Raw genomic sequence first — 144,179 nt, 5'->3', positions numbered from 1 at the left:
TCTAGTTCAGTCCCTCATAGCTGTGCTAGCTCAATGCAGTGCTAATAAGTTTGAAATCAGGAAACAAAATATTTTGTCATCCAAGCTGATTTGAGTAAGGGTGTGCCAATTGTATAGTTATTTTCAGTGTTGCTCTCTTCCTAGGTGTGTGGGAATGTACACTACTTGCTGTGGAGAACCATATGTTGTGTGAGCAGTAAACAGTGAACTTCTTGACAAGCAAGAGCAAACCTTAGGCCTGTGTGACTGAGTTGGCATGTGAGATCTATCTCACTGGCATGGAACTCGTGTCTCCTTGAGCCTGAAGAGTGGGCAGCCAACCCGGCACAGAACACATCAAGACTTGCCACATTTGAAAGTTATCTGTACATGAAGTAGGGCAAGTGGGGGGGGGGATGGCTGACATATCCAAGCTCATGATGAGGCCTTTCTTCATTCTGAGGGTAGTAGTGTGTGAGAGAGAAAAGAGAGTACATGTGTGTAGGAGGCAACGGTATGAACCAGGGAGAAGAAAAAGAGACGAATGGAAAGAATGAAGAAAACTCTACTTAACCACTAGAAAGGGAAACATCTTGTGTTGCTCTGTGGCAATCTTGGTTGAGTTAGCAGAATTATTGGCCTTTAAGGAGTCTATGTCCCATGCAGATCTTTTGGCTAAAGGATAGTCTTGATGAAAAGAAGACAAAGAGAGGGAAATGTGATATAAAGTCAGAGGGTAGGATACCATGAGTACTTCAATGAGGATAAAAAGTAAAAAAGACTGGCATAACGCCCTCAGTCTCTCTTGCTCTCTCCACGCCCCCCCGCTTCGCCCCCTTAATAGCAAAAAGGTTAACCAACCATCATAGAATTGGCCAGCCACTGATAGTAATTTCCAAGTGTCTTAGAAGTTTCTTAAAGCAACTATAAATTATACTGTAGACTAAGGATTTTAAACCCAAAAAAAACAAAGAATATTAGTCTTTAGCACTGCAACTATTGAGCATTTGTCCACTAGTTTGAAATAAACCATTCCTGATTGCTTAAAAACACATGTGTTGAGATTAAATTCAGCACTCATAATTCCTGCCGTTAATGTATTACAGGAAAATGAAGACTCAGACCTGCTTATGCTTTTTTAAGCTTTATTTTTATACAGAGAATCCAGAGAAAAGTAGGAAAATCTTTCTATTGCTTGACATTCTAATAGATAACTATTTTCATGAGTAATAAATGTAGAAAGCCTGTTATACAGCTAAACATGCTCAGTATCTTTGTTATAAAAGCTCTGCCAAAAATGTAAATGTAAAACAGGAACATGTAAGCCTTCAAGTCAACAGGGATTTTAAAGCAATAAAAACATGAATCAGTGAGGCTAAAACAGTCCTGTGGGTCTATTCATGCACATTCAAAGTATAGAACATAAATGGACATGACAAGCCCGAAAGACAAAGCCCATTAGGACTAAACTCAGTAATGCGCCATAGAATATCAAAGGGGTAGTTGAGTTAGTCTGGATCTGTAAAAGCAGCAGAGTCCTGTGGCACCTTGTAGACTAACTGATGCATTGGAGCATGAGCTTTCGTGGGTGAATACCCACTTCATTGGATGCATGACACGAAAGCTCATGCTCCAATACATCTGTTAGTCTATAAGGTGCCACAGGACTCTTTGCTGCACCATAGAATGACATTTCAAGGGAAAAGATTTTTCGTTGAGATGGATGTATGTTTCATCCTCGCTCAGACAAGCATGTGCTTTTTCTTATGAAGAATCTTAAGATACCAGGGCTGCCCGGGGGGGACAAGTGGAGCAGTTTGCTCCAGGCCCTACAGGGGTCTCCATGAGAATATAGTATTCTATAATATTGCAACTTTTTTTTATGGAAGGGGCCCCTGAAATTGGTTTGCTCCAGGCCCCCTGAATCTGCTGGGCAGCCCTGAAAGATACTTGCATCTTTTAAACACATGGCTTGTAAGTTATTGGCTTGACAACCATGGAGATTGAAGTCTCCTATTTTTCTACAGAAGGGACATAGAAAGAGAGGAGGATAATTGTGGTGTTAAGGTTGTGACACTGCACCCCATATTCTTCACAGTTGTTGTTATGATATAATTATGGCATAATTATGATGCATTTTGTACAAGATGGGTCATGTGAGGTGTCATTGGAAAAGTTATGATTTGCTGAATATGATTATCCTATTTATATGCATGTATCATTTTTGTATCTGAAGTTATGAATGTTGACTAGAGATATATTTCAAATGGGTTTATTCTGGGAAAAACCTACAGCCAGCCCATCAGGTACAAAAATGAAGAAGCTAAATAGGGCTGATGGCGCATTTGCAAAGACAATGGATTGTGGAATAGCTTGACCTTTCTGTGGGTGTTTTGGCTAGCCTGTAAGCAATGGATGTTATAACACTGCAAGGGCATGTGACCAGACCACATGTCTCTGAACTCCATCTTGTGATGTCAGTATTTTTCCACAAATCCATCTGGGAACCAAGTTTTGAAACAAAAGGTTCCTGCCATACGCTAAAGCTATATAAGGCAGGGCGTGACATCATTTGTTGTTCTCCACTCCCTGCGCAGGACGACTCCTGGAAACACCTGAATTAGAGGAAGCGCTGGACTCAGGCTAAAGGGATTTCTAGCCTGTGGATGAAAGACCTGGGGATTCCAAGATGTAAAGCAAGTGCAGCTTGTCCCTTAAGAATCTGCAGCTTGCTTGCATCATGAGCCAGGGTGAGAATTTGCTAATTCATATCCTGTCTTTCTAGTATCTTAGACTTAGATTGTGTGTTTGTTTATTTACTAGTAATCTGCTTTGATCTGTTTGCCATCACTTATAATCACTTAAAATTTATCTTTGGTAGTTAATAAACTTGCTTTTGCTTACCTAAACCAGTGAGTAGGAGTGAAGTGCATGGGAAATCATAGCTCAAGGGGCAAAGACTGCAGCATATTCCTCTCCACACTGAGGGGGGGAGACACACGCTATGAGCTTATGCTGTACGGTTCCCTGTGTAGTGCAAGATGGTATAATTTTGGGTTTATGCTCCAAAAGGGGTGTGTGCCTAGGAGCTGAGAATTACCTTGGCTTTAGTCATTCTACTGTTGGTTCATGAAGTGGCTAGTCAGGGAGCCTGCATGTAACTACAGCTAGGTCTTTACCTGTGTGAATGCGAGGTGGAGATGTAGGACCAGGAGCAGATTTTCAGCTTGTCACAGCAGCACAGTGAGAGAGGGAGCCCAGGCTGGTGGGTCAGAGAACTCAGTGCTACCCCAGTTCCTGTGGGGAACCTATCACAAAGGCATTGGCCTAGACTTTGGGGTTCAGTTGCTAACTTTGCCATAGTCTTTCCATGTGACCTCAGGCAGTTCACTTATCAATAATTTTTTGTCTATTTCCCCACTTGTAAAATGGGGAAAATATAACTGCTGCTTCTCGTGCTGGTCCCTATGCATATTCCATACATGAATATGCATGTCCACCATGCACCTGAGATTGGAAATTTCTAGCAGATATTGTCTGTTGGTCCACGCCTGTGCTGTTCTCATGCTCTGAACTATAGTGGTGTAGACTGATACCTCTCCAGTTACTTCTTACTACCCCATTCCAGACCATGAATAATTTGATAAGTCATGTCACTTTTCAGGTCACTGTCAAAGCCTGCCTTTTCCTACTAGGCCATGTGGCACTGTGTACTTATGTAATACCATTTGCCAGGCTTCACCTACATTGCCTACTGACCTGCTTCCGATTCTTTTACTCAACAGACAGAAACCATATAAACACCAGGCTAACAATCCCTACCAATGTCAGTTTCTCTCACTTATTTGACAATTCACACTTAATGAGACAATTGCCACAGAGACATCCCTAATTGGATAGGGAGCCCACCCAGACAACCACACCATGGAAGGCACTTGGTTTTCTTGGGAGGCTGGAATACATTTCAACCTACTACAGCTGAGAGCAGTCCATCTAGCCTGCAACACTTGCCGCTTCCCAATTGTCAGACATAATGACAACTGTTGTTTTTTTGTTTTGTTTTGTTTTGTTTTTTACAGAAACGAGGTGGATCAAAATTCTTTCATCTCTATTTATTTAAAAGAAGTCAATTTATGGAACTGGTCCACCAGAAACCACAACATTTTCTCTGATACATACCTACCAGGTACTTAGAATTCTCTAGTGAACAGTTGCAGCAGTTACTCCTCCACAGCCCACGAGTGGAACAGACATAATTCCATCCTAAACAAGTGGTTCAGATAGTGGGGAATGATGAGATTTTGCACCCCAAACAAACAAAAAGTTCACTCTCTAATTTTCCAGGGCAGTTCTGGGCCATGGCTTCAGAGTGATGTCTTTCTGTTATCATGGACAGACTATCTCAGATGTGGCTTTCCTTCCATTCCTTTCTCACCGTAAGTTCTGCAGAAAATTTGTTACAACAATGATCAAATTAGTTTCATAAGACCCAACTGGCACAGACAATTCCGATTTCTGGACCTTCATTAGAACAAAAGAACGGCCATACTGGATCAGACCAATGGTCCATCTAGACCAGTATTCTGTCTTCTGACAATGGCCAATGCCAGGTGTTTCAGAGGGAATGAACAGAACAACATCGCTCAATCCCCACTTCTGGCAAACAGGCTAGGGACCCTGTCCTTGCACATTCTGGCTAATAGCCATTGATGGACCTATCCTCCATGAACTTTTCTAGTTCTTCTTTGAACCCTTATAGTCTTGGCCTTCACAACATCCTCTGGAAAAGAGTTACACAGGTTGACTTTGCATTGTATGAAGAAAGACTTCCTTTTGTTTCTTTTAAACCTGCTGCCTGTTAATTACATTGTGTGGCCCCTAGTTCTTGTTTTATGAGAAGGAGTAAATAACGCTTCCTTATTTACTTTCTCCACACAGTCCTTATTTTATAGATTTGTTGTTACCCTTCTTTGCACCTTTTCCTATTCCAATGTAGCTTTTTTGAGATGGAGTGGGAGGCAGATCTATACACAGTATTCAAGATATGGGAATACCATGGATTTATATAGAGGCACTATGGTATTTTCTGTCTTATTATCTATCCCTTTCCGAATGATTCCCAACTTTCTGTCAGCTTTTTTGATTGCCTCTTCATATTGAGTGGATGTTTTCAAAGAACTATCCACAATTACTCCAAGAGCTCTTTCTTGAATGGTAACAGCTAATTCAGACCCCATAATTTTATATGTATAGTTGGGATTATGTTTTCCAATGTGCATTACTTCTGTGAATGTCAAGCTGTCCTTCCATCAGCATGCAACTATTTCCAGATCTACTAACTACGGAGAAGGGCAAAGTTAAACATCCCACCACAGGCCCCTTTATCTCATGGCCTGGTATTTGGGTGGGCATCAGATCTAGCACGTTCATGTGCAGAGGCCATCCAGTCTATTCTCAATCAAAGTAGGAAAAAGTCCTCCAAAAATATTATCTGGTTAAATGGAGGCATTTCTCTTGCTGGGTGCAACATAATCAGTTATCCAGAATCTGCCGGTATCCCTGCTATCTGAGAATTTCCAGTCCTGAAAACTGCAGGGGTTGCCATTAGTTTGCTGCTAGAAGGACTATCAGCAATGAGAACCTTTCATCCTCTGGCCTAGGGCTACTCCATTTTTACTTACCCAAGAACAATTAGATTTCTGTAAGATCGAGTTAGGACCATTCCACTGGTAGTGAAAACTGCACCACAATGGGACCTCAACCTTGTACTATTGGTACTTACCAGACTACCTTTTGAACCACTGGACGCATGTTCTATTACCCACCTTTCCATCAAGGTAGCCTTTCTGGTTGCCATCGCATGAGCCAGAAGGGTGAGTGAGCTGGGAGTACTTGTGGCTGACCTGTCTTATAAAAAATAGTGTAAGAAGGAGGTTTCCCTTTTTCTTCACCTACTGTCCCAAAAGTAATCTCTGAGTTTCACATAAATCAACCTATCCATTTACTGGCATTCTTCTCAAAACCTCATGTATCCAATGAGTAGAGGAGACTTCACTCTCTGAAGTCAGATGAACTCTGATGTCCTACCTGCAAAAGACAAAACTGCTTAGAAAATCACAAAGGTTATTTGTTGATACAGCTATTCTTGCGAACATTCTGTGCCAAAAAAGTTAAAACTCTGCAAATTTTATTTGTAAAAATAGCACTATGTAATCACACCAGTATAAATTTGTTTGGTAATTTATTTCAAAATACCTGTGAGCAGGTATGTCTGTAATAATACAGACACACCACATTTCCCCCAGTAGTAGAGAGTTAAAGAAACAGCTATGACAGCCCAGTTCCTATTTCTCTGCTCCCCACTCCCAGAGTCCAGTCAGGAGACCAGACACCCACAAACCCTCCCCCCCCACAGAGCCCAGCTATGGGGCCCCTCCAGACAATACTCCCAAACCCCCACCACTCCAAAGCCCAGCCATGGGACAGCTCCAGCCCAAACACCAGCTCCCCTTCCCTGCAGAGCCCAGGGATTCAGAGGGAGAAACAGCCTGATGCTCAGTGCCAGGCTTGCATGGAGTTTTCTGCACACCACCGTAGGGTGATCAGACAGCAAGTGTGAAAAATCAGGATGGGGATGGGGGGTAATAGGAGCCTTTATGAGAAAGAGACCCACAAATCGGAACTATCCCTATGAAATCGGGACATCTGATCACCCTACATTACCGTCTCCTTCCCTCTGGGCATGCTGGAAACTGCAGCTGCCAGGAACCCTCTAGCTCCCTGTCCCTCCCCTCAACAGCGTCTTCTATGTGCAGCTTGGGTTCTACTGGATCCAGTGGACCCTAGTGGCAGCTAGCATCACTGCAGCCCATTTCTGTGGGGGAAAGGAAATTCTGTGTGCACAACCATAATTTTATGCAAAATTCTGCATTGTGCAGTGGAGCAGAATTCCCACAGGAGTATATAGCAGAATGGTCCTGAGGAAAGGCATTATTTGCGCAGACTCTCTAAGCAGATCTGTGACTGCATTGTTCTGTGTTGCCAATAGGCACGTATTCCTCTCTTGGATGGTGTGAGAGCCCTTTCCACTAGAGAACAAGCAACTTCATCAGCATCTCTTCAAGAGGTGCCTATACTGGACGTGTGTGGAGCAGCTACCTAGAGTTCCATCCATGCATTCATGAAGTATTAAATGTTAGTTCAAGCCTTCTCTTCAGATGCAGCTGTCAGGACTGAAGTATTACAAGCATCTGTACCAAGTGCATCTTCTCATCCTCTCCTGTTTAAATACTGCGTATCAGTCACCCAGGTGTGGAATGCACATAAGATCCAGCACTCGAAGAAAAACTGGAGATTACTGACCTTTAAGGGGAAGTTGTGTGGTCCCTATCTCTCTTCCATTATCTGCTCTACTTCCCCTATCTGATTTCGATTCTTCTGATTTGCGCAGGAGAGGAACTGCACAGACATCAGGCTGCACCGCCCTTTATGCCCTTAGTTCAGATCACAAGGATAACAACTGTGCAGGTGCAAACCAATGGACCCTACTTGCTAGAAATCTGTGATCTCAGCTGCATGGTATGCACGTGTGGAATTCAGTTAGGGACCACACATCTCGAAGGACCTCCTGTTTCAGGCCAGTAATCTCAATTTCTCTGCCTTGCGGAAGTGTCTGTAAGGATGAATCAATGTTAAATAATATTAATGCCAAATACTGTGGTGATGGGAACCATAAAAAGTATCTAGATAGAGCAATCTGCCAACATTCCTGGACATAAAGCATCTAACACTGTTCATGAGAGTGGTGGTATTTCAGTCTCCTATGCCTCATTCTGCCTTTGGCCCTTCTTTTTGGGGATGGTGTACTAGAAGGCACTTAATGCAGGGAGGGTATGTGTGTAAATGATATATTAATATTTGTCCCCTTATCATGATTATATGGAATCACAGTGCATTCTATATAGGAGGTGTCACGGAGTGTGGGGGAGACAAGGCACTGCATCCTTGGCTTCCTGTGATTCATCATGACTCTCAGCCAGCCAGTAAAACAGAAGGTTTATTTAGATGACTGAAACACAGTCCAAGACAGGTCTTGCAGGCACAAACAACTGGACCCCCCTCAGTTAAGTTCATCAGGGTGGGGGGTGCAGGGAGGCCAGAGCCCTGTTGGGAGGCCAGAGGCTCATCTGGGTTCCCCTTCATTTTCCCAGCCAGCTCCAAACTGAAACTCCCTCCCGCCGTCTCACTCAGCCTCCCCCCGGCTCCAGCCCCCTGGCCTTTGTCCAGTTTCCAGGGCAAAGGTGCCACCTGGCTTCCAACCCCCCTCCTGGGTTCTCATGTTACGTGCTCAGGTATCCTCCCTCAAGGAAAGTCTCCCATCTCCAATGCAGCCAGTCCCAGTAAAACTCCCCTGCAGCCTTCCCAGGTCAATACTCCCCACTCAGTATTCAAAGAAAACATTAAGAACATTCCCACTTCGTCACAGGAGGTGCATATAAAAAATAACAAACAGGGTTGTATACAGTTAGAATTCTATCTGTCCGGTTTAGAAGAGACCATGTTCTGTCTTGAATTCCGTATAGTGCGCACAAATACCTAATGTCTGAATAGCATGTCATAAGTAAACGCATCATTAAAACAGAGAAGTGGATAGACACCACCAAATTATTTTTATGTAAACCTTCTATCAACCAGAAGATGGTAATAGTTTTCAGTCATTACTGACTTGTGATTGATTTCATTCAGTAAGAGAAGGACTTCAGCCATTACCAGTCCTCTCAATCATCCAATACATGAAATAGCCAATATATTTTAAGAGCCCTGTGCTTTCCTCTGTTGTTGGCACCATGCATAGTAAAGCAGTCATCAAGGGGTTAACTGGGTTACTCAGAGTTGGATGGTTTGGAATCATGCTCCCACCCTCTCTTATTTTGTTTGTTAGTGTTTTCTCCATCTCTGTTTATTATGTAGTTGAGTATTTATTATGCAGTTGAGTAAATCAACACATTCCCAGATTGCAGTACTATAAGTAAAGGGTGTATTGCTTGATGTTTTTGAACAATAATTTTATGGATCTCTTGTATGGAAAATAATACGCCTGAGCCAATATCAACTTCTAACTGGTTTTCTGTCATGGTAGCTTTCTGCAATCTCTATGCTAAAGCTCTTTTGCTTCTAGCTTTTTAAAAATTAGTTTCCTGTTCATGCAAATCAAACGTATCTGAAGGTGAAGTCATTTTCTGTATTTGGCATTCATTCTCATGACTTATTCCTTGCTGCCAGTTTTGCAGGTCTATTAGTGTGATTATGGTCAGAGGAGTAATTGAATGTCAAATAATGTTATCCTTCTTGATATTTCATACTTTTTCTGGTTTTGATTCAGCTGACACCAGGAGGACAAGATAATTTTACAAACGAAAGATATCACATAGACAGCGTTAGTAACTGAAATCTTCAGCTTTCTGATTCACAGTATACTGCACTGTAGTATGGACAGTAGCAAAGAAAACTTCCTCACAGTTTCATTCAAGGTACTTCAGTCTTGTATCGAAGGGAGGAGAGGATAATTCCTGTGGTGTATTGCTTTGAGATCGACTGATAAAAGGCACTGTATCAGAGATACATATTATTTACCATGCAGTGCCAGCAATAGAGAGAAATTAATATCTAAGTACAATTAAGGTAACTTAAATATTTTAACCTGAAGTTAAATAAACCTGTAATATGTTTGTTTCCGTAATCAATTTAATTTACAACATACTGCCTTTTTGAATTCATGGTTTCCCTTTCAGTGGTTTTTGGGAGATCTTCCTATCTCCTGTACCGTTTGAGATCTCTTGTTAAGGAAATCCTATTTTCTCCCCATAGTTTGATCCTTTTTTCTTTTGCAACTGACACTAACAAGTCCTTAATATTTTATTATAGCAATTTGGTCTTCATGTATGAATGTGTTCCTTTGTCTGGTATGCTTACTTGCTTACTTTGAGTCTTTTTTGTTTAAGTGGGAGGACTAGGTATTTCACACATAACCGTAATAGTATGTTAGTTATTCAAAAAATAAGTTTATTTCCAAGATTTCTTTCAGGACCCTGCCAAAATCTTATGCTGCCATCTGTCAGTTTTAAACATCAAAAAGTTGTGATGCCTTCTTTCCAACTTTCCTGTACTGTGTTGTGTCGTATTGCAGAATTACAATTGTTATGGCATTTTCTGCAGAAAAGTGTTCAGTAGGGCTTAGATCAAGGGATCTGGATATTGACGTGGGGATGGTGGTGGTAAAAAAAAAAAAAAAAAAAAAAAAGAGTCTGTACTCTAAATAACCAATTCTAGTAAGATCTTGTAGGCATCCCTACATTTTTCACAAATTAGTTAACAATACTTGTGTATATATGTGTGTGTATTATAAAGTATGTTATTGTCTGGAAGTCTGCTAATGTTTGGATGATTACTCCTTGGTGATTCAAGCCAGCCAGCAAATGGAAGCCAATTTTTTTTCCCTGTACCAAGGCAATTTACTTATTCTTAAAAAAATAAATAAATTAAAAAAAATCAAGTCCTGAAATCACACAACCTTATTTTTCTTTCCAGATTTTAAATGTTTTATAGTGCAGTGAATACTTTTTAAGGGAGTATTTTCTGGTTGCTTTTGGCAAAGTTGTACCAAAGTTTCCACTTTAACTTTTTTGTTTAATGATTCCAATACTTAATTCTTCTGGTTTTTATTTATTTTTATTTTATTTTTGCTATTACAATTATGTCCAGCTGAGCCCCATTATCCTTTCATTCGCACCCCACTGCCCTCAACTTTACATAGTATGTATTCTCCTTCACACTATTTTCTGGAAATTGCTGACCTTTCAGTAAGTGAAATCAACCAAGTTAGGATTTGCACTACTGAACTGTAAGGAATGTCAACACCTGTCTAAACAGTATATTGAGATAGAACACAGCAGAAACTTGTAGAAACCAGTTAATGTTGATTCTTTGTTCCTTGTTTAGGAGTCTCAACTTTCTCCCACGTGTACCTTCTTGGCTTTGCAAATTTAATACATCTCAACATTCTCGTGGTTATGTCTTTTTGCAAATGAGGCCTCACATTCTCTTGTGCTGCCTTCTAATGCATAGAAGATTGTGCGTACTGCAACCTCATTCTTCTCCTTCCAATCCCCCCTCAATCTTTACTACTTTCAGTTAATTTTCCAATACTAAGCTCCATCCACCATTCATGTCTGTGGGAACAAATTCAATCTTCTAATGTAACTACAAAAATAGAAACATAACCTCATGTAAACCTCATCCTTACCATATTGTTCAACCCTTATCATTGTGTTTAACATCCTTTCTTGTCCTAATTTACATTCCAATCCAGCAAAGCCTATGGCATTCTAGAAATAATACATTACTACAAAGTGTGTTTCATTACTTTGGCTGAATGTAATTTGAAAGTTTTATTTTTGTTTAGCATGGTCCACTGAAGAGCCAAAATCTGCCCTTTGGTATATGTCTTACTTTTCTGGAAGGAGTGTGTATTTTTGAAGGTTGAATTTAGGCCTTTAATGTGTATGAAACACACAAATGGATTTTCCACATTCTGAACAAAGGCATACTGTTGTATATAAGGTACAACCCCCTAAGGAGAGGGGTGGGCTTCAGATCACAAAGCCCAGCCTGAGCTGCAGCATCAGAGCAATGTTTACACAGCTATTTTTAGAGCAATAGCTTGAGCCCCCCATGCCTAAGTCTGTCAACCCAGGATGCTTGCTGCTGCGGGCTGTGTAGATATATCATAAGGTGCATGGGCATGCTCCCATGGAAGTCAGTGAGTAAGTCCATGCAAGGGAAGACTCGCTTTCTAATTTAAGAATAAACTTGTATAGTTGGAATCTATCTTAACTCAGCTGTGATTGTGTCACACATTCTGTGGATACAGGTAATTCCACAGATCAGATCAATACTGCCCCAGCCTACAAATTACTGGGCTCCTGACATCCTGCCTAATGGAGGAATGGCACTGCTGGGATCAGTTGTTTGGGCTTGACTGAGATATAGTGCCCATTTAAACATTGACTTCTGGACCTAAAAGCAAGGTGCAGTCAACTTCCTAGTGGATAGCTGCAATAATGGAGATTCAGTACCACCAGGGCCATCCTGGTGGGAGGATTACCTAAATTAGCTGCTATCTCCTAAACTGAGGAAGCAGTCAATATTGTGAATGTCTTGGAAAAATGAAGGTTCCTATAAATCTTGTTAGCTGTGCCCAGAGCCATGTGATACCTGTGAGACACTGGACCTGCAGCATGTATGAAAGAGATTCTACCCTGGATGTTGATGATGTGGGGAAGGCAAATCAGACTTCTAGTTCCAACATACAACCTGATTTTTGCCAGGCATTTTAGGCATTCCTAGCAAAGAAAGGAAAGGCTTTAAATGATGTAATAACTTGTGTAGTCCTGTGGCACCTTGACCCTCTCCTGTTGCTACCCTGATTCAAGCCTTAACATTGTTCAAGGAGAATGCTGCAAAGTCACATCTGGAGGATAGTCCCATTTTAAAAAAAAATTATCACTTGTTCTCTGAGGTGAAGCCACCTTGGCTACATGAGGACATCTTTGATCTCTAGATAGAACAAGCCGCTCAAATATTGCAAGAGCAGAAGCACTGTAATACAAAAGCAGAAATGCCTGTGTGAGAATTCTCACAACAGTACTATGGGTGTCATTCATGTACTCAGAGATAGCATACCTGATGCTACTGCTGGAAAATATCTCCTGAAACACTAAAAGTAGAGGAGAGATTTTCTACAGACTGAGAACTGCTAATCTCCAGAGAAAAGAGATGCTATCCCACTAGTTAATTCTGGAGTTAAAGAAAAGAGTGTCTATTGGTGGACCAAACCAAGTGAGACTGGGACAGGTCTGAAGAGGAGACTTTTATTCTGACCTTTTGCTGAAATATCTTCACTTACAAGAGCAATGTGAAATAGTTTCTAGTATTGTCCACCTTCTTAGAGAACTCCAGGAATAGGAAAATTGTGAGCCCTCCAAGAACCCCTTTTCATGAGTTTGCAGCCAAGGCCTTTGTCTTTAGTTCCGCCCCGGGCTCATTTCTGAGACTGGAGTCATTGCACACTTGTAGGACATGTAGCCGCACTTTTGGCAGCTCCTACATCATCATTCATTAATGGCCAAGGCCTTTCATACTAAGAAGGCAATGGAATAACTCTAAATTTACACTGTTGTAACTGAGAACATCTTACCCATAATTTTAGTATTTTTACAGTCTAAATTTTTTGTAGTATTTACTTATATATTATTTCATAGCCAAGTATACAATTCCAATATAAATTAGCCAAAATGTCAATGTGAACTGGAATATGCATTCTGAGACTGAAAATTATAAAGTCCATCTGAATGTGAATTGTATACATGTTAATCAAATTGGAACAAACCCTCGAATTCAACCCTGAGTCAACAGTAAACATCTTAAATGAAATGTTAAGAATAACTTTGATCTTTTATAGCAAAACATAGATTTAAATCTTGACAGAGAACACTTTTCTAGCCTAAACACATAATTTTGTATTTAAGCTGGGACATGTTAACCTAAAGGGTCGGAATTATTACTGTGTGTGATAAGCCACTACTGGGAGTTCATTTGAAAATAAATACATTGCTAATTCTGGGAAAGATTCCATCTTGCATGCTCACACTGAGTGGTACCTTCTACCTTGAGTAGTCCATTGAAGAAATTTTTTGAAGCCACTCAAGTGCTAGGATGATTGGTGCAGTATAAGAACCTAAATAGAACAGAATATTGCATCCTTTTTTTCCCAAATCAAGTTACAGATCTGTTATCACTCATCTGATGCTGCATTCCTTGTACTCCCAAAGCTCCCATGGACTTTAGTAGAATGTGCAAGGATTACAGGATGAGGTCTTAAATTTGCAATATTCCTCTACACCACCTCCATCCCCATTCCACGCCTCTTTAAATTTGAATGGGATAAAGGAAAGCACTTTTATGACCAAGCCCATACAGAGCTCAGTGGAGATCTTGGCTGTATCTTTGTACCTGAATGAAGTCAGTTGTAGCATTAGGGGCCTGAGTTCATAAATAAACCATGACCCACAGAGATCATTTTGGTGCATTTTGTTTGGTTTTCGCTGTTCTTCATTTCAGGTCACTGAGAGCTTCAAGAAAAAATACCCTTGCATCCAAAACCCTAAACTTGTATATTTTTGCAGCATTTTATGCATTTAAATTCTAGCATATGTACAGTATATGGTGAGATGCTTAACCAATATGCATACTAATACTTTTATTTTGACCCTTTATATAAAACAGGCTTATTTTCAGAAAACATAACAGTTCAGCAAATTGATGTCAGAGTCCTGATCAAATTACTACCAATACTGCCCCATTGACATGTCTCAACATAGGCGCCAACTTTCCCTGGCGCCAGTGGGTGCTTGTGCCCCTCAGCCCCACCCCAACTCCACCCTTTCCCCGCCCCTGCCCTGCTCCCATTCCAGCCCCTTCCCCAAATCCCCGCCCCAACCTCGCTTCTTCCCTGAGCGGGCCACATTCCCTCGCCTCCCTCCCAGCCGCATGAAACAGCTATTTCACAGCGCAAATGCTGGGAGCTAGGGGGAAAAAACCCGGTACGTGGTATGCTCAGGGGAGGAGGCGGAAGCAGTGCTGGGCAGGGGGATAGGGAGTTGCTGGTGGGTGCTGAGCACCCACCAATTTCTCCGCGGTGGTGCTGCAGCCCCGGTGCATCCATGGAGTTGTCACCTATGTGTCTCAACCCGGTTCCATGTTGTGAGAGCAAGTACCAGATACTTCAAGAGAAGACTCAAGAATTCTAGTAACCTACCCCAAGGGAAATTTTTTCATAACCCTAGTGGTATTCTTATGCCCTGAAACATAAAAGATTTAATAACCCTTATATATATATTTCTCTTGTAAAATATAACTGTAGGTCATTATTCACATGACCTTCTAATCTTATTTTTAATCCTTTTAGAGTCATAGAGTTTAAGGCCAGAAAAAACCACCCGATCATCTAGTCTGACCTCCTGTATCACAGGCCTGGTAGCATCGGGCACCCTCACACTACACCCAACAACCAAAATTAGACCAAAGTTTACAATGCACAGGAGACTAGACTACTATGTGCTACAGGCAGACGATAGGAGGGACCAAGGTGCAGCAGTGCCTGAGGCCCCCATAATGACAGGGAAATAATTAAGTGAGATGTATCCAGATAATCCTGGCAAGTGACCCACACGCTGCAGAGAGAGAGAGAGAGAAATCCTGAAGTTCACTGCCAGTCTTGATCTCTTATGACAGTGATATCCACAAGTTAATTATACAGTATATAAATTATCAGATTTAAATGTGTTGCCTTTTTAATGTCATTGAATGACCCCTCCTTTGATTGAGAAACTGTAAACAAGAGTGCATGACTTATATTTTTCTCCGTAATTCAGTATTTTATATGGCTCTACTTTATATGCCCCTCATATGTCAGCTCTGTAGATGGTCCTCATGTCATCTCAGAAGGCTTCCTAATTGCCCATCTTTTGACTTCTATTTAGATGGAATGCTTTGTGGTTTAGGGGCAGTGACATTGTTCCCTGGTCTACCCTACAAACTTAAATCAGTATAAGTGGGCCTCACAGGGGTATGGAAAATCACCCCTGGAAAAGCAATGCAGTTATACTGGCCTAACTCCAGGTGTAGATGGCACTATGTTGACAGGAGGTTGACATAGCTACTGCCTCTTGAGGAGGTGGAGTACCTACACTGTTGGGAGAAGCTCTCCTGTTGGTGTAGGTAACGTCCTCACTAAGTGCTACAGTGGCACAGGTTCCACCACTGTAAAGTGTAGACCAGCCCTGCAGGTGTCTGCGTGGCACCTGGAACATTAGAGAAGTATTGTAAGTGTTCTATAACTCTGTTAACAATTCATTCAGTTAATTGGTACCAAAGTAGGGTTAATTGATTTGAAATTCCCAGGATCATTCCAGCATTTTAACCCTTTTTTGTGACACTTCAGTTCTCTAGCAGGGTAGCTGACTTAAATGAGACCTAGTATATTTTTTGTAAGCATCTCAGCCATTTAAACATTAAGTTCTGTCAGAGCTCTTGGATGAATCCCATCCAGTCCTGGCTCTTAGCTCATTGCTCTTTATTAGTTTGTTCCAGTGCTTTCTGTTTTGACCTCTCAGCATTAATGCTGCTTAATTTTTATTATATGAAAAGAACAGTGTCCATGTTCGTTTATTGACATCTGTTGAGGCTAGTAAGGGAATTAACTGTGATGGTGGCATCTCTGAGATATTTAATGGATATTTAACTGCTTTCTTTCATGTTGCTGTCTCCAAACGATCTGGATCAAGAAGAGTCTTTTGAAAGATGACGTTCTAATTGACAGTAGAGCAAACCAAGAGATGATTAAATCCCTTTTCTGCTTGCTGTGGAATAAAAGATACCAGTAAAGGTGATGGTACCTATATCCTGTCTTATGATCTAATTAAAATATTTTATTTGGTTTATACTGGATATGGATAAGCAATTTGTCCATAATACAGGTCCTTGGAGTCCTGTAAGACTGTGTAATATTCATTCTTGGATTAGATAAATGTTTGATCAGGCTGGGAATGACATTCCCTCTTTCTTCATACATTCCACTCGTGTAGCTGTTACTAGAGACCAAAAGAAAAGTTATGAAAGCAGTTCCTTGGTCTGGGTCAAAGACATTTCCATTGCCCTGTTCTTTGGCTTTAACAAAGTACTTTTGATGTCCGATTCCACATTAGAACAAAAAGCTTTTACCACTGACATGTGATAGAAAATGGACTAGCCACGTTGGAATTATGTTTTCAAGAAAAATTAATCCCTTTTCCTCCTCTCCTCTTCATAAGCATCTGATATAAGTGCTACTTTCCCATTTCTTTCCCATCTCTTTAAATAAAAAAACATTCCCACATAGTTACATCAAGAATGTGAAGCCCAAAAAAGAACAGTCGAGGCATTTACAATTTTCAGTTGCAGAAGAGGAAGAATTACTTGAAAAATTACTGTGGACTTTGACTTTCGTCCAGTTCCTCCAAACTTTTTGTCTGTTATCACGAGTTAGACACACTTTCGACCTAGGCTTGTGGTGCTGTGTAGTTTTTTTTTTTTTTTTTTTTTGGCGGACGCAGGGGTGGGGGAGGACTCCACTGTACTCCACTGCTGTGTGACAGAGTATATCAGGCATTTGCTGCCCTCATCAAAGGTTCTGCTGCCTGGTGCCCTGATGGAAGGGAAGAGCAGAGAGTTCTAACAAGTTAACTACTTGTTCTTCATTGAGTATGTCCAGATTGCATTTTAAAACCCATGGCAGCAAGTCTCAGAACCTGGGGCTCACACAATGGTGCTAAAACCAGCTGTGTAGACATCTGGGCTCAGGCATCAAAGCCTGAGGAGGGAGAAGGGTTTCAGACCCTGAGCTGTAGCCTGAGACATAAGGTCTGGCTGTTTTTTAGTGCTTTGGCACGAGTCCAATGCTGTAGACTTGGGCTCTGAGACTTGCTGATGCAGGTTTTACAACACAGTCTAGACATACCCATTGGCCAATACTGCATGACTATGACCTATGATTCTTAAGTAGTTATTGTGGAGACTATCAGTGTATAAGGATATAGTTCCAATTGTTTCATCTAATATGTATTATGTATCAGTTGTCAATATTTAATCGTTTCATTTAACATGCCAAATACGAGAGTAAGGTTCAAATGCCTGTAGTCCCCACAACAAACCCTAGCAAGACTTAAAAAAGGTAGGCGCAACACTGGCTACCCTCTAATCCTCAAATAGTGCCTCATTTTTATTACATGCAAATGAAAGTTCTGAGGAAGTGATTATCCGTGCAGAAGTGAAGACTAAATACAAAGACATTTCTGTCCTTGTTTACTCCTTTTATTCTCTGGCAATCAAGCCGATCAAATGACTCTGTCACAGGTTTCCTTCCACTATACTTAAGTCGTTGCTTATTTGTCTGTGGGTTCTTGGCTGTTATCTCTTCATATTCCCTCATATGCCTCCTGACTTCCAGATTACATTCCACCACCCACTGCTTGTGTATTTCTTGACATCCTTTATGTTGAATTTCCTCTTTGTGAAGGAATTTATTTTGACTTGAATAAAGTTTGATTTTTTGCCATTTTTCAAGACTGTTGCACCCCCCTGACCCCCTTTCCTTCTTTATTTATTTGTGGTTGTTTGTTGGTATGCAGGAGATACAGAAGAGGTCAGCCTCAATGGGCCCACTCACATGCTTGAAGTTAGACATGTACTAAAGTGAGCACTTTCCTGAACAGAAGCCAAAAGGGTTAGTGGGATAATGTCAAGGAACTGACAGGCTTGAAAGTTAATTATGTAATACAAAATAGCAGAAGGAAAATAACCTGGTGATACTGGCATGATACCAGAACTTCATTACTGCAGATAATCTAGATGGGCACAAGAAGAAAATATAAAACAAAAAATTTTGTTGGTTACAAATTAGACAGAAAAAAAATAGAAGAAAAACTTCAGAATTACAGCTCTTCTATTGATCCAGGGCAAGTGAAAAATGCTTAGCATTTCCAAGCAATGAATCAGTTTCCTCTGCTAATAGTATTAAGCTATTATGATGGCAAGCCGGATTACACATCTCTTGTTCAGGACTCTTGCTGAAATGTTTACCTAAAATATCTAACAAAACTTCATAATTTGAGTTATAAGTTGGCATTGCTTTCATCTCATAGAAGCGAATGAGCATGCCCATGCGGGTGGTGAAAGACCTACTGTGCGTTCAAAAATGGTGATTCAGTGTTCACTAGCTGAACTGTTTAGTAATTCATGATAAATTTGCCACTTTTAAATGACTAATCGTGCTCAGTGGAATTTTCCGGGTGCATCATATAGGTTTCTTAGTTATGGTGATTACCTGTAGAATCTGGAGTTCTTTTCATTGAGCTTTGACTGCACAGAAAGACATTGAGAGAAACTGAGTGAAGTGGAGGTTGGTGGTGGAGGGGTTGGAGAAAGGGACAAGAAGGAAAGTGATCAACAAGTTATGGAAAGTCTTAGAATGAGTCAGTATCATTTGTTTCTTTAGCTGGAAGTCTTGAAAAAGAAGAAATATCTTTCTCATTAGTCTATAATGTAGGTTGAGAAGGATTTATGAAATGCATTTATTGAACATCTTGGAGCCAAAAAAAACTCTCAGGTCATAACAAAGTGATGACTTATTTGAGAGAAGTCGGCAAAAGAAAAATAGTGAGATTTCATTATTGACACACAGCCCTGAAAGATACTATAGTTAACTGCTTTTATTTTTTACCTGGCAGTGTCGTATTTGAGAACATCAATTGGCTCTGCTATTCCTTCTCAATCTCTGCCTGAAACTGCTGTGCTCTGTTAAGTAGCTGACATCTTTCAGCCTGAAATGTAGTTGCACTTCAGAGCTGGGTGCAAGGGAGTCTGGTATACTGCATTCACAATGCACCTTAGGATGATTCTATAAATGTACCTCTAGCACTGTTCTGGCTGCACATTAACCCTTAATAACATTTGTGAAAACTGAAAAATGAACTTAAGGGTTATGACAAGTCTTGAAAAGGAGAATAATTACTTGACAAAAATCTGTAGCCTTTGTAACTCTTCCATTGGATCATCTAAGGACAGGAGCAGCGCCAGGGTTTTTGGCACCCTAGGCTGGGGTCCTTCCGCACTCTCGGCAATTCTGCAGCGGGGGGGTCCTTCTGTGCTCCCGGTCTTCGGGGCACTTCGGCGGCGGGTCCCAGAGCGAGTGAAGGACCCGCTGCAGAATTGCCACTGCCGACCCAGAGCGCGGAAGGCACCTCTTCCGCCAAATTGCTGCCGAGGGCAGCAAAATGCCGCCCTCCCAAATCCTGGTGCCTTAGGCGACCACCTAGGTCGCCTAAATGGAAGCGCCGGCTCTGTCTAAGGAATCACTTTTGGTGCAGAACAGTCAAGTAGATGCCCCATAAAAAAAAATCACGTGTAAGCCAGAGCCACAAGAAATGACTGTGAAAACTCATACATCTATCTAGATCTTTATACAACACTGTCAATTTGAATACCTCATGCACTTTAATACATTTATACTTACAATAACAATGTAGGAAAGTATTTTTGTTGTATGGATGGAGAACTGAGGAAACTCAGTTCCCCATCTGCCGGAAAAGAGAGATTACAAAACTTCCCTCAACTCATGCATGCCTTAACTACAGCAACTTTGAGTCTCAGATCAGTGCCTTAGCCACAAGATCAGTCTTCTGATATCTAGTTAAATGTGGGAATTTCTGTTTCAATGGCATGGCATTATGACTGATGCTAGCCTCGTACCCACTGGCTGCTCACATGATTCCAAGGGGATCAAGACACAAACTAAAACTAACCTAGCAGCACATACTAAAAGCTGGCTGGCTGATAGGTCTCAAAATGTAATGGTAAACAGGGAATCATCACTGAATGGGTTGGTTTCTAGTGGGGTCTTGCAGGGATTGTTTCTTGACCCTTTGCTGTTTAACATTGTTATTAATGACCTGAAAATAACCTTTATTAAGAAAACATAAAACAATCACTGATAAAGTTTGCAGAGGAGACAAATTGGGGGAGTGGTAAATAACGAAGAGGACAGGTTACTGATGCAGAACTATCTGGATCCCATTGGTAAACTGGGCACAAGCAAACTGTATGTTTTGGTAAAGCTAAATGTATACATCTAGGAGCAAAGAACGTATGCCATACTTACAAGATGGGGAAGAGGGAACTTTTTCTGGGAAGGAGTGAGTGAAAAAAATTTGGGGGTCATGCTGGATAATTAGCTTAATGTGAACTCCCAGTGTGATGCTGTGACCAAAACGGGTATTGATACATCTTGAGTAGAAATACAGAGTTTACGTTACCTTTGCATTTGTCACTGGTGTGACCACTGTTGAAATACTGTGCCCAATTCTGGTGTGCACAATTCCAGAAGGATGTTGATAACCCTCTCCAATTTAAGAGAAGAGCCACAAGAATGATTAAAGGATTAGATGCCTTATAGTGAGACACTTAGGAGCTCAATCTTTTTAGCTTAACAAAGGGAAGGTTAAGGGGTGATGATTACAGTCTATAACTACCTGCAATGGGAACAAATATTTGATAATGGGCTCTTCAGTCTGCCAGAGAAAGGTACAACATGATCCAATGGCTTGAAGCTGAAGCTACATACATTCAGATGGGCTGTAAGATGTAATTTTTTTTTAAATTAACAGTGAGGATAATTAACCATTGGAACAATTGACCAAGAGTCGTGGTGGATTCTCCATCACTAGCAATTTTCAAATCAAGATTGAATGTTTTTTTTTTCTAAAAGATCTGCTCTAGGAATTATTTGGGGGAAGTTCTATTGCCTGTTTTAACAGGACATTGAACTAGATGATTACAGTGGTCCCTGGTGGCCTTGGAATCTATTAATTTATTAAACTAATACCTGGGCACCTTCCATATAAAATCAATAGCAACAGTGAAGTTCCTAGTTGACTTCACAGAGTGTCTGTAGCATCTCTCCCTTCTTGGGGAAGGGGAAACTTTGCTTTTGGGGGAGCAGGGGTGGATGTAGGAGTTTAGAGGTAGAATGGGGTATCAATTTTGTAAAAAGGCTTGACTTTCTTAAATAATAAGAGTTGAAGAATGGAGTCCTTATCAGTTTATGCCCTTAAGAAAGCCCTGCAAATGAGACCAGTGGTATTGCTATTTAACAATAAAGAGCTGATGTGTGCCTCAGGATTTAATCTTTCTTAGTGAAAGAGATACCAGTTTGGAAATCTTGAGAAGGATAAAAGGACCCCAATCCCCTGAAATAAATATCAATAATATTCTGATTAGTTGTGTGACTAAACATCTGATAGAATGCCCAGAGTCTAGGATAGGTCCATTTTATTATTGTACACCTTTAAATACAAAAATAAAACATTATTCCACAAAGACAGAAGTTCATACATGCCTCTGTGTCAAAAACAAATTGATGTTCAAGAAGAAAAAGAGCTCAATTGCATACTTCCTATGTGGCCTAACCATGTAACAGGCCCAACAACAACTATAAAACTTACAAAGCTGTCAATGTAACTGCCAAAAGAATCATTATAAGGCTAGATTTTGTTACTGAGAAATATCTTCCAGAGTGTGGCATTTGAACTTCTGACTTTTGATAAAAGTCCAAGTGGAAGGGGAGAAGAGATTAGTGAAATGCTACCATCCTTTTCTGTTGTCCCTCTCGATACTTAAATGACTCACTAGACCCCATTTTTTGTTCTGTGTGCTGGGTAATAGTGTGAGAAGACTCATTTATTGCAAAACTACACTGGCTGTTTATTAAGAGAACAATGTATATAGATGCTGCAGCTGGCATTCAAGCCATATGCAAAAAGAATGGCTTCCTGGTGCCTTTTCCAAAATTTTCCCTCCTGCAAGTTGTGTTTGTCCCTCCACGTTCCATGCAGGAGGCTACAGACTTGTTTGTCATAAACCTTGACAAAGGTCAGTCTTAGCTTCAACACTGGACTTTTTAGTGGACTGTCATCAAAGTAAATTTGAATTAAGGCACACTCCTGTGTTTTGAAGACTGAAATGACCTAATCATTTGGAGAAAAAAATAATTCCATAGTACCCATGGAGGGATTTGAACTCAGGATAATTATTTTGCAATAAAAGCTGTTGGTCTAGATTCTGCTATCCTTACTCATTTTAAGTATCTACTTACTCTGATGAGTACTATCCAATGCGAGTAAAGGTGGCAGAATCTAGACCACAGTGTTCCTACCTAACAGGTATGTTGAGATGTTGCTTGCTTGATTTAGTATAGCTCTTTAAGATCATCAGTTGAGAGATACTATTGTTACTCTGGAGTCTATATTATTTGTGGTGATGTTCCTGAAGACAGTTAGTTTTACCTGTAGTAACTATTACTTAATGAATAGTACTGCATGCTGGATCTAATTCTGAAGCTCTTAGCATTTTTATCAATTGATTTCATTTTTGTATTAGTATTTCGCACACTTTTAGGGAACAGATGTTTTCAGATCTCTAGATACAATTTTTATCAGAGTTGTACTAAGGCAGCGTCACCACAGTGAAGTCAATAAAATTATCTGTGTGAACTTAACAAAATAGGCAGATCCCTCAGGACCTTGTTCAGGTTTTATTCAATATTTACTCAGGCAAACTCACATCAAATAGGGGTTTTCCTGAGTCTGGAATAGTAAGCATGGTCCAGTATAAGTCCAATGGGGTAACCCAGTCTCTGAATTTGGTTTACAGTATTTGTAAGAGTTTAAAAAAAATAAACTAGTTTTTAAGTTGATAAAGCCAGACGTTGCCAATAGAGAGAAACAGAGACTCCTTGAGGAGCTTTATGCAGCTATCTACGATTGTGTGGGAGAAAAAAATGGGCAAATAAACTGAGCTATCAGACTCCTCTTTGCAGCCACTGCAGGAATATTTCTTGACTAACAGAACAGACGGAGAGGTGCAATAGAGCCCAGTGTCTTGGCTTTCTGATCTATATGCAGAAATGGCAGGAACTCTAAGCAGATTCGTATATTCAGGAAAACTCTGAAATGTATATAGTTCTAGGTAGCACCTGGAGTCGGAACTTGGGTTGAATAACAAATTATTCCCAAAATATACACAGTCAACAAGCTAGTTTTTGAAACCAAGAGAGACGGAAAGAGAACCAAGATATGGCCTTGATATTATTGGGAAATGCCAGTACTTGATATCAAGCTTTAAATAAACTGACTGCTTTAACTCATCAAAACCACAATATTGCTGTCCAGTTATTCAGTTCATTAGCAGATAATTCATTAAAACTAGCTATAAAAATGACTCTTCTCTCTTGCACAGAATCATAAATACAACTGGGCAAGTTGTTTTTAATAACTCATGGTTTTCCCCCCAAATTATTTATCTCACCAGCCACATGATGGCGGCAAAGTACTGAAGAAGCTTAGTTGCCTCCATTATTATCTCCTGTGATGATAACACATTTCAGAATATCAGACTGGTCATATTCTGTGTTCACAGACAGACCACATCAAACGAAGGTACAAATAATGATACATAGGAAGAGTAGTTTACTTAGGTACTAAAAATGTAATCCTTGTGTATATCCCTCTGTGGAAAATTATTGGCTACCTATTTTTCTGAGCACCATATACTCAGTGTGTTGAATACCAAAGTTGATGATTACATGCTAAGTCTGTATGGTTTAGAAATTCCAGTTCAGCTTAAATAGAATTCAACTTCACTTATAAGGTTCTGATCTCAGTTTACATCAGTGTAAATCTGGAGTGACTCTATTGACTTAACACAATTAACTGCATTACTCCAAATATACACCAGAGTAACTGACCTCAGGATATAGCCCATGAACTGTAAAGGCAGGGCATGATTCTCAAACATTATTCAGAAAGATTTTGCAACATCTGCTGCAATTGTATTTCTAAACCCAGGAAACCTAAAACACTTCTGCATTGTGTAGTTGTGAAATAGTAGAAATTTATTGAAATAAAATTTGCTTGCAGACCATAACACAAATGAAAACAAAACTGACTGAGGCCTTTGTTTTGAATTCCGGTTACATACTATAGCACACTCCCTTACAAACTGGCCCTGCTATAAAAAAGCAGTGTGCATATAGCTTGAGCGCAGAAATGCTCTGGCACAACAAGGAAATTGGTGTAGAGCTGCTGGAGGTTAAAGCCTATAGCTCAGAATCCATACACCTGCAAGGCATGTTATGTAGTACTTCAATAGAGAATTGTATTCTAAATGGACATGACACACTTCTTGTCAAAAAGGGCAATTCCATGCATCATTTTACTTGATTTTTTTGTGGGTTTGTCTGGAAGCCTCATGTTTCATAAAATTAGGATTATTTCCCTCTGTAGGAAAATAAGTATTGTTGAATTGAAATTGATCCATTTTGTCTAGTCCTATTACTGACAGTCACCAGTGACAGATGAGATTAACCCCATAGTGCACCTGAGCAGTGCAATAGTATACCTTTGGCAGGTGATCAGTTTGACCTAAAGCAGGAAGATTGAGAGCTTTTGTAATTGTAAATTCCTTTTAAACAGTACTGCGACAAATTTTCACCTTAGACTTGCTGCAACTTTTTCTGGAGTGTTACTCAATTTTGCACCACGTGGATACACTCTACATCATTCTGCAGGGGGAGCATATGAGACTATATTACGTGTTTTATTGGAATAGTAAAAGAAATAGGAACATTTTAAAATTTTTAATGTTACATAAAAAAACCCCTTTGCCATTGTTTATTCCACTTTCATGAAACTAAAGAGCATTTTATCTTTATTTTAAGGAGAATAACTCTTGCTGGGCATCACCTATAAATAGACCTGGGTGAATGCCATAACATTATTTCTTTAAATATTAGTTCTGATTTTTTATTAATTTTTTTTCAACTATGTTCAAGGTCCCTTTATTTGACTTTGGTGAATGTGCTAGCAAATGGGTCTCCTGGCAGGAATGTTCGCTCTAATAGCTTATTATTTTCAAAGCAGGCTTATATATTTTTCATAGCAAACAAATTTTCTCTGAAATATTTACTGTGGGAAACTTATTCTGAGAGTTATGGCCATCCCATCAAGCAAGAGTAATATGTAATGTGATCTAAGGATCAGAGAAAAACAGCTAAAATTTCAGATTTCAAATATGCACAAAACAGACTGCAGACTAAGAATTACTCATAGAAATTATCCAGCAAAAAAAATTCAGAGTGAATAAATCACAATCTGCCATTAATGCGTGCATATAAAAAGCAAAGTTTGGTGAATAAATTATTTTGTTAACGTTATTTGCCCAGCTGTACCTAGCACATTAATCCACCATGGTGGTCTATTGTTTCTGAGCAAAATTGAAATGAGTTAATGAATTTGAATTTTTATGATCAATTAATTGAGTCTTGGAAAAATTCTATTTTTTTTTCATGTCCTTAAACTTTTTCATACTATCTAGAAGTGTAGAACTATTGAGATAAATGTTGTTCAATTCTTGTTTCTAATTGTCCTGGACTCTTATAGAAAGCTTAATTTCAATGGGACTTAATACAGTGACAATGTTTTGCCTGTGGGCAGCAGAGACACTTCAAGCAGGAGTGCCCCTACCGGGATGGGGAACAAAGCCCACCTGGAGAACAAGAAATAGGAAGAACCTAAGAGAGCCCCGCCTTCTCTGCTCTGCCCGCACTCCCTCCCCCCGGTGAAGAGAACAGGGAAATACCAGACTTGTTGAGCCTGTGCAGAACCGGGATACTTGAAGGTGGAACACCCAGAGGAGACTCTCAGGGCTCAGGCTACCTCAGTGAGAAGGGCTAAGCCAGAGACAGACCATGGGAGGGCCATGGCCAAGGGAAAGCACAAGGGGTGCTTCCAGGGCCACAAAGAGGGCCATGTAAAAGCAGCAAAGAATCCTGTGGCACCTTATAGACTAACAGATGTTTGGGAGCATGAGCTTTCATGGGTGAATACCCACTTCGTCAGATGCATCTGCTCCATGCTCATGCTCCAAAACGTCTGTTAAACTATAAGGTGCCACAGGATTCTTTGCTGCTTTTACAGATCCAGACTAACACGGCTACCCCTCTGATAAAGAGGGCCATATAAGACAGCATTGTCCCAACAGAAGAAGGGGGAGGTTAGAGAGCCTGGCTCGGTCTGAGGCTGTTCAGGGCAAGGAGGCAGTGAAGACCAAGGCCCTGGAAGGGAGATTGTTTGAGGCAGAGAGGCCCCAGATAAAAAGAGGAACCTACACTGGAGCGGGACGAGCTGTGGTGGGGACCCAGACGGACAGGGGAACCCACGCAAGAGTGGGACAGGCTACGGTGGGGACCCAGACTTTAGAAGAGGGAAGCAGGTTGCTCCTCTTAATAGAAAACCTGTGGCAGGAAAGGGACCTCTTCAGGGCCCAACTTAGAGGGAAGCTGGGGAGATAGAACCCCGTGCCTCCCCGGTGTGTGGTTTTAAGGGGGAGGGTGGTGGGGTGGCTGTCTCACACAGGAAAAGAAGGGGTTAAAAGCAGCACCAGTGAGGCTGCTCTGAACCCACTAATCAGGAAAGGGCTTATTGAGCCCACCAACAGGGGAAAGGCTTGCTAGAGCAGCCAATAAGGGTCGGTGAGGGCCATATATAAAGGGCTGCTCAGGACAGCAGAAGGCAGTCTCTTCCTGGAAGGAAAGGGAGGAGGACTGGCTGCCTGAAGAAATGCCATAGATAGGGCAGTGCTGGGCAGGGGCAGCAGAGTGTGAGGGTGAGCTGCTGGTGACCATTGCCAGGCTGGGGCCTTGCTACAAGGGCTGAGAGAGTGTTAAGGGTATGGGGGATGTGGCTCAGGGAAAATAGGCAACAGGTTGGAGGAGGGCAGTAGGTAGCTGCTGGCTATAGGGTCCCTGGGTCAGGACCCAGAGTATCAGGTGGGCCTGGGTCCTGCCCTCTTTGCACCCACTTGCCGCTGAGATGAGCGGCTAAAATTGGGACTGCAGTTTGCCAGAGGCAAGTGATTGGACTAAGGACTGTTGGTCCCCTGGAAGGTAGGAAAGGACCAACTGGGATACCGCCAGAGGGATGTGTCCAGAAGAGTATGACATGGTCTGGGGAGAAATACAGGTCCTGGAGGTGGAGACAGATGAGACAATGGGCAACCCCTGAACTAATTCCCAGGATGGCAAGCAGGAGACGCTGCAGTGGTGAGTCCTGCTTTGTTGCATGGACGAAATAGCTTACCTGCATAACCCAATTACATGTGATTTCTTCTCCAAAACTATATGCTTCCTTAGGCATACTACTGGCAAGTAGATATGTAAATAGGCACCCTTCAACCTCACATAGGCTAAGGTGAAACATTAATATTGAGTTTGCTACAGACCTTTGTACATATACCAGTCTACTTATTGTTCTTTAAAACGTGCAATCATTAATGTAATATTAAATACCAGACATCTGCACTAATAGTCCTCTTGATTTTTTGTATTCTATCACATTTTGGATGGAAAATGATGAAATTTTTTTTTTAAATGTATAAGTGGAATTGTCAATCCTCTCCCTTGATTCAGGAAGAGTTTGTTAGTCATCCTGATGAGAAAGGTTATATCATATGTATGTTAGTATGTAGCTAAATTCAACACACATATTTACTATAACTAATAAATTCTGTCTGATCCATAAACATGCTTTCATTGCATTCTCTTTTAGTTTACCTTGGAGAAAGTGAATAATACACTTTGAGGCATATGAAAAAACAGGTTTTTGCAATGAATAATCTTCTGTTTTCCATTTGTAAGTCAATTCAGTCCCTAGACTCAGTTCTGGAAGGGTCTGCATTTCGAAAAAGAAATAGATACTTTGGTCCTTCACTGATTTTTCAATTATGAGAAGAATCAGAGTTGTTAATTGATTCTTGATAAGAGTATAGAATAGGGGCTTGTGATCTCTCTTTATTGTAGCAGCACATTTAGAAGACTCCTGTGGAGTTTCAATAATATCATTACTTGCAACATTTCACTATTCTCCATTTCCTTTTTGCTATATAGCAAATCATGTAGTATGATATATTTTAAAGGGCTCATGTAGAATCATGTAATCGCTCTGTAATTACCAAGTATAAACTATCTCTTATGTTCACAGCATACAGACACGTTAGATAAAAACATAAAATACTCTTGCTGGAAGGTTGCAACATAACACAATTTCTTAAAAGTCAGAACAATAACTCGCTAACCAAAAAAAAAAAAAAAGCAGACAAAGCAGGCTGTTCCTTAAGATACAGAGAAACAGCTCACTGCACCTTGCTGGAGGCTTTTCAGACTGACTTCTGCTAGGCCCAGCTCTCACATACTTATCTACAGAGCCCCCTAAGCTGCAGGCAGGGCCAGTGAATACTCTGAAATTGAAAGTGGTCGCTTACACTTTAACACAATTTTCAGTACATAACCTATTGAGTATCAATTGACTCTCAAGAGTTCGAGTTAAAAACCACATAAAGTTAGAAACCCAGGAAATTAGGAGCCCCTGCCTTTACTCCCATGAGCCCCTACACCAACCACTTCCCAGGAGCTTCGACTCTTGAGAGAGCCCTCACTGTCCTCTCTCAGTAGCCCATGCTTCCTTCCCTCCACTTCTTACCTCTCCCTGCTGGCTCAAGGCTTCTTTGGAGGAAGGGGTTTTGGGGTTTTCTCCTTTCTGCCCCGTAGCCAGCCCTACTCTGCCCGGAATACCTGGGAGGACATTGCCATTGTTGGAAGGAGTGCATGAACTAGGGTGTCCTGCCCCATCAGGAGCAGTTGCACATGCTTCTCCTCCCATTGTGCCACATCTCCCTGCTGGGCTAAGCTGCTAGCTGCTCATTTCAGCACCACTAGCCCTTTGGAAGCTGCTCTCAGCAGCAGGAACCAGCCTCTCTTCAGCTGGCTTAGTGCACCCCCAGGACACAATCATGAACAGCTTCCCTCTCCATCTTTCCTAAATGGCACCTTTGGCTCCTGCCTCCATCCCCTTATACTCCCTACTCGCTTGAGGTTCCCTGTGCACTGAGATGAGCTGCCACAGGTTCCAGCAGGAGGGCCCACAAGCAAAGCAGGACCTGGGTGCCAGCCGTGCTCCCTCTGCCTTTTCTCCAAGATTGCTGTGTGGCCGCACCTGCCCGTAGCTTAAAGGGAATGTTCTTTGGACAATACTTCATTTCAGAAGAAACAAACAGAAAATTATCCCAAGGTCACAACATTGCTTCACATTTTAAGTATTTACAAGTAGTGCTAGATGGAGTTAAAAAACATTTCGTGGCTTACTTGATTTGCCTATATGTGCCTCGTATAACATATTTGGCTATAAATCTGAAGCTTTCCCTGATATAATTGATAAAGGATTAGTAGTAATGTGCATTTCTATAACAGCTTTCCGTTTCTATAAGGCTTTTCTATAAGGGAGTGTCTCTCATTTTTCTGACTTCTAAAGCTTTCCTGTCCACTTCCTTCTCTGTTCCATTGCCTGCTTGAGAGGATGCATTCCTTCAAGATCGAACTTCCATCACAATATAGGGATGATGTAAGCTACTGAGAAAAGTAACATAAGGACCAGTCTGAAACCAATGGGAATGCTTTCATGCACTTTTTGGGGAGTTGGATTGATCCCATAATTGATCAATTCAACAGAAGTAATTCATATCCTTGAACTCTGGCAGTTCAGATAAAATGGAAATTTAGATTCAAATTGTTTCTCATTTTAGATTTCAAATCTAAAACCTGATCACAAGATTTAGTGAAACCAAATTCAGGGTTACCCTTGTTTGTAAGTATTCTGTCTATTCTATGGTAAAATTGAACTAAACCAAAACCTTGTACTTGTAAGGAAAAGTATATTTTATAATATTATCATATTTGAGAAATAGAATTTGATTATAACAAGGAGTTCCATATTTATGTATTGAATAATGTGTGTTGTGTTTAATATGTGTATATTGTGTGTTGTACAATGTACAATATTATTTTTGTGGTAATACTAAAATATCCTTATGATATCCTTAATGAAGGAGCTGCTACTACATGATGCTGAGTGCTTTTGTTGAATGGAAACTACAATGCTGGAACCTTGCAAAATTGAGCCCCAATATAAGATTTTATGATTTACAAGTTCAATTTATAGTATTTCCTAGCCAGCTAGTGCACTCCTAGTTTATTGATATCTTTAAAGTTTGGAGCAGTGTTCATCTGAAGTGAATGTGGTTGATAGTAATGGCAATAACTTGATGTTCATTAGCAACGCTGTGAGGAATACTGTTTATCTGTGGGAGCTATTCAGAATTACATCAGATGTCAGACCAGTGAACATGAGCATGTCTGCATTTGCAAACAATCAACGATGGGTGTAGCAAGTTGCCACACTGTTTTGTGGTGGATCAGGACATTTTTACTATATTTCTTAGATTTAAAATGTGCAAAATCTTCTTTTCCAGTTCAGAGGGATTATAAAGACACTTCCCATCTCATAGAGTATTACGTAAGTGTCTAGAAAATCATGCTTTGTGTTAATCCTTTTAAGGTCAGAGTGCTGCCCAAATTTCCAAGAAAACATGCCAGGAGAAAGTTTAGACTTTGGGGGATTTAACCCCTGAAACTAGAGGATTTCCAATACTCTCGGGTCACGAAAAATCATGGGTTAAATTTAAGGACAATAGTATTTTGGATTATCCACCAGTACGTCCTGAGGCCTTTGTAAGAGCATAGAATAACAGTTTATTTGTTCACATCCATTCATTTAACTGAAATGTATTCCTTATGTCAGAGGGAAAATATTCCCTCACACCTAATGTAATATGTTGTTGCAAGTACTGTACTTAACACATTTCTGCAGATTAAACTTGTGATTTTTGTTACTCTATTTTTGCTGACCTTGCACTATTTGTCATCATTCAATGATTATGATTAGGAATATTTACTTTGTTGTTAGTCTTCCAGAGTTAGTCGTACAATCTTAAGGCAAATAAGACAAGTAAGGCACATTTGACCTACGTCTCTATGTACAGAATACATCACAGAAAAAAATCTCTCTGCTGGAGAGAAAGAAGTGGGTATGCCTTTCTCCTCACTTAAAATAATAACCCAGGTTATTGAAGGCAGGTTAGAGCTTTATCATTAATTACCCAGTAGAGACATCAAAGGGTCAGCACTACCAGGAGTAGTGAGATTGACATCATTCAGCAAGTAATTAACCATGTGAATAACATTAAGTATAACTACTTGTATGCTTCAATTACACATATTCTCATATACTCATATGCTTAAAGTTAAGTACCATGCTCTTGGGGCCTAACTACTGAAGTGTATTCAAGAACAAATGTGGAAGTAAAGGGACTATTCAGGGGAAAGTAGATGATGGGTGTTGAAATATGGTCAGAGTTAAGGTTGTTTGGAGGTGAATAACTATGGTTTAGATTACTGTGCCATGGAGGTGATTCAGAGCTGAAGTGCCCCAGAGAAAGCAAGCATGGCAAGGCAATGACAGTGTGGAAAAGAGTGCACAATCTCCTCAGTGCAATGTTCCCACCCTTTCTGTTGATTTACACCAAGGCCAAATTTGCTCCTATAGATACAAATATTGAGCCCAATTCTGTGGTTGTTAATCAAGCTACATTTCCACCAAATTCAGTGGTATGTTTGCTTTATGTAAGAACTATAGAATTTGCCCAATTGTTTCTAAACAGCACTGAACATAACTAATTGTGCTGTATTACCAGTGCTGACACTTTTAACCTGGGATCCTACCCTAAGTTCCCTCTAAGCTGCGTGGCTGCGCAGCAGTCTATTAAACACTGCACAGACACTCAGGGCTGCAGTGAGGAGAGATCCTCTCTCCCATCCCTGGCCCCAACCCAACCCGAGCCTGGACTTGCCGTGGCTGTAGGAGAGGTGCCCCTCCTCCAGCCTCAACCTAGTCCCAGCCCAGACCTGCCACAGCTGTGGGAGAGGCATCTCTCCCATGGCCCCAGGCCTGGAGCTGCCACAGCTGGGGAGAGGTACCCCTACCCCAGCCCCAACTCAGCCCCAGCCTGGACCTGCCATGGCCATGGGAGAGGTGCCTCTTCTACAGCCCAGCCCTGGAGCTGCCATGGCAGGGAGAGGCACCCTTCCCTCCCAGCCCAGGTGCTGTTGGGGGGAGTCCTTTCTCCACACATCAACTCCATATTGGTGAACGTAACAAAATTCTTTCCACATATGAGTGGGAAAAATTAAAGGGAACACTGAATTCCTGCCCTCCCTCAGTTAGCCTTGGCCATGAAAACAGCAGCAGTTTCCTTTACTTTGTTTTTTGTAAATGAAATGCGAGTGAGGAATGGGTGTGGAAGAGGAAGGTGTGGTTCTTGCTGTTGCTTCTCCTTAATTATTGGGTAGCACTGTGGATGACAGCTCTATCTGATTAACCTGACAAACCTCCTCCAATTTAGATGTTATCTCAGCCAGGCAACACTCTCATAGAGCAAATGTAAAACAAAGCTGGAAAAATAAATACGCCATGAAGGGACTTTGGATGGTATATGACTTTATACTCTGAGAGTTAGAATAATGTAATAAATCACTTTGCCTTTACCAAGGCAAGCCCCCTCTAAATATGCCTCTAACTTAATTTAGTTTTGTCCACTTTATGTAAGGGACTGGAATGTGGCTTTAGAACCCAATGAAGTGTTGCAGTTGGAGATATATTGAGACACTGCACCAATGGCAATCGATGGAAGGGTTCTTCTTACAGAGCACACAGGCATAAGGTACATTTGAGTGCCTGCAATACCTGTGCAATAGTGGCAATGGTTTAACCTCTTAAAAGTACAGCACACCTTGCCCATCAGCATTGGCCTGTCATCATTCTTTCTAGCACTCTGATTCCTCACTCAAATGTTATAAGGGAATACAGGGAATCTGGCTAAGCATTCTCTGCAGAGGAATTGGTAACAGCATCTTGTGTGTTTCATTAGCAATAAGGCAGGAAACAGGCAGATTTGTAGGAAAGAGATCTTGACTGAGCATGCATAGAGGCCAGCGTTATATTCTGAGAGGCCTCTGTTTGTCTGGTAGTAGCCTGTACCAACTTGCACCCATAAGCCCCTGATATCAAGTCAAACCAAGTCTCTCTGGAAACCTAGCTCTCTTTTTCCAGTTCGATTCATCACGATACACTGTGTACATGCCCAATTACTGTAGAATAAGGATGTATAAACTAAGAAAGGCCTTTGATTATGTTTACCCTGAGTAATTGGGGTTTCTTGCATTTTCCCCTCAAGCACATTGAGGAAAATTCAGTTCAATCTGATTGTGATGTTCTACTATAATTTCGAATCTACCATTTTTGATCTACTAAAATAACGTCAGTGTTCTCGTCTATATGACTTTATGTGGGTGTTTAACTCTCTCAGGCAGCTTTGACAAGCCTAACCTTGGTGCATACTGTTGAGTGTTTAAAATATGAGATGTTGGTATGGATAACCAGCCAAAAATAACTTGTTCCCCTTTTTAAAGTAGATCTTTTTTAGTTAGGGCTGGGGGGGTGGGGTGGGGGAAGGATTTTGTGTATGTTTGTTTTTCTGGGGTTGTTCAGAGCAGAATTTTGGTATTGCATCCATTTCTTAGAAGTCAGTGCACTCCTGGATAAATAAAACTTCAGTTTTAATTTACAAAAGATGAGTTAACATTAATCTACCAAATCAACATTTTACAAGTGAAACTTTAGCAAAGTCCAGATAAAAGCAATTTTAGCAACTCTAAAAAGATGATTATCTAATGATTGAAACTCTAGCAGATGTTTAGCATATCAGCCAGACTCCATCACTCCCTTCCCCCTTTGTGGATCCAACAAAGGACTCTCTCAAAATGCCAGCTAAAAGAAAAATATTGAGAGAGTATTTCCAGAAAAAAAAATACAACAAAGCAAAAGCAATATAATCCTATTTATAATAGAAGATAATCATTGTTAGCAATATCATATAGATTGTGTCAGACAGAGATCACAGAGTTTTGTATTCATTACATAAGTTTCATGACATGAGAAGAATTTTCCTATGTATGCAAAGGAGTAAACAATGGGTCTAGAACCTTTAGCTGACTTGCCAAACGTCCCACATTCAGCCAATGACAGAGTTGGAATAGATCCCAAGAGGACTGTCCCATTCAGATCATAACTATAGGTTCTTCTTCGAGTGATTGCTCATATGCATTCCAGTTAGGTGTGCTCGCGCCGCGTGCACTTTCATCGGAAGACTTTTCTACCCTAGCAACACTCGGCAGGTCGGCTGGGCGCCCCCTGGAGTGGCGCCGCTATGGCACCATATATATACCCCAGCCAACCCGGCCACCCTTCAGTTCCTTCTTACCACCCGTGTTGGTCGTTGGAACAGTGGAGTGCGGCTTAGCTGACCTCCACCATCCCTAGCTACTCGTAGTTCTCGTTGTTATCGTGTACATAGTTATTGTTCTTGTGTGTGTGTGTATATATATATATATAGATAGATAGATAGATAGATCTAGTTGTAAGTTCTTACATTATAGTTAGTTTAGTACTACTTAGTGGGGTTCGAGGAGTAGCCCCTTCCCCACACCCGGCGCCGGAGCTCATGCCCGGCTCACTGGATTTCAAACCGTGCTCAGCCTGTCACAGGCCGATGCCAACAGGAGACCCACACGACTCCTGTTTAAAGTGCCTCGGGGAATCGCACTTAACAGCTAAGTGCCCTATTTGCAAAGCTTTGAAGCCGCAAACTAAAAAGGAGCGGGACATGAGACTAAAACAGCTCCTCATGGAGGCGGCCTTGACACCGCCACCTGCGGCACCGAGCGCTGGTCAGTTGGTGAACAGAGGCACCCCTAAGGCACCAGATCGCACCGGCACGCCTAAGGACTCTCGGCACCGGCCGACACCGGCACCAAAGTCAACTCCGCATCGCTCCCTCTCCCCGAGGTCGAAGAAGGCCAAGACTTCTGCTGCCTTGGCTCCAACTACGCCACAGCCAGAAAGCGCGCCCAGTTCAGACCGCCCGGCGCTGATTCCAGCCGCGGCACCAACTAAATTGGCACCATTGATTCCGGTCTCACAAGGGCCGTCGAGTCCAGCGCCTCATAGCTCCCTGGCGCATGCCGCGGTAGAGCTCACCAAGCCATCTACACCAGAGGCGTATTCGGCGGCAAGAGACTTAATCACCTTGATGGACTCGGCACTGCCTCTATCCCCGGCACCACTGGTGCGGGTAAACCAATCTTGGGGCAAGCTGACCCTGCTGAAACCACCGTCCGTCGGCACTGCGGACTGGCACCGCTCAAGATCACAGTCCCGTAGATGCTCCAGGTCGAGACGACGCTCCCGCTCTCGACGCCGCTCGCAGTCCCCGCACCGTTCCCCTACATGGCGCCGGTCAGACTCGTGGCACAGGTCGGACTCCCGCTCTCCACCTCACTATCCGCGGCACTGCTCCAGTTCTCGGCGCCGATCCAGACACCGTACCTCTCAGAACCATTCATACCGCAGAGACTCGAGATCTCAGTTGACCTCCCGGCACCAGTCTGGTCGCAGGTCCCGATCTCGATCCCGGTACCGCTATGAATACCGGCACTGGTCCCCGTTGAAGAAGGGAGTGAGGTCTGTTGGAACCTCAGCCCAAGGTTTCTCTGCTCCTCCATAGCCATCCAGACAGTCATCGGTGTCCTCTCATGCGGACAGTTATTACGACCAAGAGCGAGATACAGAGATGCCTTCTGGGGTCTTCCAGGAGGTCCTGACTCAGGACCCGAGTCCTCACCAGTGGTCCTTTTGGACACCCTGGGCATACCATCAGGCCCAGGGTGCCCCATTGCTCCAGACCCGCTCCGCTTCTTCAGAGCATTGAGCTCCAGAGGCCACCATTAGCCGTCCCCTTCCTGCTGGGACAGAGGAGCTGATAACCCATCCACCAGGTTCCCCGGTACTGCTGGAGCAGGAGCCGACCCAGGAGCAAGAGGCCATCCAGGACCCCCTCATTCCCGGTGTATCGTCCTCTTCCTCCCCAGACGAGGCGGTGGCAGGGACCTTGTCATCAGGGCCCTTGCCGATAGACCTCAGAGCCTATCAAGCCCTCCTTAGGAGGGTGGCGCTCAACATCAATCTTCCCGTAGAGGAAGTCCCGGAGGTTGAGGACCCAGTTGTCAGCATCCTGTCAGCAGATACCCCCACTAGGGTGACTTTGCCTTTCATCAAAACCATTCAGGCCGCTGCTGACACCTTATGGCAGACCCCAGCCTCCATTCCCCCTACAGCAAAGAGAGTTGAGAGAAAATACATGGTGCCCTCTCGGGGGTACGAATACTTATATGTTCATCCTCCTCCCTCCTCATTAGTTGTCCAGTCGGTCAACGAGAGGGAACGCCACGGCCAACAGGCGCCAGCCCCCAAATCAAAGGAGGCTAGGCGGATGGACCTACTGGGCCTCAAGGTATATTTGGCAGGTGCCCTGCAGCTCTGGATGGCCAACCAGCAGGCTCTCCTGAGCCACTACAATTACAAAACCTAGGCGGAGGTGGGTAGATTCACAGATCTTCTACCCCCGGACTCTCCCAGGAATTTGCTGCATTCCTTGAAGAAGGAAAGAAGGTGGCTAGAACCTCCCTCCAGGCTTCTCTCGATGCGGCCGAATCGGCAGCCAGAACTCTGGCCTCAGGTATCACCATGACACGTATCTCCTGGCTACAGGTCTCCATCCTGCCACCCGAGCTCCAATACACCATCCAGGACTTACCCTTTGATGGCAAGGGTCTGTTCTTTGAAAAGACTGACCCCAGGTTGCAGAGTTTAAAGGACAAGAGGGTCATCATGCGCTCGTTGGGCATGCATACGCCTGTGACCCAACATAGACCCTTCCAGCCCCAACCTCATTGCCCTTACTTTGTGCCCTGGCACAGACAGGACTTCAGCAGAAGGCGCAGGAGAGGTGGCCGTAGACGCCAGTCCGGATCCCAAAGGGGTCAAAACAATGGCCCCCCCAAAACAGCTCTGGGGCCCAAGTCTACCTTTTGAAGGTACTCATGAGGACAACGTAACAGTTTCAGGACAGGATCCTTCTCTTCCCTTCTCCAACCGCCTCTCCTACTTCCTCCCGGCGTGGTCCCAAGTGACCTCAGACATCTGGGGCCTACGGACGGTGAAACAAGGATACCACCTCCAATTTGTTTCATCCCCGCCTTCCCACCCCCCAACCCTGTCCCTCTTCAGGGACCCCTCTCACAAGCAAGTCCTCTGGCAAGAGGTGCAGTCTCTCCTCGCCGCAGGAGCAATAGAGGAGGTACCACCAGAAGAGAAGGGAAAAGGGTTTTACTCCCGCTACTTTCTGATCCCCAAGTCCAAGGGAGGCCTCAGGCCCATCCTAGACCTGTGAGGCCTCAACAAGTTTATGGTCAAGTTGAAGTTCCGCATGGTCTCCCTAGGGACTATTATCCCATCCTTGGATCCTGAAGACTGGTATGCTGCCCTCGATATGAAGGACACGTACTTCCATATCACCATCTTCCCTCCACACAGGAGGTATCTTCGCTTTGTAGCCAGTCGCTGGCACTTCCAATTCACGGTCCTCCCCTTTGGGCTCTCTACAGCCCCAAGGGTGTTTACGAAGTGTATGGCCGTCGTCGCCGCCCACCTCTGCCGGTGGCAGATACATGTATTCCCGTACCTGGATGATTGGCTCATCAAGGGAACCTCCCAGACTCAGGTCAGACAGCACGTGAACATAATCACGGACCTATTCTCCCGGTTGGGGCTGCTCCTCAATGCCAAAAAGTCCACACTGGTTCCCACACAAAGACTGGACTTCATAGGGGCAACCCTGGACTCTACTCAAGCCAGGGCCTACCTACCTCAGCCACGTTTCCAGACACTCACGGCAATCATTCGAGGTCTGCAGAACTCCCCAGTCACCTCGGCTCGCACGTGTCTCGACCTACTAGGCCACATGGCCGCCTGCACTTATGTGACAAAATATGCCAGGCTCTGCCTCCAGCCCCTTCAAACGTGGCTCAACTCAGTCTACCATCTGGGCGGGGACCCAATAGACACTCTGGTGACCGTTCCCCCAAGCACCTTGTGCTCCCTCGAGTGGTGGCTGACTCCCTCCCTGGTGTGTGCAGGGCTACCGTTCCATCCACCACAGCCCTCGCTGTCCCTAACGACAGATGCGTCATCTCTCGGGTGGGGGGCTCACCTAGGTCACCTTCATACCCAGAGCCTTTGGACATCACAGGAGCTGTCGCTCCACATAAATGTCCGGGAGCTGAGAGCAGTCCGCCTTGCGTGCCAGGTGTTTCAACAACGTCTTCATGGCCGTTGTATCTCGGTGTTTACGGACAACACAACGGCCATGTATTATATCAACAAACAGGGAGGAACTCGCTCTTCTCCCCTGTGTCAAGAGGCCATTCGACTCTGGGACTTCTGCATAGCCCACTCGATAGACCTAGTAGCGTCCTTTCTCGGAACACTCTCATGGATCAGCTGAGCAGATCCTTCCTCTGTCACGAATGGTCGATAAGACCAGACATTATTCATTCCATCTTCCAGAGGTGGGGCTTTCCCCTCACAGACCTGTTCGCCTCTCACACGAACAGGAAATGCCAAGCATTCTGCTCCTTCCAGGGTCTTTCACTGGAACCGATCATGGATGCATTCCTCCTGTCGTGGGAACACCACCTGCTCTACGCCTTTCCACCGTTCCTTCTGGTTCACAAGGTCCTAATAAAACTCACAGGGACAGAGCGCATCTAATCCTGATCGCACCAGCGTGGGCCCGACAGCACTGGTACACCACACTGCTCGACCTGTCCCTGGACAACCCGATTACCCTACCTCTCCTTCCAGACCTCATAACGCAGGACCACGGCAGTCTTTGCCACCCGGACCTGCAGGCCCTTCACCTCATGGCATGGCTCCTGCATGGCTGAACAGATCAGAGTTATGCTGTTCCGCTTCGGTGCAGCGTGTCCTGCTGAGCAGCAGAAAGCCTTCCACTCGGTCTACGTACCTGGCCAAGTGGAAACATTTCTCCTGCTGGTGTGCAATGCAGGATGTTACTCCTTCTGAGGTCTTGATCCCCACTGTTTTAGACTACCTTTGGTCTCTTAAACAACAGGGCCTGGCGATATCTTCTCTGAGGGTGCACTTAGCGGCTACCTCCACATTCCACCCCGGTGAAAGTGGACACTCTGTGTTTTCCCACCCCTTAGTTACTAGATTTCTTAAGGGCCTGGAATGCCTCTACCCCCCAGTACGCTGCCCTGCCCCCACCTGGGACCTCAACTTAGTCCTAAGCAGACTTATGCATCCGCCCTTTGAGCCACTGGCGACTTGCTCACTCCTGTACCTGTTGTGGAAGACAGTCTTTCTGGTGGCCATTACATCGGCCGGAAGGGTCTCCGAACTTTGAGCGCTTACGGTGGATCCACCGTATACTGTCTTCCACAAGGATAAGGTACAGTTGCGACCTCATCTGGCTTTCCTCCCTAAGTTAGTGTTGGTTTTCCATACCAACCAGGACATCTTCCTCCCGGTCTTCTTTCTGAAGCCTCACTCTTCTCGACGGGAGCAACAGCTGCACTCCTTAGATGTCCGTAGGGCGCTCGCTTTTTATATCGAGCGGACAAAGTCCTTCCGGAAATCTCCCCAGCTGTTCGTGGCAGTAGCTGAATGGATGAAAGGTCTACCCATCTCCTCCCAGAGGATCTCCTCCTGGGTAACGGCGTGCATACGCACATGCTATGACCTGGCTCATGTCCCCTTGGGCCATCTCACGGCGCATTCTACCAGAGCTCAGGCTTCATCAGCTGCCTTCCTGGCCCATGTGCCTATCCAAAAGATATGTCGCACAGCGACCTGGTCATCGGTCCACACCTTTGCTTCACACTATGCTCTGGTCCAACAGTCTAGAGATGATGCAGTCTTTGGCTTAGCAGTTCTGCACGCTGCCACATCTCACTCCAACCCCTCCGCCTAGGTAAGGCTTGGGAGTCACCTAACTGGAATGCATATGAGCAATCACTCGAAGAAGAAAAGACAGTTACTCACCTTTGTAACTGTTATTCTTCGAGATGTGTTGCTCATATCCATTCCAAACCCACCCTCCTTCCCCACTGTCGGAGTAGCCGGCCAGAAGGAACTGAAGGGTGGCCGGGTTGGCTGGGGTATATATACGGTGCCATAGCGGCGCCACTCCAGGGAGCACCGAGCCGACCCGCCGAGTGTTGCTAGGGTAGAAAAGTCTTCTGACGAACGTGCACGCAGCGCGCGCGCACCTAACTGGAATGGATATGAGCAACACATCACGAAGTACAACAGTTACAAAGGTGAGTAACCATCTTTTCTGTAGTGTTGCCCTGAATGAAAGCCATCCAAAGACCCCACTTAAACTCTGACAACTAAACTGGCAAGAAACAATGCAGATGAAGAAGCTGCAGGAATATAGAATCACCGAAGATTAGGGTTGGAAGAGACCTCAGGAGATCATCTAGTCCAACTTCCTGCTCAAAGCAGGACCAGCCCCAACTAAATCATCCCAGCCAGGGCTCTGTCAAGCCAAACCTTAAAAACTTCTAAGGATGAAGATTCTACCACCTCCTTAGGTAACCCATTCCAGTCCTTCACCACCCTCCTAGTGAAATAATTTTTCCTAATATCCAGCCTAGACCTCCCCCACTGCAACTTGAGACCATTAATTCTTGTTTTGTTATCAGCCACCACTGAGAACAGCCTAGCTCCCTTCTCTTTGGAACCCCCCTTCAGGTAGTTGAAGGCTGCTATCAAATCCCCCCTCACTCTTCTGTTCTACAGACTAAATAAGCCCAGTTCCCTCAGCCTCTCCTCAGAAGTCATGTGTCCTAGCCCCCTAATCATTGTTGTTGCCCTCTGCTGGACTCTCTCCAATTTGTCCACATCATTTCTGTAGTGAGGATGGGGGCGCAAAACTGGATGCAGTACTCCAGATGTGGCCTCACCGGTGCCGAATAGAGGGGAATACACCTCTACCCCGATATAACGCTGTCTTCGGGAGCCAAACAATCTTACCATGTTATAGATGAAACCACATTATATTGAACTTGCTTTGATCCGCCAGAGTGCACAGCCTCTCCTCTCCCTCCGCCCCGGAGTGCTGCTTTACTGTGTTATATCCGAATTCATGTTATATCAGGTCGGGTTATATCGGGGTAGAAGTGTAATCACTTTCCTCGATCTGCTGGCAATGCTCCAACTAATGCAGCCCAATATGCCATTAGCCTTCTTGGCAACAAGTGCACGCTGACTCATATCCAGCTTCTTGTCCACTGTAATCCCTAGGTCCTTTTCTGCAGAACTGCTGCTTAGTCAGTAAGACCCCAGCCTGTAGCAGTGCATGGGATTCTTCTGTCCTCAGTGCAGGACTCTGCACTTGTCCCTGTTGAATCTCATCAAATTTCTTTTGGCCCAATCCTCCAATTTGTCTAGGTCACCCTGGACCCTATCCCTATTTTTCTATGTATCTACCTCTTCCCCCCAGCTTAGTGTCATCCGGGAACTTGCTGATATATGAGATAATAATCAGAACAATTATAACATGGTCATCTTTTTGCAAGAGATTTTTGTTTTGCTTTCTTGTGTGTGATTTGCAAGCATAGGGCCAGAAGGATCATGTTTGTCAGGAAGTAACAGAGGAAAGAAAGGAGAGTGTAGATCAAACCTGATATTAGCATTTTGGTCTATTTTAGACATGAGCCCAAAAGCAAGTACAGTATCCCAACATCCCTAAATTTGGGGATGTTCAAAATCTAGATCTGAAGTCAGCTCAGACTTGTTTAAATTTTTCTTCACTGCTATTTTACATTGCCTGAGATAAAGAAGAAAGATGAATAAAGTCCCAGCTCAGGAGCATACTAAATAACCTTTTTTTAAAAGAAGAAATAGTCTTGATAGGTCCCTGGGAAGAAAAACAATATTCAGCTGTGTATCTTCCTGCCAATTTCCTCCCAACTTACTTTGAAGCAATTATGCTTAGAGATGTCACATACACAGTGATGCTACGGTTATAAAAATCACCCCAAGTTACTGCAGAGAGATTGATTCACTAGTTAACTTACTTGTTAGATTTACAACTTTAGGGCTTCATCTTGTACCCACAGAAGTCAATGGAAAGTTGTAACTGATTTCAATGAGAGAAGGATTAATTGCTTAGCTGGAACTAGAGTACTTCTTTGTATTGACTCTGAATGTGCAAATCAGGAAAAAATGATCTTTTGGTTGGAGTTAAAATATATCCACCTTCCAATTCTTTGTGTGATCTAGTGTTTTAGCATGGGAGACTTGGCATCAGGATTTCTGGGTTCTATCTGAACTTCAGCAAGTTGCTTAATCTCAATTTGCTTATCTGTAAAAAAAAAAAAAAAAAAAAAAAAAAAAAAAAAAAAAAAAAGATTCAGGATCTGATGAGGAAATTGTTGATGTTCATATCTGACTGTAGATACATGCACAGAGAAATTAGAGATAAAACATTATCCCCTCTTTCTAGACGGTTGCAACTCTTAAAATTCAGAAACCCAACACACAAGAACCCCAAAACAGAAAGACACAGCAGGCTGCTCCCTCAAACACACACACACTGGGTGGACCCTGAACTGCAGATTGTGGCATGGTCCTCATTTTAATATAGCTCTTTCAGTTTCTTCTTGAAGGAACGCTATGTAACATGAAAAGAGAAAGTCAAACATAACTGTGAAGTAATTGTAAGGCATTATTGTATACTACATGGTAAACATCTTGTAATTTAAAATACTAAAGGGTCAAATTAAGATACTTAGCACACAATTCCTTGGAAGCTGAATGAGTTTTCTGCTTACACCAGATCTGCAATTGGTTCAATGTTTACTTCCCAGCTTCAGTCAAGATGAGTTCTAAATAAACAGGATGGTTAGCTAATGTGCCTTTTTCATGTGTTGATTAAAGCTCTTTGTGACTTCTTGCTACTTTGTATTGTGTCAGGGAGAAAAATAATTCAGGGTGAATTTTGAAACCCCTTTATATGTAAATTTATATGCAACACCATTAATTGTTTTTCCTGACCTACCACAGAAAAGGCTCTTAAAAACAGAAACAAAACCAACACCCTCCAACCCTCTTCCCCCGAAAAACAAAAAAACACTTCTAGTTGGAATAAAACTAGGTCTAAAATCAGTTTCTAAGTGAGTAACCACGGCACCTACAAATCCCATATATGTTCTGGATAATTTTTTTTGCATAAAATGTATTCCCCAAAGTAAAATAAACAAGACAAAAGAAAATAAACAGGTCGAATAAGACATAATGATGCCGGCAGCTGTTCTTTATGTAGAATGCTTTTGTATAGAGTTCAGTATTTCAAAGATGTAGAGTGGTTTCAACCAAACAGGTACACACATTTAGAGCAAAGTAGTTCTTTTGATGTATTTATTTTATGTTTGACAAATAGTACAATTGCCAAAAAAATGCATTTTTCAGTGAACCAAAACATTACTGCACACTACTGTGGCGGCATGTAGGGTACATGCCACACTGAGAAGTAGGATGCATTCGCACTGCAGTGTTTAGCTACATGGGACAGTCAAAAGCTCTGACAGGAGGGAGGCAATAGGAGAAGGGTCCTGAAGCAGCCTTTCCCCCGATTCTCCTTGCCAGAGCCTTTTCCTGCTGCCATAGTCTTTTCCTGTAGCAGGTAAAGTCTCCAACTCCACTGCATAGAGCTGCTAGAACCTTTCCCTGCTGCTGGAATTTTCCCTAGGGCAGAGAGAGGCTCTGGTGGTAGTGAGGGAATGGGACACTACACAGTGCTAAAAATAGCAGTGTAGACAGGGGAAGCAGTGCTTGGACATATAGAGATCTTTGCAGGGTACATACCCTAAGAGTTGATGAATGTCTTGACTTGCCTAAACAGTGCCTCACTGTGTACACTGCTATTTATACCCGTGCAGTATATCTCCTCGACACACTGCCATAAGGAGTGTGCAGCGTAGATACACCCTATATGTGAATTGGACATGAATTCACCATATAGTTTTAGCCACATTTGAGGCAAGGGGGGGAAGGGGCTGAGGCACCACTTGTAAAATGGTGGGAGGGTTGTGTGCCTTCTTTATAACTTTTCTCCCTGTGGTTAAGGTACTGGAATATACGAGACCTGGGTTCAGTGCCCTTCTCTGCATGATGTGGTGAAATAATTTGAACTTGGGTCTCTGCCATTACAGTAGAAGGGCCTCGCCACTGGGCTATGGCATATTATGATTTGGGGATTTCTCAGTCTCTCCTGTTGAAGATGTTGCCTGTTGGGTGGGTAACTAAATACTCACTGGACCAGGGATATGATCTTGCATCTCCCAGCTTGCAGGAGAGTACCTTAAGCTCTGGGATATAGGATTCTCTGAGGTGGGACTCTCTCTTTTTGTTTACATAATTAACCGTTGGGCGAGAGAGAAAATGACTCTGTAGCCTGGAGAGAAAGACTTACCTCACCATAGCCTATATCTCAGTGGCTGGGACACTCCCCTGCAATGTGGGAGATCCTTTCTGCACATCAGGCAGAGGAGGGAATTGAACCTGTATTTCCCATCTTCCAGGTGAGTGCCCTAACTACAGGGCTAAAACTATTAAGGGGGAGGAAGGGCTATCTCCACCACCTCTTCTTTGTCTGGCCATTTTGTGACATGAACCTTTTAAAAACACCCTGAAACAAAATGTTTCAGGTGGAATGAAACATTTTGTTTGATCCCAGATGGACTGTTTAGAGTTGCCAGAGCTTTTCAGAATTTTCATATTGGGTTTGACCTGGACCAAATTTTGTTTGGGTTTTTTGGAATTGCCAGTTATTCCCCTGATTCTACACACATGCATGCAGAGTGAACCGGATGAACTTCACTCTCTCTTCTCTCGTAACTCACCTAAGTATTGGTCGTATCCAGTAAATTGTACCCCAAGATTCTTCAACACTTCATTAGATTCAGAACCAAACATCAGAACTGATCCTTTTTCTCTTTAGTGCCTAAATGCCACATTTGAACACCACTGCACTTTGGGGAAGTTTGAATCTAAATTGAGATATCACCTTAGCAGCATGGGACTATCTCTAGGTATTAATTTGTATGTCAGGTTTAGGGGACTTGGGGTTCTTGTACCAACATGCTGACTTCCATGTTGTGGCATTTACTGTTAAGAGCTCTTTTAGGACTTACTTACTTCTGTGATTTTAAATAATCATTTATGGGAAATGTCTGAATTGGATGGAACAACCAGTTGAATAAAGTCCTATTTACAGGAGGCATGGTTTGGATAATACACAGGTCACTTTGAACTTGAAATACTTTCCTGTGGGATGGAGTAGTAGTAACTTTTTATAAATTATAGCAGGTTGCAGTTATTGGCATTTATGGTTTACAAAGATTGAACTGATGCTTATTCTCACTAATTTTGATTAGCTTACCTATTATGTGCATTATCCATTGAGCCAAAATTTGGTTTCTGCATATTTTCTTGGAAATTGATCTTTCCTTTGTGATTATTCTTGGGAAATGTTTCTTAAACTAAATATAAACTTCACTTTGACACTTGGAGATTGAAGTGCTTCTTGCTTTTTTACTCAGGTATACTACAGAAGCAAGATTGTCAGAAAGTGTTTTGGATAAACATTTGATCAGTGGCATGGCTCCTTTGACAAGGAGAGAATTCCACTTTTCCTGATGTGGAAATGGTTATACTTTCTCAACAGGCTGTTTCTTTATTTGGACTTTATTATAGCAGGATGTGCTTGCACCATCAGGAAGGCAGGGTTTTTTTAAGATGGGGTTTATTCACGGGATATGGCGTGATGGCCAAGATGTAGTAGTGAGGCTATTTTTGTGTAGATTAATACTTTTTGTAAGACAGGTCATCCATCAGCAAACTGGCAGTGAGGAAAACTTTTATTTGCATCTTCCTTTCTTCTTAATGTTTTTTGGCTTTGAATTTTTTAAAGTGATTCAAAGGAAGTAGCTGATGTAGACTTGGAGCTATGGTCACTAAGTTTGCAATATCATCTCTTTTAAAGGTTACACAAACATACACATGGGTGCAAATACTAGGCTCCCACTAGCTTAAAAGAAGAATTAACCTTTAATCTTCAAATACAGTCTGTTTATCTGAATGATAAAGCATCATAAGTGCCTCCCACTCCAGGAAATGTGGATCGTGTGAACATGGGATTTCACTTACCAATCACTTGTTATGAGCTGTTCTATGAAGATTTAAGTTATGTGCTTTTAAAAACCATTTAGAAGAACATTGACCTCCAGAGTGACACATCTTGCATAGGAAAAACAAAAGTTGTATCCAGTTATCGCATAAAAAGACATCTTGATCAAAGCAAGGCAGAAGTTGCATTTAAACAGATTACCTTAGATGTGGATGTCATCACAGATATGTATCACCAAGGGCAGGGGGAAGTACCATGGACAACAGTTCCTTCCCTTCCCACTCCCCAAAATCCTATGGAGTTCCATCCAAAGCTCCCTGAAGATTCCTCATGGTAATAGAGTAGAGGACGATGCCTAGGATGATCAGACGTTCTGTTTTTAAAGGGACAATCCTGTATTTAAGCTCTCCTGCAGGTGTGTCAACTTTTTCTTTAAAATGGGCAAATTATCTTGTATTTTCTGTCTCCTCTCCATCAGTAGCGGCGGGTCCTGCTGCAGACCAGATCCCTGCTCGCCAGCTGCACGCCAACCTGCAGTAAGTGGCGGGATCCAGTGACTGATGATGGGGGTGGATGGATCTGCAAGGCTGGTGGCAGGGCAAAGCTGCAGCAGGCAGGGCTGGCCACTCCTCCTGCTGGTCTCCACTGCATGCCGGCTCTCAGCCAGCAGGGCCCCACCCTCGTCCCATTTCCGGCCGGCACTGGCTGTGAGCTGTGGTGGCTGGTGAGTGCAGGTAGGTGCCAGGCGACGGCAAGTTATGTGTCGCCTCTGCTGCCTACTCATAGGCCCTTTATGTGCTCCCCTTCTCACAGTCCTCTCCCTGCTTTGCCCCTATACCCACCCCCAGCCCTGCTGCTCCTCCATATCAACCCCTGGGTGGTGCATCCTTCTCCCAGCACTGTGCGGAGAACCAGCCCCTGGTTGGAATAGTCAGTTTACCAACAGCCTGGCTTCCTTCCTTCCCCCACTGCCTCTGTCTGGGCTGGCACCCCAGGAAAGCCCAAGACCAGGGCTGTCCCTAAGGGGGTTCCGGGCCCGGGGCAGAAGTGAAATCACTTCCAGGACTGACCGTGCCAGGGGTGAATAGGGGAGGCGGGGGGATGCGCCTCCCCAAACTGCCAGGCATGACCCCACCCACACTGTCCTCCCCTGGGCTCTGCTTCAGTGTCAGCGCTGTGCTCCAGGTGGATGGGGCCTCGCCTCCTGCCTTCCTGGGGTTGGGGAGGCTGGAGCGCTGCTGCCGCTCACTATCCCTCCTGGGTGGAAGGGGCAGGGCTGGGGGTAGTCACCTCCAGCCAGCAGTTCTCGTGCAGCCCATGTGGCACGAGCCAATTGTGCCAGCCCATGGGGCCCCCCAAAGCATGGGGCCCAGAGCGGTCACCCCAATTCACTGTCCCCTAGGGACGGCTCTGCCCCAAACCGTCCATCCCAGGGCACTGCCCAGGAGGAGCCAAGTCCTGCATGTGCCAACTCCCCGCACAGAACTGCAGCAGGGAAGCCTCTCTGCTCTGGAGTGGGGTGGGAAGCGATTTACAGCCTGTTTGTGCCCTGACCCTGCAGGCTCCACAGCAGACCCCCAGGCAAGAGTTTAGTAGCTCTTTGCTAGCTCGGTCCCCTAGGCACCATCCCCTGCTGAGCCAACTCTCTGTCTGGGTTCGCTGAAGCCCCTACAGTCAGGTTCTCTGGGCCCTGGTGCACAATGTATCCTTAGGAATTAACCCCTTCCTGCCCGTGCTATAGTTGAGGGACTGGTGGTGGCTGGGTTATGTCGGTGGCCAGCAGCAGCCTGGAGGTGTTGTCTGCCTTTCGACACTGCACGGGCTGGAAGGGACCAGATGCTTCCATCCACTGGGGAGCAGGGAGAGTGGGTGGGGAAGAGATGAGTTCTGCAAAGACATGGACCAGATCATCCCTTTCCCCCTCCCACTCCCCAGCTGGAAGCAGCTCCCGCCCCATCCCTTCTGCACAGTGCCAAAGGCTGCTGCTGGCCACATTCTGTTGTGTACCCTGGCAGAAATCTGGGGAGGGGGGACATATGACCCTGTGTGCCCCCCCCATGTTACCTTGGGGGCACGTGGCACCAGGATAGGTAGGTCCTTCCCGGGGGCCCAGACAGGCATGGAGGATGGAGAGTGCAAGTGGGGAGGGTCAGGCCAGTCGGTCACCTCTTTCATGTGAAAGAGGTCTACAGGAGTGTGTGTGTGTCCATGTGAACCATAAAGCCTTAAAGATAAGAAGGTGAATAAAAAGAATCCAACTATGCAGTATTTCTTTTTAGCAGGGGCTCAGTCAACTTGATGTTAATTTGAACATTTGTACTGCATAGTTTTGATTGATTGTCGCTGAACTCTCTTGAATACGAGTAGTTTTACCAGGTGTCCCATATTCAGCATAGGGAAATATGGTCACCCTAATAATGCTATAGTGCTTGCATTCTTCTTTCTCCTCCAAATACGCTAATTTACTAATTGTTATCCACTAATGCAGGTATCCCATTGGCAGGAGTGGAAGGGCTGAACAAAGCCTTAGTTAACATCCGCATGAGTTGTACTGGGGATCCTGCTCCTACTAAACTCTTCTACCCCTTACCAGACACAGAAAACACCAACTGCACTCCCATGCAAAAGCAATCTTTTATTTGATTTTCTAACACACATAATGATGTTTTCTGTTCATAACAGGGCAGAAGGAAAGAATACTTGGTGTAGATAAATCCGCACCTCAAATCTATGACTATACCATTTTGTCTGTAATTTAAACTCCTGATGCTCAAATTTTGTCAAATGTGTAATCCTTTGAGACCTATTTTAAAAAGTTATGTATTACACAACAACATTTAATGCTTGCAGATGAATTTGCTTATTGTTAGGAGCAGAGTTTCTTGATGACTGGCACAGGTGAGATGGCCCTTTACGGGGAGTCAGGATCAGCCTTATCCATGGCCTAGCAGGTAGTCATGATATGGAAACTTTATTATTATAAGTGACTCTAGATGTGAAAGAGTTGGGAAGACTATCTAAAAGGGGAGGATAACGTAGTTAGAAAAGACCCGGGAGAGAGAAAGGTAGAGAGTTTCCTCTTTCTGGAAAGGGCCTGGGGAAGGCAGACTTAGAAAAGGACCAAGGATGGGACTAGTTCCTATGGTGTGCCCTGGAAATAGGGCAAGGCATAAAGAGGCAGCCCTAAGAAAGTGGGTTTCCGTAGAGAAAGAAGAAGCTGGGAGAACCTAGGGAAAAGCCAGCAGCCTGGGGATCAGGGGAATGGTTATGTTAAACACAGACTGCAGGAAAGCAGCACAAACATCTTGAGTAGAAAGTGACCCAGGGAAATGGTGACACATCTGATGGAGCATACCTAGCTGCTTCATATAGGGTCCCAGGGCTGGAGCCCAGATACATAGTGAGCCTGGATTCTGTTACCAGACTGAGGAAAGAGTGTCCAAGCCCAATGTAAGGACTTCTGAGCCCAGGGTGGGGCTGAAGACTGAGCTTAAAGGACAGGTCAAGGAATAGCTCCAGAGGAGGCAGAAGGATCTTTTGTCATTGGGATGTTTTCTGGACTTATTGGTACTTTTGTTATCCCAGAAGGGGTCCAGACAGAATCAGACCATCATAGAGCTAACAAGAAAACCAACAGGGGAAGCAAGAGGCGAAGACTTCTGCAGTGCCAGGACCTGATACTAGGGGGTGCTACAACATACTACAACAATTTACAGTGACCAAAGAAATTAATAGAAATAGGTTGGCAGGGTGTTGCACTCCTTCTTGGTCTGAAATGACTCCAATCTTGTGGACTTCAGCATACACTGCAAATGCCATCTTTTTTGCTAGATCTTTCAATAACTACTTTACTTTGTATCATATAAAGCCAAATAAAAACACATACAGGCTCATATTTAAAATAATGAACTTTCTATTAGCAGTGTGTGATCCTCAAAAGATTCATGGGATAATTATGGTCTGAGTATGATTTTTTTTTCCAGGTCTGACTTCTCTGGTGGCAATTGAGAGGTTTCAGAATCTGAGAAAAATGTTCCAATATAATTCTCCCTCCTCCCCCCAGTGCCATTGTATATGAGATAGTCAAAGATTTGTTACTTTCTGGTGAAGAATATGTTCAGAGGCAGAATGAAATATAGATTACATAGGTCAGATCATTGCTGGTGTAAATTGGTGTAATCCGTTGACTTTAGTTTCACAGTACATTTGAGGATCTGGTTCTAATCTGTTGGGTTTCCCTGCAAGTTTCTAACTGCGCTGGATTTGTGCAAGAGTCTCAGAATGCTTTGGTAGAATGGTTAAAGGCTGTAGGAAAACTTGAGCACTATCCCATGCATACCTGTCATTTGCTATCAAGGAAACTCCTCATGATCAGGTCACGATAATGGGAGACTCGGCCAATACGAGTGACTTAAGAAGGCCTAGTGCTTTTGTTATTTAGTTACTTTTTTGTTTAAAATAACTGAATCTCACACAGGCTTATCTGAAAATGAACCATAAATTTCCATTGGCTTTTAATTTCCCCAGTAACCCTGTGTTTGACAAAAATGGGCAACTTAGAGCAGTCACTTTCTGGAAAATGCTGCTTCCATTGGCTGCTTTTAGTGGGTTTTGAGCCACAAGTACTGCTGCCGGGTTCAGAGCCAATGCTAGAAATAAAGTACTGCCTTCATCTTCAGGCTTTGAACTAACCCAGAATGGTGGTAGAGAAAGATAAGCAGCAGCTATGGGGGTTATTAGGTTTTGTCAACACTGTAACCAGAACTGAAATAATTAAAATGATGGAAAAATTCACATCTTTAGTTATTACAGTGCAAATCAGTATGTGGCTATTCTTGTTTCAGAATATGAGTCCAATTTTGACATAACTTGACCATTTTTTCATTACTGACATAAGTTGTATCGAAGTAGGGCATGCTTATTCTGAAATAAGTCCCCATACAGACTTCCACTGAAATAACTAAAGATGTGAATTTTACAGTCCTTTTAGTTATTTCAGTTCGTTACCATGTAAACAAAGCCATAATGTACAACTTGGCATGCTCTTAGGCAAGGATTTCTTTGATCAATAGTAAGAGGTCAGGCTAAACGATCTGATGGTCCATTCTGACCTTAAACTCTGTGAAAAATAAGCTGTCATAAATTGGAGTCACAGCAAAGTTGGAGCAGAACAATTTGCTTTGGAGGGAATAGTTTGGTTTCCAACAAAATTATAGACAAAAAAAATCTCTGAATCCTGTCATTTTTAGAGACTTTAAATATTGCTACATACTGTTTTCTGTGAAATCTAAGATTCTGTTGAGTTTTCTTTTACTATTTAAAGATATCAAGCCAACAGAGACAAAATTAATCTAATTTAAATAAGATAATCTACTCATTGGGATAAATTATTTAAATAACACAGTTTGTATTAAAAATAGCTCAACATGGAAAAATTAGAAGATCACATTAATTACCATTATTAGCTACAAGTAATGTAGTTAATCAAGGAAGACATTACCTCTTTTGGCACAGTTGTCAGTTCATCCCGTTTAAAACCCATCAACATTTTTCTGCTTGATTGGAAGATGTCCCGATTTGTGGGTCTTTTTCTTATATATGCTCCTATTACCCCCACACCCTCTGTCCCGATTTTTCACATTTGCTGTCTGGTCACCCTAGGTTTGTACCATTTATGAGTGTGCAGCAACAATGTCCATGGGCTATAACTTTATTGAAATGGATCTTAAAGGCTATTGTCAAAACAAGGCAGTGAGTTGACCTAATTCCCTAATCTCAAGAATGCTACATCTAGAAGCATTCTTAAAAGTGTCAGAACAAGGTGAGGGAGTTTCCTGGTTGGCAGTGAAATTTTAGCTTTTCGGTCTTTTCTCTAAGTAGTACCTTTTTACCATTTTAGCCTGCCATGCTCGCTTATCGATTATGAAACCGTGATCAGTAGAAAATTCTCTTGTATCAGTGTTACTTCTGCTACGAGGCTCCTCTTCTAGGAGTTCACTTTCGCTGATATTGGCATCCAGCTCTTCCTGCAGGGGGTGAAGTGGATAAAATAAGCCCATTTTCTGCCCTATGATGTATAGGCGCAGCTCATGGGTTTTGAAATTAAACTTCCAATTCATCTGGTACTCACACATGTGAGTAGTCCCATTCACAGTTCAGGTAGGCATGTGTTTAAGTACCTTACTGAATTGGTTTTAAATGGACATATAAATGGATTTTAAATGGGTAGCCTCACCCCAGTCCATGGAAATGTCATGGAGCAGGTCCTCAAGGAATCAACTTTGAAGCACTTTGAGGAGAGGAAAGTGATCAGGAACAGTCAGCATGGATTCACCAAGGGCAAGTCATGCCTGATTAACCTAATTGCCTTCTATGATAAGATAACTGGCTCTGTGGATGAGGGGAAAGCAGTAGACATGTTATTCCTTGACTTTAGCTAAGCTTTTGGTACAAACTTCCAGAGTATTCTTGCCAGAAAGTTAATGTAGTATGGGCTGGATGAATGGACTATAAGGAGGATAGAAAGCTGGCTAGATCATCGGACTCAACGGGTAGTGATCAATGGCTCCATGTCTGGTTGACAGCCAGTATCAAGCAGAGTGCCCCAAGGGTCAGTCCTGGGGCCAGTTTTGTTCAAGATCTTTATTAATGACCTGGAGGATGGTGTGGATAGCACCCTCAACAAGTTTGCAGATGATACTAAACTGGGAGGAGTGGTAGATAGGATACAGAGGGACCTAGACAAATTAGAGGATTGGGCCAAAAGAAATCTGGTAAGGTTCAAGAAGGACAAGTGCAGAGTCCTGCACTTAAGACGGAAGAATCCCATGTATTGCTACAGACTAGGGACTGAGTGGCTAGGCAGCAGTTCTGCAGAAAAGGACCTAGGGGTTACAGTGGACGAGAACCTGGATGTGAGTCAACAGTGTGCCCTTGTTGCCAGGAAAGCTAACAGCATTTTGGGCTGTATAAGTAGAAGCATTGCCAGCCAATTGAGGGACTTGACCATTCCCCTCTATTCGGCATTGGTAAGGCCTCATCTGGAGTACTGTGTCCAGTTTTGAGTTTCACACTACAAGAAGGATGTGGAAAAACTGGAAAGAGTTCAGTGGAGGGCAACAAAAATGATTAGGGGGCTGAAGTACATGATTTATGAGGAGAGGCTGAGGGAACTAGGATTATTTAGTCTGCAGAAGAGAAGAGTGAGGGGGGATTTGATAGCTGCTACCTGAAAGAAGGTTCCATAGAGGATGGATCTAGACTGTTCTCAGTGGTACCAGATGACAGAACAAGGAGTAATGGTCTCAAATTGCAGTGTGGGAGGTTTAGGTTGGATATTAGGAAAAACTTTTCCGCTAGGAGGGTGGTGCAGCACTGGAATGCGTTACCTAGGGAGGTGGTGGAATCTCCTTTTTTAGAGGTTTTTAAGGTCAGGTTTGACAAAGCCCTGGCTGGGATGATTGAGTTGGCGATTGGTCCTGCTTTGAGCAGGAGGTTGGACTAGATGACCTCCTGAGGTCCCTCCCAACCATGATATTCTATGATTCTATGATATAGGGGGCGGGAGGAGGTACTTGTTTCTTCATATCTGTTAGAGTGTGATTGTTAAGATATATAACATATAGGAACGCTTTCAAGTGATACTTTAAAAATGATCATTCATATGGAGAGGTGCAAATGCATCCCCCGTTAATTTTAAATTATGTTGCTGTCTCTTTGACTACTCAGTGGAGACAAGGAGGTACAGACTACACAGTTCTTTGTTGGAATATTGAAAGCAAATATGCTCTGGTCTACAGCTGAAGTTTGAATAATTCAAGAGACAGATCTTTAAACTGTAGTGACCAGTGTAGGGAATTTGTTAATTCTGTTTCTCTCACTAGCTTGAAATAAGGCCTGTGACTGAAATAGTAATGTTCAGAAATCCAGGGCCAGATTTACAAAGATAAACCCAAGAAGTTAGATAAAGTTGGTGACCGTTACATACTGCCTTGGATGTTTTTGTAAATCCTGCTAGACACCTGGGATGGGGTACCAGAGTACTCCCTAGTCCAGGCCCTAAAGGGTTAATACAGCAGTCAGTTAATTTTTTGACGTCTTAGAGGGAGCAGGGGAAATATAAAGGCTGACTGAGAGGCAGCAAGGAAGAAGAGGGAGAGAGGGACAGCTGGGTGTGAGCTGGAACCTCACCCACAGGTCTGTATGGGGAGACTGTGTTTATGGCTGCTGTCTTTGTTTTGTTACTGCTGGTTTTCTTCTGGTTAGACTCTTTATAAGGTCTCATACAGGTGGGCCTGGGAAGAATGGACCACAACAGATTGAAAGCTGCCTGTTTTATTTTGTGGGCTGGGAAATCCGTACATCAGCCCACAACATGTGAGCTCCTTTTGAAAATCTGGCTGCCAATCTGTATGTATCAGCCTATATAATGCTGCAAAATTCTATGAAACGTGAAAAGCCAGACACCCAGTTCTTAGAAGTCTCAGTAGCAATCAAACTGTCTAACCCCTTACTAGTTGTGGCTATAAGGATAGTTCTCTGAAGGTCTGATCAAGGCCATCAGCAGAGAGATGTAGCCGTGCTGAGTATTAGAAAGGGAAAATGTTTGTTTTAAAATAGTTAAAGATGTTCTTTCCCCCTTATTGTAATAACAAGGATACAGAAACATACCAGCTGGAACTTGTATATGGCTCTATTAATCAGTTTCACTAATGGTCTTAAAATGCAAAATTCATTTCCAGTTCAGTTCCAGAGTTTGAATGACCCGAAGTTTGGGTTATGTTTCCTCGATCAGGGTTTTGGTTCAGGCCCAGATGTAGTCTATTAATGGATAACTGCTAATAAATTTTAAAATTGGCTGCTATTTATTTTTTTGCTTCTTGGGGCTGATAAGATTTAACAAATGGCAGCTGACTTATAAAGGGAGTGTTCTGAGTGTGCATTAGTGATTGTATAAAAATTTCAAGACAGTCTGGCACACTTGTAAAAAAGATTCCTATTTTCTTATCTCAACTTGGCCTCAGAGTTTCCTGATGGCTACCCAAAGAAACCTCCTCTCTTCCCATTTTAACTTTGAAAGAATCATGACCCCCACCACAGTCTTCCATTAGATACCTCAGCAACCAGGCCTCAGGTTCACACAAGCCTGGCTGCCTCCAACTTCTCAGGTAAAGTTCTCACGGCAATATTTTTCTACTGGTTGTAACCTCTGCTGTGAATCCGAAGTCCCTTCATACTGCTGCTTCTGCTGATGTAATTTCCCTTTTCCTACAGTAACTCACATTGATTTTGTTTTATATGATTTAGCAATCAATTCACTCATTTATCCTGCATTATTCTATGTGCATAATTGACTCGTTTATCTTGTTCATCATCCAATGCATATTTGGTGGATCTCTCCAGTTATGTTTCAATTGCATAACAAATTGTTTCCGTTTCCCTAATTGTATCTGTTTGGCACTATCTTGTGCTAAACATCCAACTCCTTTCCAGCTCTCTGTCACCACCACACCTCCCTACTTGCCTGCTCTGCCACCTTTCCACCCCTCTTGGATTCACTGTATTCACCATTTTTGCTTTCTGTTCTCTCTCCCCTCTTCTTCTTTCCTTCCATCCTCCTGTGATTCCATATCTGGATCTCATCCTAGAACTCATCCTATACTCTCACATCTTCACGTTACCTCCACCACTTCATTGATCACATCCTTGTCCACCTTATGTCTGGTAAAATCATCTTAGCCTGACCCTCCCTGCATACCATTTTTCTGTTTCTCTTCTTTTCTTTCAGTCTTGTTTCTCACTTTCTCCTATGCTGCCTACCCCAAAGCCTGTTGTCAGTGCCATTGGTTGTCTTCTTTCACTCCTGATACAAGCTGCATGGCCATCTATCTTTTTTTTCTCCCTTCTCCCATGGCTACCCATCATCTACCCAAAAGCCTTCTCTTTCTCTTTCCAGTTGGGCCACTGTATTTTAAGGATATTATTGCTCTTTCCCTTGTTCTCATTCTCTCACCTGATTGTCTCCATGACTATCCTTCCTTTTCCCCCTCCCACACATGCATACATGATCTGTTCAGGAATCTGTCTAGAATTCCCCTGGTATACATTGTCTTTGTATGCACCTTTAAAGCATTTTGTGCTCCAACAGCACTTCAAAAATCAAACATTAAATCTTGTATTATGATTTATGGAGTTTGCACTTCCACTGTCTTCCGGTGTTGCTGATAAACCCTAATGCCTTATTCTCTCTGTATTTATCTTTGCAGCAAGCATCTGCCCTCACCTTTAGGAAAGTGCCTGAATTGAGCCTACTGCCAGACAATGACAATAAGATGACCCCATGAGGGATTTAGATTTACCTACTTAAAGAGACGGGAGTTCTGAGGCTATTTCTAAGCTCAGTTTCCATAAAATGCACTATCAGATTTCCCTATACCAGTCAAGCTGCTGTCTTAGTTATAAATTCTGAGCAAAATTCTGGTCTTTAAATAATCTGATTAAAAACTATGACCAGAGTCAGAAGAAAACATTGGAGCTGCAGTAAAACTTCATACATGACATGTCAGGATTTCTTTATTGCCAACTCAGATAATGTCCTCTAGGAAAAAATTGAGTTGTCTCTGCTGTTTCTGTGGTATGTAAAATATATTAACCAACTGGCATCTGTCAAGCTCTTTAATCAAATGGAATCTGGTTTTATGCAGCATTAAATCATTGCTTGGCTTACAAGAGACATTATGTATGATACATTTTGCCTGTACTTGAAACTTGTAGGATAAAAAAAATTTTCCTTTAGAAAGGAAATGAGCCAATAGGAATTTTGAATTTGAAAGAAGAGAGCAGACTTCTTAATCTATTTACTGTTACATGGCATTTTATAGCCTTAACTATGGAGTTTCAAAAGTTTTCAGCTCATTATATAACTCCTTTTCTGGTTGCAGACTTTCTAACTGGTTTGAGTGCACTAAAAGTTTGGAATTAGGGAAGATGTAAAAACAAAAAAAGCTGTGTGTGCGTGTGTATATGTATGTATCTGTAGGGGCGGATTTAAAACATTTTGCAGTATATCACTATCTAAAAGCTACATAACTTTGCAGTATGAAAGCTAACCTTTATAATTAAAATCATTTTTGCATATTTTCATAAAATAGAATATTTTTATAGGAGATCAGTTAATTTTACAGGAACATTGTCTATTTGTTCTGGGAAATGTATTTTAGGTGATCTTGGATCAAAACTTGTTTGATATTTATGTTTGGCATTGGAAACCCTGTTTTTGTTACACTACGAAGAGACCAGTCCAGATGTTATTTACACAACTTTTTTTTTTTTACAAGGGTACTAATATTCATAGTTTGTATATTACACCCTATCTTAAAACATCAGGGTAGGATGGCTGAATGAAACATTTTTTCCATCATAGATTAAAATGCCCATCTCTGCCTTGACATTACATATTTTTTGTTCAGTTATGTTTTCCCCCCATTACAATAGACACTGCTGAGATGTCTCTTTCATCATGAACATATGCACCTAGAACCTGATCCAAAGCCTATCAAAGTCAATAAAAAGGATCTCATAATTTCAATGGGCTTTGGAGGAGACCCATAAGTCATAAAGCAAAACATTTGGTTGATTAGGTGGCACTGTGGGCAAGGTGAATAAAATATATGCTTCAAGGTCCTCAGAAAAGAAAAGAGGTTGGCTGGTGAAAACATGAGAAAGATAAGGGCCATAGCAATAGAGCTGAGCATGATTAATTTGCTAATGTAATAATATTTAGCCCTTTGTCTAGGGCTTTTCATCCATAGATGAAAGAATTTATACCCAGCTCTTACATAGTGCTTTTTTTTGTCTGTAGATCTCAGTGCTTTACAAAGGAGGTCAATATCATTATCCCCATTTTACATATCTCAAGTAATGAATGCCTGCAGCTCCCATTAATTAATTCTATAATCATGTAAGATGCTTCTGTTATAAAGAGTTCCCTCTATCACTTGCTTTGGAGCACTGCACAGCAATGAAAATTGAAAGAGCAATTGTATATAAACACTAGATACTGAAATGCAAATATTACATCATGAAATATGGGGAATATGAGAATACTGTGTTGGGAGTCAACATTCAACTGTTTAAAAAGCCTTCTTGAGCTATATGTGTTTTGGGATTTTTTTTTAATGAAGAAAGATGGACAGAATCAGATGTCTATGTGGATACCATGGCAGATGTTTGGTCATCCACAAAACTAAGATGCAATGATGAATACTCCAAAAGTCAGGCGTTTTTTTCTTTCTGGATTGTGATAAACATGCATGCTAAAATATAAGGTCATGTCCAGATATTCTAAAGAGCTTTTCCCAAACAAGGGGTAAAAGGCTAGTCCAAAAAAATTCAAATAAAACAGATTCCAGTCAGAAAACATGTCTAATCTGAATTTTTCCATGAGGAAAGATGATGTTGGTAGAATTTTCCATGAGGAAAATTTGAAATGAAATATTTTGTTTTGGGTTAACATTAATCTCTTTATTTGCCTGAGCAACATCTGTGCCTCATTGGACCTGTAGCTCTGGGTGCCTTATGTCTCTGTCTCTACTGTGGGCTCTGCTTCTGGCTGGGCTATATTTCCCATGATGCATTGCGGTCTCACCTTATGGTTGAGCTGCCTGCAATTGAGCATCATTGAGTTCTGATCAGTTCTAATTGGGAGCGTCTGAGTGCTCTTTTAAAAAAAAAAAAAATCTGGTCACTTCATTTAGGTTCCTAAATGGAATCTGAGCTCTTCTGAAAATCTAGGTTTTAATGATTCTATCTTAAGAGACATGCAAAACTATCTGAATGGTAACCAGTTGTGTGTTAGCAAATTAGGCTATGAAAAACATAAAGTAAATACGGAAATTAAGCATGAGCCAGTTTTCTGCGCATCTTAGGGACACAACATATATTAATTATAAACTATTTATAACTTGTGAAGACAAAGTGAATCTATATACTGCCAGCATCATTCTGTAGTTGTCTGTAAAGATAGCAGCAAACCAGTCTGAACAAATTTTGTGGCTGCAGCTCTTATTGAGGCAATACAATAATAATGATAATTCCCAGAATACAGCATTGTTCATAATAGCTTAACATATGTTTTCAATATAGTACAACATATGTTTTCATAATATGTTTGTTTCTGTACAGATACATCTTAAACAGTAGCTCTGACACTGTTCCTGGGAAGTTTTAATTTGATTCTTACTTGGGAGGGTTTGTAACAATGGAAACTGTCTTGTTACAGATCCTGCCATTCTTACTCATGCCAAACTCATGGACCAAATCAATCCCTGGTAGAACTCCACTAGAGTGAGTGCAGAAAATAAGGTTACACCTGGGATGAGTTTGGCCCATTGCCTTAAATAAGAGTTTTGAGTGCATAAGGGCATAAGTCAGTGGAGTTACCAGAGGTCTGAATTTGGTCCAGAGGCAGTTGTGACTAAGGAAGGACTAGAGAAGTCTGTCTCTAGTAAATGAAATAAACCATTGGTGGTCTTTCAATGTTAATGATGCTGTCCCCTGCAAAGAATTAGTTGGACATTTGTACTTGAAGAGTGAGCTTCACTGCTTTTTGCATCATCATCAGACTGGAAATTTTAAATTATGCTAAACTCAGCAGTGGTAGGAACAATTTCGAAACCAAGACACAGATTCAGACTCTCTTCTACATAATCATAAGCAGAAAAGGAGCCTAATGGAACAGAAACTGAGGGTCAATTGTTGCTCTCTGCCTTCTGGGGACAGCACTGAACTGCTTCAGCTGGGGAACGTTATAATGCCTGTTTTAACCCCATCATTTTTTCTTGGATACATGGTTATATTAATCCAATCACTGCACATACTTAGTTGAATTCACTGAAACAAGATAAATGAGGGACGAGAGCTATGAATTAAAAAAGAATTTGACAACATCCACATCATTAGATAGGGATAAAAAAATTGGCTTTTGGCCTAATTTTTTTTTTGAATTTTCACCAATAAGTCAATTCTCTGTGTGGGGTGGGGGGAGAGCAAGGAAACCAGTTTTTCATCCAGTTGTAAGAAACTAGTTCTAACAGCTAAGGGCAAGATTTTGATAACTTTATTATTCAATTCAATGGGCTACTCATGGAAAAAGCCATATGTAAAAATGCAACATGGGGAAAGATTTTGAAATATGCCCTCAAATAATTACCTCTTGTAAGTCTCTGTTTACTAGCCAAAATAATCACTAAAATCAATAGGTTAAATTACATAGGAAGTTTCTGGTCCTAGAGTTAAGAGGTGAAAAAAATTCATAGATAGTGAATCCTTACAGCTCTGAAACCCATTTGTGCAATTTGCTCCACACTTTCCAGTATAATTCTACACTGGCATGCTATCATGGCTGAGAAATGTCAGGTGAATCGGCTTGGTTTTGGAGAGGTCAGATTCAGTTTGGAAGAGCTATAAAATTAATTTTGTAATGAAATGTAACCTTATAACTAGGTTAGCATTTTCCCCTTTTACAAGTTTTTGTGTCAGGGTTGGTTGTCTCTTTCATTAACTCATCCACAAGCTTCTTACTTTACCTTACTTCTGGATATGTTTAACCAGCATGACGGAGTGGCCTGATTCTTAGTAATAGGGTTAGTAAATCAGAATAGCTAATGACAGGAGGCTTACAGGCTCCAATAATGGTTTTGAGCATGCAGAGACAAGAGGATGAATATATTCCCCATCATGTGATGATAGGATGATTGCACCAGCATAAAAAAGAAGTCATTAATTTAAAAGACATTTTATTTTATCACAGAAGATTAACTTGGACTAGAATAATTATTGTTATGTTTTCCTTATGTTCATGAAGAACAGTGGGTAATATGATTACAAACATCCCTTTGGTTACATTCTTTTCATGGCTGTACTGCAAACATTCCAGATTAGAATGAAATATAGCAGAGAGGTGGATGGAAATGTTTGGTGTGTGGGGAGTACAATTCTTGTCTTGTTTAGACTGGTGCTGCATGTTTTTCATTGTGTAATATGTTTGCTTAGCTTTTGTCTGTTAATAGGTTTGTCTCAGTTACAAAATACAGTCCTAGTAAATATGGGGGAGGGAACCAAAACCAACAGTGTTCCATTTCTCTGGGTGTGTTTAAAAATGAGCAAAAGAAGGAAAACAGAAAAGACATGATAGCAACTTTTATTATAACTTTAAAATTGTATATATTTAAATGTTGAATTTCTCTGAGGAAAATTGTGCAGACTTTTGTTTACTAATTGGTACTGCATATAATATTAAAAATATTTCAGCATTGCTATATCATGTGCTGGATGCCTCAGTCCAGTTTTAGTACTTCCCTTTTTCTATTTATTTACTATATATTCTATGAGTTCTCTCCCACCTGTAGAAGCATGGGGAGTTTATTCTGGATGTTTCTTAAAAACAGCTGTGTGAATGTATTTGATTTTACAAGATACTGCATGTGTTACAGAGACAGATCAATATCTGAAGGTAGGAGTCGGTGTGAATGTTGGAAGTAATATTATTTACAAATACCTGTTGCCAAAAAAGATAAAATAAATCCCATAAAGCTGATGGAGGCATATATGAGCCATGGACTGTCTTCAGTTTGTGGTAGAATTGGGTTCTGTCACCTGGGATGTTAAAAGTGTGGACATAAGTTTTGAAAAGATACTAGCAGGATGTTGTTTTAGCATCTTTTGGGGATTTGATTCTAGATCACTGACTGGGAGAGAAATGCAAGAATGAGTCAGTAGGGTTGCGTGTCTGTCTACAGCTGGACAGCTAAAAAGTTGGAGCTGAGACACAACTGGTGCAATTGTGTTTGTAACATGCTGATTGGATGAGAGTGCTCTACAGAAGGAGGAGTTTTGAGATACTGGTCCATGACCCTGGAAGGGAACACTGAGCAGAGTATAGTCTTGAGGGAAGCTCAGAAGAACAAGTCAGAAATCCCAAGATGTTATGAGATCTGCCTTGATAGAAAGTATAGGAACAAGCTAGAGCTGGCTGAGAAAAGGGGGGAAATTTTAACAGAAACTCTTGTGAATTTCCTTTCCCTCTATTTTTTTTTGTTCAAATTCCTGAAATTTCAGTCAGCTTTAAATGGAACTTTTGTCTAGCTGTGGAGAAATGATACTCAGTCTAATTTGTGTGGATTATACAAAATGGATTCTGCAGCAACAGATCTCAGGATCTAACACTAGAGTGCCTGTTTATACCTTTGGGTACCTTAATGAGAGCACTGTAGGGTTAGGCAAAAGGTCAGCCTCTTCAAGATTGCTTAAAGAACCTGAACCTCAAAGGAAGTCTGCCTTCCTAAATTCTCACAATGGGGGGTGGGGAAGATAAGAGGGAAATTCTGAGCAATTGTTAGGTTATATATACTGAAGCATCATGTGACAGACATAACTGTAGACTGCAACTAAATTAATAAATTAACTATTGGGTGCTAGAGATTATTTAAACTATATATCAAGAGTGTTGATTTCCAATATTTGGATTTTGTTTTCCTTTAATAATTATCTGTACATACTTTTTCCATTATTCAAGCAACTCTCCTAATCTCCAGAAAATGAGTAGACAAACTGGAAGCTTTCTGAGATGAGCAATAGAAATGTTTAGGAAGGACTAAAGAGAAAAGATTAAAAGAAATGAAATTATAAAATAGACAATGGTCTGGTCCCATGGTGTGTTTAAAAAAAAAAAAGCATATAGCAAATTGGTCAAGAAGTAGTAACACTAAGGACACACAGGAATTTTTTAGTGCGATTCCAGAAGTATAAATCCAGCTATGAAAATGAATCTGAGCAGAGGAAAACCAAGAAATTCTTTCATAGTGAATACCTGGTAAACAACAGAACAGTGTCGCAAGGGAATTAATGACTTCAGACCAGAGTTGATCATATTATTCACTGAGAATCATTTATCTGATGACTCTGACATTTTTCTTCAGACAAAACACAGGAGATGATATGGTACAGAATAATCCTGCTTTGGAAAAAAGCATGGGTAAGGTGTCTTCAAATGTGTTCTCCAACTCACATTTCTATTCAAACTACTGTACTTAATTTTAGGGAGGGTGTTGCATTATCTACAAGCCCACTGGTCTCTCCTCAAGTCCTTCCTCCTCCACAGTGTCTAAGAAGTCAGGCTAGTAATGATGGCTTGAGGGGCAGATACACTTAGCTGGCATTTATCCATTTATAATAATTTTAAACAAGTACAAATCTATGGGTGTATAAAAACAGTAGCTATTTGATTGCATTCCTCTCCCCTCTGTGTGTGTGTGTCATAGATGATACTGATTTCCTTTGCAAGGCGCTTTGAGATCTACTGATGAAAAGTGCCAAATAGCTGAGTGGTATTATTCCCTGATGCTTCAAACAGACAGGCATGTACTTAATGTTTGAGAGTAACTGTTTGCGGGATTTGAGCTTTAGCTTGGAATCTATTTGCAACTGAGGTTATGTCTCAGGATAAGTCTACGCGGCAGCTGGGAGGTGTAATTCGTAGCTCAGATAGATGTACATGTACTTGCTCTGCTTGAGCTAGCATTGAAAAATAGCTGTGGCTGTGGCGGTTGAGACGGTGGATTGGGCTAGCTGCCCAAGTATGTACCCAGGTGACAAGTCTGCACTGCTGCCTGTACCACTGTGGCCACACTGCTGTTTTTAAGCATGATCTCAACTAGTCCATATGCATTTACCTAAGCTGGTAACCACACTTCCTAGCTGTTGTGTAGACATAGCTTATCTGTGCACTTAGCACAGTGTGGGCCCCCTGATCCTGATGGCAGCTTATGGAGCTACTGTCCTCTAACATTTAATAATAGTAAACTGCCATCCTGAAACAGGTTAGCATGGATTTTCCACAGCACAGTGTTGTGGAATCTTACCACAAGGGAAGGGAGGGATTACAATCAGTTGTAATTGTTGACATGTGTCTATGTGCCTTTAGGCAACCCCAAAGGACTCACAGACATGCTTTCTAATTATCAGGAGACTTACAGTACTGTCTCCTGCTAACCCCACATCAGACACAATATTTCAGTAATTAGTAATCAATTACAATTTTACTTTTGAGACAAGCTTGCTTCCTACTCAATTATTCTTAGCTCATAAAAGCTGTGCTGACAAGTAGTTGAGTCATATCTTTTACAAGCCTGCCAAAAGCCACACAACAAGCATAGAGAAGGAAGATTTTTAAGTGAAACCATGTGCATTGGATCCAAAAGATAATTAGATAATTATCCATAACACTAGCTGCTGCTATGAATTTAGGTTATAAAGCCATAGGTTTCACAACAAAGATGCTGATGTCTGGTGAAAAGGGTCTCCTGACCTCCAAGAAATAAATTACAAGTGCTGTAATGCTACCATAGTATCATAAGGGATATCAGGTGTTTTTTACATATGATTTTCAGGTGCTCAAACCCCTTTAAATACGCTGGAATTTCTTTATAACACCCAAAGGAATGGAGGTGGAGGGCCCAAGATCATTCATGCAGTTTTGGTTCTTAAAATTGAATGTCAGAGATCTTTTCTCTAAACTCATGCCATGGACCAGTGGTCAGATCCTAAGTCCATAGAAAACAATGGGAAGATAATATTAACTTGAACTGAGTTAGTCAGACCCCTGGTATGTACTTCCTGAGTAATGCATCCAAACTGTGCCTTCACCTATTGCCACAGCTGAACCACTCCACTTCCAGTGCCAAGGGGAACCCTCTGTGGCTGTAGATTTAAATGGAAGATTTGCTACTATATAGTATTATATTTAAGCAGGTAGAGTGTATCGTGGTGCATATGCACAGTGGAGCACGGTGGATGCACATTCAACCTTAACTTTCCCAGTTCCTGACTTTTGACCATTTAATTATACAACCTTAATGTTGTAGTCAACCTTAATGCTGTAGTCAACCTTAATGCTGACTGACTTTTTTTTTAGTGTAATTAAAATATCCAGCTCTATATAGAGCTAACTTGCATTTTACCTCTCCGTATAATCTTTATAAGAATATAAACATATTGACATGAATATACTTGTTAACCAAATATATTTGAATTCTTCATCCCAAATCCTTGAAATCTGAGCCTGCTTACAAAATATGGTTGAATTTTATCACTCTGAAAGCCTATAATGGAGCTGAATCACTGATATTTTTGCCTTAGAGTTTTGTCTAACCTTATGACTTTGTACATATGGGTTTTTTGGAACATAATGTTGTCAAATACAATGTAAAATGATTGGAAATTAATTTCATTTTGTTGTTTTTTATAAGATTTGTTTGCTTTTGGTGAGGAGTCTTTCATATTTTATATAATTTTATACTTCATTTGTAAATATGAACCTTTGAATTTTACTATAGCCCATAATTATATTTTATTAATTAAAAATACAAGTGTGGGTTATAGTAAAATTCACAGGTTCATACTTACAAGTGAAGTATAAAATTATATCTATTTTTAAAAGTTCAGAGGCTATATCATTGTTACCCAGGCTAGCAAAATCATCTATTAAAATGATGCATGTCATAGTAAAGGAAAGTTTTAGTTCAGATAATCTGAGCTTTATTCATACACGTCTGTGAAAATAGTCAGAAATAATGAATCACTCTTGCTTTGTGGCTAGTACTTTTCAAGCGGCGCTTCAAACAAACCTCATTGCTAATGACCCTTTCTAATTGGGTCCTTGTGGTTGATGCTGGTGCCTAGTGAAATATATTTGCATTGGATTCACTGGTGATTCTTTCACGAATCATGAAACTGCATTTGCAGGTCTGAATCTAAAATTAAGAGATCCATGTACTAATTAAAAATACCACTCTCATCATGACTAAAAAGACATGCAATACAGAGCTCAAGTAGCCATTCTTATTATATGAGAATTTCCCTGAGGGATTGGGGGGGGGGCAGGTATAGAGGAAGCAGTTCCCACCTACCTTGGTTTGTGGAATGGTAACACAACCATTTCATGGCTCTTCCTGTAACCTAATTCTATTGCAGTGCTACCCAAACTTCTGAAAGGTCAGGCCCTCTCCGGGAAAGTAAAATCAGTCAGTTTCCCTTTGAGTTCATTTTTCTTTCCCATATTTCTCCTTGGATGGTCCATCACCACTTCAACCTTGGTGAAAACTGACAATTGTCATTTACCTTTTCAAACCTTCTCCTCTCCCTTCTTTTATCATTATCCGCAAACCCACTGTTTGGTTGTGTTCAACATCTCTCGCTTCCATTCTCCCCACACTCAGGCTATCACTTAACTTCCTTTACAATACTTCTCAAATATTTTTCTTCCAATCAATTCCACCAAAAAAAAACCTTGCTCCCTGCCTTGGTCATATTTCAGCTTGACTACTGTGTAACCACTTCTTTTATGGCCTCCCCACATCTAGTCTTGCACATGCAAACATTCACCCTTAAACAGAGTTCTGGCCTGGAAAATGTCTGCTTGAACAGTGAAAGTATGGCAGAGTTAAAAGCAAATAAAAAAACTGCTTTATAAGGGTGATACTTTGGCTTCCTTAGCTAAAGCTGTCCCTGTGTGCTCCCGCTGTACCAGAGGGTACAAAAACTAGAATTTCTTATGCATATAATTTAAGTTTGTAGTGGTGAGTTTCAAATGTCCTAGTTTTGGGAAGGTGAAGGGAAGCCTTAATTAAAAGCCATCAGAGTTTGGGACAACTTGAGTTTGGAAATGGGAAAACTGAGTTGAACAGTCTCCTGCAAATTATTCTCTCATTCGTACTTGTAATTCTTTTGCGTCACTACCATTCATCATAACTGAAGTGTTATGAGCGTGGCTACTGTGAGAATGTTTTCCAAATGGGAATTTATTGATTACACATGTATTTGAGTGTAATTTAATAAAGCATGGTAATCTGCCCATTAGGTTGTAGAGCTGCACCAGTATAGTAGAAATGCTGGCTTTGGGGGCCTCTAACTCTATTAGATGAAACTACTGTTGTATACTTAAGGGAAGCTTACTGATACTCTAATTTAATAACACAAGATGTTTCCTTCTTGTAACTGCTGGCACTTGCACTTTGTTGCCATTATTATGTTGTAAAGATTTTAATCTTTAAACCACAGTGAGTGACTTCTGTGATTGATTTCACTGTTCTTTACTCACTAATTTTTCCATACTGTATTCTCCAAGGCATTGGCGTTCCTGATCTGTCACAGGAAGAGAGGGATGTGAATAAATACTTTTATCCATTGCCTTGCCATATTTGTAACCGTTGGAATAAATAATGAATCATGAGGAAAAGAAATCAGAGGTAAGCCAAACACTAATTTTGATAAGTACTTCCCAAAACCAGCACTTGATTTAAACTTGAAGGCAATAAATTGACATCCTCTTGGTTTCCCCAAAATTCTATCTTTGTCATGACAGAAAGCTTTAGTCCTCCAAGTTTATTTCTTTGAAAATAATAATACAAATTATTAAAACATATAATCAGAAAAGTCCGCTATCTCTCCCTTTTCGATACATATTTCATGTGTTCCACTATCACTAACTTTGTCCACATCATTGACTAATATTCTAAGCTCTTGAATACCTTTAAACAAACACTAATTAAAAAAACAAACAAACAAACAAAACCAAGCGCTGCCCCAGAAACCTGTTCGTTCTTCCTCAAACATAGAATTCTCCTTAGATGAAAAAAATGACACATGCCTAAGGACTCCGAGAGGTAAGATTCAATCTGGTGCTATTGACAGCATTTCTCATTATGAAAAAAAATCATTACTTTAAAATCTCCTATTTCATAACCCCACTGATCTAGAAAGGAGGAAGATTTTTCTCCCATTGGGAAGGGGAAAGTCTCATCTTTCCTTTAGCTTATGCACTTGTTTCTTAATTTGGAAGGCCCTGAGAAAATTAACTTCAAAGTCAGGAGAGCCAGAGCCTTGTACAGTTGGATTATTGGTAACTAGACTACCTGGTTCTATAGGCAGAGAGTTTCAGCCAATACCATTACAATTAAAATAATAAAAAAGTCTAATATTTCTAAATTTTTCTGTAATATTTATAGTATATAGAGAATACCTGACGTTTGTGTGGGATACTTTGTATAACTCATTTGTGCTTCTTCATTCATCATTAATCCTGCCCTTGCAAATTCATGCCAATAATATCTTTATATTCCATAATTATATATTTTATATATACGTATATAATGTCAATCATCAAAGCCTATGTAGGTATAAAGACTGGAAGATTCTTTAGTGTTCTGCTTCCTATTTATGCTTCACATGTGGGTTTTCCTCTTTCTTTATTCAGTTGATTGTTTCATTACATGATGGTCTTTGCAGTGTGGCACAATGTATGCACAATATCATTGCTTCGGGTTTGGCTAACCTCGAAGCTAAACTTTGAACCTCAGTCAGAACTTTCATGTTTCTCCACTGTTTTCTGTACTGATTTGGGAGTGGGAAATTGTCAGCAATATAATGTTATAAAGAGGGTTCAAAGAATAATGTAATTCTTTTGTCCCATTACCATTCCTCCTCACTGAATTGTCATGAAGGTGGCTACTGTGAGATGTCTTCCAGCTGGGAATTTATGGATTAAATATTTGTCTAAGTGCAATGGCATGAGGTATGGTAAGGCAGCAGCCTTTTCTTATCTACTCCTGCCACTTCGACTATGTGCCAGAGGAATGATCACTGCTTCTCCTGATATTCGTCCTTGTGACTATTGCTACTCCTGTCAGTGCCACTTCTGTGGGTTTTTCCCCTCTGAATTGTTACAGCATTTCCGAGAACTGTGAAAGGGTTCAGTTACTCTGATGATGTGTTAAAAACAAAGCAGTTTAAAGCTTATTTGATAGATGATTTTTATAGTCTTTATTTCTGGTTTTGGTGACGTAGGTATCTTTTATACATACTTTATTAGACGGGGAAACACTTCCTTTTCAGTAGAGACTTACAGGAAATTTATCTTGGATTTCTTGCCCTGCTAAGAACAATAAACAGATACAGACTGACATCATAGCTTGGGTAGGGACAGACAGCATGAATGATGAATTGTGAATCATTTGTGTCCATTCAATGGGGGACTGTGAACATGTCACGTCTCACAAACTCAGCAAGGTTCTTAGTTGGATGGGAGGCCACCAGTCAGAATCGACCTTATAGAGGAAGTGAGTGTGGTGATTCAGTGGATGGCACCCTTCCCTCTGAATCACTGCTGAGCCAGTAAAAGGGGCAGAGTGCTGCTGGAGGCGCTCCTTTCAGAAGAGATTTAAAAGCAAGTTCTTAACTACTGATATCATTAAATAACCTAGAGCAGCACTCTTTGTGAGAATTAACAATGTTTCACTTCAGTATTGTGACCAAATTACATGCTGCACAATTGCATTTTGCCAAACTTTAGTCACTTTGCATTCTCTTTTGGAGAAATTATCTTTCATACATTTTCCTGTACTATTGCTGTGAGCACTTGATATATTTTCTGTTTCTGCTCAGTGTTTTAGTGGTAGGAATTAGTGTGTGTGTATGTAGTATATAATATTTATGATGTGTATACATATATCTCTATATGTAAATACCATTCTAATACTAAATGTCCCTTGCCATTTGTGTGTGTGTACACACATATCTCGTTACATGGTAGTTTTTAAAAGCACTTGAGGAGGCTTCAGAAATAAAAAAAGATGCCATATACACATGCCATTATTACCCTATAGTTCAAATGCTAGTTTACCAACAGTTTCAGTGCATGTCTATTAACTTCCCTTCACCTGGGCTGGTTACTTTTTGTACAGACGTGTGTACCTTTTTTATTTCTGGTTTTGCACCTTTTTTGTGGTTGAAAACCGTTACTCTTTGTGTGCCACATAAACACTTATCATAGAGTACTTGCATGACATTTACTATTCATATTAGTTGCATTCATTTTGGAATTTGCTGTTTTCCACTGGAAAAAAGCAGAAGTGCTATAAAGACTGTAATAAAGATAAACAATGCCCTGAATTAAACTTGAAGATTTTAATAGAGCCCACTATACTTGTGGGATGAACTGGGAGCACACCTTTCTGAATGGTAAGATATTCAAGAAAGTAAGTGGTGTTTGGTTTTTGAACACTAACACCAGGAAATTGCAGCTGGATTTTCCTCTACAAAATAAAGCTCTGGTTCTCCATTGTGATTGCAAGGCCACACTAGTGTTCTGACATTTACACTCATTGACTTCAGTTGGAATTCTACAGACAGCCACCTGCTTTCAGGGGCAGCTCTAGACATTTCGCCACCCCAAGCACAGCAGCATGCTGCGGGGAGCGCTCTGCCGGTCGCCGGTCCCACCGGAGCCTCGGAACCAGTGGACCCTCTGCAGGCATGCCGCCGAAGGCTGCCTGCCTGCTGCCCTCCCGGCCATTGGCAGAGCGCCCCCCGCGGCATGCCGCCCAAGCACACGCTTGGCGTGCTGGGACCTGGAGCCGCCCCTGCCTGCTCTGCATGGATCACAGATAAAAATTAAACACTGGGGGCCTGATTCACCGTTGCGTGCAGCTTTCATAGTCATTTAGACTGGTCCAATGTGGTTGTAAAACATTGCCAGTCCAATCTGGTAGTGTTTTACACTGCCTCTGCTTTGATACGTGTGCCTACTTGGGCTGCTGGAAAATGGTGAATAGCTCCTGTAGCACTCAAAATTCATGCAGCTGCAAAAATTTAGGTCAGAGTCATCAGGCTAAGTTCTTCCTTTATCCAGTGGACAGAAGAGATGGGACAGAAATATTAACAAAAACAGGACAACAAAGGCAAAACAAACCAGTGTTCCTAGGGCCTCAGATAATCTTAATTCATCCCTGACCATAACTATATTCAGGATTTGGATCAAAGCTGTCACAAGGTACTCTCATTTATATAGGTGTCAAGATTTTAAATGCTTATATCTCCCCTTCAGTTTGTATTGCAAACAATGAAAGGGTCTGTCTGGCAGTGGCTTCCTGGGAAGATTCAAACTGGAAAGTCCAGCTGTTTTTTGGCTTCAAGTGTGCGTGACTGAAAAAAGTGCCTTTGTTGAGGGCTGCCATCCTGCCCAAGAGATCAGGGACTGAAGTGGTGACCTCCAGAGCTAAAATCATGAGCTGCTGCAGCTTGAGTTAAAGAACCAAAACTCTGTAATTGAGGCCGTAACAATTCATATCCTCTGTGGATCAGCTCCGAGAGGGGCCTGTAAAACACACTATCAGAGGATACACATTAACATTTACTTTCAGGGGGAAAAGTTTTTGTTTTGTGTTTTAACCTTTTCACAGGCACTCTTTAAGGCAATTTGAAGAACTAAAGGGTGTTTCTCAGACTAAAAAGAAAAAAAAGCTTTTCTGGCCTGAAAACTACAAAGCATGATACAATTTCATATGGCAAGGAGAAGTTTTACAAATTTTTGAGCATGTGAAAACAGGAAATTATAATTAAAGTCCTGTTGTAACTTTAACTATAGCTTTCATTAATATGAATGCTATAGTCTTTTTTTTTCATTTCAGTGCTTTGTGCTGTGACTCTCAGATGATCATCCGACTGCTCTTTTATAAGAGCAGCTAATTTTTTCAAAGTGATATGTTTTCAAGTTCACTGACAACTGTAAGTGATTTGCTTTGAAGATATATCAAGTCAGTTTCTACGCTAAATAATGGTTGTCCTGGAAATCTAAAACTGGAATGTTCAGCTGTTCAAGTTACAGTGTGAATAAAAAATAAGCATGCTAACATTTATTTTCAGTGCTAAGGATTTTTCCTTTTCTGAGTGCCACCTCAGCAAGTGACAAATTGATAATGCTGAATAAAATGTCCTGTAACTGGATCTTGTGCCATTTAAAAATTACTTTGCATGGATGCATGTTTACCTCAAAAACTCTAGTGTTCTAGGTTAATTTAGCAAAGCAAGGAGAGCTGGAAACTAGCATCCATTTTGTGCTCAGTAGTAGGTTTTAATTAGAGATGGGACTAATCTTATACCCCACATCAAAACAGTCACAAACTTTGAGAGAGTTGGATCTAAATCCAAACTTTGTGGCTTTGGGCCCATATCTACTTCTAATCAGAGATTTGCTCCATTAAAATCAGTTGGAGGAAACTGAAATGAAAAAAAAATACACAACCGGCAGCCAGACTTAATAAACGAACTTTAAACAAATTGGAGTAAAGGGCCTTACTGAAGAGACAGCAAATGAAGTAGGAAAAAAAAAACAGACAGAGAAATAAAAGTGAAAATGAAATTGAGACGAAAGAAAAACAAGAGTAAGAATTGATGACTTTTCTAAATTATGTATTTTTCCCTCAGGAGTCTTAGCAAAATATAATGAATCAGCATTTGTTCACCATTCATTTCTCAGGCAGTGGAAGCAGTGATGTGCAACATCTAAAATGAGGTCTGATTAAGTTTCATGTAAGGGAATTCCTCTGTGAATGTCCTTTGTGTTGCCTTCACACCTGCTGAGCTAGGAGAAACATAACAGCCTCTTTCATTGCTTCAGTTAAAGCTTGTCACAAGGATGACATCATTGCTCTAACAGACATTTTAACTTAGGATCTCGGAGCCAGACTTTCAAAATGCTTGACAGATAAAAATCTGCACATCTTTAACTGATTGTGTTCAGTAACTGATTCACGCATACAGTAAGTTATCTGGCTTGTTTTAGGGAGTCATGCCTGTGGGCTAAAAAACCTATATTATGGTGGTTTTAGACAGAGATGGGTTTCTTGTGAAAAGTGACTTTATGCTCGTCTGGTCCCTGGCTAAACTTCTCAGATACCTTAGGGGTTTGATTCTCGCTGACATGACTTCTTGGCCTCTACTCAAATCCTCAAACAAAGAGCCCGACAGATGGCCCTAGTGTAGCGTGAGTTTTCAATTTTTTGACTAAGCAAAAAATAAATAAATCATTAAGTGAGACTTATGAATACAGATTAACAGAACAGCCTATTATTCTGGGCTCTCTCAAGACATTTTAGTTAATTGTCACCATTGAAACAGTGTAGAATGGGAAGAAGATTGTGGGATGGGGGGAGGAGAAGAATGGGGGTTGGGATGGAGTCACTCCTCACATCTTACTTAACTTTCAGATTAGCCTGAATGGCAAAGAGGGTTATCTCATCGCTGGCATTTCTGAGCACAAAGTGGTTTAATTTTTGAGTGTATTGTGAAATGGAAAGAGAATTCTCTGATTAAACTTTAACTGACAGAAAGCACAATTTGGATTATATGGGGAAGAGGGATTTTAATTTTTGTTGGGAAAATAAGAACATTTGCGTGTAGTCAATAAGCGAAACCAAAATTAAAGCAGTGGATGTATTTTTTAAAAATGTCTCTAGCTGCAGAGCATTGTGAAGGAGGGATCTGAGCCATAAGTAAATCTGAGAAATAGCTTTCAGAATTAAAAACTACTTTCTGCTCAGTAAAGGGTCTGAGTAGGGGCTGTCCTCCTATGTAACGTCTAACGCAGTATAAGTGCCTTCACTGGCTGGGGCTGCAGAACAACATCATGATATCACTATTAGTCAATAAGAAGAATGGGAGGGTTGCATGAGTATAGAGTTCAGAACAGTGTTTTTAAGGCCTGCTCATGGTCCAGTTGAAGTCAAGTGGGAATTTTGACACTGACTTAGTATTAGAAGGATCAGGCCTGAAGGCTTCAGTCCTACAATGGGATAGACTGCTGAGTATAGTATTGTCAGTGGGATTCCACAAGTGTGCAGCAGTCCACTTGAGTGCTACACATTGCAGGATCGGAGCCTTAGTTTGAACTCTTCAGGACCGAATACTGTGAAGAATGAGTGATTCCTGCATCCTCAATTCCTGTGGAAGCTGATGGGAATCTTTCTTGAGTAAAGTTTGGCCCTTAGTGAGCAGCAGACAATTTCAGATTTTGGCTGCTAACTTCACCGGGATTTCAGTATGTTTGTTGTCCCCCCACCACACACACACACACTGGAAGTACACAGCTTCCTTGTTTACTGTGACTGATGAAGGGCGAGGAAATCTGTATGAGAAGCTCTATGATGATCCAGGGGGAAAGCATGAGTTCTTGAAATTACTTGCTCATGAATGTCACAGATTCTGTGACTATTGCTTTGGTTAACTGTAAAAATCAGTAAGCAGGATATATATAAACCTTTTAAAACCTTTACTTTTTGTCACATCAGAAGCAACTGCATGGAGACTCTTTTGTACTGCTTCCTGCTCCTCCCCTAGTCTCTGATATCCACAAATGCAACAAGTTGTACAGTGTCATAATTTGGTAGCATCTGCTACCATCCCCCATCCTAAAAAAAAAAATCAGGATAAGTTAAGGGAATAGTAGCCCATTCTTGATATCCAGGGTGCCCTAGGATACGTGAGTGTTTTTTCCATGAAAAATATATATTTCCACTTTTAGCCATAGCAATGATGATGAGGAAACATGGATCCTTTTTAAAAACAGAAGATTCGACTCAGGCAGGGACTAGAACAAACATTTGCAATGGCATTTTTGGCAAGAGTTCTCCTGTTTTTCGTTCCCTCCCTCTAGCTAAGGCGAGTAAACAGTTGTTACTCATCAATGCATTTGCTGAAGTGAATTGTGTTGTGTCCTGGATACCATCTTAGTAGTGTTTTCTGTATATCATTTGCAAACTGATTTGGAATCCTTTGAGATGAGCTGGTGTAAATGGCCAAATTTTTACTAACATGGACACCTTCAGTTTTGCAAAAAGGCCCGCATTTTCAAATGGTAGTACCCATATTTAGGCACCTAGATCTATATGCAGTCACCTAAATAAGTGACCTCATTTCTGGAGGAGCTGAGCATTGAAGCTCACATTGGTTGTATCTTTGAAAATCAGACCACTCTTTTGTGTCTAAATATGGATTTAGATGCCTAAACCTTGGGTACCCAAGTTTGAAAATGTCTTACCTTTTCTGTCCTATCATTCGTGCATGTGTGCATTTGTGATAGAATTTAAAGTACAAAGTGCAAACCAAATGCAAGTGGGTTTTGCTTATGTAAGTTCTATCACTGGATTGTGCACACACATAGTGCGGATGCAGGTGATTTAAGCATGCTGTGTTAGGGGATCCTTGGAAACTTTTGCTGTATAGATGTAAAATATTAGTGTACTGATCCTGAGCTAACAGAAGTTCCAGTTTATCAGGCTAGACAATGTCCAGCTTGGTCTAGCTCCTACTGTCACATTTTTATTAGGGATCTCTACTTGGGTCTGGCTTTGAGATTTATTATGGGTGAATGAGTCATTTTTGGAGTTAGTCATGAGCCAAGTAGTACCAGTACTTCTAAAAATCTGTCAAAGATGAGGCATCAGAGTCTAAGCAATAATGGTCCTTAGTGCTGAAATCAAACTCCTTACATCTTTCAGTTCAATTAAGGTAAATTCTCATTAAATTCCCAAACTGCACCATCTTCCACAACCTTGCTGATATCCCACAGAATTTACTTTGGGGTCTTAGCAACTCTGTGCTGGACTGGCATGTGCCTCCAAATCTTTCATAATCCAGGGCATGCGAAAGGTTTGCAGTGCAGCCTGGAGTGTCTGTGTCCAGAGGAAGCCATGAGAGGATGTGAGATTTGAAGACTGCAGCTGCCTGGCTAGGACATCAAACCTGCTTTGAGACCCTTTGCTATCAGCAACTATTTGGGTGAGAGCAAGCTTGTTGAGGCTTGGAGATAAAGTAGCTAGGTAACACCTCAAGGAAGAATGAGACACATTACAATGGAACAATGGAGTCGTCAGTGGGTATAGGTCCATAGGACTAGTGAGGGAAGTGAATTACTTTAAAAAGAGAAGCTCTTCTGAAGTAAAACTAGGCCTATTGCTAAAATATAGCAATCATTCCAGTTAGATTAAGGGTGCATGTGGAAGAGTGTGGGGAGGTGTGCATGAGGGATAATTGATGAGATGGGTTTGAAATAAAACTCCAGAACCAGGCATCAACCCAGTCTTTGTAAAATTTTGGCTCTAGATCTGAACATTGAAATTTGGCCCCTCTCTCTACTTTCAGACTACAGAATGTGGGAAAGTTTGGATGTAGATCTGGACTACGCAGCAGCTGGGGCCGTTTCTAGTCAATATAAATATTTCCACTATCCACCACTTGTTTAATACGCTGCATTGTGTCGCCTGAGAGCAAACATGAATAAAGGGTGCAGGGATTACCCTCTGTGACTATAAAATACTGTAGGGTTAGAAATAGATTAAATCTGTCGATATATAGCAGCAGTCAGACAGAATACAGTATTCAGTGTCCAATGTAATTTCATAAATGGAGACCGCTATCATTGCAAGCAAAACCTAATCAGATTGTCAGGCTTTGTTTTACTGCTTAAGCACTACTCTGGATGGTATAGCTCTGTGTTCTATTGAAATTAATGAACCAGTCTCCCATATCACATTTACATGAATAAAAGAACACATTTGAATTGAATGCATTAGTGGGAAGCATTAATGGCAATTAGCATTTTAATATGAATGCTATAACATAAGACCATTGATTGCTCGACTGATAACTGAAGCATTCAAATCCAAGAGACATTCTGCACCTGTTGATCTGAAGACAATGGAAGCCCTTAGCAATTCAGCCTTGATGACAAAACAGAAGAACTACAGTGTGTGCAAACTGTTCTGAATTGAGGGCAATGTCTGCTAAGCAGCAAGACAATCCTTGACTGGAGGTAAAGTTCTAGTGTGAGTTGTGTGAGTAATGTTAATGTGAAACAACTGTTATAGTTTATGATGTTGTAGATTGAGGAGCAATAAAAAAAAAAACAACCCAACAACATAGCACATCATTGTGAAGGTCATGCTAATAAACTTTTAGTATGAATGCTATAAAAGGATTATTGGCTTAGTGTAATTAAGTTCAGGATAACTTGGCTAACAGACTTTTTGAGCATCATTTTTTATGCTCCAATACATCTGTTAGTCTTAAAGGTGCCACAGGACTCTCTGTTACTTTTTTCTTTGTGTGTTTGCCAGCTCCCTACCTATGGCACAGTTACGTATATTTCATACATACGTGATTGGATCACTTTAATAAAACAAATATGTATTTCCAAAATACACCATGTTACTCAACATACTACTCCTTCTCATAGTATCATCTTTGACGCAGTTTCTTGTTTCCATATTTTGTTGAATTTAAAAGAGGCCTGCCATGTGTTAGCTCCTGAATGTTAAAGTTTTGGCTGTTTTGCAAAAGACTATAAAAAGAACTGCAGGAAAAGACCTACAGTGAAAAATCTAATTTCTGTCCCTGTTTTCCAGCAAAAGGTAACTCTCAGGTTAAAAACAGTTTTTACAGCAAAACTGGTTTTGAAAGTGACCATCCTCTGCCTTAGTGAAATGTGTTGGGAGATTTGAGATTTCTTCCAGGGTAGAATTTTACCACTTTTTTACTGTGATAAATGTTGTGGTGATGGTGAACATTCACACAGCTATCAGGGGAAATCTTTTCTAGTACAGACAAGGCCTAGACCATAAATACTGAGGGTATGGCTACACTTACAGTCTTCGTACAGCTGTGTAGGGAAAGCGCTGCAGTGTGGCCACACTGACAGCTACCAGCGCTGCCTTGTGGCCACATTTGCAGCATTTGCAGCGCTATTAGGAGTGGTTCATTATGGGCAGCTATGCCAGCATTTAAGTGGCTGCAACGTGCTTTTCAAAAGAGGGGGGTGGGGTGGAGTATGACAGGGAGCGTGGGGGAGACAGAGAGAGTGGATTTTTGGAGCTGACACTGTTCTCAGCTCCCTGCCTTGCAAGTTCTAAGGACTGGAAGATACACAGCACCAACCTTCAATCATTTTAAAAGATTCAAGCCCTTCCCCCACCCCTCTCTTAGTCACTAAATGCAAATTATGCACTCCTAAATAGCCTTCAGACCACATAAGCAGCTGCTCAACATGGACTCCCCTCTCTCCTCAAGCAAACAGCTGTGAACATTCCAAAGCAATTCCCCTGCCTCTGCTCACTTGCTGGAGCAAAGAGCAGCTGTGTTTGTTTTTTAGATAAGTAGCTCCGGGAAGCTCGGAGTTCAGCCATTCTTCCGGTTTGTTGTGGACAGGAATTCTGGGATACCTCCTAGTACTCTGGAGGCCAATAACAGCGCTTTTGGTGGCCACACTTGATGAGCAGCGCTGCATCACCAGCGCTGCAATCGTTACACCCCAAACAGACCAGGTGTACAGCCAGTGCTGCAGCCAGGGAGTTGCAGCACTGGATGTGCCTTGCAGGTGTGGATAGTTACTAAGTTGCAGCGCTGTAAACCCACCACCAGCACTGCAACTCTCCAGTGTAGCCAAGCCCTGAGAGAACAGTAAGTCAACATTTCTGTCATTTCCTTTCTTAGTTGAAAGCGAGAAATGCAGGAACACATGACCATGGTTTTCTCAAAAAACAAAACAAACAAATTCACCTACAACAGCCACCCCAGAACAATTTGGTGATGGGAGGTATAAATGGGCCTGCAATGCATTTCTCTAACATTGTGGTAGCCTTTCAAAAGACTTCTTAAATATATATTTCATGTTTGAATATGAATAAAAATGTAATCTGCAGCATTGTGTTGCATTCACATACAGCTGTCTTTGAAACAGATAGGTCTTTTTTTTAGAAATATTTCAGTAAATGGAATATTTATTTTTCTAAATTAAAGGTCATGAATATCTGAATAAATATTTGTGGCATTGTCTTTCTGATCCTTGAAGTGTTATTTCTCTGCTCTGTCTTTTTATTGTTAAATTTTAACTCCTAAAATATTTAATGACCTAACTTGTAAATTCTCAGAAAATTCATACTATGCTCGAAGAGTAAATGAGGATATGCTGTATTTTTCATACACAAGAAAGTGGTTGAATACCTGCATTAAGCACAAAAATCAAATTAACTCTAAGTATGGAGTCACAACCAGTGCTTCCACAATTTATATTCCTCCAAATATTTTGTTGCTGTCATTGCTGGGCCCTGAGGTACCAGTCAAGATCAGGTTCTCGTTGTACAAACCTACAATAAAAGAAAGTCCTTGCCCTACCTTATACTATGTAGAACATATAGGGCCAAGTCCTGAGCTTATCAACCATATTTGCAACCTCTGGAAATCAATAGGATGGGCCCTTTGAGTCATGAAAGCAGAGTTTGTCCCACAATGTATAGGACACATGTTATAACACTATTAGTTTCTATGTGAAACAGCTTGGTCTAGGGGGAGAAAGCACTGGGCTGGGACTCAGGAGTCTTGGGTTCCATTCCTGGATTTGCTTCTAGCCTCTTGGATGACCTTGCAGAAGTCTCTGTTCTTTGGCATCCCATCTGTAAAATGTGAGTAATAATACTGACCTTCTTTTTAAAATGCTTTGAGATCTACTGATGCAAATCCCTATAAGAGCGGGGTATTATCAGAATAACAAAGTCTTTCTCTCTCAGGACAGGTAACAGTTGCAAGAGCCTAGAAGTCAGGGAAAGCTTGATCTGCTTGAGATATATTTATATATATATATATTACATTTCCTCATATTCTTTTTATTGAAAAGAATCTATGTACATTAAAAAACTCTCCATAATGACAAGAAGGCATGTACAGTTTATGCAGCTCTGTTTCTTTCTTATACTGAGAAGCTATTTATTTGAAATACGCGTAGGATCATCTTTCTTTCATTGTCCGAATTCACTGCTTGTTGGCTGAGCTTTCAGCACATTCCATTATTTGTCTTCATTCTTGACAAATCTGCTCAGTTCTTAATTTACTATTTTTTGGCTCATTTTCTGACAGCATGACATTCATAGCCTCCCTTCATTTGTCATTGTTTGCCACGTGTCTGCTTGCCATATGTCATCTTTCTTCATTCATTTTTGCTCACAGCATGTCCTAGAATTGTTCCTTTGTCTGCCTCCTTTCTGCGTGTTCGCTCAGCATTCATTGATGTTTCCTCCATTCATTGGTGTTACTTGCACATTGGCTCAGCATTCATAATTTTCTCTTCTACATCCTGTTCCCTTTGCATCCATTCAGCTTTAGTGGTCTTTTCTTCATTCATCACCACTAAATTACTTAATTTGATTGACACCTCCTGACCGTACACGGCAGAGTAATAGCATTTTGTGGTTTTAAAAATGACTTAGTGTGGCACAGAGTTAGGCCTAATCAGTTTGGAAAGTTTTAAGTATCTGTAGATTAGAGCATGTTCAGTCCATGTATCCAAATGTAAGATCTATGTGTTATGTAGATTGGGATATTATTCTTAATATACAAATATTAAATAATAACTAATTATTTAATCAGGCTTCAATCAGGGTTGTGGCCCATGGTGCTAGAAGCTGTTCAAACAAACATGATCCTCACTACTGATTAACTTATGTGAAGGCTTCCCATACCTCAGATGCCTCTCTTTTGTTCATGAGATCTCTCAGGAACTGAATGTTGCTCTTATTATCAGTGTCATGGAAATAATGTCAGAGAGGGAGGAAACCCAGAAAATGCTATGATTTTTTTAATACTACTAAAACTTTTAAAACTAGAGCAATGCAAAACTGTTTTATAATGAAAGCCAAAACCAGGTATGTGTCACTTTGCTTTGGTTTGTGTTACAAGCTTATAATTCAATTAAGAAGTTTTGTTCAAGTGTGTGAGCCTTCCCAGCAAACCTTACATAAGCAAGGCTTTGATGAATTATGATTTCATGTCACTACTGTGCAGCAATGTGTGGTTTCAGCATAAACCAGTTTTGTTAGTCTGTGGGAGGTATGAAGAGGATTTTTGGCCTCTCGTTACCTGTCAAGCGAGCAGGCCTTAGAAGATATCACACTTGGAAGTGGTTTATCACTAGGCATTTATTTAGATCTCTCAATCTGATTGCACATCCTCTAAAATTCCCTAGGTTTTTAGCTGAGAAACCAGATTTTCCCTCTTATGATGATCTGAGTAATAGTACAATCTCCTATGCTTCTGACTGGTGAACAGTATTGATACCCAACAACTGACCGGTTATGGCTGATTCTGATAGAGACCAGCTGTCTCATAGCAAGCAGCCATCTTGCCTTTGAAAAATGTTGATCATGCTTACTTCTTCCCTGATGTCCGCTTAAAACTCCATAATCTATTGTATATAGCACAGAATTCATCACACAGGTGGAACTTGATGGATTCTCCTGGGGTCCTTTTTGAGTTCTGAGGTTCATTCAAAGCAAATGTCATGTGAATTTGTACATGCAACCTGCTGAACATCAAAAGAGGAACAGCATTTTAATAAATGCTTGGGAAGCAAAACTGCTGTGCTTTGGCTAGTCATTAGCTGGGATGCAAATGAGGGTGAATGGTCTGGAGCCACTGCCCTACTGGAGATCTCATGTTTTGTGTGGAATTAATCTTTAAATTCTCCCCCAGAAGCATGTCATGCTAGGCACAATATCTGTACTTATCTCTCCAGTGGGCTTAAACTACAAATGCAGTATAAAGAGATGGAGCCACTTCAGTAATATTTAGACCCAGATTTCAAATACTCAGATTTTGGGGCATTTTCAGATTTAGAATTGTGGGTTAGACTCATCAATAATGCTGTTTCTTTCTGTCTCTCTCTCTCTCTCTCTCTCTCTCTCTCTCTCTCTCTCTCTCTCTCTCTCTCTCTCTCTCTCTCTCTCTCTCACACACACACACACACACACACACACACACACACACACACACACACACACACACACACACACACACGATGTGCAAACAAAGTTCCTTTGTCACAAGGCAAATAATTTTATGGATAAAAGTAAAGTAAGATAAATGAATACAAAAGAAGGTACAGTTTTTGGAAACATGCATGGAAAATATCTTTTTCTGTCTATGTCTTTTGCTTTTGCATTCTCAGGACGGATAGTGATTAAGTTATTTTTTAAAAAGCGACCCTGTGTCTCTTAAGCATTTAAACGTTAATGTTGCAGAAACTACAGTGGAATGAACCGCAAAGTACCAATTTAGATCTGGCCATTGCACAAATACAAAAATATTTTTTCTGGAGGAGTCTTGAGCTACTCATGGAAAAATTCAGTACTATCCATCATGAGGGTTCTGAGGCCTGGTCTACACTATCTGTTTAAACCGATTTTAGCAGCGTTAAACCAATTTAACGCTGTACCCGTCCACACTACGAGGCCCTTAATATAAATATAGAGGGCTCTTTAAATCGGTTTCTGTACTCCTCACCAACGAGAGGAGTAGCACTAAAATCGGCATTACCATATCTGATTAGGGTTAGTGTGGCCGCAAATCGACAGTATTGGCCTCCAGGTGGTATCCCACTGTGCACCATTGTGACCGCTCTGGACAGCAATCTGAACTCAGATGCAGTGGCCAGGTAAACAGGAAAAGCCCCACGAACTTTTGAATTTCATTTCCTGTTTGCCCAGCGTGGAGCTCTGATCAGCACGGGTGGCGATGCAGTCCCAAATCCAAAAAGAGCCCCAGCATGGACCGTACGGGAGATACTGGATCTGATCGCTGTATGGGGAGACAAATCTGTTCTATCAGAGCTCCGTTACAGAAGACGAAATGCCAAAGTGTTTGAAAAAAATCTCCAGGCTACACAGTGCTGCGTGACAAGCATAACGGAAAGCCAAAGAATCAAATGGATGGTCATGGAGGGAGGGAGGGGGGACTGAGGACTCCAGCTATCCCACAGTCCACAGCAGTCTCCGAAAAGTATTTGCATTTTTGCCTGAGCTCCCAATGTCTGTAGGTTCAAACACATTGTCCAGCGTGGTTCAGGGTATAGCTCGTCAATGTACCCCCCCCACACACACATGAAAGAAAAGGGAAAAAAATTGTTTCTTGACTTTTTTTTAATGTCACCCTATGTGTACTGAATGCTGCTGGTAGACGCGATGCTGCGGCAGTAAAGAGCAGTATCCGCTCCTCTTCCCTCCCTGGTGGCAGACGGTACAATATGCTTGCTATCTGCTGAGTGCTTCTGGTTGGCCTCAGGTGAGGCCGGCTGGCGGGGGGGGGGGGGAGGGGAGGGTGCCTGGGTAAAAATAGGAATGATTCCTGGTCATTCCCAGTAGATGGTACAGAACGGCTGGTAACCGTCTTCATCATAGCAACTGGGGGCTGAGCTCCATCAGCCCCCTCCCTTTCATGTGTAAAGAAAAGATTCTGTACTGCCTGGACTATCGTAGCAGTGGGATGCTGGGCTCCTCTCCCCCACACCGCTTAATGTCCTGCCTGGACTATCATAGTAGCTGGAGGCTACCTCCCCCTCATTTTATCTCACTAACAAGTCACTATTTCTTATTCCTGCATTCTTTATAACTTCATGACACAAATGGGGGGGACACTACCACGGTAGCCCAGGAAGGTTGGGGAGGAGGGAAGCAACAGGTGGGGTTGTTGCAGGGGCAACCCCCGTGAATGGCATGCAGCTCATCATTTCTGCGGGATCTGACACGGAGCAGCTGTGCTCTCTGGTTCTGTGATACACTGGTTCTCTAGTACACTTGCCCCATATTCTAGGCAAGACTGACTCTATTTTTAGATACCATAAAGGAGGGATTGACTCAGGGAGTCATTCCCATTTTTGCCTTTGTGCCCCCGGCTGACCTCAGCCAGGGACACTCATGATGGCAGCAGATGGTACAGAACGACAGATAGCTGTCATCTCATTGCCAATTTACAATGGCAGCAGACAGTACAGAACGACTGATAACCGTCTCTGCTATCATGCAAAGGCAAATGAATGCTGCTGTGTAGCGCTGCAGTATCGCCTCTGTCAGCAGCATCCGGTACACATACGGTGACAGTAAAAAAAAAAAAAAAAAAAGCTGAACGGGCTCCATGGTTGCTGTGCTATGGCGTCTGCCAGGGCAATCCAGGGAAACAGCGCGAAATGATTGTCTGCTGTTGCTTTCCCGGATGAAGGAATGAGTGACGACATTTACCCAGAACCACCTGCGACTGTGATTTTTGCCCCATCAGGCACTGGGATCTCAACCCAGAATTCCAAGGGGTGGGGGAGACTGTGGGAACTATGGGATAGCTACGGAATAGCTACCCGCAGTGCAACGCTTCGGAAATCAACGCTAGCCTCGGACTATGGACTCACAGCACCGAATTAATGTGCTTAGTGTGGCCGCGTGCACTCGACTTTATACAATCTGTTTTACAAAACCAGTTTATGTAAAATTGGAATAAACCCGGAGTGTAGACGTACCCTGATTGACTCAGAGAAAGGAATTAGTCGGCCAGCCCCACTATTGCTTTTCTTCTAATGGGTATCATTGTAATAAGAAAAATATAATTGACCAGTTAATAAGAAGTGTTTTTCTTGAAAGCTTTCTTTGCTATATCAATGTTTCAATAAAACTTGCTGCCTTAATGATGAACTAAAATGAATAAAAATATTTATCCAGTGAATTAACAAACTTTTAATTATTTACATAATTAAGGGGCAGATTAGGGACTCCTTTTTGTCATAGATAAGAATGTATTGACATGAGTAGTCCTAACAAAGTAATTGGGTCTATTTGTTTGAGTAGCTTCACATCAAAGGGAGTTTCATAATCTGGTCCTTACACAACATGTGTACAGAATTAAAAGTTACAACTTTGTTTTTTAACTAAAGTAGTTGAAAATATTAGTTACTTGCCAAGACCTGGATTCAGCATTGCATGTTTGCCTTTATAGGTTAATGTCATTGTTAGTACCTAAAACAGGACAAGGAATGCTTACAAAGTGCTTAGCGTTAGCGGTATCATTAGCTGCAGCAAGAGATGGAAAGAACTTTGAACTTGAAGTCCTGGCAGGTTTATTTAAAGAAAAAGGAAAGGAGAGAAAAAAACTTCTGTTTTTTAAATCTCATCCAGGAAATGTCACACATTGGCTGTAAATAGGCAACAAGAAGCTGTGCTATGCATCTAACAGTAAATACAGTCCTCAGGACAGCGGCAATCACAGAGCGGGGCAGCCTAAGAAAAAAAAATCCTACCACACCAAACACCACAGCATTTCTGTGACCCAAGCCCCTTCTAACCCAACTATACATTCAGGCCTGCATTTGAGCCTTAGTAAATATGTATGGGGAGGAAGAAAATGGTATAAGGGTCAGCTATTTCATACACTCGGTTGTAAACAGAGAGGAGTAAAAAGTGTTTCATTTGCATGGATGAAGCTGAATGCAGGTTAAGTTGAACAAGTGGAACTTTCTTAAACTCTGTGCCCTGCTCTGTCCTAGAGTTGCCAACTTTCTAATGGCACAAAACCGAACACCCCTTCCCCACCCCTTCTCCAAAGCTCCACCCCTTCTCCAAGGCCCCACCCCCACTTGCTCCATCCCCTTACTCTCTGTTGCTCACTATTCCCCACCCTCACATTCACCAGGCTGGGGCAGGGTCTGACTGGGGGTGTGGGCTCTGGTGTGGGGCCAGGGAGGAGGGGTTTGAGATGCAGGAGTCAAGGGGCTGGCATGTGGATGTGTGTGGGGGGTGAGGGCTCCAGCTGGGAATGAAGGCTCTGGGATGGGGCCCTGGATGAGAGTTTTGGGATGCAGGAGGGGGCTCCTGGCTGGGGCTGGGATGTTGTGTGGAGTGTGGGCTCTGTGTGGGAGTTTGGATATGGGAAGGGACTCCAGGCTGGGGGAGGGGGTTGGGGTTCAGGATGCAGGGTCACAGTGGTGCTTACTGCAGTTCCTGGCCAATGGGAGCTGTGGAACCAGCATTCGGGGCAGGGGCAGCATGTGGAACCTCCCTGGCCGCCCATGCGCCTAAGGCCCACAAGAACCTGGCATACGCTTCAGGGAGCCATATGGAGCTAGGGCAGGCAAGGAGCCTGCCTTAGCCTCGGGGCCCCGCTGCACCACTGGCCAGACATTTAATGGCCCAGTTGGCGGTGCCGACCAAGCTGCAAGGTCCCTTTTCAACCGTGCATTCTAGTTAAAAAACAGATGCCTGGCAACCCTACTCTGTCCATGTGGCTGCATTGCTTCCAGGGTAATTTCCCATATTTAATGTTTTTTCCTGGTGTCTCCTCAGTAATAGTTCCTCTGGGGAACATAGGCCCGCTGACTCCACTGACTGTGATCCAGGAAGGAGGAATACAGTGCTAAAATCACAAAATGGGCTTGATCTTGCACTCCTCATTCAGAAACAACTTCCACTGAAGCCAGGTTAGCTGGAGTAAGAGGTGATAGGGTGAACAAGGAGTGTACATTTGCCTGATAGTGTTAAACCAAAGAGGTCAGAGTTTGATGTGAGACCTGGCAGTTTGGAATCATGTGAGTCAAGAAGATTTAAATAGACACTTAGATCCCACCAAATATTCTGGACCAGACTCTTAATTATTTCAGGGCAGGAGAAATATGAATAAAAAAGAGCTTAATAAAGTGTCTTTAAAAGAAAATGGTCTTTGTGAGGCTTAAAATGAATAAGAACAGAAACAGAGGATGGGCAAAGGGAATCCAAACGATTAAATATTTATTTCCAGGTGATTTATTGTTTATGAAAACAATGTGCTAATAAACCCGACTAGAATCAGACGGTGTGGTCCCGAGGAAGCTTCCACACGTGGTTCTTACAAACTGTACATAACATTCCTGATCCTCAGCAACTCTGCTACCCAGACCTGGCCTTTCCTGAACCAAGATGACTGATGTCACTGATTGTATATTGGTGTGGTGTATTGACTGTTAGATGAGACCAGAAATCTTATTTTCAGTTGTGATTTAAGACTTTCAATTCCAGTTGCCAGGATGAAAAGCTAATGTTTTACTCACTGAATTTTAAAATGCTGTAAGTGACCCAGTTCTTTTCTAGTACAGTCCTCATTGACTCCACGTTGGGGGCAGTCATGGATCAGCCCTTTCTCTGCCCATACTCTCCGGCATGCCTAGGGTAATGGTGGTGAACCGATGAAATGGGCTAGAGAGTAGGAGTATTGTTTAGAGTTGGTTGTGCCCTTAACCTTCTCTTTAAGCTAAATAGATTGAACTCCTTGGGTCTATGGAGATTTTCCTAAACCTTTAATCATTCTTGTGGTTCTTCTGTGAACCCTCTTCAATTTATTAACATCCTTCTTGAATTGTGGTCTCCAGCAATGGTTGCACCAATGCCACATACATAGGCAAAATAACCTCTCTACTCCTACTTGAGAGCTACCTGTTTATGCATCCCAGGATTGCATTAGCCTTTTTGGCTGCAGCATTGTACAGGAAGCTCATGTTTATCTGATTATCCACTAGGATCAGGTGTGGACCACTGCTCTGCTCCACCACTGCACCTCTGCTTTCCCCCCTTGCTCCCCTCCCAAGCTCTGCTCCTTCCTTCCCCATATACTGAAGGGGTGGTTAGTACAGATGACAGTGGAACCTCTCAGATTTTTGCCAATGGGGAGTTATCTATGCACTGGGAATTGTCCATTGGCCACTTAATGTCATCAAGTAACCTTTTCACACCAAATATTCCAGTACATTGAGTACATATATGAGAATTACATCTGATGGAGTAAATAAATTGACTGTTTCATGAGTACTAGGCCTTCAGCTCACTTTATTATCCACTAACTTACAGTGCTTCAAAAATGATCTATGTGATATGGTTGAATACATGTATTCAATATCAAATCAGTGTATTGGACTCACTAGTGACTCTCATGACTAATTTTGCAGATCACATCATAAATGCTACCTGTGAACAGAGCCTGCCAAACATTTATTTGTGGAATATTTTCAAATACAGAATACATGTGTAATTACAGGACTGAGTTGCAAATATTTTTCAAAACTGAGTTTTTCTGTATCAGTAAATACCATTCAGTGACCTCTAATAAGAATGTATTTCAGACATTGCCCCAGGTGAGCAGAGAAACATAAGCAAAGCATAGGACTGTTAGGCTTAGGGTGAGTGAGAATTCATCAGAAACTGAGAACAAATGTATGAAGATTTGTGTTTGTGCCACTACAGCTCTTTCCCTTGACTGCTGGATATTGCTACAGAACTTGACCCGTTCAGCTGATAGTTCAATACATCAGTGTATGGGCACCATAGGTTTTGTTTTTTTTTCCTCACAGAGAAGAAAGGCAATGAATGACAATAATAATGAGCTTTTGGGGAAGACAGCAGAGAGCAGTTCGGATTAGTGTATTATTTAAGCGGATTAGTTCACATGCACAGAGGTTTTGCTGCTTAGCAAAATTAATTTACAGGCCTAGAACTAGCTTTATTGAGTTGTCTGAAGTGGTTTGATTTATAGGCTGAGGATTATGGATTAGAGTGTGTAGACCTAAGTCTCAGAAATAGCCTGTGGGGGTTTTTTTTTTTTAGTTATTTTTAATTGACACAAAGACAGTTATAAATGTATCATTTTGGGAGGCCTGTGCTGCTTTAAAAGCTTCAGATTCTGGCTGTGTCCATGGGATAATGTGTTGTAATTTGTAAGAATAAGAACACTCCATTTTTTTAATACAGTATTAATTTCATAGAAAACCTGTGAAATGTGTTGGAAATCAGAACATTTTGTTTTTTTACAAAGCTGAGATGAGACTAAGCAGCTCTTCCCATCTTTTTTTCGTGTGTATGCAGAATGAAATGCTTTTACCTTCAGATACTGTAGTTTCTGCTGGAGCTTTCAGACAAGATCTGCTTGTTCGCCATATTGATAACTGGATTCCTGGGCATAACATCTTTTATGTACACAGATGACAATTATCCAGTCGAACTGTGCAGGATATGCTTCCCCTCCTCCTACATCCTGCAACTATTTTTGATAGTTAATTTTTCCCCCCAATTCAATTGGGACAGCAAGTAAAAAATCTCAAAAATCTTCATGAACTGAAAACTTTATTATTATTATTTTATTTTATTTTATTATTATGGGTTAATCAAAATAAATGGTTTAGGTAATTTATAAACATTTCAGTTTGATTTTTACCTTTAAACTTTTTTTCAGTCTAAATAGTTAAATTTCTAAAGAAAAGGTCATTTTTTTTAACTGAAAAAAAAGAATTTTTCGTTTAGAAAACATTGAAATGAAACATTTCAACAATTTTTTAACTTTTTCTTGACTTTATTTCAAGTCCAGACATTCGTTGAACCTGATCCTGTTTCACAATCAGTTTCAGTTTTAACAAATTGACATTTTTTGAAAAACAATTCATTGAAAAATTCCCAACCAGTTTTTGTGTCAAGTATCTGGACAAATCCTATAATATGGGTAGGAAGTATGCCCTGATATACATATGAATGAAATCAAGCCATTTATGCTGTTCACTAGGAACGTGGAGTCCAATCCTGTGAGGTACTAAGTTCACTAAACTCCCATTGACTCTAACTGCCTTGATTTAACCTCTTTTATTTTTCGCATTCGTTCTCTTGCAGACTGCTTCACAGCAACTATCGTGGTGTGGAGGAAGGGAGAGAAATTTCCAGAGAGTGTAAGGAAGTTAAATTATTTTTGTTTTTATATTACATTAGAAGTTACTGTCCTCAACTTCCTTTTATTACCATTAGAACTGGATGCCTGAGCAGCTTCAAAACTAAACTAAAGTCAAGCCATGTGCTTGAGGTACAAATTACATAGCCTGCCTCTAGAATGATTACTGCCAAATGAAGATTTGTGTCCATGAATAATCTATTTTCAATGTTCCTTTCATCATAAGATTCCTATTTATGGGCAAGTTCAGTCAATGTGTGACGCATGGTATCTTTTCAATTTGTGCTTCCCTGGGTCTGGTGAAAAACTCTTTCTTTTGTTAAAATGATTAAAACAATTTCTAACCTTCCTTGCTCAGCAAATTATTACAGCAGGACATTTTGCTGTGTAGTGGAAGCAGTAGAATCCTAGTAATCTCTTATGGATTCAAATGGTTCCCAATCTTTTGGGTCTGTCTTTACAGATGGGGAAGTAAAGCTCTGAGCTATTGTGTTTTACCACAAGTCATAACAGAAACCTATGAGAGAGCTGTGATTAGAATTTAGATCTCTTTGGTCCAAGTCTGGAGTTGTAACCATGAGACCATCTTTCCATTCATTTTTGTGAATAATATCGCATTAATAAACCACAAATGCAGTATATCATAGCTACTAATCTGAGACCCAGTAAGAAAATTTCTATCAAAACAAAATTCCAAAGAAATGTTAAATATATTTCACAAATGTTTTCCGTGTTCTAAATAACGTTACTTATATATGCACATAATATAATAATGTACAAAAGTGCCAAGGTTCTTGTCATTGTTGATTCTTCCTGTATGGATGACAGGAGGACACATTTCAAAAAATGGAGGATTTGAAGTGCACATGCAAAAAATAGATGTCTGATTTTCATGCCCACTTACTGTAACTGTGTGTACAAACAAGTCTATGTGTATGATGCTAGTTAGATGTTTACGTGGCTAGTTTTGCTCACCTTTGCTTAGGTCCTGCTTCTGCACTGAGATACAGGCATGCAGATGCACCTGTTTGTGTCATTTTGGCTCCACTCAGGTAGAAGAGTGTGCCTTAATCCCTGATCCTGTAAAGATGTACACAGGTACTAACTTGGCACACTGAAATCAATGAAACTACTCATGTGTGTGAAGTGGAGCATGTACATAAATCTTTGCAGGACCACAGCCACTGTTTGAGCACTTAGTTACAGGCAGGTGGGAGGGAACAAAAATCATATACTATGTCATTTTCTTTATGTGCATATTATTTCTCAAACATAAAAAGAAACCCATTATCTAAAAGTGTTCAAATTCGTGAGTGGAAAAACAAGAACATGAGAATTTTGGCCCTGATAAGTAGTAAATATAGACGCAGTGGGCCAGTACCTAAAGCACTAGCTTGTGGTATCATGTGATTGCATCAGAACTCAGCTTTGAATTTAATACACTGTACATTTTTAGCCCTCCTAGATGGAAAGGAAAAACTTTAAAATGTGACCTGAGTGACAGATGTGGTAATGCCTGCCTGAGTCTGCAGACAGCCTGAATCAATACCTGTATGAGGGGTGAGCTTCCCTGTTCATCTCAGTGGCTATGTCTATACTGCACACTAAGCCTGGCCTCTGACTCAGGTTTGAGCCCAACTCCCCCTCCTATCCACACACACATCAGTCTGACTCAAATCAGCAAACACTCAGGATCCAGGTCCTAGGACACTGGTAGTGGAGTGGGCCAGAGCCCTAGTCCACTGAGACATAGGTCCAAACCATGTCATTTTGAAGTGTTGACACAGTTCAAGCTGCAGATCTGAGTCAGAAAGTCTGCATAGTGCAACATGGACAGGTTAGCACAGCTGGGAGACCCAGGTCCAGCAATTGTAAGCCCAGGTTTACAGTGCAGCGGCGGAAACTCAAGAGCAGACTTGGAAACACCAAGTCCGCAAGCCCAGGTCTCACAGATGCAATGCAGCGTAGATATACCTAGTAAGATGTTAGCACTGGGTCTTGATGTTATGAGGGGCCTGACAACATTATTCAAGCAGAAGACTCTGGTTGCATCAAGGTGGGGTGCAGACCTGTCCAGTCTGCAATCAATAGCACTGGCACTTAGCTACTCCTCTTCTGAATATGCCTATGCAGAGTGAGCATGACCCCTTCGCATAAAGAAGCTAGATCCTGTACTTAACACTGCCTGCCAGTATATTACAGGATGTATTAAGCCCACTCTTGTCAACAGGCTCTACATCCTCACAGGTATTGCCCCTCCTGAGAGATGCTGGGAAGTTGATAGTACAGTAGAGCAGACAAGATAATGCACAGATCTAAGATATCTGCTATATGACCAATGCTCAGTTGACTGAAGTCATGACAGAGTTTTCTTGCCACCATTAAACCGATAACATTGTCACCCAAACAGACAAGCATTCAGTTATGGCAAACAAGAATTCAGAATGACCATGTAGTCTGTGTGCTCTGGCTCCCAGCAGTCGAGCACCAACCTCCCGGTACAGATCAACCCTGGCCTATATGGCACTGCCTTAATCAACTCCAGACTGGAGTTGGCCAGTCTAGAGATGTGATGATCAAGTGGGATTACATCACTGGTCCCAATACCTAACAGTGGCAGAGAACCTCAGAATATGAAGCATCTCCTGTGATGCCATATGCTTGAGCTTGAATACTCTTCCAGTGACCTGACAGCGTACAATGGTTGGGCAACCCCATGTGCACAGATGTGGGAGAAAACTGTGCAAGAACACAAGAAGTAGAGCAGAGCAACAATGTAGGGGGCCAAATCCACCCACCCAAGATGCACCCTGGCTGCTGGGATAAGTAGTATGTCCGCCTTTTGTCACTCCTCCCCAAGGTGGAAAAGGAAATTCTGCTGCCACTCTGGCCCAGGGGTGGGAGAGACAGGAGCCTGATACCATTGGGAGAAGGGAGGAGATTCAAATGGGGATTGGGGCCACAGGGGACCCTGTTTCATGGTATGTCCAGGATACTAGATTGCCTTAATCCACCCCATTCACTGCTCTTTTGTGTCTTCGCTCAGACACCAATACACTTTTACCTATGTATTTGCCTTTTCTACATCTAACCTATTAAAGTTGTTTGACGAAATAGTCTGACAATGTTAAATGTAGCCTGATTGAGTAGGACAAGCAGGCACATGAGTGACAGACAGGTGGGATGGGTTTAAATGTCAGGCTGCAACTTTATTAATTATATATTAGACAGGGGTGCTACATTGCCCGCCCCTTGCTCTGACATACCAGGCATTTAATTGGTTCCAAAGTGGGTTACAGGGTTCTAACCACAAACCACACAATAACTGGAGATAGACTTTCCCTGGTCTACCCCACGGACTCAACTCAGTTGTGAAACCTCTCCTCCTCTCTTTCCCCCTCATAAAGGGAGTGGAGTGACAGAGGCCACATGGCCACCAGTCTGCAAAGATTTCAAGCTCCTCCCCAATTATGAGCGCAAGGTCCAACTACTCAGACCAGGTCTTATTTTACCTCTGGGAGCTAATAAGAGAGTAAGAGGCTTTTGACAAGGCTAGGCATAATTTAAATAGGCAAGGGTGGGAAGAGAGGCACAGCAGCCAATTAGCTGGCCCAAGACCCCTTTTCCCAGACCATGGCCAAGCATAGAACCAAAAGGAGAGGAGGGTTGGAAGGCAGCCCTGTCTGCATGCCAAGCATGCATTTGGGCCTTCTCTCATTTCCTGCTCTCCAGTTATAACAGGGTGAGGGTGGCTTGCCCTTGGGCTGGAGAGCCTAGGGCTAAGCCAGCCCTGGTTACGTGATGAGCCCCACGTTATGGGAATCAAGTTCTCCGAGGTTAAAAGGCAGCAGGAAGCTACAGGAGGTGGGGGTTGAAAGAGTAATTGTGATTACAAGAAGAAGGAGAGCTCTTCTCTAGGTAGCAATACTTGGGAGAGACCCTGCCCAAGAAGTAGGGGAGACACTGACAGTAGACCCTCAGGGAGGAGGGGGCTTTGCCCAGATGAAAAGAGTGAAAACTGTATAAGTGTGTGGTTTTGATTTGAAAGACCTTGTGCTGGACTACTGGGAGAGAGACACCAAACGAGGGGTAGGGGGCCTAGGTGCACCTGACCACGAAATAAATGGGATCCCTCCTCGGGTTTCTTTGAATAACTTAGTGAACTGTGAGTTCTTAACAGGCCACTGAAGAGACAGGATGGCCACAGATGTGGGGTGCTGTAGGGTGACCTCTCCCTCTCAAGCACCCTCTCGTGGACAATAAGCAGCCATACTGCAGCACCAGTCAAGTACCTCACCTGCTAAAGCTGATAAGAGGGTGCTGTGATCCAACGAATTAGGACACATTCCTTAGCAAATATAAATTGGGGTTATAAAATTTAGCTCTTGAGTTTTAAATGCCAGAAAGATAGAATTTCTTAAATGGATATGATGATTTTCCCATATAATTGAAAATTTAAGGTTGGCCCCACTTTAAATTTCCATGCTGAAATCAAACTCTTGAGTAAAAATAGGTCCCAGTTTGAGTAAAATCTTAATGATACCTTAATGATAAGACTATGCATAAAGTTGCAATTTCACTTCTTTAAGCCAGTCGACTGTCTTGTGCCCACTTTAGCCAGCTACACGCTCACATACATACAAGCCATAAAATTACCTGTTTGTTACTCCTTTTTTAACCGCTTTTTACTTTTTACTGCTTTTTTTGCCTTTCTGTTTGCCAAAGCCAATGTATGCTTTCTCTTACAACGGAAAAATACAAAAGATGAAATTAAAAAAGATAAAATGTCCCCATGTAGTACTTGTACAGGCTTTTAGGGGCAAGCCAGGCAGTTCAGATTAGGCAGAATGCCCATTGCTGTATCTGAGATGAGTAATTTTTAATTGATCACCATTTTATTCCCATAGTTAAAAACCTATCAACCATATTCAGAATAAAAATAATTCTTATATTTTTGGAGCATTGATTTAAAAAAAAACAACCCTTAACATATGCTGAATAAAAACACATCATCATTTCCTCATTGTGACATGTTTCAATGTTTGGGTACGTTTTGTATGGAATGTGGAGAAAATTGTAACTTTGTTCTCATAATTTATTTGGTATAATAGACACGAGCTGCATTTTTCATTTCAAGACAAAAAATCTGAGTTGTGCTATGGATTTGTGACTTTTAATCATATGTCAGTCATAGCATCTGATTCTCCTTCCATTGAAGTCATTGGTAAAACTTCCATTGTCTTCAGTGGGAGCAAGAGTTGGTCCCAGGTTATGAAAAAGAAATGTATTTCAGTGGAGTTGCACTGGATTTATGCACTTTAAATTAGAGAAGAATTTGGTTCGGTAACTTGAACACAACCAGTAGCATAATTTATTATTATTATTCAGTATTTAAATGAAAAGTTACAGAGACTTTTGCCAAATATTTCTAAAATATGCGGATATGGTCTAGTCTCTATTTTGCTCTTTCCTGTAATGTCCTTTTTGGCATCACTTGAGGGAGACAAGTTCACTTCAGGATAGGTTTAGAATGGAAGCTGTTTGATAGCTCTTTTTGCCCCTAAGATAATATTTTTGCTATGGTTCTTTGTTTCTTATATATTTATAGTTCATTTAACCAGTCACTGTGAGGTTGTGTGCATTTTCATTTGTAAGAAATCCATTGGCATTGTAGTTTGACATTCAAGTACATGCCACTTTCTACCTGCTGAAATTTCAGTGGAAGAGTTGGATCCAACCCAAATTCCTGAGTCCTTCAATGTAGAAGTTGGTTGAAAATGTAACTATAGTGGTGTCAACAAGGCCTTATTCACACTGAGGATTTGTCCTGATTTCAACCATCTTGTGACAATGATTTCTGCAGGTTAATGATGCATTAGGTTAAAAATATTTCTTTAATTAGATTAAAATTATGTTGCCTTTCATTTTTATTGAGTGTCCCCTACATCTTATAGTATGAGAGGGAGCAAACAGGAGTACCAAGTTTTAATTTTTGTGCATATCTCTATCATGTCTCCTAAATTGTTCCTATCTTTTCATTTTCTTTTCATATGGAAGTCTTCTCAAGCTACTTATCCTTTTAGACACCCATTGCTGAGCACCTTCCATTTATACTATAACTTAGGGTATGTCCAGACTGCCTGGGGGTGATTGTGGCTTGAGTGGACATATCTAAACGAACTTTAATCTAGTTAGCTCAGGTCCCAAAGCTGTGGCAGTGTGAGATTCTCACACCTTGAGAATGCTACACAGATATACCCTTAGTGGGATTCCAAAAAATATAAATGCCTAATAAATAATGAGACTATCCTTAGGATTTTTAATTTTTAAAGGAATATTAACTCATGTTTCAGAACAAAAATCATCAATTTACTAATGTGAGTTATGAAGATACTTCCTCCATGGTCAAATTATGTTAAATTTGTCAACTGTAGCCAGTCATGTCCCTTTGTAGCATCTGATATTAACCATCGATAGAAACAGAGACTAGATGGACTGTAATTGGCCCAGTTCTAAAATGCTCTGACAATTCTTGTGTTCCAGTAAAGAGAAAATCCTGGATGTAATCACATCCTAACTATGATAAAATTCATCTCCTGATTGTGTCTGTCCATTTTCCCCAGGACAGGCCAAACAAAGTCCTGGATTCAAACACCTCATTGAGCGCTGGGAAAATTCACATCCAGACAATGTGTTTCAGATGTGCATCTGATTCCAACATTCCAGATATTTATATTTGCACCACTTATAGGTACATGGTTCATAAGATGCATTTTTTGTTGTAAATGAAAAAGAAAAGAAAGAGAAAGGAAAACCCTTAGAGGCACAAAGCATATCTTTCAAGAGCCTGACATTTAGCAGAATGCATTTGGTTAGCAGCGGTATGGGCTGTAGCACTGAAGTATTTGGGAAGAAGCAAAGGGCATGATGTGTTTACATGGATTGTTTCTCCAAAATAATAGCTAAGTTCTTTTTTTGTTTGTTTGTTTTAAAGCGAGTATTATGGGAAATAACTTTTGTTCTTGTTTATAAAACAGCTGTTTTAAATAAATGCTACTTCCAAGAGTGTGTATCTGTGTGTCTGTCTGACATCTCTTGTGGCCTCTTCCCCGACATTACAGCTGCGGATGACAAAATTCTGTGAAACTAAAAAGAGTACAGAAAGTCCATGCAAAGAATGCATCAGGAAACTTGATTTTTTTTACAGCCCCAGCCCCCATAACAAGAAAAATAAGTGTATAACGGTCATGTGCTTCCTTTTCTCTCTTGTCCTCTGGCTCTAAATTTAGAAAGTTCGTTTGACATCATTTCTTTCATTTGTGTTTTTTAAGGAGGGGGAAGGGGGGAGTCCACATCTGTTAAGAGGAAAGGACTTCTCTGGTTGGAGATAGTCTGGGGAAACGGATTTTTCAGCTCACTTGTATTTCCCCCTAAGACCAAGTGAATCTTTTCACAAACGGCCCAATCTTGTTCCCAACTGAAACCAATTAGAGATCTATCATTGATCTCAGTGAAAGTAGGACTGAGCCGCTCACAATAAACCTTTAATAGATATTGTGCCCTGAATACACCATAACCAGGACTGATGTTATTATCACAGCAGTTCTCTTTCGTCAGTCTGGTCTCTCTTTGGTTCTTCAATAATGCTATGATAAATTTTTCATTCACTTGATTTGCCTAATATCTTGCATTTTTGAAATTTCCTTTTAACACTGTTACAATAAATGTTATGGGAACCTAGATATTGTAACAAAACAGAAAAATTAAAGCTCTTCAGCATACATTCCTGGCAGTGTTTTCTGCAGTCAGCTAATACAAAGAGTTTTATTATAACCCTTGTGAAGAGGATAAATATGTTTGGGAGCAGATCATGTGAACAGACAACTCACAAAGTAACACAACTGAACTGACCAACTTGTCATATAGGCCCACCACCTGTGCATGCGCTCACACACTTTTTTTAAATTCAAAGCTAAATCTGCCACATGGGATTGTTTGTTGTTTCAAACTAATGCAAACAAAAGCTTTCAGTGTAACTCATTATTGATCCATGTAATGAGACTACGTCAGAGTTGACATTACAGCATTGGTCTCTGACGTATGCATCAAAATGTTAATGTGAACAGTGAGCACTAGCTGTTGTTCAGAAGAAACCATCCAGAAGCAGAGATCATGAATCCTAGTTTGTCTTAATTACTGGAACTTAAAAACTCCTCCCCCTCCCCCAACCACCACCACTCAGGCAGATGAGACTGAATGACAGCTAATTAAACAGGGAATCTAACTTTGTCTCTAAATTGACAGAACTCGCATGGATATTCAACTGACCAAAATGTTGTTTAGTCCTGGATCACACTAGTGAAATTCTATGGGACCTAAAATGTAAGTTACCTTTTCCCAACTCCACTTCTTTCAAAGAACACAGTAGGTTATGGACACAAACTTCACAATAACCACAAATTCTTATATAAAGAACTTAAATGGAATCCTGGCCCCGCTGAAATAAAAGGCAAAATTCCCATTGACTTCGACATAGCCAGGATTTCATCCATGGTTACTACTTCGCAGCTTAGCATCAATGATGACAGTGCAAAATTTGGTAGTGTTGGGGGCCTTTACAGAAGTTCTTAAATGAAGAGCTTTTAAAAGAATATCCTTTCAGATCATGAAGAGAGACAAAAACCATGCCCAAATTATATATTGGCAGATGAATATACACGCTTCTGTGTATTATTATTGTTAATCTCCTAAACAGGGTACATATCAAAGGAAAAATGTTCTTAAAGCTAATGTTAAAATTATATAATACACAGTAAATAATACACTCTTGGATCACTGGATGGCTAATGGGATGGGTAAAGAGTTACATAACTTTTCACTGCTAGGCAATATATCCAATGTCAGCAGTGGCCTAGGTCCCAGACATATAGCTGGTTATTGCCTTCTGGGGAAATGTATCACTAGTTCCTAGTGTATAGATATCCATAAAGCGAAAACTGCCGTGAGATTTGGCTGCCTTGCTGTAAATCCTGGAGGAGAGGTTAAGGGCTGAGTGGACGTGGAACATAATTGTTCTCATGCCCGAGCCCCTCAAAATCAGATGGTAAATGTATTGATGGGGTGATTTAGTGATTCTTGAATGAAATTTTGAATGGAAGAACCACTTGTGGTAAAACAGCGAGTTTAAAGAACTGCTGGACCCTGCAATTGGCTCCTCAAAGGCTTTGTGCTCATGAGAAGTAGAGAGGAGTCTAAAGGAAGATGGCATCCTATTCTGAAAAAGATTCAGATGAGTATCTGAAATGAATTATTTTAAATGTTTTACTAGTAGGAAAAAGCAAAATTTGGTGCATAATATTTTACCTCACAGAGAGTCTTTTTACTTAGCAAACTCTGTGAATAGAACCTTTGTTTAGTGATCCTAGGAGAAATGAAATACCTTGATGAAAGTTTTCCTATATCTTACTATGTATCCTTCATATTAACTTCTTGTATTGAAGTAATTAGTTTTAAGTAATTCTGTACATTGTTAGATGCCTAACATATTCTAAAAGTATATTCCAAATGCAAAAGTACCCTTAATGACAGGTTTCTAATTCCATAATAGCTAAAACATGCTTTTCACCAAAGATGCTCAAAAATGTGTAATTTTAAAGTTTTTGTATGCACTCTTCCATTTTTTAACACTATATTTAGTTGTAATTTCTACTATTACATGAAGCAGCGGGCAAATGTTAGAATTGTATACACCCCCATATTGTCAATTTCTCCAGTATCTGAATATTGGTGGTCTTGATTCAAAATTTTATGGTTTTTTTGTGTGTTTGTTTGTTTGTTTTTTAACTTTAGCCCATTGTCATCATGAGAGACTTTGTCAGTGCTGGTTGGATCCTTTTTGTTAGATAACCTGGAAAATGTGTAGGAAAATACCAATTATAGTTTCTCCTTCATTTTACACTCATTCCTAGAAAAAAAATATAGTTTGTTGCAGCATTGGATTTGGTTCCTCAGTGGATCATTCATAAAAGAAATCCATCTTGTGAAGGAATAACTTCAGGGTCCCTGGTTTTTTTTGCATTTTTTCTTTTCAAAAGATAATCTTGTGAGTTAGGATAATGATTTTACCAAATGGAAGCATATTCTGAGCATTCCCATTTTAAAACAAGTACTAGGATAAATGTTTGTTTTCCCACATATAATACAGTTCAAGATGTGTGTGTGTGTTGGGGGGGGGGTGATAGGAGGAATATAAAACATTTCTTCAATAGTTTTTAGGGCACAAAGGGGCAAGAACAAAGAGATAATGGGAAAGAGTAAATGCTTTTTAGCGTTTGTGAAAGATACTAGTTTGACAGTACTGGAGATGTAAGTCAGCTGTTATCTCCTGAATGGCAATACCACTGAGTAGTTGCACAGGTTTCCTGTTAGCCCTTGCTAAGGTACCTCATTACTGCAGATAGAAGAGAGTATATTTCTCCTATCCGTTCAGTCTTTTCCTTCTCTGATAAGGCTACCTAGTGTCATTTATGACAATGTTTTAGCACTGTGGAGATTTGTTCATTCAGTGACCTTTGTCAGGATATATCAACACTGCATTTAATATACTTTTCAGTTCAACGTCTCCTATTTAGATTCCTTTTCCTCCCCACCACCGTTCTGACTGGACCATCACACCACCATACACCTATGAAATGGAAAAGATTGTTGAGCACTGTTGGATTGGGACAGGTGTAGTTAATGTTTAGAGAACTGGTATGTGCAATTTAGTTTCATATCTCATAGCTAAGACATTTTTTAAAAATATTTGTTTTCTTTCTAGATTTGGCACAGTTCAATTTTTAGTTTGTTGTAATTTTGATGGATAATATCAATGCTTATTTATAAGCACTTTTATTTATCTTTTAAATTTTCACAAGTGTGCAAAATTGGGAGGGTCAGGAAATGGGGGCTTAGACAAGAATTTAATGACAGTAGATGGCAAGATTCAAAAAGTTAAAGCTTAACTGTTAAAACACAAATTATATATTTGTCATGCAATGTTGACAAAATAAATATTCTTAAATCAAATTAATAAATTTTCAAGCAGCATTTTTCTTTCTTTGACTATCTGTAAGTTTGATTATTATCAATGGAAATATTTTTTCACGTACATGTATTTTTGTGTGTGTATAATAAAATCAAAATGTACTAATAGAAATCTAATTCTTCCAGGTCTACTTATTTCCAGTCAGAGACTTGCTGTGTATTTTGGAGACCCAGGTCACAACTCCATATTTGAGGGTGAGTTCTCTTTTGTACTTAAAACATGGGGTTCAGCCACTTCTTTGATTTCTATGAAAAATACAGTGTGCCCTCCCCAAATTTACACCACATATTCTTTGAGTACAGAATGAATCTTAATTTAAGATTTTATTAGCAGATGTATTTTTGGGTGCATAGTTGTTCTGATGAAAATATGTTTACATGGACCCATCAAAACAAACTGCATTTTTACATTTAAATTACTTTTTATATTAAGAACTTAAGAAGAACATAAGAATGGGTAAGTCAGACCAAAGGTCCATCTGTCCCCGTATCCTGTCTTCTGACAGTGGCCAATGCCAGGTGCCCCAGAGGGAATGAACAGAACTGGTAATCATCAAGTGATCCATCCCGTCACCCATTCCCAGCTTCTGGCAAACAGAGGCTAGGGACACCGGCCCTCCCCATCCTGGCTAATAACCATTAATGGACCTAGTCTCCATGAACTTATCTAGTTCTTTTCTGAACCCTGATATAGTCTTGGCCTTCATAATATCCTCTGGCAAAGAGTTTCACAGAGTCACTATGCGTTGTGTGGAAATATACTTCCTTTTGTTTATTTTAAACTTGCTGCCTATTAATTTAATTTGGTGACCCCTAGTTCTTGTGTTATATGAAGGAGTAAATAACACTTCCTTGTTTACTTTCTCTACACCAATCTATCCCATTCCCCATTAGTCGTCTCTTTCCCAAGATGAAAAGTCCCAATCTTATTTATCTCTCCTCATACGGAAGCTGTTCCATACCCCTAATAATTTTTGTTGCCGTTTTCTGAACCTTTTCCAATTCCAATATATTTTTTGAGATGGAGTTACCACATCTGCCAGCGGTATTCAAGATGTGCACATACCATGGATTTATATAGAGGCAATATGATATTTGGTGTCTTATTATCTATCCCTTAATGATTCCCAACATTCTATTTGCTTTTTTGACTGCTGCTGCACACTGAATGGATATTTTCAGAGAACTATCCACAATGACTGCAAGATCTGTCTCGAGGGCTAACTGCTAATTTAGACCCCATCATTTTATATGTATAGTTGGGATTATGTTTTCCAATGTGTGTTACTTTGCATTTATCAACATTGAATTTCATCTGCCATTTTGTTGACTAGTCATGCAGTTTTGTGAGATCCTTTTGTAACTCTTCACAGTCTGCCTGGGACTTAACTATCTTGAGTAGTTTTATATGGTCTGCAAATTTTACCAGCTCACTCTTTACCCCGTTTTCCAGGTCATTTATGAATATGTTGAACAGGACTGGTCCCAGTACAGACCCTAGGGGACTCCACTATTTACCTCTCTCCATTCTGAAAACTGACCATTTATTCTACCCTTTGTTTCCTATCTTTTAACCAGTTATTGATCCAGTGACAGGACCTTCCATCTTATCCCATGACTGCTTACTTTGCTTAAGAGCCTTTGGTGAGCGACCTTGTCTTAGGCTTTCTGAAAATCTAAGCACACTATATCCACTGGATCCCCTTGCCCACATGCTTGTTACCCCCTCAGAGAATTCTAGTAGATTGGTGAGGCATGATTTCCCTTTATAAAGAGTCATGTTGACACTCCCCTAATAAACTGTGTTCATCTATGTGTCTAATAATTCTGTTCTTTACTATAGTTTCAACCAGTTTGCCCAGTACTGAAGTCAGGCTTACTGGCCTGTAATTGCCAGAATCACCTCTGGAGCCCTTTTTAAAAATTGGCATCACATTAGCTATCCTCCAGTCATGTGGTACAGAAGCTGATTTAAATGATAGGTTATAAACCACAGTTAGTAGTTCTGCAATCTCGCATTTGAGTTCCTTCAGAACTTTTGGGTGAATACCATCTGATTCCAGTGACTTATTACTGTTTAATGTATCAATTTGTTCCAAAACCTCCTCTAATGACACCTCCAATCTAGGACAATGCCTCACATCCTCAACCATGAATACCGAAGCAAAGAATTCATTTAGTTTCTCTGCACTGGCCTTATCATCCTTGACTGCTCCTTTAGCATCTGTAGTCCAGTGACCCCTCTGGTTGTTTAGCAGGCTTCCTGCATCTAATGTACTTAAAATATTTTTTGCTTTTACTTTTTGAGTCTTTGGCTAGCTGTTCTTTGGCCTTCCTAATTTTTACACTTCACTTGCCAGAGTTCTATTTTCCTCACTAGGATTTAACTTCCACTTTTTAAAGGATGCCCTTTTGCCACTTACTGGTTCTTTTACTTTGTAATTTAGCTACGGTGGCACTTTTTTTGGTTCTCTTACTGTGCTTTTTAATTTGGGGTATACATTTAAGTTGAACCTCTATTATGGTGTCTTTAAAAAGTTTCTGTGCAGCTTGCAGGGATTTCACCGCTGGCACTGTACCTTTCTGAAATTATATGTTACCATGCTGGATTGATACAGTGTTTTCCCTGACACAGGGATGTTAAATTTAATTATATTATGTCACTATTACCATGTGGTCCAGCTATATTCACCTCTTGGAAGAGATCCTGTGCTCCACTTAAAACTAAATCAAGAATTGCTTGTAATTTTTATGATAAAAAAATGAATTTACTTGAAGTAATATGAGCTTCCTTCTCCCCTACCCCCTTCATATAAATTATTTCTGTTATGATCATCCTTGAACATTTATGGTACCATTCTGTTTAAATCAAAATACACATTTCACTATCATGCCTAACAGATTTTTTTTGTTGCTGTGTTTTTTTGTTTTTTTTTCTTAATCATGGCACCTAAAAGGATAGGTTTGAATTTTTTCTCTGTATTTTGTATTTATAGATTGTCCCATGTACATTTTTTTAATCCAAGAGTACCCCTATCAAATATCCCTTCCTTTGTTATAACAGAGACTCTAGATGATCTGCTGCTTTGGAATACAAATCTTGTCTTGTTATAACTGCATATTGTGCTTGTCTGTAATGTTTTAATGTTGAGAACAGACTCTGTCTAGCCAAACTTTTCTGCAGTATTTCAAAATCTGTCTCTCTATATATCATCATCTTGTTTACTTCTTAGTAGTTGTTGTCTTCTTTTCCTGTCACTGGTATTCCCTGGACTAGAAATCACAAAGCATTGTGTTTCTTCTCAGAATTTCTTGTCTGCAGATGTTGACCTAATATTGGAGGCCTTTACAAGGTATTTTCCTTATACATACTTTTTCCTGGATCAAATCCAGCAGTGTTCTGAAATCTCATTAATTTTATTCTGAATCCTCAGCGATAGCTTATCCAAACTTTTTTTTTCCAGCTAATGCTAAGAATATAAGGGAATGCTAGGAATATGATGTCTGTCATTCATGAACTGGACTTCCACAAGGTTGAATCATGTTACATAATCATGTAGCATGATCATCTTTTATTCCCTATCTGAGAGTGTCTGCACAGTATCGTTTACTCACTCTGCAACCTTGGATGCATACTGCACAGCTCTCATTTGCTTTTTGTTTGATAACTGGGCTGTAGATTTTTAAGACCAGAAGGGACCATGAGGTAGGGACCATTCATAATATTTAAATCTGGACACTCAGGCTGCCTCTTCCCCCACCTCAAGGCTCCTGCCTCTCCCCAACCCCGTTTCGCTCCTCTACTCTTCTCTCCCCATCTCTGACTGCTCTTCCCCCCATCCTCCTGGGTCAGGATGGACTCACCTGTGGCGCTGGGGCTGGGAGCTGCAGCCACCTGATTCAGGTAGAAGGCAGCTGTGTCCTACAGGGGCTAGCGTGGGTGATGACCCAGTGTCCCTCTGCCTCCTCTGCCCCCAGTAACTGGATTTTTGATGTCTGGTCAATAGATCTGACCGGACACTCTCAGATCTCTTTTCAACTGGACTTTCTGGTCCAAAACCAGGCATCTGGCCACTCTAACATTAGATCATCTAGTTTGACCTCCTGTCTAACACAGGCCACCGAATTTCACCCAGTTAGCCCTGTATTGAGCTCTGTAACTTGTCTGAGTAAAGCATATCTTCCAGGAAGATGTCCAATCTTGATCTGAAAACTTCAAGAGATAGAGAATCCACCATTTCACTTGGTAGTGTATGCCAGTGTTTAATCACCCTCATTGTTAAACTTTGTTTCCTCTTTTCTGAATTTGGATACATACTGATCACAGTAACCTCACAGAAAGCTGCACTTTTGGGATGTGTGAAAGTTGTCTCTGACAAGTTTCTTGGAAGGGACAGGAGACAATATAATAGCCCCAACTCACATGAGATGTAAAAAGACTGTGAACTAGGGCCTTAGTCTTTTTTATTCCTGTTCTCTCAATTCAGTATTGCACTGTTGCAACAGTAGAAAGAAGGGGGGAGAATTCAAAGCTTTTAAACAAATCAGTTCTTAATGCTTTGGCATATTGAGAGTTAAATATTGCAACAGACTCTTTACAAAGGATCCTCAATCTCTCTTGGCTGCCAGTTTCTGGAAAGTAAGAGTACATTTAAAGCCTCTAATAAGCCCCTGCTGGGTGAAACAGTGTGTGGGAAGACAGAACCCTAAACAGTGTAAATATGCCTTACAGGAGGTTTCCACTGTTCCTCATTCCTCCTCAGAAGAATCTAAATCTAATATGAGTTTAGGGTCTCCTATGACAACACCAGTATTCTGTTCCATAAATCTTCTGCCATGATTAAGTCTTAGTCAACAGTTGCCTTATGACTTTTAATTAGGTTGAAATTGAATGCACTCTTCCCCTCCCCCTACGCCCCAGCAGTTCTGTTTTTTTCTCCTCTGTTGAAAGACTGATGAAAAGAAGCTGAATGTTTCAACCTTACTGCTCAGCTGTTCTTCCTAGCCATATTTCCTTAAGCCCTTTTAATGGCTAATCGCCCTTTGAGAAAGTGTGTGTTTTACTTATCCCTCATTGCTTTCTGTCTCAGTGACGTCATTTTGTTTTACCTAAGCTTCCAGCTTTGTTGAATACTATTATTACCATGCATATGGTGAAGGCCAGCAGTGCTTGTAATGTTTGCTTTGTAATGTCATGAATAAGACTTCATTGTTCATGTTCTTTGAATAGGTTTTCTGAATAAAGGTACTTATTAACCTAACAACTTTCAAAATAGCTGTCTGGAGGCCATGGCAGAAACAACAGTAGCAGCAACAGCCAAAACCACCACCCCAACAAAACACTAAACAAGAGTTGAAGAAAGTTTGCCAGTCACGTAGTTCCCACACTGACAACACGTAATTCATTTACTATTTTTTTTGGATGGGAGGGGCTACAATACTGCCTATTTTATTGTGCATGCAGTTTCATCCTTGCCTTTCAGTAGCCCTTTTGTCCACACAGCAAATGAAACCAGACTTGTCAGCACACAGGTACACACGTATACAAGGAGAATAAGGCCATTGTCAAGAGCACGTGTTAATCGACATGTGGGATAAGAATAACACAAGTTACTGGTGACCCCTGCCTTTATGGTGTAACAACCTCTGTCTCTCTCAAAAAAACCCAAACAAAATACCGCCACCTTAATACAACCAAATGCAGAGATTATGTTTTGTTCGGAAACTAGATGGAGCTGGCTGTCAGTGTTGTTTCTGTATAAACATGTGCATGAAGAGCTGTCCCTTGTCTGATCTGTGTGTGACACTTCTGAGAAATAAGGTTGTCTCAAGTCCCTGCTAGGTATCATGCTTGCAAAAGGCTGCATATAAGCAGACCTACCTTTCTGGTAATCATTGCTAAAGCATATTAGAACCACAAGATGAGGATATTCCAAAAATATGCTCTACTCATTAAACTCTCAATGATTTATACGTAGATTTTTTTTTTAAATCACTCTTAGGGCCCTTTCCCTTCTACTGCATAAGGGATATTTTCAGAAGTAACTTCTGTCAACATGAAAGGGTTTCTGAACAAGGGGTTGCTGTGGCCAGCAAGAAAATACAGTGTGTGTGTGTAGGCGGGGAGATGGCACAATTATCTGGGAGAGGTGCAAAGCTCTCTACCACAGGCTTTAAGTGGATAGGAGCCAGTGGGCATAGGTATAAAACAATGCAAGAGTCCTTGTTAAGCTTGAAAGAGTAGATGCCATTTCTGAAGGCTGAAAATTAAATCTTTAAAAAACCTTAAAGAAACAGGCAAAGAGGCAATGCTCCATTAAGCTTGCATAATTGTACATACTGTGCTTTTCATATATCTGGCACAGCAAATGAGACCACCCCAGATTATTTTTGCATCAGTGTCATCACATGTGAAGATTGCTTCCTTTGCTGGCTGGAAAATGACAAGTTTACAGACTTGCTCCCTGCATATTTGAGTATAATTTTGGCCAGACCAAATGACTTCTTGAACCTGTCAGCACACAACACAGGAGACTGGGATAACTGTGGAAAGGATGGTGGAGGACTATTGTTACATTATATCAGTCTTGATATACACTGAGAGCAAAAGAAATGATGACTGGCCAACCTACTCTTTATTGTTAACAACTTCAGAGACGGAGGGAAATGACTGAATGTTCAATGAAAGGAGTGAGTTGAACCAAGGTTAATGGTGATAGAATAATATACCAACTGTAGCTGAACATTATTTCCTGTGGGTCACAAGTTTCTGCAGGTGTAGTATTTCAAACCAAATGCTGATGACTAACATCCAGAAATAACTACATAACTTAGGGAGTTGGGAGGGAAAAGAGGTCAATGAAGAACAAAGTGGTAATGTAAATTAAAAATCAGTGACCTCTGTCCCAGAGCTGATTGATATGATAGTTGAGAATTGATGGAGATGCTAATGTGGGTTTTTGACTGGGAGTAGATTTGGTCACTTAGGCTGATGAAACTGCTGCCATGATCCGAAAACAGTTAGCCAGCGGAAATTGTGAACACAGCAATGCTGAGAGGCCAATCTGGTGTCTACCTCTGATTGGGAATCCAAACATGGAATTTTATATATGAGACAAAGTATGTTCGGAAATTGCTAAAGCTTCAAGTGTTTATCAACAAGGTCTACCTAACACACCAAAAATGTATAATAATAGACTAAAATAATTCTAGTTCAAAACATCCCTGAAAAGGACAGTTAAGGTGCTTCACCCTTCTGTTTCTACCATATTTTTTGTAATCTCATGCAGTTTACACCAACCTATGCTACATCCCCTTGTTGTAGTCAATAAAATGAAAAATAAGTATTAAAAACTAATGTAGTCCTGCATTAGCATATGTTTGCTGATACTATGAGATGATGTTAATTGAGTGACATGACTTTTTTTTTAAATTTAAAAAAGGGGAAAACATTACAGTCTCTGGGGTTATGGAGGCTGCTGTATTGTAGAGCATGCTAACCACTAATTAACATTCTGTACTGTTTTAAATAAAAGCTGACTGTATATGTAACAGTACTTTGAATGCAGACCCCTTGGTAAGGAAATTGGATTACAATTTCTTCCTAATGTATCAATATATGCTTAACATGCGTTAAAACAAAGTAAGAAGGGGTAAAGTGAGGTTACTGCAATTTTTTTTTGTGAAATTGTCTGTCCTTGCTCTGAAGCACCTGTTGGTACTTTTGGAAGGATTAGAAGGTAAATTACAAAGATGCATAACAAATTATTTTTGTTACCCCATACAAAGGTAAGCAAGGAAGAAGTTCACTTGGGACTCAGTAAAGCTGGGTTATAAAAAGAAGTTAGTAGACTCCTAAGGCCTGGTCTACACTAGCCTGTTATTTTGGAATTAGCTGAATTATTTTGAAAAAAAATAATGATTCCATCCACATGACCAAATGGTTTTTTTTTTTATTTAAAGGGCTCTTTAATTCAATTTCTGTACTCCACCTCAGCAAGTGGAGTAGCGCTTAAATCGAGATCGCAATCCTGGGTTAAAGGACACAATTTGACATTGTTGGCCTCCGGGAGCTATCCCAGGATGCTCCTTTGTGACCGCTCTGGTCAACACTCTCAACTCCAATGCACTAGCCAGGTGGGCAGGAAAAGCCCTGGGAACTTTGGAATTTCATTTCCTGTTTGGTCACCAGCAGCACAGGTGACCAGCAGCACAGTCCACCATCAGAAGCGACCATGCAGAGTCCACCCTCACAGGAGATCACGCAGTCACAGATTCACAGACGAGCCCCAGCATGGTCCAAATGGGAGGTAATGGATTTCATCGCATGCTGGGGAGATGAGTCTGTTATGGCAGAACTACTTTCCAAAAAAAAGAATGCAAGTACCTACGCTAAAGTCTCCAGGGCCATGACAAAAAGAGGCTACTCCAGGGACACAGAGCAGTGTTGTACAAAAATCAAGGAGCTCAGGCAAGTGTACCAAAAAGCCAGGGAGGCAAACGGGTGCTCTGGGTCACAGCCCCATACATTCTGCCTTTACCATGAGCTTCATGCAATTATGGGGGGTGATGTCAGCACTACCCCACCACTGTCCATGGACACCTGCAAGGGGGGAGTTGTAGGGAGCAAGGACATTGGAGAATGAAGAGGAGGAGGACAGTGCACAGGCAGCAAGTGGGAAATCCATTTCCCTCCCCAGCCAGGAACTAATTCTAACACTGGATCCAATAGCCTCTCCTCACTCCCAAAACGGGCTCCTGTTCCATGATCCTGAAGAAGGTACTTCTGGTGAGTGAGACCCTGATTGGAGCCATGCAGTGGGGATCAGAGGGGGGAACCCAGCCACGCTGGGTTGTTCTCATTTAGAGTAAATGGCTCAGCTCATCCCTGCTCTGAGCCTGATTGGAGCCATGCAGTGGGGGGTGGGAATGGGGGGTTGTTGTGTGCAGTGATCATCCCAGAGAGCCTGCAGGCCCTCCTTTTCCATAGCAAACCCACCAGACATTGCTTGCTGTGGGAAAGGGGGCCCAGCAGTTTGAAAGCATTGAAATGAATGTAGAAGAAGCAGAACCCTGCATGCTCCTAGGGGCTGCCTGCAAGCTGAATTCTGTTGCCCAGCTGTGTGTGATGGCTTACTCATACCAAAGTGCCCCCTTTGTTCTCTGCAATGTATTTTTTAAAATACTACCCTCCTTTTTTCTCCTCCCGCAGGTGCAAATGTTTCAACTCAGCCCCTATCTACTCTGTCCCAGAGGCTGGTCCAGATTAGAAGGTGGAAAAAATGAACTCAGGAGGACATGTTTGCCGAGCTCATGCAGCCCTCCCACACTGATAGGGCCCAGCTGAAAGCATGGAGGCAAACAATTGTGGAGACCCCTAAAGTATTATAGGAACACAAAGAAAGGAGGGAGGGCACGATGAGAGCATACAGGACACTATGGTCAAGTTCATGGGGAAGCAAACTGACATGCTCTGCTGTATGGTGGATCTAATGCGGGAAAGGCAGCAAGACCACAGACTTCTGCTGCAGCCCCTGTATAATCAAACTCCCTCCTCCCCAAGTTCCATAGCCTCCTCACCCAGACTCCCAAGAACACAAGGGGGGAGGTTACGGGGATCCACATGCTCAACCCCAGAGGATTGCCCAAGCACCAGAAAGCTGGGATATGTGAACTTTGGATTTGGTTTCTGGACTTGTCCTTCCCTCCTCCTCCACCCCCCTAACCCAAGCTCCTTCCATTCCCCCAGTCTACCTTCTAATTTCTCTCAATGCATTATGCATGAAATAATAAAGAACATATTTTAAACAATTTTGACTTTATTTCCTTTCATATATATACGGTGTGGATAACTTCAAGAGAAATCACACCGTACCCAGGCCAGTCATGAAACTGGCTTTCAAAGCTTCTCTGATGCGCAGCTTGCCCTGCTGCACTCTTCTAATCGCCTTGTTGTCTGGCTATGCGAAATTGGCAGCCAGGCGAGATGGCTCAACCTCCCGCCCCACCATAAAAATCTCCCCCTTACTCTCACAGATATTGTGGAGCACACAACAAGCAGCAATTACAATTGAAACATTGGTTGTGTTGAGATCTAACCGAGTCAGTAAACTTCACCAGTGCCCTTTCAAACGTTCCAAAGCACATTCTACCACCATTCTGCACTTGCTCAGCCTATAGTTGAACTGCTCTTTACTACTGTCCAGGGTGCCCGTGTATGGCTTCATGAGCCATGGCATTAAAGGGTAGGCTGGGTTCCTGAGGATAACTATAGGCAACAACGCTTCCTCAACTCTCGTCCACTCACGCCCCTTCTCTACCTACGCTATATTGATGACATCTTCATCATCTGGACCCATGGGAAGGAGACTCTGAAAAAATTCCACCACAATTTCAACAGCTTCCACCTCACCATCAACCTCAGCCTGGACTAATCTACACAGGAGATCCACTTCCTAGACACCATGGTGCAAATAAGTGATGGTCACATTAACACCACCCTATACCGAAAACCGACCGACCGCTATGCCTACCTTCATGCCTCCAGCTTCCATCCCGGGCACATCACATGATCCATTGTCTACAGCCAAGCACTGAGGTACAACTGCATCTGCTCTAACCCTTCAGACAGAGACCAACACCTACAAAATCTCCACCAAGCATTCTCAAAACTACAATACACGCACGAGGAAATAAGGAAACAGATCAACAGAGTCAGACATGTACCCAGAAGCCTCCTATTGCAAGACAAACCCAAGAAAGAAACCAACAGGACTTCACTGGCCATCACATACAGTCCCCAGCTAAAACCTCTCCAACGCATCGTCAGGGATCTACAGCCCATCCTGGACAATGATTCCCACACTTTCACAGGCCTTGGGTGGCAGGCCAGTCCTCGCCCACAGACAACCTGCCAACTTGAAACATATTCTCACCAGTAACTGCACACCGCACCATAGTAACTCTAGCTCAGGAACCAATCCATGCAACAAACCTCAATGCCAACTCTGCCCACATATCTACACCAGCGACACCATCACAGGACCTAACCAGATCAGCCACACCATCACCGGTTCATTCACCTGCACATCCACCAATGTAATATACACCATCATATGCCAGCAATGCCCTTCTGCTATGTACATCGGCCAAACTGGACAGTCTCTACGGAAAAGGATAAATGGACACAAATCAGACATTAGGAATGGCAATATACAAAAACCTGTAAGAGAACACTTCAACCTCCCTGGCCACACTATAGCAGACCTTAAGGTGGCCATCCTGCAGCAAAAAAACTTCAGGACCAGACTTGAAAGAGAAACTGCTGAGCTTCAGTTCATCTGCAAATTTGACACCATCAGCTCAGGATTAAACAGAGACTGTGAATGGCTTGCCAACTACAAAACCAGTTTCTCCTCCCTTGGTTTTCACACCTCAACTGCTAGAACAGGCCCTCATCCTCCCTGATTGAACTAACCTCGTTATCTCTAGCTTGCTTGCTTATATATACCTGCCCCTGGAAATTTCCACTACATGCATCTGACGAAGTGGGTATTCACCCACGAAAGCTCATGCTCCAAAACGTCTGTTAGTCTATAAGGTGCCACAGGATTCTTTGCTGCTTTTACAGATCCAGACTAACACGGCTACCCCTCTGATACTATAGGCATTTCAACATCCCCAACAGTAATTTTCTGGTCTAGGAAGTAAGTCCCTTCCTGCAGCTGTTCAAACAGACCAGAGTTCCTGAAGATGCGAGCATCATGCACCTTTCCTGGCCATCCCACATTGATGTCGGTGAAATGTCCCTTTTTATCCGCCAGTGCTTTCAGGACCACGGAAAAGTCCCCTTGTGGTTTATGTACTGGCCGCCATGGTGTGCCGGGGCTAAGATGGGGATATGCATTCCATCTATCGCCCGCCGCAGTTAGGGAACCCCAGCACATTAAAGCCATCCACAGTGGTCTGCACATTTCCCAAAGTCACTACCCTTGATAGCAGCTGCTCAATGATTGCATTGGCGAGTTTCAGCACAGCAGCCCCCACAGTAGATTTGCCCACTCCAAACTGATTCCCGACTGTCAGGCGTTGCAAGCTTCCACAGTGATATGGCCACTTGCTTCTCAATGGTGAGGGCTGCTCTCATTTTGGTCTCTTTGCGCTTCATGGCAGGGGACAGCAAGTCACAAAGTTCCGTGAAAGTGGCCCTACACATATGAAAGTTTCACAGCCACTGGGAATCATCCCAGACCTGCAACACTATGTGATCCCACCAGTCTGTGCTTGTTTCCCAGGCCCAGAATCAGATTTCCATAGCATGAACCTGGCCCAATATCACCATGATCTCCCAATCGCCATATGCCGTGCATCTAGGAACGTCTGTGTACATGTCCTCATCAGTATAGTAATTGCACTGTCTTCGCTTCCTCGCCAGGTTTTGCAGGTACTGAACATACTGCTGTATAATGCGCAAGGTATTAATGGACAAAACTGCAGCAGAGATCTGAGCAGGCTCCATGTTTGCTGTGCAATGGTGCCTGCATGGGTAATCTTTGAAAAAGGGCACAAAATGAGCTGTTGGGTTCAAGATGGCCAATGAAAGGCGGTAAATAGTTGTCTTCTGTAGCTTCCACGGGAGCCCAGGACAGCTTCTGCCACTTTCTCCAGATTGTCTGTGCGGCTCTGTTCATGATGGCCGAGAAACAGCAGGGAATTGTTGCCTTCTGTAGCTTCAATGGGAGCCCAGAACTGACAACATGGGAAAAGTGGCGAGAGCAGAGTTTATGGCGGAAGTTGTGTGGCTCTGTTCACAATGGCTGAGAAACAGCAGGGAATTGTTGCTTTCTGTACCTTCCTCGAGAGCCCAGGACAGAAAACATGGAAAAAGTGGCGGAAGCTGTGCGACTCTGTTCACGATGGCCAAGAAACGATGGAAATGGTTAGGTGAAAGAGTAGATAGAAAGAGGAGAGGACATTCAATGTGGATTCAACATATCAGGAAACAAGCGGTGCACCATGCTGCACTGTCTGCTGGCAGCATGGCGTCTGACATAGTTTTCATGGAGGGAGGAGCGAGCGATGGCGCACACCCAGAAAAACCCACAAGAATGTTTTTGCCCCATCATGCACTGGTAGCTTAACCCACAATTCCAATGGGCGGCAAAGAGAGCGGGAACTGTGGGATAGCTACCACAGTGCAATGCTCCGGCATTCGATGCTAGCCTCAGTACTGTGGACGCACTCCACTGAATTCACGCGCTTCAGTGGAGACACATAACATCGAATGTATGAACTCGATTCGGGAAATTTGAATAAAATAACTTCAAATTAATTTCATACTGTAGACGTACCCTAAGACATGAGTCCAGAGGAAAAAGGAAGAGGAAAGGTTGCCCAGCTCACCTATGCCTCAGAATCAGGAAGCAAGAGGAAACTTGGAGGATTATACTGCTTAAAGATTTAGTGGGCTGAACACTGCTAGCTTAAAGTTACTTCTGCTGGGAACAAATAATCTATCTGTTGCTTGCTGGAGATATATAGATAGAGAGAGAGATCAGGCTGAAGAAGGCTCCAGTGGTAGCAGCCCCACATGCATTCAAAAACTATGAGTCAGACCCAAAGAAGCAAGAGATTAAAATAAATAAATCATTCTGGTTTTTAGTCTACTTTTGAACTTTTTTAGTAGGCTAGGTTCACTGATATCACTAGGATTCAAACCTGAAAACACTCCACATGCAGAAGTAAATAAATAACAATTAAAAAAATCAATATGCAAGGAGCTTGCAGGATCAGCCTTTTAATTATCAAAGATGACTAATATGTAAAGTAATACAATGGTTGAAGTTTTATAACATTGCATAATTAATTGCATATTGATACAATTTAAAAGGGGGCGGTATTCTTTCTACAGTGAATTTGTATAGCTGTTTCATTTAATAGCCAAAGTGGATCATAAGCTAACTGAATTTAAAGCAAATTAGCTTATTAAAATGGTATTTTCTAGACCAAATCACTTTGGAAAGAAGTTTGAAAAATATGAAATTTGTTTTCTATGTTCGTACCAAAGGTCAAAAGGAACATTATACAAAGTGTACAAGCCAATATTCATCACATGATAGCTTGTATCTGCAGCTATGGAAACCAAGTTTAGAACAAAAAATTGGATTCTATTGCTAAGCTTCTTGAATAATGTTTATTACTTTAAATTTAAGAGAGAAAGGGAAAAAACATACATCTGCCAAATACTTCTTGTCCTATCCTGGCCAAATCATTTAATCTTTCTTGCTCAGTTTCTCCATCTTTCAAACCAAATTGTAATACTTTTATACCTTACAGAGATGTCATGAAGATTAATTAGCTAATGTTTATGCAGCACATTGAATACGTGCCATGTATTTGTTAGATTAATATTGTATAGCATATATACTGCATCATATTATTAGAAAGTCCTCAAAGTTGTCATCTTCTGATCCAGCTGCCATCCCCCATTTTCCCTATGTATTCTCTTTCTCTTGGGGGAAGAGGGAGAAGCAAGGAATTTGAGGCAAGCAATTGTGTTAAATGACTCCCATGGCAACCTTAGATCAATTGCCTTGTGAATATATGTAATAACATAGTCTTAAGATTTAGGAGACCTCTGTGCTAACCTCTTCCTAATATTGGTCAAGTTGGCCATCTGTAAGTCCAGGAGGAGGAACTGAAAGTAGAGGTTCTCTTGGACAACAGAGATGCTCCTGTGCAGATTTGATTTTTGTTGCAGGGGGGAGGAGGTAGTGTGTGTTTGAGGAGGTAATTGTAGGAGTATTTTGCTCTCTTTTCAAATAAAAATTGTAAAGTATAGAGTTCTCAGTGCTGGCATCAAACCTTACAATCAGGGACCCAAGGCCCAGTTCTGGTCTTAATTATATGAAGGCATGTATTCATATTATATATTATTACCTGTAGTTCGGTCCTCTTGAACAGAGTCAAAGTGAGAAGAATGCTGGCCCTTATGTTAACTGGAAAATTTGGCTGAGTTGTTAAGGTTTTGCATTGTTTTTCTTTCAGCTCTTTATCTTCAGGTGTTTTACCACAACATGTTTTCATTATGATGTAATTGTTAAGTTTGAGAATTGCCTCACTGCCAGACAATATTGAGTGATTTACCTTTATCAAAATATATTAAACAATGCATGTTTGGCAAACAAACAAAACATGATGTACCATAATTTTGTCCCCAAATATGTGCATATCTGACTGAAGAATTTTTTTTCTGTTCACTTTATTTTGATGCTTGAAACAGTCTTTACTCTGTCCTACACCACCAGAGTCCAATTTCTTTCTGACCCAGACGTTTCTATGACAATACAGCAGATCTTGATGGCTGTATTGTGCTGTCACCACAAATACAGTTGTGAAGCCACACTGCCCAATTACCACCTTTGTGTTTTATTTCCAATTAATGTTTTAATTCCAACTAACTGTGCTGCCTTCAATAGTCCCTGGACATTGGCTTACCTATAGGCTGCAGTAACTTCAGGCACAAATGCTTATTTGCATTAAAAGAATGTGTAAAAGGCCCTAGTGTGGGTCCCAATGTTAGGCAGTGTACAGAAAATTAGGCAGAAGACCCAATCCCTACTCTTAGGAGTTTACAATTGTGAGTGATGTGTTACTTGGTACATCCTCCAGCCAAATGACTCCAGAGCACACTTTGGTGACTAGCAAGGACTAGATTTGCCTCTTGTTCTTTCCTTGGAGTAATTGTCTCTAGCCAGTGTTATTAGTTGCTTGCATTTATAAGTATTAAGTTCACTCATCGATTTTAAAATGTAAGGGGAGTAAAATGACTGGTAACTTGAAATGTCTTTAAAAGACATGCATTGAAACTTATATTTGTATAGGGAAAAATCCTCTGGCTACAGCATTTCAGTATGCTAAGTGATCTGATTAGATAGCTATGAACTTGAATAAAAGCTTATTTTAAAAAACAAAACAAAACACATTTTAACACCACAGTCCGTCTAGTTTGCAAAAATATTACCAAAGACTTACAAGCTTTAAAACTACTCAACCTAGAGTGTATAAGACAAAGTATGTTACATGAGGTACACACAGATAGCTGGGAAATGGTTTTCCCATGCCATGAAAAAATTATTTAAAAAATCTTCCTCTTCTGCCTGAGAAGACTAGCCAGTAACCCAGTTGTTAGGGTACTCAAATGAGATGTAGGAGACTGATTAAGAGCAGGGGCTTGAACCTGGGTTTCCCTCATTGCCGATAAGTGCCCTGATCACCAAGTTATTGCCCATTCTTGGGTTTTTGTCTGCCTGTCTCGCTCTCTGGTTTTGATCAGAAATTCCATCCTGGACCTAAGAAACCTTTCCCTACAAAAGTTTAGTCAAAACCAATATGTTCCTTTTAAAAGACTTGGTTTCAATAAATTCAAATTTTCCAATGAAAAAAACATTTTGTCAGAAAACTCCCAACCAGCTCTTGTTACATGTTTACTGACAACTGAAAATAAGTGGTTGCCTCACAGCTTCCATTTGCCAGTAATCACTGGGGGACAAATCAAAGTAACGTTTCTTTCCCAGAAACCATATCTTTTTACTTTTATTTTTTTTCTCCTGAGAAATGCAACTAAATTACTGTAACACTATTATAGCACTGTTGATGTAGTACAGTGGGTGCATAAATATTAAGTCACATGCAACTATCTGGCATGCTTGAGGCAAAACCTCTCAGGGAGCTTTTATAACAATAAAGAAAAATATTCAAAATCACATGCCCAGTCATGAAAGATGTGGGCCATATCAACTGGAGTTTAAGGCTAATTAGTTTAGGAGTGCTTTCCAGTGTTGTCATAGAAACATATACCTAGTAATAGCAGAGTAGCCTAGCCTGGTTTACTAACTTTATTGAGCTTCACGTTGCTCTGCTCCCAGCAATACCATGGATCATGTCCAGGATTACTTTTTCTTTACTCATTATAAATGATACAATTTGCCTTACTAGCAGTATTGTAGCAATTAATATTTTATTAAGTCATTGCTAAATTATATTTTTTTAATAATAAAACCTTATGACAATTAAGAAGATCTTCTGCCTTTGTCAGGTGTCCAAATGCTGAGATGCATTTTGTTTGTTTTAGAATGAAATTTGTGCGCACCTTAGGAGTTTGTCCTAGGAGAGCATAAACCCTATTACGGGTCCCAGTTCCAGAAGTCCATTAAAGAAAAAATTTTGGCGGCACAAAGTGGCTGCAACTTTTTTTCTCTGTTATATTAGAGAATTAGAGTTCCAAAGCTGCCCCCAAAGTGGTACATGCTGATTGTGGGGATGCTTGGTGTTGAACATAGACCACATTTTGGGGTACAAATCTTTCTGTAGGATTTCTGTGTAAGATTTCTGAGGTGATGTGTTGGAAAATCAGGGGGAGCAGGCAGTTTCAGCACATTGCCCAGCAGTCACAAGGGTCTGATTGTAAGCTATTAAGGCTGAATGAGTCTAAGTGCCAAACAAAGCATCATAATCTTGGATGACCTGGCTGGTCAACTGGGCAAAAACTGGTCAAAGGAAAATGGTAGAGTTCATCCTAGGACCTGCAACAAAGGCCTTTAAGCAATATGGAAATTAGGTCTAGGCTTGCACAAGGAGGGTGGGACTTTGTGAAAATTGATTTTCTCTGAAAGCAGGAAAACAAAGTGGGGAACACACACACTCTGGTAGGCAAACTCAGGCCCTGTGTACACTTAAAAGCTAGTTGCTTCCATCAACCTAGCCCCTGTTGCTCAGAGAGGGAATGTTCCTACACCAACAGAAAAACCCCTTCTGTCAGTATAGGATGTGTCTACACTATGAGGTTATGTCAGCATAGTCTCTGTGGTGTTGACATACCCTCTGTCCTGGGTGAGGGGGTGGACCTTTAGTCTTGGGTCCCTCTCAGGACTCAGACTGAGTCCAGAACATCTGTGCTTGCTCAAAAAATGTAGGTTAGGTCTGGTCTTCTCTGTTCCTGTTAATTCCTGAGGGAGGCCCATCTAACTTAGCTCATAGTGAAGTATACAATTAGATGAGTCTAAATAGGTGTGTAGGTTTCTTGTAGTTATAAAATCTTTTTCTTCTCCAACACTTTGTTCCATTTGCTAAATTCACCTACTGTTTTAAGGTGGCAGTTTGTCACTGTATAGCACTGGTCACAAGAACCCAAAGGAAGAAACACAGGTGTCCAGTCAGACCTATTCAGTAGGCATAAACAAGGTGTTGAGCCCAGATTCTAGTGTACAAGTGGGAGAATTGCAAAATTTCACTCCAGATAGACCTAACACCACTCAAATAGACCAAAAGGGGGGCTTGGGGGCAGGCAGACCCATGACATTGACAAAGGCCAATGAGACAATGGAATGGACCAATTCAGTGCATCCCCTTACTGAGTTTTAGTTGTAGGGTTTTGATAGTTCATGACCTTAGAGCTAGCTATTAATATGCATTAGCAGACTGAGGCCCTGATCCTGTGAATGTGCTTAGCTTTACTTGCTGAAGCTAGTCCCATGGATTTCAGCAGTACTAATCACTGTTTATAAAGTTCAGTAAAATTCTTATCCAGTTTGGGGCCAAAGCAAGCCTCTTCCAGTTCAATTGGTATAGATAAATGTTTTCTCACAAGTCCATCACTAAGTGGCAGTAATTTCAAGCAGGTACTGTGCTTTATATGTAATCTGGCAGTAAAACATAGCCTGCAGGAAGGGAAGGGTAGAGGCAGGAGACAAACCCTGTCTCTTCTTCTTGGATCTGAGTCTGACATCTTTACACACACTTCCATCCTGTCAGTCGCTACAGTGTAGTTGCACTTTAAACAAGTGATTGGGTTCTATTAAGGATATGGAAAGGTATATAATTTTCCATTTTGAGTTATTGGAGAGCTCTTGGGATGGAAGAATGTGAGTTCTTTGCATGCATTTACAAGTGGAAAGTAGGGAAGGGACATTAAAACAAGCAAGTGAAAGATCAGCAGATGTAATAGCATCAAGAGTAATAAAAACTCTTACCAGAAAACATCTATTGATTTTTTTCCCCCTTTTACTGTCAAAACATCAAAATGCAGGAAATATATTCAGTGAACAAAATCTCAAGTAACATTGGCTTTGCCATAGCTGGCACAGCGCGGTAGTGCTGCCACAGACTATGCAGTTTGCTTCATCATGCTGTCTGACTCTCCCTCTCCTACCTACATGTTCTCATTCCATAAACTCTTTAAAACTTCTTCCACAGCAAGGCCCAGTGTGAGGCAGTCAAGTACTGTTGTATGAATAGAGTCATCCTCTCATCTACATGCACAGAGGAGACTCTGCTCTTTCAATTAGTTTCAATAAAACTTCAATACAAAGTTGTTTCACCTAAAAAAAAAATAAAATGATATTCTGAAATTATCCTCAATGTGCTGAGATTGCAGCAAATCATTTCACTTCCCACATTTTGAGTGTATGCTGTAAGATTCAGTGCCATACAACCTTTGCAGGTACATTCCTGGTGTGTCTCATTGGTCCAGAATGATGCATCTTCCCTTTGTAATTAATCTAATAGGAAAGAGGGCAGATGCACCGCTTTAATGCACCTAGGTTTAATGTCTGTGTAATATATGCAATACAGGTCTACATGCGTACCTTTATTAATAGTCCAAGTGTCTAGTGCCAATCACAGCCTTTTCTGACACTGAGTAAAGCTTCAAGGCTGTGAGAATTAGGAGAGCTGCTTCTACAGCTTCATATGGTGTGTGCATCCAATCAGTGTATGATTTTCATTATTGAACATGATCATATGGTGGCTCCTGAGCCAGTACACTTTTTTTAATAGAGAGGAGGAGGGCTAAGTACAGTTATAACTAGACTGTTCTAAGATGATTCCCTACTCAAAAGAGAGAGTGCTTAAAACATCGCTTTTAGTAGTTGGTGGTGTAGATAAATACCAATCTCTTACATGAGTTAGTACCCATGAGTTTAATTCCCAGAGAACCATTTCATCATTTTGTGGTCATAAGGCTGTAATTGCATGTATGCATGGTATCTTGAGCTGTACCTGGTTCATGCTTTTCATAAAATACCCATAAATATTTTGGATTTAGTTAAATATATTCTTGTCATCAATAAGAGCTAAATACCTGTTCCATAGAATTTACCTGTAAACTCAACAGACCCAGTTCTTGGGGCATCTTCTGACATTGAAGTGGCTCACATAAGACTGAATTATTCTAGTTTCAGATGAACTGCATCAGTTCCTTTCTTAACCATTAGATGGTGATTTTGATTTAAGGGGTGCCTTTGGTAGCACAGTCCTGTAGTTTTTTAATTACAGCATGCTCTGTTGGTCAGCTGCAATGGCTTGTAGGGTGGTGCAGCTGGACTGTTTTCATTTGCAGTGAAATTATTTGGCTAGCAATAGTTTGTTGAGTGGGACAGGAAGAATGAAAAGATGTTTAAGAGCACGCCAGGATGGGAAATGTAATCTGTTACATCATTTCACATAAACTGTTTTCTGATGCCTAACAGAATGTTGTTCAGGTTTTAAAAAAGACATATTAAAGTATATTGAGTGTGACATATCTGGGTCAACTAGACCAGCTGATGTCAGGGTCAAGGTTAGGTAAGCAATATAGGGACTGCAAATCCAAAAGTAATGACAAAAATCTCTGTTTGAGTATGGTAAAATAGGAGAGAATCACCACATTTTTTTTTGCATACAAATGCTATTTTTACATTAAAGAAGAACATTGTAGCAATCTGCTGCCACTTTTCTTCCTGAAATGAAGAACTCCATATCATATCATAAGATAGATCTATGGAGCAGAGCTCAAATCTGAATTCTGATCCAAATGTCCCCAAATTTAGGAGTTTTCAGTTTGAGTTTTGGTTCAAGCCCATTGGAAAAAGAGGCCTATGTTGAGTAGTTTGATTCCAAAGGGATATGGATTACCTATGCCAATGAGAGAATCCCTCTTGTTGGGGTAGGTAGCACCTTGGCAGACGTGCTACAGTGGCGCAGCTGCAGTGGAGCTGCTGTGTTTTAAGTGTAAACAAGCCCTTAGTTCTAAAAGGGATATGGTCAGTGTCAAAAGATGTATACCGACATGAGGAAATGTGAAAAAACAAAATCTATTTTTTCCTTATGAGTATGCCATCATGTTTTCAGACACAGATGGGAAGGACAAATTTAGGCTTTGTCTACACTGGCACTTTCATCATTAAAACTTTTGTTGCTTGGGGGTGTGAAAAAACACCCACCTGAACGCCATTGTAAAGTGTGCAGTGTAGACAATAGTCTTAATTCATACCTGTAAAGGCTTGGTTTCAAAAAGGCTACTTCAGAAAGGCTTTCAGATACTGAGGCCTTTATCAACAAAGTGATGGGTTTCTCATTCCAAACATTCCCCAAAGTGCTCACAGATCTTACTACATGGGTTTACATACTATTAGAAAAGTCCATGTGCACCTTTCTGGAGAGAAGGTTTCCTTGTTTTAGGGAAATAGCAAAATTTAGAACCAGACTCTCGGTTTTTCTCTGAATTCACAAATAATTAAACAATTATTGTCATAAAAACTCCTTCTAAGTTCCATCCTTGGCAGCTCTCACCCACATCTTTTGACTTTAAAACGGCTTGTGTTCTCAATTATAAATAGTCCATCGTTTCTCAAAGTCTTTCTCTTCTAGTTTTAGAGGGCCATGATTTTAAAACCACCATCTAGTTCACTAACTCATCACAAATCATTCATTAGGAACCTGATACAACATCCATTGTTGCTGATGGAATATCAGGTAGCTGAGTAACAAAACCAAGCAAAATAACAAATCCATGGTATGAAAGGGTAAGATTTGCCCCAAGTACACTTATAGAGAAATAAATGTGTGAATCTTTCATTAAAGTAACACTGAGCATATATACTGAGGTCTAAAATTAATAATATACTGTACAATAATAGAAAATACTGTGTATGTACTTGAGTTGCTGTGGTTCTTTTGTAGTAAAATCTCATTGTGAATGTTACATTAAAGATAGTGTGTTTTCCTTTATGTGGACCTCTTTTATTGATTAATGGTCCCCCTTACTAAGTTCTTCTTGTCATTATAGTATCCTCCACTTACTTTGATCAAGCTAATTCATCACTTTAGGTGTGAATTTAGCAACCTGTTTTAAATTAATCTCAACAGATACGTTCCAGTTTGCTTATTGAGAAGGTCTTGTGCTATGCAGTCCTAGGAACAGATAAACATTTCTTCACTTTAAAAAAAAAAGTTAAATCTACAACAGTAAAATTAGCAACCTAGGGCATTTGATGATGAGCAAGGACTCTAACTTGAACTTGACAAATCTATTAATCATACTGCAAGCAGAATAAATATGGTGCAGTGGAGAATATTGCTAGTACAACAGCAAAGGATAATTTTTCTCTCAGTGTAAAAAATGAGACTCCTGAGTGTAGTTAGAGAAACCATGACTTGTTTATTTTAGGTCTCTCCAGGTGCTTGAACAGAGAAGGCATTACGTCTTTTATCCTTTCTGTGTTTACTCAGCTATTGGAGTTACCTAATGAATTTAAAGTTAAGTATTGATAGGACATTTTAAAATTCACACTTAGAGCCTTATGCAACAAAGGCAAATTAAACTATCAGTGATAGTGGAGTCTGAGGTTCCAACAAGTTATTTTCTTGATCAAGAATCTACAAATACAGGGCCAGACCCAAAGCTAGTGTAAATTGTCTTCAAATGGAGCTAATACCAATTTACACCAAATGAGTTTCTGGCCTTTCCTCTGTAAAGCTATCAGATAAAAGCCAAATGTGGATCTCAAGGCAGCAGTACATTGCTCACTTTTTCAGGTGTTGCAAAACAAATGAAAATGCAGAAGTTGAAATGTACGTGTGTGTTTTATAAGGTGATTTGAAATGGTAAAAATTGTCCGTTTACTCTCAAAAAGAAAATATATTTACTGCTTGTCAAAAGACATAGCAGCTTCTGGGGCAATTAAGTGGTCCATATGTGGAGAAACTTCAGGACAGACTTACAGTAGCTAAGCAGATGAATTTCCCAGGATTTTCAGTGAGAGATTTGCCTGAATGAAAGTTCAGGATCTGACTGTTAAAATGGTGGTGATTTTCTAGATTTGAATCAGAAACAAATTAACTGAAGACGACTTCAGAGAACATGTTCTGAATATGCAATATGTAAATTTATGGAAGTCTGATCCTGCAGCCTTTAGTCACATCAGTACTCCAAGGCAACTTGAATGATTCGTATGAGTAAAATCCACAGCATGAGGTCTACATGCTGAAGTTACCTCTCTCCCAGTCAACCCAGTAACCTCCAGGTTGCCAACCATCAAGAATAAGATATGACTTATAAATATGATTGATCTGTTTTTGTAAATGTGAGATTACAATGGTTGAATTCAGATCTTTCCAGTAACACTTGGATTTTACTTTATTTTGAGACTATTTTGTTTGCCTGACATATAAAAGGAAAATGATGATAGTAGAGACATAAGAAATTGTAAGAATCTGAAATAGAGGAATTGAACCATTTAGTCTTATGTCCTGCTCCCACCTATTGCTAGCATGAGTTGCTTTAGTGGAAGATGCAAAATCCTCCAATAATGCACCAACTCAGTTGTGCACTGCTATACATGAAGAGGGAAAATTCCTTCCTTACTCCTGGAGATGTCTTATTTAACGCCTGAAGCATGATGTTGAATCACCCTATTTTAACTTGCATAATCAGTGGTCCTAAAATTATCTAGCTTTTTTAAAAAATTCACCTACCCTCCTGCAGTAGAGACTTCTGCAGGGTAACTATACTCAGAATAAAAAAGTAGTTCCTTTTGCTTATTATAACTTTTATTTTATTGAGGGGTCCCCTTGTTCTTGTATTATAAAATGGGAAAAAGGGATTAACAGACTACTGTTCACTGCACTTTTTTCTTTTTTTTTTTATAATTTTGAATAAATCAATCACATCCCCTTTAACTATCCTCCATTCTCCAGAGTATTTGGTTCGGTAATTACCTGAGTGAGCAATCTAAGTAAATAATTAACTTTAGGCATATTTTTCTATGCAGAGGCTTCCACTGTCTAATGTGTGAAGGTTTACATCTACACAGGTACCAGCATGCCTGTGTCACAGAGTTCACTCACCTCACGTGGTGTCTTCTCCTGGCAGCTCTGGTGATTAGCTCTTGCTAGGCGCTGCCCTTCTCTGAAGGTGTCTCCAGAGCTGGTGCTAGGCATAAGCAGACTATGCAATTGCTAAGGGCCCAGAGCAGCACTAGGGCCCCCCTATTAATTATTAGTATGGGTTGGGTGTGGGGTAATATTCCTGCTTAGGACCCCTAATGGGATAGCACCAGCACTGGATGTTTCTACCCGTCATCTCTTTCACCCTGTGACCTCTCACTCCTGGAACTGCAGCTTCCTTTTCATGGTTTGGCCCTCCAGGCAGGTCACTAATGTCCTCCTCTTCCAGGGAAGTCAAAGTCCTTCTGGAGCAGCTGTCCAGCTGGCATCTTCAACACCCTGTGCCACTTCCTAATGTCTGATAGGGGAGCCCAGGCCCTCCCTCTATCTTGGGTTCCAGCCAAGGTCTGTACAGACCTATCCTTACAGCTATTTCCCTGGCCTTCTTCCTACCTCTCTGGCTTCCCCCTTCTCTTGGTTTGCCAGCCCAAACTTCCTCCTCCCAGGGAGTGACTGTAGACTACTTCCTTGCATCCCCTGGTCTTTAAACAGGCCCATCCTGTTCCTGCCCAGTTGAGCCCATTTCCAATTGGCAGCCTGCTCCCTGTCTCCTCCTTCTGGTGTAGCCTGGGCAGTTAATTGGCCTGCCTAGCCACTTTAACCCTTCCAGGCCTTTGGTGGGATAAGCACCCCATCACAGCCTGATATATAGACAGTCTTATATGTTTATTTAAGATTGTTATGTAGCATTTAACACTTAGCAATTTACTGAACTGACTGTAGAGAAGGGAAGAGGGCAGTCTTTGAAGAGACTACTCTTGAGAACGTCAGACTGCACAAAGCTTGCTTTGTATGACTCTTGGGAAGCTGGTATCCCTTTCTCTTTCCTCATCACCTTGGGTCTCTAGATGCTTTCTGTGATAGGAAAGGATGATAAATCATCCTTTATCCTGTCTCCTCCTCTTCTTTTAGCCTTAGTTCTGTCTATATGGGGTCAGCTCTTCAAGTCCTTCTCCATTTGAGTCTTTCCTGAAGCAGAAGCCTCCTACTGCAAGACAAACCCAAGAAAGAAACCAACAGGACTCCACTGGCCATCACATTCAGTCCCCAGCTAAAACCTCCCAACGCATCATCAGGGATCTACAACCCATCCTGGACAATGATCCCACACTTTCACAGGCCTTGGGTGGCAGGCCAGTCCTTGCCCACAGGCAACCTGCCAACCTGAAACATATTCTCACCAGCAACTGCACACCGCACCATAGGAACTCTAGCTCAGGAACCAATCCATGCAACAAACCTCGATGCCAACTCTGCCCACATATCTACACCAGCGACACCATCACAGGACCTAACCAGATTAGCCACACCATCACCGGTTCATTCACCTGCACCTCCACCAATGTAATATATGCTATCATATGCCAGCAATGCCCCTCTGCTATGTACATCGGCCAAACTGGACAGTCGCTACGGAAAAGGATAAATGGACACAAATCAGATATTAGGAATGGCAATATACAAAAACCTGTAGGAGAACACTTCAACCTCCCTGGCCACACTATAGCAGACCTTAAGGTGGCCATCCTGCAGCAAAAAAACTTCAGGACCAGACTTGAAAGAGAAACTGCTGAGCTTCAGTTCATCTGCAAATTTGACACCATCTGCTTAGGATTAAACCAAGACTGTGAATGGCTTGCCAATTACAAAACCAGTTTCTTCTCCCTTGGTTTTCACACCTCAACTGCTAGAACAGGGCCTCATCCTCCCTGATTGAACTACCTCATTATCTCTAGTTTGCCTGCATATATATATATACCTGCCCCTGGAAATTTCCACAACATGCATCTGACGAAGTGGGTATTCACCCACGAAAGCTCATGCTCCAAAACGTCTGTTAGTCTATAAGGTGCCACAGGATTCTTTGCTGCTTTTTCCTGAAGCAGTTCCTCAGAAATTCTGCAGCTAATCAAATCCGTTAGCATGATACCCGTCCATCCAGTTTTGGGACTTCTAACCCTTCTCTTACTTCCCATTTCTAAGCTTAACATCCTGTTTCCTGTATATTCTTGCAGTCCCCTTTTCATGTGATCAAACCATCTAAGCCTGGATTCCCTCAGCTTTTCTATGATTGGTTTCCCTTCATGCTTTCCCTAATTTGTTTATTTGAATATGGTTCCTCATTGTAATGTCAGGCATCCATCTTAACATTTTCATTTAAATTGTGTTCAAGATATTCTCTTGTCTCTTCCTCAATCCCCAGCATTTGGAGTCATACAAAAGTGCAGGACTAATTACCATCTTGTAGATCTCACTTTTCAATTTGGTAGGCATCCTCCTTTCGCAGATCACTCCAATCACTTCTGTCCATTAAGTCCATGCCTTCCCTGCTTATTGTTGAGTTCAACTGTCCTGTTTTATCAAAGCTAGGTGCTTGAACTTCTTTACTTTTGGTAGGGACTGGCCTCCCATATTTATGGTCTCGTTATCTTCCTGCAAGGTATCATCAAATCAATGGATAGTATGCTCTGTTTTATTTCTGCTGATTTTCATGCTGTTTCTTTCAAGTACAAATTTCCATCTCTCCAAATCGTCTTCCACTTCCCCTTTACTCTCCTCCATGAACCCTGAATTATCTGCATTATTAGCATGCACCAGTCTGTCATTCTCAGGACATTTTCTGTAAGTGCATCAAGCAAGTGCAACATGAACAAAAAGGACCTTAGTGCTGAACCTGGGTGTACCCTGACTCTTACTAGAAACTGTTCAGTTTCTCCACATGGCCTTCTAACTGTGGTGACAAGCATCCTCATATGTCTCCTGGATGGGTCTGATACAGTCTTCAGGTATCTGTCTCATTCTCGTATGCCATCAGATGATTTCTCTTGGAACAAGTTCATAAGCCTTCTCAAGATCAATGAATACTATGTGCAGGGTTCTCCTCTTTTCTCTATATTTTCCACACAGAATCTTAATGCAAAGATGCCATCCATTGTTGACTTGCTTGGCATGAACCCAAACTAATTGTCACTGACCTTTACTTCTCTTTGTTGTTTCATATCAATAACTTTCTCCAAGATCTACATCATGCGGCTCATGAATTTAGTACCACAAGAGTTGCCACAGTCTTGTATATCTCCTTTTCTCTTAAATATCAGTACTAATGTGCTCTTTCTTGAGGCATCAGGCATTTTCTCAGCCCATCTGATGCAATTAAACAGTTCTCAATATATTCACACCTGTTTGCCACAGGCATTTCCATACTTCTGCTGCTATGCCGTCAGGACCAAGAGCTGTCTTATTTTTCATGTTGTTTAATGCTTCTGCAACTTCTTCTTCTAGGACTGGGGCCACCAGAACCCGGTTTGGTTTTATCATGTGGTGTGGTTTTCTTGGATTATCTTCATTCATAAGCCATTTAAAGTAATTTCTTTGCTATTTCTTAATCTGGTTCTCATTGATTAACATATTTCCTCTTCTATCTGTAATAACTTTGATCTCACCAATGTCTTTAGTTCTCTTATTACAGGTCTTTGCCAGTCTGTATATTTCTCTCAACCTCCTTTGTTTCAAGACAGACACATAAGCCCTCCATGGGTTTAACCTTAGTGGCTGCCACCTCTTACTTTGCTATCTTTTTGTCTTTTTTATGCTCCAGAAAATCTTGTTGTTATAACATCACTTGCCAAATTTTAAAACGCCTTTTTTTCCTTCACCACCTCTCAAACTTTCCCATGGAGGTTTTTGTTTCATCAAGCAGGATCTTTGCATTCCTTAATTTTGCTTGTAATAGATTTATATTTTCTGTTAATCCTTTTAAAAAGGTCTTCAAAACTTTTGTTTTAAACTTCATTTTAACTTTGTTTCCACCGCTTGGTTTTGTGTACTGTATTGGTCCATTTTCTTCTCATGTATGATACATATTCACAGTCAAGGCCCAGCATTCTCTCTTGAGTTGCAGTGCTTTCGCCTGGATTACCTGACAGTTTTTGATGTTCTTCAGCTCAGCTTGATTTATCAGGAAGTAATCTATCAGAACCTTGATACTGCCACTCTGATAGATAACCAAAAGTTCTTCCTTTTGGGTGAAAAAAAATATGTTAATGACTACCAACTCATGTCTGGGCATAGAACGGCCTTACTAGGTCAGACCAAAGGTCCATCTAGCCTTGTATCCTGTCTTCTGACAGTGGTCAATGCCAGGTGCTCCAGAGGGAATGAACAGAACTGGTAATCATCAAGTGATCCATACACTGTCGCCCATTCCCAGCTTCTGGCAAACAGTGGCTAGGGACACTATTCCTGCCCATCCTAGCTAATAGCCCATTGATCGACCTATCCTCCATAAGTTTATCTAGTTCTTTTTTGAACCCTGTTATGGTCTTGGCCTTCATAACATCCTCTGGCAAGGAGTTCCACAGGTTGACTGTGTGTTTGTGTGAAGAAATACTTCCTTTTATTTGTTTTAAACCTGCTGCCTATTAATTTCATTTGGTGACCCCTAGTTCTTGTGTTATGAGAAGTAGTAAACAACACTTCCTTATCTACTTTCTCTACACCAGTCATATTTTTGTGGACCTCAATCATATCTCCCCTTAGTCATCTCTTTTCCAAGCTGAAAAGTCCCAGTCTTATTAATCTGTCCTCAGACGGAAGCCATTCCATACCTCTCATCATTTTTGTTACCCTGCTCTGAACCATTTCCAGTTCCAATATATCTTTTTTGAGATAGGGTGACCATACTTTAAAATAGTTTCCTATTCCTTGTTCCTGTGTCCATATCCATGGCTGCCATGGCACCTTTTGAATCATTTACCATCTCTCCACACATCACCATTAGGATTGGTTCCAGTGATGATTCTTTCATTCAAGTGTCAATTTCCCCCCAGAATTCCTTTTTCTTGTTTATCCTTTTTCTTTTATCCTGTCTAATCTGTAATATCTGCAACTCATTCCGTCCTGTCCCTGATGCCTCCAGTTACAGAGAAGGAAATTGTGTATTGTAATAAAACTATAGTCAAAACTGTGAGAACAATTCTATTCTTTTTTAACAGATTTGTGGTTATCTCCAGACATTCTTTTTGTTGTGTTGACTTATGGAAAAATAATAAAATATAACTAAAAAAAGTGATTTCAGTACTGTGGTTACAACTGACCTTCTTTGCAGATTAACTGTACTTTACATGTGGTTTTGATTAAGAACATCTACAAATAAAATGAAGATTTATTTCAACTAAATTAAACTAATTTGTCCCCATGGTCTGCACAAGTCCCTGCATCTGAACTGCAGTTCAGTAACACTTGCATTTTCATAGGGGCACCTTCTGTGGAGCACATGGGATGAAAACATTTTTTGCATTTAACCGCAACAAGCAGTGGACACGTGCAATTTCACAGTGGGTATGACAACTGTCCCAGAAATTACTGCAAATAGAACTCTTAAATACATTGACAGCACATCTCTGTTTCCCTGGGACAGTGAGTGGCCACAGTGATGATGTTAAACAGCTTCTAAGAGCTCCTGTTTTTGCATACCATGGCACATATTTAGCATAGTCCTTTTAGATATTGTCCATGCTGGTCTAAGTTACATGTATGGGCAAAGGGAGGGAAAATATCTTCTGGCTGAGGATCTGGACTTCAGTGGTCCTCAAGGGATAATACAGTGATGTTATGATTATGTATCACATGCTACCAGTCCATTTCCATAGTTGTTTTCTCAGTCCTGAGAAGCAGCCAATCAGCAGGTTTTAGTGTTATAACTGATAACTAAAAAGGGCCTGATTGGCCTTTTCTTATTAGGGCAAAACTATTTTTGACTTAATTGAGAATTGTCTGTAAGATAAGTAAAATTTTGCCCAAAGTGGGCAAGTCTATATTCTTTCTATGCAATGTAGTGTCAGGCTACTACCCTAGCCATGCATCATAAGCATGTTGAAACTAGGCACCCTGAGGCTTAGCAAGAGTGTCTTGGTCTGGAGCCCTATTGCCTTAAAATAACCACCTATCTTCATCCTACACATTCTTATTGTACTTTTTAGATTTTCATTTGTTTTTAAGTAGTGTAGCTTGGTTTATGCCATTTTATGAAGCAGTGCTCCATAGCGTCATTATAGGTTTAGGTTTTAAGTGCTGCTGGGATGCAATTCCCTTCCCGCCCCCATTTTTTAAAAAATATTTTTGGAATCATGCCTTCATATGTTGATTCACAAGGATATCTGCTGACATTTCCAGGCTCATGGTATCAGACAAATATGAAACAAGTGTTTGTGTAACATTGGTGGTATTTTGATCTATGGCAGAGCTGGCTAGAAAATGTTTTTTCCTGTCCGTTTAATATTTATGAGAGTTCAAATTTGGTACTTAATCTGTGAAATAGCATATGAAAATTAGCAGTTGGCCTGAACCAAACATTCTCAAACCTTGGGAAATTTAAATTCCAAGTCTGGATCCAGATGTTGAAGTTTATGGCATTTATGACCAATGTAAAATTACCATACCTATTTCTTGAGATTGAGCAATGATTTATGAATTCAGTAATCCTTTTGCTTTGATCATTTCCTATATCGTGGTTTATGGTTTGTGTGAGGGATCACAATGTTCTTTGGCTGGTGTGTTTTGCCAATTAATATGGGATATATGTTGCATTTTTCTTAATCTAATTTGGTCCAATTTTATGGTGTTTCTTAGGCACCGATCTTTGTGGTGTCTCATTACTGATTTCTGGCATGTTTTCTTCAGTTTGGTCATGTTCTTCATTATTACTTGGGTTGAGTAGTGTTTTGTGACACAGGTTCTTGGATTTTTTTTTTATTTTTTTTTCCAGATTGGGACTGCAATTCAGTGTTGTAGAGATGCCAGGATTCTGACAGGAAATGCTGATGGTAGAAGGCAGTTATGCAAAGAAACTTTACAGGAATTGATTTCCCCCAACCCCCCCCCCCCAATAATGAGTGTAAAATGCAGACCCAGAGTAGTGTATATGTACTGTGGCTATTCTGCAAAAATGACTAAGACAGAAAATCAGTTTCCTGCATGTATGCTAACGCTTGCCTGCTTTCCTTAGTGGCAAAAATATGTTTCTATCACTTTTTGAACCTGTTAGCTCAACTGAGCTAATGCAGAGATGAGTGAGTGAGTTAGTTCGATTCCCTGCCTTCTCAAATGTCAGCAATAGAATTATTAAATACATTCCAATTGTAGGACCAAATTTTGCCCTCGTGTAAATGAGAGCAAAATCTGGCTTCCAGGATCTCTGTTACTAGTGATGTGTGAGAAGGAAGGAAGGAACATAGCTTGACTTTCAGATCTCAAGACGAGTTTGCAAGCCTGATAGATTATGACTTTTCTTTCTTTAAAACTAAGCAAATTGGATCGGTGGTCATTGCGATGCAATAAACTTGAATCACCACAATCACAGTTTTAGGGTCACTTTTCAGATCAGAGTGCTATCTTAACACCAGCCTGTAGCTCATTGGGGGGTACCCACATCTGTATCTACTAATGCAAAACAATTATTCTTAAAGCTTGTTTGCTTGCCAGGCCTGGTCTACACTATGGGTTTATACAGAATTTAGGAGCATTAACCTGAATTAACCCTGCACCCATCCACACAACGAAGCCCTTTATATCGATATAAAGGGCTCTTAATATTGATATCTGTATTCCTCCTCGATGAGGGGAGTAGCACTCAAATCGGTATTGCCATTTCGGAATAGGGTTAGTGTGGCCGCAATTTGACAGTATTGGCCTCCGGGAGCTATCCCACAGTGCACCATTGTGACTGCTCTGGACAGCAATCTGGAGTCGGATGCACTGGTCAGGTAGACAGGAAAAGCCCTGCAAACTTTTGAATTTCATTTCCAGTTTGCCCAGCATGGAGCTTTGATCAGCACGGAATGTACGGGAGATACTGAATCTGTTCACTTTATGGGCAGACAAATCTGTTCTATCAGAGCTCCGGTCCAGAAGACGAAAAGCCAAAGCATTTGAAAAAATCTTCAGACAGAGTCCACAGTAGGGACTCAACACAGTGTTGCGTGACAAGCGTAACGGAAAGCCAAAGAATCAAATGGACACTCATGGAGGGAAGGAGGGGGGCTGAGGGCTCCAGCTATCCCATGGTCCCTGCAGTCATGGAAAGCATTTGCATTCTTGGCTGAACTCCCAATGCCTGAAGGGTCAAAAACATTGTCCCTGGTAGTTCAGGGTATATCTCATCAATTTACCCTCCTCCTCCCGCGTGAAAGAAAAGGGAAAAAAAAATCGTTTCTCGCCTTTTTTCAATGTCACCATATGTCTACTGCATGCTGCTGGTAGATGCGGTGCTGCGGTGCTGAACAGCAGCATCCCCTTCCCTTCCTTTCCTGATGGCAGATGGTACAAAATGGAGGAAAACCGTCCTCATCTTCCCGTGAGTGCTCCTGGCTGGCCTCCATGAGGTCGGCCGGGGGCACCTGGGCAACAATGGGAATAACTCCTGGTCATTCCCGTCAGACGGTGCAAAAGGATTGAAAACCGTCCTCCTCATAGCAACTGGAGGCTGAGCTCCATCAGCCCCCACCTTTTGAAGATTCTGTACTGCCTGGACTATCATAGCAGCAGGAGGCTGGCTCCCCCTCATTTTATCTCACTAAAAAGTCAGTGTTTCTTATTCCTGCATTCTTGATTACTTCATCACACAAATGGCGGGGACACTGCCACGGTATCCCAGGAGGGTTGCGGGAGGAGGGAAGCAATGGGTGGGGTTGTTGCAGGGGCACCTCCTAGAATGACATCATCATTTCTGCGGGATCTCTGGGACTCTGACCCGGAGCGGCTGTGCTCTCTGGTTCTCTAGTACACTTGCCCCATATTCTAGGCAGGACTGACTCTATTTTTAGACAAAACATAAAGAAGGGAATGACTCCAGGAGTCATTGCCATTTTTGTCCATGCGCCCCTGGCCGACCTCAGCTAGGCCAGCCAGGAGCACCCATGACAGCAGCAGATGGTACAAAAGGACTGATAACCATCATCGCCAATTTCCAATTGCAAACGGTGCAAAATGACTGATAAACGTCATCACCAATTTCCAATTGCAGATGGTGCTATAGCTGGTAACGGTCTCTTTAACCTTGCAAAGGCAAATGAATGCTGCTGTGTAGCACTGCAGTACCGCGTCTGTCAGTAGCATCCAGTACACATACGTTGACAGTGACAAAAGGCTAAACGGGCTGCATGGTTGCCATGCTATGGCATCTGCCAGGGCAATCCAGGGAAAAAGGGCGCGAAATGATTGTCTGCTGTTGCTTTCACAGAGGAAGGATTGAGTGACGACATTTACCCAGAATCACCTACGACACTGTTTTTACATTGGGATCTCAACCCAGAATTCCAGTGGGCGGGGGAGACTGCGGGAACTACAGGATAGCTACCCACAGTGCAACGCTCCGGAAATTGATGCTAGCCTCGGTACATAGATGCACACCGCTGAAATAATGTGCCTAGTGTGGCCGTGTGCACTCGATTTTGTACAATCTGTTTTAAAAAACCGGTTTATGTAAAATCGGAATAATCCTGTAGTGTAGACATACCCTCATTCTCCTTTCTTTACATCAACTTTTTTTTTTTTTATTTTGACATCTTTATTTTACTAGGAAATACATCCTTACATCCTTTTAGATAATTTGATTTATTTTCAGTTAAAAAAAACAAAAGCATTCTATAGTTACTCTTTCCCCCAACTTTAAGTATTTTCAGTTTTAATGTTTACACTTGCAATTAGTCCTCCTAGTTCTCTTTCTCATTTGAGTGGATAGCTATGAAAGAATTGAGTTGCCACATAATTCTAAGGGTGAAATTCTAGCTCCATTGGAATCAATGGGAGTTTAGCCATTGACTTAAGTGGGGCCAGGATTTCAAGTGTCTTCATCGGATAATAAACTTTCAAACTCCACAGTATGTCATCATCATGAAAGTAATAGAAAACACATTCATCGGGGACCAAAACTGCTTTATATCTGCTTTTTATTTTAGCAATAGTCAGTTTTGAGGGGCCAGTCTCCCACATTAAACCCACATAGTGTGAAAAGTAAACACAATTCCACCAAATGTCTTAAAAAATCAAAAACAAAACACACACACACACACACACACACACCAATTTGCAGTATTAGTTCAGCACTTCATTCAGAAACCATATTTTGTTCAGGACTTCCACTGCTTCATTTAATTTAGAAGCAGCAGTTCTGGTTTCTGTTATTTTTCAGTGTTCCATCATTTCATGTGAAAATGCAGGAGGCATCCATTTTTTAGAAGTCTGTCGGGAGTTGTTAACAAAGGATGCAGGCATGTGAAAGTTTACATATGTTGTTTCCTCAGTAAGAGAATACTATAAGGCCTGGTCTACACTATGCATTTAAACCAAATTTAGCAGTGTTAAACCGATTTAACCCTGCACCCGTCCACACAACGAAGCACTTTATATCAATATAAAGGACTTTTTAAACCGATTTCTTTACTCCTTCCGGACGAGGGGAGTAGCGCTGAAATCGGTATTGCCATGTCAGATTAGGGTTAGTGTGGCCTTAAATCGACGGTATTGGCCTCCGGGCGGTATCCCACAGTGCACCATTGTGACAGCTCTGGAAAGCAATCTGAACGTGGATGCACTGGCCAGGTAGACAGGAAAAGCCCTGCAAACTTTTGAATTTCATTTCCTGTTTGCCCAGCGTGGAGCTCTGATCAGCACGGGTGACGATGCAGTCCCAAACCCAAAAAAAGCTCCAGCATGGACCGTATGGGAGATACTGGATCTGATCGCTTATGGGGAGACAAATCTGTTCTATCAGAGCTCCGTTACAGAAGACGAAATGCAAAAGCATTTGAAAAAATCTCCAGGCTATGAAATAGAATCCACAGCACAGTGCTGTGTGACAAGCATAACAGAAAGCCAAAGAATCAAATGGTCGGTCATGGAGGGAAGGAGGGGGCACTGAGGACTCCAGCTATCCCACAGTCCCAGCAGTCTCCGAAAAGCATTTGCATTCTTGGCTGAGCACCCAATGCCTGAAGGGTCAAAAACATTTTCCTGGGTGTTTCAGGGTATATATCATCAATTTACACCCTTCCCCCCCCCCGAAAGAAAAGGGAAAAAAATGTTTCTCGCCTTTTTTCAGTGTCATCCTATGTCTACTGCATGCTGCTGGTAGACAGGGTGCTGCAGCTCTGAACACCAGCATCCCCTTCCCTGTGGCAGATGGTACAATATGACTGCTATCCATCATCATCATCAGCCCTGAGTGCTCCTGGCTGGCCTTGGTGAGGTCTGCTAGGGTCGCCTGGGTAAAAATGGGAATGATTCCCGGTCATTCCTGACAGATGGTACAGAACGGCTGGTAACCGTCCTCATCATAGCGACTGGAGGCTGAGCTCTATCAGCTCCCCCCTTTCATGTCTAAAGAAAAGATTCTGTACTGCCTGGACTATCATAGCAGCGGGAGGCTGCGCTCCTCTCCCCCCCCGCCCCTTTAATGTCCTGCCTGGACTATCATAGGAGCTGGAGGCTTCCTCCCCCTCATTTTATCTCACTAAAAAGTCAGTGTTTCTTATTCCTGCATTCTTGATTACTTCATCACACAAATGGGGGGACACTGCCACGGTATCCCAGGAGGGTTGCGGAAGGAGGGAAGCAATGGGTGGGGTTGTTGCAGGGGCAACCCCTAGAATGGCATGCAGCTCATCATTTCTACGGGATCTCTGGGGCTCTGACCCGGAGCGGCTGTGCTCTCTGGTTCTCTAGTACACTTGCCCCATATTCTAGGCAGGACTGACTCTATTTTTAGACAAAACATAAAGAAGGGAATGTCCCGGGGACTCATTGCCATTTTTGTCCATGCGCCCCCGGCCGACCTCAGCTAGGCCAGCCAGGAGCACCCATGACAGCAGCGGACGGTACAAAACAACCGATAACCATCATCTCATCGCCAATTTACAATGGCAGACGGTGCAATAAGGATGATAACGGTCTCTTTAACCTTGCAAAGGCAAATGAATGCTGCTGTGTAGCACTGCATGTTTGTCAGTAGCATCCAGTACACATACAGTGACAGTGACCAGGCAAAACGGGCTCCATGGTTGCCATGCTATGGCGTCTGCCAGGGCAATCCAGGGAAAAAGGGCGTGAAATGATTGTCTGCTGTTGCTTTCACGAAGGAAGGAATGAGTGATGACATTTACCCAGAATCACCCACGACACTGTTTTTACACTGGGATCTCAACCCAGAATTCCAATGGGCAGGGGAGACTGCGGGAACTATGGGATAGCTACGGCATAGCTACCCACAGTGCAACGCTCTGGAAATCAACGCTAGCCTCGGTACATGGACGCATGCTGCTGAATTAATGTGCTTAGTGTGGCCGCGTGCACTCGTCTTTATACAATCTGTTTTACAAAACCGGTTTCTGTAAAATCGGAATAATCCTGTAGTGTAGACATACCCTAAATGATGTTGAAAACTCCCCGGTGGAAACAATACATCTTTATACGCAGAGAATAGAAATGTAATTGGGTTGTTTCTTAGTTCAGTGCATCTTTTGTTTTATATTGCATTTTAAAATGTGCATTTTACTTTAAACCTGGGACTACAACGATGAGGAATTTTTATGTATAAATCGTTAATGTGTATGGTAGAATTTCTGTCGTTCGGAGTGGAAACGTCAGACACACCCAGCTGTTAGTCAAATACCAGGAGGGACCATTATCTGTGTGTGTCCAGATGGCTTGGCTATCTTTGTTTCTACCCACTAGAAAACTTTCTAATTAAGCACATCTCTTCTTAACACTCAGCCATTGGATGCCCTTCAGGGGATGCAGGCTAGGTTTTGTCTATCCTATTTTAAACAGAGGACAAATGTATGAGTTATACATGCTGCTGAGAAGTAGCAAGTGGCTTTTGGCACATGCAGGTGTGCGCATGCACATGCACACATCACTTTTGTCTCATCACTTTTGGAATCACTAATCACTTTTTGAGGTGACTGTCATCTAATCTTGATTTTTAGTGCTGCAGTGTATAAATGTCTTTGTAACCATTTAAAATGCAATTAACCTTGTAAGTATTAATAGGGCCCTTATCCTGACACTGTATAACTATTTTTCGTTCTTCGTAGAGCTGTCCTGCTCATAATAGGTTGATCTTTGCCTCGGAGATTTGCTAGTGCTGCAAAGCCAGAGCCAGTGCTGTTTAAGTGGTAAATTATACTATTAAATTAAAGTTATTTGTTATTCCTCACCTCTTTTATAGGGAGTTTGGAATTAGCATGTACCCACAGAATTTGGCCAATTTCTCTCCTGAGGATTTCTAGTTGGGTGTTGTGTTGGTTTTGTACTCAAGCCAAATATTAAATTGTTGCTGCTCCATTATAAAATTTAAGGAAGTTTCCTGGCAACACAACTGCTTTCTAAAATAATAATAAAAAATAAGGCTAGGGCAGGTATGTACAGATCAGCCATTTTTAAACCTTTTAACCTCTACCCAAAAAAAAAAAAAAAAAGAAGAAAAAGGTAAAATATCCATATAGAGTGGGAAAAAATCCTTTCTTCAATTGAAACATATATTTGGTTGAAATATAGGCCACGATTAGGGGCACTTCAGTTTTTGGGTACCAAACACGAGACACCTTGATTAAAGAGATCTGATTTTCAGAATATCCTGAGCACTTGATCTCTGGAAATCAAGTATTTCAAATTGTGCACCCAAAATTACTGATTAGTTTTGAAAGTTCCTGTCTCAGACCCGTACTAAATAAATAGCCTTTTAAAAAAAAAAATAAAAAGCACCATGCACCCTGTTCGCGTTAAACCCTTGAAAGTCAGCAAGTGTTGCTGGGTGCTCAGTACTTGTGAAAATCAGGCTTCTTATACAGGCATCTAATTATGGACTTAGGCTCCTAATTGTTCAGTTTTGAAAATATTTTTACAAATAATTCTGATGCCTGCATTCTTTACCCCTATTGCAAGGAAATGATCAAGCACATTTTAGTTATGTGATAAGCAGAAGAGAGATTCATTGTGCAAAGAAACATGTGGGTTCTTATAAAAAGCCCTTGCTACTCTCTCAATAGTCACACTGTGAGTTAGGCTGGATATTCCTGATATATTATCTCTGTCATTAAATGGGTACTAAGGCTCTGAATTTGTAACCTATACTACTTATCTTATCTAAAGTGACCTTGGAATCCTGTGGCACCTTATAGACTAACAGACGTTTTGGAGCATGAGCTTTCGTGGGTGAATACCCGCTTTGTCAGATGCATGTAGTGGAAATTTCCAGGGGCAGGTATATATATGCAGGCAAGCTAGAGATAATGAGGTAGTTCAATCAGGGAGGATGAGGCCCTGTTCTAGCAGTTGAGGTGTGAAAACCAAGGGAGGAGAAACTGGTTTTGTAATTGGCAAGCCATTCACAGTCTTTGTTTAATCCTGAGCTGATGGTGTCAAATTTGCAGATGAACTGAAGCTCAGCAGTTTCTCTTTCAAGTCTGGTCCTGAAGTTTTTTTGCTGCAGGATGGCCACCTTAAGGTCTGCTATAGTGTGGCCAGGGAGGTTGAAGTGTTCTCCTACAGGTTTTTGTATATTGCCATTCCTAATATCTGATTTGTGTCCATTTATCCTTTTCCGTAGCGACTGTCCAGTTTGGCCGTTGTACATAGCAGAGGAGCATTGCTGGCATATGATGGCGTATATTACATTGGTGGACGTTCAGGTGAATGAACCAGTGATGGTGTGGCTGATCTGGTTAGGTCCTGTGATGGTGTCGCTGGCGTAGATATGTGGGCAGAGTTGGCATCGAGGTTTGTTGCATGGATTGGTTCCTGAGCTAGAGTTCCTATGCTGCGGTGTGCAGTTTCTGGTGAGAATATGTTTCAGGTTGGCAGGTTGCCTGTGGGCGAGGACTGGCCTGCCACCCAAGGCCTGTGAAAGTGTGGGATCATTGTCCAGGATGGGTTGTAGATCCCTGATGATGCATTGGAGAGGTTTTAGCTGGGGACTGAACGTGATGGCCTGTGGAGTCCTGTTGGTTTCTTTCTTGGGTTTGTCTTGCAGTAGGAGGCTTCTGGGTACACGTCTGACTCTGTTGATCTGTTTCCTTATTTCCTCATGCTGGTATTGTAGTTTTGAGAATGCTTGGTGGAGATTTTGTAGGTGTTGGTCTCTGTCTGAGGGGTTAGAGCAGATGCAGTTTTACCTCAGTGCTTGGCTGTAGACAATGGATCATGTGATGTGCCCGGGATGGAAGCTGGAGGCATGAAGGTAGGCATAGCGGTCGGTAGGTTTTCGGTATAGGGTGGTGGTAATATATGCCATCATATGCCAGCAATGCCCCTCTGCTGTGTACATCCGCCAAACTGGACAGTCGCTACGGAAAAGGATAAACGGACACAAATCAGATATTAGGAATGGCAATATACAAAAACCTGTAGGAGAACACTTCAACCTCCCTGGCCACACTATAGCAGACCTTAAGGTGGCCATCCTGCAGCAAAAAAACTTCAGGACCAGACTTGAAAGAGAAACTGCTGAGCTTCAGTTCATCTGCAAATTTGACACCATCAGCTCAGGATTAAACAAAGACTGTGACTGGCTTGCCAATTACAAAACCAGTTTCTCCTCCCTTGGTTTTCACACCTCAACTGCTAGAACAGGGCCTCATCCTTCCTGATTGAACTACCTCATTATCTCTAGCTTGCCTGCATATATATACCTGCCCCTGGAAATTTCCACTACATGCCTCTAACGAAGTGGGTATTTACCCACGAAAGCTCATGCTCCAAAACGTCTGTTAGTCTATAAGGTGCCACAGGATTCTTTGCTGCTTTTACAGATCCAGACTAACACGGCTACCCCTCTGATACTAAAGTGACCTTGTTGCACAGTGAGTAATTTTTTATTTGAATTGAGAGAAAATATTGTAGTGTTTTGTAGAATGCAGCATTTATGCCAATGAAATATGAGTTGTAGAATCTAATCTGTTAGCATCACCATTATGATTCATGCAGTGATATGTTCTGTTAAGAAGCTCAATAAACATTGGTTAAACATAAAATACGTATAAAGAAAGTTGAGAGCTGTGAAGCCAATGAGATATTTTGAGTTAACAAAATATGGGACTAGCTATTTGCTGAACACTGAACATATATTTCTAAACATTAGGTGCAAGTTAGCAAATTGCAGCATGAGTCTCTGATAACTAAGGTTGAGATTTTCAAATCAGACTAAGGATTTAATTGAATCCTGTTGATTTTCATTTAATAAGCAATACATACTAATTTCCTTTTCCAGTATGTAAAATTCTGAAGGAAGCTCACACAAGTCTTAACAATATGTCAATTTAAAAGAGAAACACGGTACCTGAGAAGAGCAAAGTTCTCTTCCTTTCTCTTGTGAGATGAGCAAAGCAAAGGGAGTCAGGAGGACTAAGCAGAGCCGAGGTCAAAGAGCATTTCCTCAAAAGGAGTAGCATTATCAAGGGCTAGGTGCAAGAGATGCAGCTTAGGTTCCTCAGTGTTGGCCACCTCCCACCAAGGAAATTCTGGTTCCCTAATTTCTAGGGCATGGGAGCTATGTAGGAAAAGCAATTCATGTCTCACTTTTAAATAGAAATGTAAACTGTTTTTTAGACTATTGATACTATATGCTGGAAACCCATCCACTAGTTTTGTAATCAGAGTTATCTGAGAGAAAAATTCATGTCATGTAGACGTCTACATGGAAAATCTTTACAGTGGTACCTCATATTACTGTTTTCCCTTTTCTGCAAAATTCCTGTGGGAAGGGATGACAAATGACTTATACTTGATATGTTTGTAGTGTTGTTGTAGCCGTATTGGTCCCAGGATATTAGTATGACAAAGTGGGTAAAGTAATGTATTTTATTGGACCAACTTCTGTTGGTGAAAGAGCCCTCACTTTTGACCTCTTCTTTAGGTCTTTACCCAATTTTTGGGCACAATCATGTCTTTAAGCATCAAATAAGTAGCAGGCACAAGAATGGAGACTAAGTTGAGGTACTTTTTAAACTCGGGCCCTACGTGTATATTTTCAAAATGGCCTGCAGTGTGTTACATGTGTAATTCTTTATGAACTTAACAAAGAATCATGCATTTCACAGCACTGAGCAGTGAGTATTGTGAAAATGTTGAAGGAAGACTGAATCCTGGTCTGCAGCACAGAGTTAGGTCAACATATGGCAGCTTACGTCGACCTAACTGTGTAAGTGCCTGCACCAAAATGTAGCTCCTGTTGATGTAACTCGCCTACTACTCTGACTTAATAACTCCAACTCCGTGAGAGGGATAGAGCTTAAGTCATTGTAGTTAGGTCAATGCAGTGCCAGTGTAGTCACTGCATTGCTTACATTGACTGTTGCTGCCTTTCAGAAGCGGTTTCACAATTGGTGCAAGCACTGCTGATGAGGATGCGCACCACCGACACAAGAAGTGTAGTATGGACATGTAAACCAATTCAATTACTGTGGTGGCTGTATGTTGATGTATCTTAGGTCAATTTCATTTTGTAGTGTAGACTTGCCCTAAATCCAAAAAATATTTGTCTGCATGTGTTACAGCTCATGAATTGTACTCCATTGACAGCTGTATAGACAGAAGTCTTCAAGTTGCCTACAGAATAGGATCAGTTTGGGAAGCAAAAATGCTTCTTCACGCTACCCTCTAAAGCAGAGATGGGGAACCTATGGCTTGCGAGCTGGATCTGGCTCATTGTTTAATTTCATCCAGGCTGCAAGAAGGAGGGAAGACCCCAAGCCTCGGAGCTCCGCATCCCCGCACGACTGGAGTTGTGAGCGCTGGCTCACCCCACTACGGAGGAAAGCCCTGAGCCTCCTTGAGCCCCTGGATGGGTGAGTTGAATATTTTATATTTCTTTCTTTCTAAATAAATAAATAAAATAAAAATTAAGTTGCTTTTTACTTGTGTGTGGCCTGTGATTGATTTTTTTCTGTGGGTCAATGGCCTGTGATAGAAAAAAGGTTCCCCACCCCTGCTCTAAAACACTTGACCCTTTAATGCGACTTACAGGTATGACCTGTAAGGAGAGTTTGGTCTTCATGCTGGTTTCAGTCCTTCTGTGTCTGTCAACATGAATGCCAACTATGATGTGGATACTTAGACACTGTGAATTGGATTGAAATTGCAAACTCATTTCACATAGGCCAGAAAACAGTCTCCAGAAGGTAACAATTTGTGGTCACTATTGATCTAGTTTGATCTGAGCTGGTGACCTAGAAGTGAAAGACTCTATGCAACATTACTGATCTTCTGAGCTATCCGTTTCTCCAATGTTCAAGGATTTTAAAAGTTTTGAGGGTGCAATCAAACTGCTTATCATAGAAGTTGAGTCATTTTTTGAGTAAAACCGCATCCTGTCTTCTCCAGTTCCTGTACATCTTGTTTTGATCTTGTTATTTTTATCTTCATATCCTGCCCCTTTCATAAAGGAAACACAATAGAAATCATATATAGGCTTCTTTTTGTTTCTGTGGCCTTCCCCCTCAATCATAAATTTGTTTTTCATGACATAATTGCCATATGAATTTTTTTCACTAGTGTTTGTGACAAAAATACAGCTACAAGCTTTCCACTGGTCCTTTAACTTT

This window comes from Gopherus flavomarginatus, chromosome 2 (assembly GCF_025201925.1).
Source record: "Gopherus flavomarginatus isolate rGopFla2 chromosome 2, rGopFla2.mat.asm, whole genome shotgun sequence".
NCBI lineage: Eukaryota > Metazoa > Chordata > Testudines > Testudinidae > Gopherus > Gopherus flavomarginatus.
This window is presented reverse-complemented; position numbering follows the sequence as displayed.